Source organism: Solanum pennellii, chromosome 7 (genome assembly GCF_001406875.1).
Source record: "Solanum pennellii chromosome 7, SPENNV200".
Taxonomy (NCBI): Eukaryota; Viridiplantae; Streptophyta; class Magnoliopsida; order Solanales; family Solanaceae; genus Solanum; species Solanum pennellii.
The window spans coordinates 69,779,855-69,884,585 of record NC_028643.1 but is presented as its reverse complement, the minus strand read 5'-3'; the positions used below and the strand labels follow the sequence as shown (position 1 = coordinate 69,884,585).

The following is a 104,731-nucleotide window of genomic DNA, read 5'->3' as shown; positions in this document are numbered from 1 at the left end:
ATTGGTTTTTTCTGATTTGTCCGTGGCGGTGATGACTGCCGGCGGCGGTTCTGTGCTTCCATCGACGTATTTGAGAAGGTAATTGGCCTCAAGGGCTGTAAGAACGGTGATTTTCCATGTAGGGTAATTTATGTCTGATAATTTTTCGGGAATTAGGGCATGAAGATGCCTGAAAAGGAGTTTAACACCAGAAGGAAGTGAATCGAGAGGATCCACCTCGGTTGTCATGGCTGCCGCCGCCCAAGAGAAGAGAGGGAACGATCGGTGCCCTAAAGAGAGAAAAAAACCTAGAGAAAAGAAGATCTAGGTTTTCTGGCTCCTGATACCATGAAGGAATATTGATTGTATTGAAGTGTTAACCTAATAAGGGAATACATGAGAGATATATATAGGAGATATAGGAAGGAGTACTAATCCTAATAGGACTAGGATTAAGGAGTACTCCTAATAGGACTATGATTAGTACACAGTAAATACTAATATTATTTAATACTATTTATTTAATACTATCTGTTATTATTTGGGTTAAGATTCAAAGTGATCCTTGAGTTTTCACATGGAGCATTAATAGTCATTCATGTTTGCAATATTGGTGCACTTTTGATCCTCCTTTAAAATGTTACCTAATTTTTTGCATTGATTTATCCATAACCTATGTATAGGATGTTCAATCGTAATTTTATATATTTAGTAGAAATAACAACTTCATATCAAAGAATGTGAGAAGAAAAACTCTTTGTTTAATTTGTTTAGTAAAAATCATATTGCAGGTAAAGTCGAGAGGTCCATCACGATAATTTCACACGCAATAGTATAATTTTTCCTTTTCCTGCAAAGTCATTATGTTAAGATGTTTTTAGTTTAGCTGCAGTAATATTTCTAGTAAACAGAAAAACGTGTTTTTCTTATCACCTTCTCTCAGATAGAATTATTATTTCTATTAAATATATACAAAGACGATTGGACATTCCTTGAATAAATATTTAGACAAAATTAATATTAAAAAATAGACAAAATTTTAGGATAGGATCAAAAGTGCACCAATATTGCAAACATGAGGGACTATTAGTGCTCCATGTGAAATCTCAAAGATCACTTTGAGTCTTAACCTAAGGATGAGGGATTATTTTGAGCCTTATATGGAATTAAATACATATTTTTAATTCCTTACATATTCATTAGAGTTGAATGTTCCAATTAGCTCAACTACGTCCACTTTATGGCCATAGCCTTTTCTCACAACTCTTCATAAATTGCATATTCTGAGAAGAAAGATTTCAATGATTGACGAATAGGGAAACAGATGAAAGAAACAACATAAATTTCCAACGAAAAATATAATATAAGGTTAGAATAAAACATAATTCAAGAAATTGACATAATGCTATCAAAATAGTTTTATATATGAATAATATATTTATCACGCATTTTAATATATTTATCTGTATTGTGTCAATTTCTTATCAGACAAGCATAATACATTTTTAAAACACTTACATAATAGATTTATAATTTTATATTGCATGCATAATTCATTTTTAATGCATGGTACATTCATCATAGTACTTTATATATTGCTATAAATGATAATAAATAAAAATATCGCTAAAATAATTGATTATTTATTAAAAATACTCATCCAAATAGTATTTTCATACTCACTAACTCCATTTCAAAATTATTGAATTGTTGAGACACTTTTAATATTGCAAATTAACTTAATTGTTCAATTTTCACGACTACTTAGAATATTCTTTTATTTTTACCCCTCATTTGAACTTTTTATGTAATAAGTTCAAAAAACTTTAATTGCTTTTAAGTATTTCTATGTTATGAGTTCAAGACATTTTTTTAATTATTTAGTACTGAAATTGATTATTATGATTAATGTTTAATTATTCTAAAGATCAATTTGACAATAATTATTAAGGGTAAAAACGAAAAGTAATGTCTGATTTATTAACAAACAAAATAAACGTACTATGCTCTATAGATATAGTTTTGATAAATGTGTTTCATAACCATAGTGTGATTTTGCTATGGAGGCCCTGATTTGAATAATTCACGAATTAAGTTGTATATTTTTTTCGTATCAATTTGTATATACGAATAAAAAAGTTTATATAATTCAATTTGTTGGCAGATCGAACAATGAAAATGTATTATGTTTGTTAAATCGTTTACACGCTTAGGTGTAATGATATGAATTGATCAGTTTTGTATCGATTCATTTATTCGTATATGAAACATTTTAGTTTTTTCTAGATTTGTATACGTATACATTACATGTTCATTTGTATCTTTGAAAAATAATTTTTATATTTGCGAGAATTTGTATATGTTTCTGTTCTTTGTGTTTTACTTTTTATCATGAACAATTGGATGATTCGTAAATGGAACACTTTAGTTTTTTCTAGATTTATTATATATTCATTTATATCTCGAAAACTTACGTTTATATATTTACGATGAATTTGTACATATATATGTATATGTTCTTTGTTTTCTCCGTGGCTCCTAGATGGCAAGATCGACAAAACAATAGCTATGAAATAGAAATAATCTGAACAATAGCTATGCCATTTAATTTGATTTAAATGTTTGTTATTCCGTACAATTTTCCTTTTCGAAAAGGATATGAAACATTACAACAAAATCAATTATTTAAAAATAGAGAAAAATACACCTTTTATTAAATAAGAAACGTAACACCCAAAATATTTTGAGTACTTTACTAGCCTTATAAATCCGTTATAGGCCCCTTATTGTGGAGTGAACATAAAAACATAATTTTTTGATAAAAAGCAAACATATGCTCTGTATTTTATTCGAAATTAACAAAAGCTTTATAAAAAGAAATTATAATCCATTTGCAAAATCAACACTTCCAAAAGACTTGAGATTATCACCAGACTGAGCATGAGCTGTTAAAATGTTACCAGCAACAACAGCACCATTTTGCCAAACTTGATTAAAACTAGTTCTTCCAGCAGGAAGTTGTAAAGTCGCAAAAATAATGAACTCATTATTGGAATACTCAGCTTTAATTCTCGGAACATTGAAACTCAAAGGCCCCTCTGTTAACAGAGTTGCATAACTAGAAACAGGGGAAGTGTAAGCATGAATTTCTCCACTAGAATCTCTAAATGCAACTAAACATTGTGTACCAACCATCATTTTTCCATCGATATTTCAACCCCAAGCTACCCAATCTGAATCTGTTACACCTCCGTGTCTGTATGCAATATCAACTGTATGGTTCTTTGGGTAGTAAGTCCAGTGAAGAACAGAGTTTAGTACAGGTAGAGGCATGCAAGTTGCAAAAATCTGGTTATTTCTGAATGAAAATGATGAGCAATCGAGATTCTGAGCATAAGTAGTGTAAAACAAGATTGATGTGAATAGCAAAGTTGTTAAAAGTTTATCCATTTTTTGTGCTCTGTTTTTTTTTTTGTTCAGAAAAAAACTCAAATTCAAGAACTTGGGTATGTATCAGAATGTTGTAAGAATTGTTTTTCTTCTTTTTGAGATTTGGGTTGATTGAATCAAGAAGATTGAACTGTTTGTCGTAAATTTGGGGTGAAGTGGATTAGATTATATAGATTTTTGAAAGAGAAAGGGGGAGGGAAATTGATGGCAAAAACGATGGAGTTAATTGACCGTTTCCTTTACGTGTATCTCTTCGCATATAACGAGTGGAAATACGATGATAAAATATTATTTCATCCTTAATCAGAGAGTTTGAATTTGAGCGTTTAATTTACGAAATATTTGATTATCGAGAGTTATCGAGCCCTCCGTTCAAAGTTATTTGTCATTGTTTTTATTTTTTGAGTCAAACTATAAAAACTATGACTAACATTTTAAGATGTATTTTTTCACCATATTAATATGCAAAAAATTGTAATTTATAGTACTTTTCATGTAGTTTTAGAATATCTAATTTTTTGTTTAAAATATTGAATTAATGTGATATAATTTACCTTTAAAAATTAGTCAAATTGACTTTCGATAAGCGCAACATGACAAACAATTCCGAACAGAGGGAGTATTAACTAACAAAAGATACTTTTTTAATATCTTAAATTTTTAGACGAGATGATAACATATTTTAATTTTCTACTCGAGTGATACTCAGATCTAATCTCACCGACACTTTAAATTAAAAAAAAAGAATTTTTAGAATGATTAACTTATAAAAAAGAATCTTGAGTTTTGAGAATGACATCATAATGCTCAAGAAACATTTTTATAATTATAATCATGTGATATAAGGATACATTTTGAATTTGAGTCTTGAGGAAGAAATTGTGTTACTTAAGAAGGATTTTATCACCCATATTAAATTTTTTGACATGAATCTGTATTTAATCGGACGTAATAAAAATATAAAAATTGGATAGAAATAAAAAATTATCTTAACTATAGTAACCCAAAGAAGAGTTTTAATGGAAGTAACTAGGAAGGTGTTTGATTTTTATTTTTTAAAGATTAGTATTTGTTTTGGTTTATTTTATTAAATTTAGAGGTTGAATACTTTTCTATAAAATGACTAGATTTGGGTGTTTAAACAAACCTTTGCTTTCAAACTTTGAAAACTACTCTTGAATTTACTAATTTAAAATATCGTTATTAATGGACATTATTTGGATACTTTGGGCATGAATTAATTCTCACACATGCATCGCATGTGTATCATATGATAAATAATATAAATATTTTTAAATTTAAAAGAATTTAAATAAAATTGTTACTTCCAAAAATCTGCTTTAAATTAAAAAAATATATCAATTTTCTCATCTGATTTATTGATCAAATCAACAATTTTCTCCTGAAGTAACATTATTTTATAATAAATAAATATATGGTAAAACATGCAATTTTCACCTCATTGGAAGTGATAGTATCAAAAAACCATGTTTAAGCTAAACATTTCCCATATTAAAACATGAAAATGATTAGCTATTTGAGGAGGCCCAAAGAATAAGCATGAACTGAATTACTAACAATTGCCTTAGACCTCGAAATTTGAGGGGCCTCACTTTAAAAAAAATAATACGATATACATATTTTTTTAAAAAAAATATTGAGTATTATTTGTAGAAAATAATTTTTTTTATAAAAGAGCAAAGAAGTAATAGAAGTTTGACAAATTATAAAAACTATGTCTCAAAAAAGATTAAATAATTGACTATAATAAACTTCATAAAAAATATATATTCAAATTTTAAAGTCTCCTTTTGAATTTGACTTTAGACCACCGATTTATTAGAGCCACCCCTATTTTTTGGCTCCGTCTCTAACAAACACAGTGCTTAAGCATATATATCCAAGTGCTTGAGCTAATTTCATAAATAAACTACACCTAATTTTGACCTTATGTATCCTGAGATACATGTATCTCGACATGCACCAAAATCTAGTAAGATTCATAATATTGCAAGCTAGAGTGTATCTATGTAATTAACTCCTACACCGTAGAATTTTCGTAAGTTTCTGACGATTATCACTGCATAATTCAAAATTAAACTATGGGCCAGCATTAAGGAAAGTGATATGGACTTCTATGTGGCCCAAAGTGATATGGACTTCTTTGCGACCCATAATCATCATATGATCACTTCATGAACAAATACCCGAATTTGGGCCCATTTTAAGTTGTAGTCCGAGTTTAAATTTTGAAAAGACTATCTAATGTTAACTTATGATACTCCATAATTATATATTTATAGTTGTACTTTTAAATAATTATAAAATACAGTTATTTTTTATATTTTTTAGCAGAATACATATATCTAAAAATTGTTGACATAATTCTTGTATCATATGGTGTATATGCTATCAATTTTATACATGTATCAATGTACCAACATGTATACATTGATACTGTATGTATCGAAGGAGCGCGAATGTAATTATATGCTTCATTTTGAAACAAAAATATTGCTTCGATAGAAAAATTCAAAAAAGGAATGCACCAATTTCACTATTAATGGAAGATTTCCTTAATTTTTTGTAAGTTCACTCACTTTTGGAATAACTTATGTTTCATTTGTGAAAGCCCAACAAAAACATTTTTTCTCTTTTTAGTCTAAGAAAATAAAAATAGAATGATATCTCGAAAAGGAAAAAAGTGTGTATTTGATAAAGAAAATGTTCAAATTCATCTTTTAAAATCGTAAGTTTGTGAATTATCCATCTCTTCAAGATTATATACTTGATTTTATTTACCTCATAGCACTTAGGTAAATAGTAAAATGTGACTTTTTTGTTGTTATTTTTTTCAATTGATTTTTCGTCAAATTTTTAGTTTATATACATACATTGTGTGGTTGGTTGGTATCAAACGCACCCATTTTCTCATTGAACGAAAGGTACGAAATAAATCAGATTGATAAAAGTAGCATGTGAAATCTTCGAGCAAGAGTTTCTAGGAATATTTGGAACAGTCCGTTTCGAAGCAGCTATTGCTTTCTTGATTCAAATAAAAGACATACTATAATAAAAGTAGCTACCTTAGCATTATCATCATACATATCATAGAGTGTGTGGGTCACTTGTCCCTTCACTTTAAAGCTAAGTTATATCATAATGTGCAATTTCTCACTATTAATCTATCAAAAAAGGATTGTCAAGATGGTTATTTCAAACTTAAATTTCTTATTTTATATAGCAATAATAATGTCATCACATGTACAAAACCACATATTCTAAGGAATTACTTGTATGTATCAAAAATATTTTTTTTTATGTGACAGAGTTATCTTTGTTCAAGAAGTGTCAATTGTTCAGCAAAAATGTATGTTTAGCAAAAATGTACGTTTATATAGTATTATATATTGAATTTCCTAGCTACTTCGTGCGTTCACTATTTTATATTTTATTTTTCCTCGATAAAAATTCTGACTCTATCATTAACGGAAAATGAAAGGTTTAACTTATATATTGTACTTTCCTTAGCTATAATAATTAACTATACCTATATTCAAGTTGCATTGCTTCAAAGCTAAGCTCAAATTAGTAAAAGGTAATTCCCTCAATGATTCATTCAAGACTAGTGTACAACAAGCATGATAAACAAACTCCAATTCTATCATAATTTTTCATCAAAAAAAGACCCCTCCTTTAATTCCTTTTATCCATCATAATTTTTCATCACACACTCCCAAAATTCTTCACCATCATGTTTCTTCCTTTCTTTCTCATTTTCCTCTCTTTTTTTCACTTCACAATAGTCTTTTCCTCTCATTCATGCACAACCTCAACATCTACTAAAACATTTGAAAAATGTATGCCACTCCCTTCACAAGATGCCTCAATTGCTTGGACATTCCATCCACATAATGTCACACTTGATATAGTCTTTTTTGGTTCATTTATATCTCCTTCTGGTTGGGTTGGATTTGGTATTAACCCTAACTCCCCTGAAATGACAGGAACTCGCGCGTTAATCGCCTTTCCTGATCCAAATTCAGGCCAGCTTGTTCTTCTACCATACATAATTGATCCATCAGTCAAGCTCCAAAAAAGTCCACTTTTATCAAAACCTTTAGACATTCATTTACTAGCCTCTTCATCAACTTTATATGGTGGCAAAATGGCTACTATACATAATGGTGCTACAATTCAAATATATGCCACATTAAAACTTGTGTCTAATAAGACCAAAAATGTACATTTTGTTTGGAACCGTGGCATTTATGTACAAGGCTATTCACCAACAATTCATCCAACTAACATAAATGATCTTTCTTCAATAGCCACAATTGATGTCCTTTCAGGTTCACAATCAACATGTCACAACAATTTCTTAACACTAAAAGATGTACATGGTGTTATCAATTCAATATCATGGGGTGTTATTCTACCTCTAGGCGCGGTCACGGCTCGTTACTTGAGGCATGTTGAGTCACTAGGGGCAACATGGTTTTATGTACATGCAGGGGTACAATTATCAGGGATTTCATTAGGTACTATTGGATTTGCAATAGGGGTTCGATTAGGGCAACTTTCAGGAGGGAGAGTGTATGGATTACATCGAAATTTAGGGATCGCGACGTTTGTTTTGGGCATGTTACAAACATTGGCATTGTTTTTTAGGCCTAAGACAACAAATAAGTTTAGGAAGTATTGGAAATCATATCATCATTTTGTTGGTTATGGTTGTGTGGTATTAGGAGTTGTGAATGTTTTTCAAGGATTTGAAGTGATGGGAGAAGGAAGGTCTTATGTTAAATTGGGTTATTGTTTGTGTTTGTCTACGTTGATTGGTGTTACTGTGGCATTAGAAGTGAATTCTTGGGTTGTCTTTTGTAGAAAAGCAAAGGAAGATAAGATGAGAAGAGAGGGATTAATTGGGAGTTCTGGCAAATTTAGTGGATCAAGTCATGGTTGATTAAATTATTGTATCACATGTATCATCATGTATGTCATTATTTGTAATTTGATTGTTCAAAATATAATTTGAACTAAGATTTTGCAAGTTTATAGTGTAACTTTTTTTTTTTTTTGATTTCTTGTCCCCTAAACAAGATTTTTGTTGCATACTATAAATTCATATTGAAACTCATGTATTTATGATTTTATTTTTTTTGTGATTTAATGTTGTTGGGTTTTGAAGGTATGAATAGAAAAAGAAGGGTTAAGACTTTTTCGAAGGATTATGATCATTACGAAAGTGATTGTGACTTTTTCAAAAAAAATGTGTCTTTTTCAAAGGTTGTGACCTCTCTGATAAGACATAATTAGCACATTTTCATACTACTCTGAGTTGGCTATAAATAGAGGAATTTTCTCTTATTTTTCAAAATCAAATTTCCTCATTCTTCTGCGTACAATTCTTATTTTGTCAGGTGGGCAAGAAAGCCGTTTTATCTCTTTCATTTAGTGTTCATTATCGAATCGAAATTACATATTGGTGAGTATAAAAGTTTGAAACTTTGGTGTATATAGTGTACCAGCTCAGAGAGTGACTTTTTAGGTAGTCAATATCAGATTTTGTACTCATTTTATTTCCATGGGCCCATTGGGCTGGCCCAAAACTAAAAAGACACACTAAGAGAATGGCTAATCAAACTAATCTTTCATGGGCCCATTGGTTTGGCCCAAGCCTAAAAAAGACTCACAAAGAGGAAAAAAAGAGAATAAAAAAAAATATGTCAAGAAAAAGGAAAATAATAATAAAAAAATATGTCAAGAAAAAGGAAAATAATAAAAAAAAAATTCAACAAAAAAGGAAAAAATATATATGTCAAGAATGGGATTCGAACCCATGCCCTTTCGGACCAGTACCTGAAACTGGCGCCTTAGACCAACTCGGCCATCTTGACATTTATATTAATTTTATTGATTTTATTTTATTATATAAGAGTTAAATCACATATTGGAACTATGAGATTTTTATTTTTTTAATAGATAAATTAATATTTATTAATTTAAAGAGTAATTTTATGATTTAATAAAGATTAATTATATGAAGTCTTACAAAATTAAAATAAACCCTCTAAAACAATATTTATGAATTTGAAAAAGTCATTATTAATAATTTCGATTATCGCAATAAAATCGATATCAATTGCTTGTTAGATTACAGCGGTGAAAATGATACATGTTTACAAGAAATTTTGGATACGATCAGAGAAAATGATGGTTGCAATTTGACAATGAAGTTGAAGATGACACAATACTGTTGGAATTAATTTTACATAAGGAAACACTTGTTGCATTTAAAACTCTTCACAATTTTGGATGCATTAAGAAAGTTAGATATAAGCTATAACTAGATTTAAATTAGAAAAAAAATGAAAAACATAGAAATCATATTTCACTTAATTGTTTAGATATTTTATTATTTTAAAGGATTATTAATTTATAATATTAATAGAACCATGTATTTATACAAGAGTCTTTCTGAAAATATACTCTCTTATCAAAATCGATAATTTTTAGAAAATATTATCCTAAAGAATTTATTAATTATTGAGTATTCATTTAAATTGGTTCTACTTCACCTCCAAATATAACTTCACAGATAACCACAATAGAGAAGTCTTATAGGGTTGTTTGGCGTAAAGAATAACACCAAATAGTATTAGGATTACATTATAATCACACTTACTTGTTCATTGGTTGATAGATTCAGAATAACTTAATTCGCAATAAAAATCATTAGTATTGAGACAAGTTATTCTTCATCTTAGATGGTATAGTAATCACAATTCACAGGATACAATTATCAAATGATAAAAATATTATTTAAATTCTTTTTATACATCATTCTTCATATTTATAAAAGATATTTTTAAAAGCAAATAACTTATTTTTAAAATTTATGAAATGTATGTTATTTAGAATACAATAAATTAAGGATAACTTTCACATATAGCTAATAAAAAATTCATATTTGTATGGTATAGCAAAGTTTGCATAATTGCGCTCCATAACAAACATAGAAACTGTATAATTCGCTATACATATACAGTTTAAGCAAATTATATAAAACAAAGTGTATAAAACAAGAAAGAGAAAGACATTTGGGCAGAGAACTGTATAAAAACAAAGTGTATAAAACGAATTGTATTATCATAAGTGTATAGAATGATTATATACAATTCGAATTAGTATAAAATGAGAAAGAGAGAAAGACAAAAGAGACTTGACAAGGAATATACAATTGAATCGAATTGTATAAAACGAGAAAGAGAGAAAGGCAAAAGAAATTGGGCAGGGGAGTATTTTTATTGTATAATTATAAGTGTATAGGACGAAAATATATGTACTTGCATGTGTATATACAATTTTCTCACGCTTTATACAAACAGAAACACAATTTATACATTTCGCTTCTGTTTGTATAAGTGAAAAAGGCGAGGGTGGCGAGCGAGATTTGGGAGAGTGGCGAGCAAGATCTGGAAGAGGAGAGAGAAGAGAACAAAAATATATGTATTCATACAATTTTCTCTCCTTTATACAATTAGAAACAATTTCTATACACTTTGTTTGTATAAAAAGTGAGGAAGCGAGCGAGAGATTGGAGGATAGTGGCGTGCGAGATATTTGGGAGAGAGGCGCCTGACAATTTTTTGCAAACGTTTGCTATGGAGCACAATTAAATCAAATCCTAGCTAATCCATTTATTTTAGATTATTAGTTTACTATTTTTCCATAAATTAAACACTTAATATAAAAATATTCTTACTTTTAACATTTTTTCAGTAGCTAACCCATTATAACTCATATTGAAATCAGATGACTCAACTTTTTTTTCAAACACATTGAAAGTAGCAGTCAGATTGTCAAAAGTCAAGTCAAATTAAGGTTACAGTTCAAAGAAGATTTCAATAATTGAATGTCCTTTAATCCTTTATTATTTCCACAAAAAGAAGAGGTTCATTATTAAAATCTATATTCTAATAATCACAACATTATTGTGTATGCACTATGCAGTATAGTATTAATATGGAAAAAAGGTTTGATATATATTTACGCTTTGAATGAAAGTGCTTTTATGATATCAAACTTTGAAATGATTTTTTATTTATATGCACTATTTTAATAATGAATATATGTTTACGTGGATACATAATTAATCATAGTAATATAATATTTATGATGTTTACGTGGTCATATACATATTTTTAAAATATACTATTAAATAATACTGAAATAAAAATCATTCATATAGCTTGATATTATAACAATAATTTCGATCAAAATTAAAGTATTTTTTAAACTCTTAAAAAAAATGGTAGCTGCAGTCGGGTACGTATAATTGATGAATCCTATGATTTTCCTTTCAAGAACTGAATTCTCTACAGTTTCAGTTCAGAGTTTTAATTAGCTATTACTCCCCACCTAAATTATTAGACTCAAAATTTGACTTTTTATGCAAAAAAAAACCAAAAAGCAAGAAAAAGAAAGGATTTTTTTGGAGTATACTGACACCCCTTCTATATTTCTACTACTAGTTCTTCTTTTCTCTCTCTGTATCCTCACTTTTTCTGCAATCTTCTAGATATTTGTGTATTATTGGTCCCTTTTTCTTTTTCTTGAATTTTTGCTTTCAGTTCTTGAATATAGTGTCCATTATAAAAGGGTAATGGTTGCTTTTATTGGACTTTGGGCTGCTTGATTGGTTGTTTAGTGTATAATTTTACATTTTTGGGGTTCTTGGGTTTGCTGTCTTTAGTCTTTTATGTTGGGGGCTCTAGAGAGTTTTGAGACAGCCACCCAAATATTTAATTCTTGATTTGGTCTGCTAGTTGTGCTACAATTGTTGTTAAAAATTCAATCTTTTTTGACTTGAGCAGTGAATCTTGATGTGTTGGAAGCTGTGACAAAGTTCAGCTATGGCTCTCTAGTAGGTAAGTATTTCATTTCCCCCCAAAAAATTTAATGGTTTGTGCTATTGTTGTTTGGATTTCTTGAACTACTCTTTTTTTTGTCATTTGAGGGTTTTAGGGAATAATCAGTTTTTGTAACTTTTGAGTAGCCAACTTTGATTTTGTGAGTTTATTTAATAATGGACCGTCATCAAGTAGTCAGTATGGAAGAATCAGAATCTCTTGTTGTTGATGACAAAACAAAATCTGATTGTCAAGGGAAGGGTGGTGTGATTAGGAATGTAGAGGGGTTTATTGGGGTTCTTGATGTTCATGTGCATCAAGCAAGGGATATACATAACATATGTATATATCATAAACAAGATGTGTATGCTAAGGTTTCCTTAACTAGTAATCCTGAAGAAGCTGTTTCGACTGATACTATTAATGGTGGGGGGCAGAACCCGGTTTTCGATCAGAGTCTTCGACTTAATGTCAAGACTATTGAAACATCAGTGAGATGTGAGATATGGATGATGAGTAGGGTGAAGAATTATTTGCAGGATCAGTTGTTGGGATTAACTTTAGTACCACTTTGTGATGTTCTTGCTGAGAATGGGAAGCTTGAACAAGAATTCACCTTGTCATCGAGTGATCTTTTCCATTCTCCGTCCGGCTTTGTGCAATTGACACTAACATATACTGGTGCAACACCGGAAGTCTTGGAAATTCCCACACCAGGCCATTCTTTGGCTGCAGCAAATGGTGATGAAATAGATGAGAGTATTCCTTGTGAACTGGTTAAGATTGAATTCCCGGATCCCCAAATTGTGAACGAAAATGAACGAATGGTTACCGAGTACTATGCAATTCCCTGCACTGAATTGGATGGTCAAAGCTCTGAGCATATAGACTCCAAAGAAAATGGTGGACACATCTCTTCTGAAAACGTTCAGATTACACCAGAAAGTGTGGCTGTCGAAGGTCAAGATGCCACTGAAATCAAGAAGGTAGAGACTCTCACCCTGAGTGCTTCAGCCAAAAGTTCTCCATCAAACTCAAACCCCAAACAAACAACCGCTACGAAGGAGGAATCTGCACTGCCTTTGAATGATACTAAAGACAGTGCTAAAGAGGTTGATAGCACCTCATCTGTTAAGCCTATTAGCACGTTTACGCTGCCAGTTGTCAACGTGAGCATTGTACCAGAGAAGCAGGTTGTGCAGCAAGACATAGTTGATATATATAAGAAAAGTATGCAGCAATTCACTGAAGCTCTAGAAAAGATGAAACTTCCTCTGGACATTGAAAATGGAAATGACAAAACAGAGAACTCCAGTTCAAGTGAGAGACCACAGACGCGCCCAAATGGCCAAAGCCCAAGAGTGTTTTATGGTAGTAGTGCCTTCTACTGAAAAGGTTCACAAAAGAAATCACTTGTATGTTTTATCTACCTGAACTTGCTTGTAGTTTAGCATAGAATGGAATGTTTTCAGTTTAATTAAGCTAATCAGGAAGATGTTTTCTATGAACTTTTCCTGTTGCTGTATTAGAAATGTTATTAACTAATGCTGTTTTAACTTTTCTTGGTTCCTGTCAATTCACAATCTAGCACTGAGTTCAATAAGTTATGAAACTTTTCATTTCCTAAACACTTGAGTTCTAGACTTGGTGATAGGCAGCTTATTTCGTGATCCAACTAGAAGGACCATCCGGTTCACAAAGCATCTCCCGTTAGCAGGATCAGGGAAAGAGCCGCACCCTAAGGGGTATGATTTAGACAGTCTACTCTAATGTTGGTACCTTCCACAGCTAGAACCGCGGAAAGGCATCCTATGTAAGCTAGAAAATTTACCAAAGCAAGGGTGTTGATGATACTCTTCAGTTGAAAATTCCAATTCAATGCAATTTATGTAGATACAAATAACATGGCATATCTTTATGACAGAATATGTTAGCATGATTGTTACTGGTCTCTTAAACAATTGAATACCAAATGATTTAGTCATGGTGGAGTACTTTGGTTGACTATATTCTACTTATAAATTTGACATTTATGGCAAAAATTGTGTTCAGACCTTCTAGTGCTATTATTAGTTTGGTAGTATTGTAGCTTCTCAATGTGGGGTCTATCCACTGTCCAACTTTATATGACCTACCTTAACTTTTCACAAGAATAATGTTAGAATGAGATAATAATAGTCAGACATAAATGATAAAACTATGTTTCAAAGGTAGAAAAAGGAATGAAAATATCAAATGAAATTCAAGAACTTTTAAAGTAGTAGTACTATATTATAGACATCATTTGTTTTAGATATTTTTTTGGCTTTGGTAAAGAAATGTTGTAAGAGAGTATGTTTCAATTTACGTCACTTTCCTTTTTTCGAGATTCAAGCTATATAAACCCTATCAACATTTTAAAATGTGTTTTTTCATCATATTGATACCGAGAAATGTTGTACCTGACACTACTTTTCTTATAGAGTTTGAATGTTTAAATTTTTAAGTTTTAAAATTTAGTGTTAATCTAATGCAATTGAACTTTCATCGATTAGTCAAACTAACTCTCATAAAGCAGAAAATGTCATGGAGTAACATAACATCAAAACCTATTCCGAAAAAAACTTAGTTATCATAGTGAAATGTTGCAATAGAGAGGTTTGGGCATCAATAAGGAGAGCAGTATAAGGTTAATAACTACTGTGAAAATAGGTAACTATGACAAATCCTTTGAAAACTGAATTTGCTAAAACATCTATACTAGACATAAATACCAGCTGGAAGCATGGTTTAGTTATTGATTGATATGTAATGTAAAGTTTAGAAGTCATCCAGATAAAAAGTTACAATATCAATGACTAAGAATTTAGAACAAGTGAAGTGAATAGCATCAATATGCAGTAAATTATTCATTAGGAGACCCTAGATGGGTATCCCTAAAATGTATCACACTAAATCAACAACCTCCCTTACATCCAAATGAAAAAAAGGAAAATCCCATTTAAGGGAAACTACAGAACAAACACATTACCAGACGAGAATCTGCAACGTTACAGCAAAAAACATTTAACTCTAAAGATTTTACGCAAAACTTTCTGTCTATGTTGTTGTTGTATGTATCGTTGCCTCACCAGAGATGCACGATACATTTCTGACTATATGCCGCAATCTGATTTTACACCTCACTCAAGGAAAACAAAAAAGGGGGAACTCCTAAAGACATAAACTCAAAACAAAAAACCCTTTAGCACAAAATCTTGTAAACTTCTATCTCTAGACCTTCAAAACAAGCAACTCCAGTTAGCCCTACAAAAGGATATCCAATTCTTTAACACCTCAACTTCATATAGCTATAGAAGTATGCAAAATTCATGATTCAAATTCTACACCAAAGTTTCACCTAATGTAACACCCTTGCTTGCCAATATTCTCCTAGCCACCAATCCCTGCATCAATACAAAATCAGTAGATTAAGATGAGCCATGATTGGACATCATATGCAACAAATAGCGAAAGGAAAGAAAAGAGAGGGAGAAACAAATATGCAAACAAGCAGAATTACGAAAACCTTTTAGGTCAGAAAAACAAACAACGATAAGAAAAAAGAACTTCTATTTGCTCCAGTAGCTATCAACATAGAAAACAATATTCAAGTCAAATCTTTGAATTTATTTTGCTCCTTCTAAACTGATGTGTATTAACACTTCCCTAGATCTTTAAGGAATGGTGATGGTTAGCAAATACAGAATGTTCAATGAACTCGCAGCCATGTTGCGTGAAGCATTCTTGTTCATGGGAAGTATCCTTATTCTCTTTCTCCAGAACATGCAGTATAGTTCGAGAAAAGAAAACATGACACATGTATTAGTTTTTCTAGTCAGATGAGTGAGCAACAAATAAAGAGCAGTAGTGTAGCCACAGAAAATAGTATCTGTACCCAGCCTAGGACAACTAATCAGCCATACTCCATTCCAATTTTAAATAGCTCTGTCCCATGGCATTAGAAAAGTATACACAAACATTAATGGCCTTTTTCCAGGAACATGATGGGATAGAGTAGCCACAGGCCATGCACTCTATCGATTTTTGTTCCATTCAGCTCAAAAGGTCATATATAAGAAGAAGAGACTACCAACCAGCAGATGGCAGACATATTGGGCTTCAGCTTATAGTGTCTCCCCACTTCTTTTCCAGTAATGCCTTTGCGTGCAACGCATTAACTAACAAAGGTATAGAAAGTCATTGAGGAAGTGGAGAAAATCTTTCAAACAGGAGAAGGCAATACCTATCCTTAGGTGGCAAACACTTACTAATGGTGCTCTAGAGTCCCTGCCCACATGTATGATGTCCTAGTTTCCATCCCAGCAACAGTGGGGAAAGGGGCAAGACAGATTAAGAGAAACTTCCTTTGGAAAGGCAACAAGGAGAACAGATCTTGTTAATCAGACTGAATTATATCACACAAAGACTTGGGGTCAAAATTTTGAGGTTTCATAACAAAAACATGCAATTCAATCATTTTGGAGATACATAAGAAGAAGAGATTTGTCGGAAGTAATTCAAGCAAGCTAAGCTCCAGATTTTTGGTGCTTAATCGACAGGTAATGGCTCTAATGAGGTTGGAAAATGGAAATTTATAAGAAATCTACGAGGATGAATTCTCTGAAAAGTCTTGTTTCAAAGTAGGAAAGGAAAAAGAATATTCTTTTGGCAGGATGTCCTCTTAAAGAGCAATTCCCTGATTTATTCATGTTCAGAGCACACATAGAGATAACTATAGCTCATTGCTTAATTGCCAATGGCTTGGAATTTGTTTGAGGTTAGAATGGTAAGTAGACAGCATCGCTGTGCTGCCGAAGAAGATGGATGAAGTGTAGATTCTCCATGTGCAATCAGATTCACTGGTACGGTATGAGCAAAAGGATGGAATTCTCTTATTCAAGTGTTTTTCTTTTCTTAGATATTTTCATCTCAGGCTTTTTTTCCTCAAACCTGTTTTGTAAAACTTTTTTCTTGAGCTGAGGGTCTATGTGAAACAACCTCTCTACCCCACAAAGGTAGATATAAGTCTGCGTACATCCTACCCTTGTTGTTGTTAAAGTGTCTTCCTATAAAGAAGCCGGGGGTACGGGCTTCATCAAAGAGATTTATCGCAAGGAATGAGTTAATATATTCCATTGGGTGGGGGCTATTTAATAAGATTTCGATGTAACTCTCACCCATAGCATGTGAGAAATCCATGGTAGTGATGAAATTATCCTTCTACAGCACTTTGTTGCTAAATGCTCAATAAAATGCTGCAACCGGATTCACTGGTATGGTACTATGGTATGAGCAAAAGGATGGAATTCTCTTATTCAAGTGTTTTTCTTTTCTTAGATATTTTCATCTCAGGCTTTTTTTCCTCAAACCTGTTTCGTAAAACTTTTTTCTTGAGCTGAGGGTCTATGTGAAACAACCTCTCTACCCCACATAGGTAGGGGTCAGTCCGTACATCCTACCGTTGTTGTTGTTGTTAAAGTGTCTTCCTATAAAGACTTTTACTGCACTTTCTTGTTGCTAGATGCTCAATAAAAATGCCTTCAACAGTCATCCAAAAATGATTCTCAGTCAAGTCATGTGAGTTCCCCACTATCTCTCAAAATACGAACAGAATTGAGTGCAGAGATGATCAAGAAACTAAACCCCAACTAAGGTGGCTTTGCTTGTTATTCTTGGTGGTAGCCCATGAAGGCTGTTTGAAATGGAACTTGCTGAGAAGAGATATCAATCTGTGCAGCAAATGCTAACTACCTACCAGTGTGAAAGGAGCTCTGAAGGCATAATTCTTGAGAACGTGATTCGATCAATTGAGGATTGCTATCCAAAATCTAAAGTGAAACACCTGATCAACTATTTTTTTGTTGCCTATCATCTCACAGTTATAAAGGTAATTTACAGCAAGGTAGTATAAAGTAGGATGTGTGGTAGGCATATACCCAACAACAACAATCAGTAATCTTCTAACACAGCAAATAATTTTTTTTCAGACTAACATTTAGCAAGTACTTACACTTGAAAGAACTCAAAACCTAATATATACATTAAAAGATGCCAATATGTGCAACTTGTAGGCTCAGAAGATTATATAACAAAAACCTTATAAAATATTTATTATAGGGAAGGAAATAAAAACCATGCACACTATATTGACATCAAAAGATAATAATTAGAAAGCGAATACAGATGGAACGGATCACAAGTTAAATCAATAGTAGTGGTCTTTGACATAGAATATGTTAGGGGTGGGCACTCGTTTTCTTCGATTTTTGGTTTGCCAGTAGTGTACAGAATACTGTATCAAACTAATCCGGTTTGGTTCTTTTTCTTTAAAGTTCGATCCAGTTTAGTTTGATCTTTTTAATTAGGTTCTTCTGTATTTTTTTAATGGAACAACTAAAGTATGATAAAAAAAATTTAATAGCAATTCTTTTCAAAATTGAAAATTTCAGCAATGATTCTTTGAAGTTACAGCACAGCCACTGTCCAGTACCCACTGCCAAGAAAGCAACGAGCAGCAGGCCAGCAGCCACTGCCCAAAGACCAAAGAAAGGCTCATGCATTAATGATAATAGTAGACTTGCAATTTGCAGCAGCCAGAAACAATGAAACAATCAACACAAATGAGCAGCAATAAACAGTCTGTAGTAGCACTGGACAGTCTCAACAAGTGCTCAAGCCTCATAAAATGAACAGCACACGGCAACAACATAAAATGAGCAGTAGCATTCAGATTTGGGAATGGGTTAAGGCCTTGGGACTTGGGGTTGAAATTTACATTGTGCAAGAACGGGATTTTGGGCCAACTGGGAAGAAATTCTGAATGCACATTGGATATAGTTTTAATTGAAGTATGAAATTTGAATGAATATTATTAAACTTCGAAAAAGCCGAAGTATTGGGACTGTAATACCAAGGACCAAACTGAAATACCGAAGTCTTAATAAAATTTACCAAATCCGAACCGAACTGATTCGGTTTGGTCCAGTTTTTCGATTTTTATGCCCACCCCTAGATTAAGTACATGGGCATTTGAAATTGAGCAACAGATTTTCATTAAAGGAAAAGCAAAACAAAGTTATTATAAATAAGAACCAATTCTAAAATTCTGTGCAGGCCATAACTTGAAAAGGTGAGTGATTGATCGGTGATTGAGCTCAATCAACCAACACATAAAAGTACTACTGGCTTTGGCCCAGTGGGACTCAGAGAAGACTTTAAAAAAGCACCTCCCACAACCTTCACCCATATAAAGGTCATAACTTGCTTAAAAAGAACAATGCAGTATCTCAAAGATTTTTCCAACGGAATAAAAGGAGCAATTCAACCCAAGCTACTTAAAGACAGTAACAGCTTTGAGATAGAATCCATGGGCTTAAACTTAAATGCATAAGCACACTACTCCCTCTATATGGTAGCCATTTTCGCTTAGTGTGATATTAAGGAAGTAATCTTTGATTAATATTCTTAAAGTATTCTTTTATTATTTTGACATGGAAAATATCATAACCTATAGTACTTCCACGTACATTCAGAAAAAAAAATCACATTTCCAAAAGATAAATTAATCCATGTCCAAGAACCATAATGGCAAGAACTGCAAAGAATCTGAGGCAGCAGAACTTCAAAAAAAAACTTCAAGACAAGATCCCCAAAATTCATTCATTCCACCATGATGTATAAATGCTAAACCTTACACAAGGTAAAAGATACAGGTAGTTCTATGGCATCTGAGATATATTAGGAACTTACAGGATTGAAAAATGGGGGAATTTAAAGTCTATTGGAACTACTTTGCAAGCAGAAAGTATTGCACACTTTGGAGGTGGGGCACACGGAGAGAAGGGACGTTCTCAGATAAAGCTTATTACCAGAAACTGTTAGTGAGGGAGGAGGTGGCTTTTCTGCATTTTTCGATATGAATACCACAGGAGCCTAAAAAGTGTGTTTTCTAAGTGGTTACCAGCTAGGGAGCCATCCTGATGATAACCTGAGGAAGAGGAGGATTACACAGGTTTGATGCTGTTTTATGTGCAGACAATCAGGAGAAATTATGAACCACCTCCTCTTGCCTTGTCATGTAACAACGCATGGACGGTCTTGAATAGGTTCAGAGTACTATGGGTGATGCCAGACCCAGTAAAGAGAGCAGTGTGCAGTTAGGATTTCAGGAAAAAGAAGAGAAGACCAAGGGCAGAAGATGTAATCCCTCTAGCCCCTATGTGGGTGATTTGGAAAGTGAGGAATAGGAAAGGATTTGAAGCAGTCGAGAATGACATGCCTGAGGAATAGCCCTGTGTTTTTAGTTTCTTTTATATGCACCCGTGAGGTTCTACTTGTATGGATGATTGGATGACTTCTGTAGAGAACCATATTTTGGTATAGGCTCTTTACTTTTTGGTATACTACTTGTATGCAGGAGTTTCTATCCCGACATCAATAAAATATTTGCCTTAATAAGAAAAGGATAATTGTCCTCTACAGAAATTCAAAATTCTACCAAAGCTAAAGAGTACCCCAAAGTCGTCCAAGTCTATCAAAGGGATTGTATGAAAGAGAGACACCACATAGAAAAAGCCTATTGTATCAAATGTAAATTATTTAGAGGGATATCTATGGTGTACATTAGGGCTATTAAAGACATTCACAATGGAGCCCAACCCGGGTTAGGATAGTGGGAAAAGACTTGGACCACTTTCTAGTCATGATTGGTTGCATCAGGAATCAACCCTTAGCCGTTCCTTTTTGTATTAGCGATGGACGAATTGACACGACATTTTCAAAGGGAGGTGTCATGGTGTATGTTATTCCATATGACATAGTATTGATTGGTGAAATGCATGAAGGAGTTAAAGATAGGCAGGAAGTTCGGAAAAAGGCCTTAAAGTTTAAAGGTTTCAGGTTAAGCAGGACTACACAGAGTACCTAGAGTGCAAGGCCAGCACCGTGACACACGAGGTGGAGGTGGAAGTGGAAGTGATATCGATGCACTAGACATGCCTTAGAAAGAAAGCTTTAAGTATCTTGGGTCCATAAATGAAGGAGACATGGAATGACGATGATGTCACACACTGTATTGGTGCATGTTGGGTGAAATGGAGATACTAAAGTATTGTACAAAAAGTATGTGTCACTAAGATTTAAAGGTAACTCCTCAAAAGTGATGGTTAGACCACACTATTGTATAAGGCAGAATGAAGAGTGCTTGCTAATAAGAATGTTCATGTTTAGATTATGAGGATGCTCAAATGGATGTGTGGGTATACTAGGAGAGATATGATTAAGAACGAAGTTATACGGGACAAGGTGGGAGCAGCCGCCATAGTGGACAAGATAAGGTTGAGATGGTTCGGACATATGAAGAGAATGTGTGAGGATGCGCAAATTAGGAGGTGTGAGAGGTTGTGGTTGTTTGTAGCAGGAGTTAGGAGAGGTAGAGGTAGGCCGAAAAAAACTGGGGGGTGCGGGGGTGGGGTGTGTGTGATTAGACAGGACACCGAACAACTTCAGCTGACTTAGGACATGACCTTCCTAGGAAGTATGGAGGCCGAGGAGTAGGTAGTCGAGTGTTGTCGTACTTCTAGTAGTATGAATTTAGGCATCACGTAGTTTCCTTTTCCCCATGTGTATTAATATATATTATTGCCCTTGTTTTGTACATTATGTGTATTATTATCTATTATTGCACTTCTTTTGTACATTTGTTGTTTTGATGTCTCTTTCTCTTTCTTACTTTCATGCATCAATTACATTTATTTTGACCCAAGAATCTATCAAAAACAGTCTCCCTATCCCGCAACGCTAGAGGTAAGGTTTGCATACATCCTACCATCCCAAGACCCCACTTTTGGAATTACACTAGGTATGTTATTGTTGTTGTATCAAAAATAAATTATAAAAAGATATGACGCATGAAAAGGATATGGTATAGTAATGATCTATTCAGAAAAAGAAAGTTCTCAAATTCCATCTCTTAATTTTGTCTTGTATCATTTAAGATCGGGAAGATCATACTTTATCTTAAGTTCAAGATTTCGAAATGATATCCTATCATCTGCTTTATCCATAAAATTTTGATGATTTTTGGTCTTTGATCCTACATACAAGTATCAACCAGTTTTTTTAGGGTCATTTTGATTGGTAATGCGTCTATTTGAACACAATTCACCGGAAAAGTTACTCCACCTGAGACCATGAGCATCACTTTAGACCAATGAGTGCTTGCCAGGAACAAAACCAAGTAGTACAGCGATTACTTTTCTTTTTGTATAATCCTGGTATCTAGTTCAACTTGCGTGCACCTCAACTAGTTCCACAAGATACCTGCTACCTTCCACCAGCACAGGTACTGAGTCACTTTGTCCACTAAAGCTTGAACATATGGAAAGAAATCACCTATAGTTTTTTGCCTCCGGCGGAATTAGAACCTGAGACTTCAAGATTCTCAATCAACTTCATATGCCACTAGGCCACACCCTTGGATACAATAGTATAGCAATTACTTAGACTACACTATTCACTTGTATTTTTAGGTCAGTGTCTTTGATGCACAACGGAACATAGAAGTCTAACAATAACGACAGAGTACATCATCAGGCCTAAATTCCCGTAGAGAATGAAAAAAGTTCAATTAGGAAAAAAATATTGTTAATCATGGAAACTAATATTTATGAAGAATTAACACCTAACATTAGCAAGTCATACCAAATCTGGATGAAGCAAGATCAGAAACAGCTAGAATCAGCTGAAAGTAAGAAAGCAAAAAAAAATTAAAAAAATCAAAAAGATTTCTTGGACTTTTAACGAGAGTAAGGAATAAGAAACAACGTACATGCTTTTCAAAGAAAGGTGAATATATACAGAAAAAATATTACTCCCTCCTTTTAAATTTGTTTGTTTGGTTTCGACTTGGCACGGAGTTTAAAAAGATAAAGAAGACTTTTGAATCTTGTGGTTTTAAATTAAAGATATGTGGAATGTACCAAAATGTCTTTTAATCTTGTGGTCTTAAACATGTCATGTGGAAAGATAAAATTAAACGCATTCTTTTTGTAATAGTCTAAAACGGAAAGTAAGACAAACAAATTGCAACAAAGGGGTAACTTACATAGCAATATTATGTTTATAACATCGAATTATAATTATAATAATCATAACATCCAATATACAACATGGAACAAATGTTAATTCCAACAAGCCAACTCAAATTTACATACCAGCATGAAATTACTTCTGTCAAACAATTAAGTTCAATCTTCAATCAATGCATTAAATTTCAGTTTTCAGTCAATTAATCATAAAAGATTTACATTCACTTTCATATTGAATTGTTGTGCTGAATATTTAGCATTAGCTTTCATTGTAAGTGTCATTTTTTCTTATCCTAATAAATAATAATAAGCTTATAAATTATAAATTGGAGAATATAAAAATAAAAAGGTTTACCTTTGATTGCAAGAGTCAGTTTTTTTATATCCCACAATAAGCCTATTAATCATAAAATTGGAGGAGGAGGAGGAGGGAAGAAGAAGACAAGTGTGCCTAAACAATAGAAGAAGACAATCAAGAGAACACTAAAGTGTACATAGAGGGGGATCCTAGTACTCAGGTAGCAAGAGGCATATTTATTGTTGTACTTTTCTCTTCTTGTCAACTTTTAAAGTTGGGCTGAGAGAAACATTTGCTTCTTTTTTCTTTATCTTTTTTTTGGAAATGGTAAAAGAAACATTTGTCTCTCACATAGATTGCTTTGCACCTAAAGTTTAAAGAGTATGCTCCTTTGAAGTTGCATCACTTGCTTTATATCACTTGAAGTTGCATCACTTGCTTTATATCACTATGTCACTTTCATCGATTAAGCAAACGGCTTTAGTAATACAATCTAAAAGGTTACATTACAGAGAAATAAGCAACTGCACTAAACCTAAAATAAATCACAAATGGCCAACTTGTAGCTCCTTTCAAGCTTCCTTTTATCAATGGTTCAACTAATATCCAGAGATCCTTCTTGTTTTAATCCACCATAATTTGAAAATGACATGAGACTCTCCTTCTTTTTAAGTAAATGGAATTATGTACATTGACTCACAATGTTGTGCTTCTAATCTATGTTGCTCAGACTCTCCAACCATGTTGTTGCACCCATGTCAGATCATCCAAAAGAGCACTACCTTTGGACGTTCCGACATGCATCCGTTTTTGAAGAGTCCGAGCAACACAGCTTCTTAATCATAATGCAGTTTTAAAAGTGAGTAAACAAAAACCTGAAGCACAAGCATGCTCTAGAAAAAGAACTTGATGCCAAGTTAAAGTAGTTAGACATAATATCACACATGCAAGTATGAGAGATGCTTCTCTACAGAGTGAATCCCTATAAAGATTCTTGTACTTAATTCAAAAAGAAAAAACCTAGATGTATAAAGGTCGTAAGTCAAAAGAAGGAAGTGTGTTAATCACCTGCTTCTGATGACAAATCATGGTATCAACAACATTAATCCAAGTTCATCAGAAAATTAAAAGAAAATTTAGCGAGGTGAAGCAACCTCTGGCTTTAAAGGGATAGTGAGAAGCTTACCGCTGTTTGACTGTCTTTTACCAACACCATAACTGCCAACATAACTAGCAGAATTTTTAGGTGGCATGTCTGAGGGTGCATTGCCGAGTCCATAACCAATTGAACCAGATCCATCTCGCTCAGAATTTGCAGAGCGCCAAGTGGAATCACTATATCCCAAACCACCACTGTAAAAATCAGCTAAAGGCCCATCATAGCTACCATTAGATGCAGGATATGATGAGGTAGGAGCCCCACTTGATGTAACATTTCTTCCATAGCCTCCAGTCAACCCATATAAACTATCATCACCCCCATAACCAAGATTTCCACTTTGGTTAGAAACATTTCCTCTACCTTGAGGGGAAATTGAAGATGAACCCCAAACTCCAGTGTTGCTAAAGTTTCCAGCCCCGGTGTTCCCATTTCCAGCTACTGCAAAGGTGCTAGAGCTTGTGGAGTTCGTTCCATAACCCAAACCCCCACTTCCCCACAAATTCCGAGTTGCTGAGCTGAAGAATGAACTACTTCCTCCATTTACTCCATCAAATCCAATAGGACCACCAACTCTGCTTGAACTATTAACATAATAAGGGTTCAGTCCCCGTCCATAGCTCAAGTTGCTGTTAAAGTTTGCACTTCCCCCATATCCTGGGCTTAACCCTGGTTCAAAGTTAAGCCCCATTCCATAACCAGAACCAAATGGAGCAAAACCACTCCTACCTCCAGCAATGGGGCTAAATCTACCATCCATCCTGACTCCATATCCTGCAACTGTATTCGGAGAGTATCCTTGTGTGTATCCATTAAGGAAGTTATTGATCCTACTTAATGGATGGTTGAACCCGCCAAGTCTTGGACCTGGTGATAACTCTTTGGGGACTGCACGTTTGACCTCGACCATTTTACCATTCAGTTCATGGAAGGGCTTAAGCAATACTTTATCCACTGCATCCTCTGAATCATAAGTTATGAACCCAAAGCCTCTTGGTCTCTGAGTGTTATGGTCGTACATAACTACTACATCTGTGATTGTTCCGAATTGCTCAAAGTACTCCTTAAAGTCAGTCTCAGTTACTGTGGATGCTAAACCTCCAACAAATATTTTTCTTGTACGTCCTGGACCAGGAGAACCCTGAATGCTAGGACTGCTTCTACTTATTGTGCTCTGGTCATCCCTAGGAACAGCCTTCTTTGCTTCAACCTGAAATATAAGTAGACCATGATGAGTAAAAAGAAGAGATTTGAGAGTTAATTATAACCACTCTTCCAGATGTGATATGCCATAAGAATAGGAACAATGTGCCAGTTTAGTGCAGGGTAGAACACCATTTGTACCAAAAAAACATAGATTTATAAAGCTAACTCTCCATTACAGTGCCACATTTCCCATCGATTTTAGGTGTCATCCAAGAGTATAATCTCATCAGAAGTTCAAACGACAACCTTATATGCTCCTTGTTCAACAAATCAAAAGGAACCAATTTGCAAGCTAGAACAGCTTACCATCCTGCCATCAATGTTGTGTTTCTCCTTGATTACCCTATCAGCAACAGCAGGATCAGCAAAGACAATAAAACCAAAACCACGGGCACGTCCAGTAGTCCTATCCTTCATAATTACAGCCTCTAAAACCTCCCCATAAGTACTAAAATACTCCTTCAGACGCTCTTCATTTGTGTCCCATGAAATTCCACCAATGAATAACTTCCCAAGATCAGATTGCATTTTCCTACAAACAACAAATCAAAATCCTCAAAACCTCATCTCCAAGGTGCTCAATCATCATTCTATAATATCATATTTAAAGCTAAAAAAACTACCATTTCTCATGTGCACAGCATAAAATAACATAACTTGATGAAATCAAACATAAATCATACAACTCCACCTAACTTTCCAACAAGAACACACCCATCTAGATTCACTTTCAATTCCCACTAGATAAAATGAAATGCAGATTGAAAATAAACTAAAGAACACACCTTTACAATGAATAAAGTACCAAAACCAATCAAACATTATCAGATTCAATCAAAATGCATCGGATCCTTAAACGATCAATCAAAATTTAGAATCAAAATATAAAACCCAACAAACAAGCAAAACCAACATCGACCCAACAATCAAAATGCTTTCATCAACCCGAAACAACATCTAACAAATACAATTGATTAGAAAAAAAAAATGAATACCCAAATCAAGAATCAACCGATTGAAGAATACCCAGATGAGAAAACAGTAAGATCTAAAGAGGGGGCAATAGTAGAACGAAGGGCGTTGTTCTTCCTTCTCTATATTCTGCCCCCCAACTTTGGTGTCCCCACTCTTTTCTCTTCTCTTTCCAATCTTTCCAATCAAATATGTAACAATTTTGAATACAAAATTTGTTCAGCTAAGAAAAGATTGTTTCTAAGCCTTTAATTTTATATAAAAATTTAATCTTTTTGATTTTATATTAATTTTTTTTTATCTTTTTTTTTTTTGGTAAGAAGAGAGAATATGTGGTAGTGAAGAAGAAAGGAAAAAACAAAGAAAATTTTTGATCTGATAAATTTGGAAGGGATTGTTTGTCTTCCATTTCATTCTATATATACTTACTGGAAAAAAATCCTTAACACATTTTCATATGTTAATGTTTTGTACATGCATGTCTATACTATGGTCCTGTCTATGAGAAACATCAGCCATTGATTTTAGACAACTTGTTTGAAATTCAAAGAATCACACATGTTGTGCCATGATGAATGGTGTTGATGGACTTCATCTCATTGCACTTCATTTGTCTAATAGTTGAAATTTGAAAAGGAAAAATATAAGTTTCATGCTTGAATTTAAATTTAGTCGGGTTTTAACGTGAATATCGAGTATCGAATAAAAAAAACTGTATGATCATGTTTACTTCTTAATTATCTTTTAGTGTTGATTGACTATGAAGAGATAAATAATATAAGGTCAATAAAGTATAGAAGATATTCGGATGATTAATTAAATTAGTTCTTAGTATTTAATATTAAATTATGATAGTTAACGAGTAAAATATCATGCGTGAATAATTAAATGTTTGTTGTTTTGATGTAGTTCTCCAAGATGAAATATTGATATACTTGAAATCGTGGTTAATGTTCAATCAATGACGTTATTTTTGTATGTGTTATCTATCTGGTTAATTTATTTTTCCTGACAAGTGTTATTATCAATGTTAAGCAATAATTTATCTCGTGACGAGGAATGAGCGTCTTGACTCTCATTCTTTTCATGTGAATATTATGTCATGATAGCAAAATTACACGTAGTCACACTAAATGAACAATTTATGAGAAATTTGTGTGATAGCTCCAGATAATTACATGTTGGGATTGAGACACCAAAGTATGATTATTTGATGTTTGATTCAAATTTAAATTTTGATGTATAGTATAGTTAAGTTTAGGTTAAATAGAAATGAAATAGTAATATTATTGTATATCAGAATCATGTCTATATATGATGCCATAGAATTCAGTCGTTTATTTACATAAATATTCATCCTTTAAACAAACATATGCAAAGCAATTTTTTGTAGTCGTTAATTCTTATATGTCGATCAAAGTACATGTTAAATTGGTATTTACCAAATACTAATTGGAAATCTTATTTCTTTTTTAAGTAATATCTATTAAGCAAATCTTATAAAACCTTATACACATAATTTATTTTTTAGGAAGATCTTCTTTCTTTCTTATTTAATGTCTATTATGCAAATCTTGAGAAAATGGTCAAAATAGTCCTTAATGTATGGACTTATGTTGATTTGGTCTCTCATATATGCATCTTATGGAAAAGGTCCTTTATATATGCTAAAAACTTATTAATTTAGTCTTTCATCCTAAAGCCCTAACGACACCAAAAAAATATGTCAATTTAAAAAGAGATGTGCAACTCACATGACATTAAAAAGACGATTGAACGATCAAAGAAGAAGAATCACCAAAAACAGTCAGAAGACTCCATCACCAAAGCTTAGAAAATGAAAAACGCCAGAAAATTGATGAATCAGATCATGGAGCTCAAGTTCACATCGAAAAGCCTCCAAAGCCAAGCCTGAAAATCCGAGAAGGACAAAAAATCTGAGAAACATAAGGTGAAGAAGGCCATCGAGAAAGGTAAGACACTAGAATTTACATAATCCGCAAGCGCAATGAACAAATGAACTATCAACACAAGGAATCTACTAGGGGTGTTCAAAAACCGAATCGAAAAAATGTTACTGCATTATTGAATTTTTAACGGGTTTATAAAAAAAATTATTGGGTTATTGGTTCGATATCATTTTTTACTATTCGGTTATTGGGTAAATCGATAACCCAATAAGACGGTAATAATTTTTTATTTTATGTTTCTGAATTATTAAATATAAATAATTTAATATATAATTAGATACTATAACTATATTAAATTATTAGTATTCTACCAACTTCACACTAAGCCGCTTTACTTGTTTTTACTGTATATCAAAACCAAAAGATTAAAGTAAGGGGTTCACAATAGTAGTTGTTTGATTTTAGTTTTAGTTTTAGTCTTGTTGAACTATTTTATTTTAGTTTTGGCGAAATAGTCTGGTGGACCCCTATACTTGTATCACTTTGTATTCTGAACCCTTCTACTTAGCCCTTTGTTATCTGGACCCTTAAATTCAATTAAAATGAGATTTTTAAGCCCCTCCAACCATGTGTGTAACTCACTCTCTTTTATATAATTGACATATCATATTCACGTCAGATATATTAATGCCACGTCATAATTATTTCATACTTTTTAAAAATTATTTTAAAATGTAAAATAATAACATTTTAATTTATTATTGACATTTCTAATTCTCCCTATTTTCACATTCAAAAGAAAGCCATCACCGGCGTCGTCACCATTTTTGCCGCGTCATCACCATTTTTTTCGGCATCATCGTCATTTTTACCGACGAAATCACATATACTTTCTCCCTCACCCGTCTTCATCTTCGCTGTGCACCATCACTATTTTTCTTTCTTCATCCAACCTCCATAGTAACATCAACCTAAGCCACCTAACAACCAGATCTTGCCACCGCACAACCAGATTTGGCCAACGTTTTCATAATCCAACGCTAACTATTATTTCAACACCCCAAATTGCTTACAAATATTTCGCACCAACCTCTGACATGAAGCTCGTCAAATCGACCCAAAATTTGCCTGAAATTTTCTTGGATCATTAAAATCGGTCGAAAAAGATAACTTTAAGGGATTAGAAGGAGACGATTGTTGTGAAAGATTGAAGATGGGGATCTGCAAACTCCCCTCTCCATCCTCTCCTGCATACCTGCAAACTCCCTCGCCGGTTGCCGCCTCATCGCTCCCATTCTAGCGAAAAAGGGGCTAAAGTCGCCTCTCTCTCTCTCATACCATTGCGAATCACCGAGCACCGCAATGAAACCAACACGATTCTCTCTCTCAACTGATAATCGCTATGAAACCTGATGTCACCAAAGTGTCAATCCAAGATAGGGCTAAAGAAGATGACTATAGTGTGGAGAAAAAAAGGGTTTAGGCAGCGATAGTGGGAGAAAAAAAGGTTTGGCAGCGATGGAGGGAGAAAAAAAATATTTGGCAGCGATGATGGTGGGTTCCTGGAAAAGTGGGTGGGGAAGAAATATGTTCTTTTCTTTTTATTAGTTTTTTTATTATATTATTTTAAAAATTAAAAATTTAAAGTTTAAAGGGAAAAGGGACGGATTTACCCCCGAACTTTAATAAATGATACGTATATACCTTCGTTATACTTTGCATACACATATGTCACTGTCGTCCAATTATAGGTACAAATATACCTCTCTTACTAACGGACCCCTATTTTTTTTACGTCTGTCTTAATCCTATTAAACTATATGTTTGACTTATTTTTTTAACCCATAACCTAACAATCTGCCCCATAACCCACCCAATATACACTAAAAGGAATCCTAATTAAAACACCCAAAATAACATTCACATCTCACCCAAATTGAAGAATGCAGTAAAGAACATAGTTAGTCAAGTAGAAAAGAGAACGTTGACGATGGATGCTAATGAAGAGCTTCATCCAGCAAGATTCTGCGAAGAGGAATTGCTTCTAGTCGTTGACAGGGAATACTTATTTGCCTATGCTGATGATCCTTGCAGTTCCAACTACCCTTTGATGCAGAAGCTGAGACAAGTCCTTATTGATTATGGAATGAAGAATGGTGAAAGTGAGAAAAATGTTGGATTATTTATAAGTCATATTTACATCACAATTATGAACAAGGTTCATACAACTATACTCTAATAACATAATTTACAAACAAGGAAAACGAGACAACCTTACATTACTAGATACTTATATAATAAAAATGAAAAAGGGCCTAAAATACTCTTGAAGTAGTGAAAATAGTATAAAATTCCCTTCATCCACTCAAAAATGCCTTTTTCATTCATCCATTGACTCCAAAATGCCCTTTTCATCCACCTATTGGCTCCAAAATACCATTGTCATCCACCTTTGAGTTCAAAATTGACCACTCTTTAATTGTTTTGACATTAAGCTCTTTAAATATTTTTAAAATACTTGGCGTTCAACTATTGGTTATAATTTAATTTATTAATATAATTTATAAACCNACTGTAAAAGAAAAATAAAATGGCTGGTAGTAGAGGTAATAGCTCAGCTCATTTCAACTAAATCCATTTTAGCCCATACACATTTGGTTGATTACAGTTAAAAATAACTCATGAAAAATTTTGTCAAAATATTTCCAAAAAGCTATTTATTTCATTTGATATGTTATACATAATTATAATATAAAAAATAATTTTATTAGGTAATAATTATAAAAAAAAATAAATAATTAAAATTTGATATAAATAAAATGGTTGGATTACTATCCGTATTTTGGCCCTAAGTAATTTTTTAACCAGAAAATGGCCTAAAATATTCTTGAAGTATTGAAAATAGTACAAAATTACCCTCCATCCACCTATTGGCTCCAAATTGCCCTTCTCATCCACCTATTGGCTCCAAAATTCCCTTAAATTGTTTAAATATTTTTTAATATACTTGGCGCTCAACTATTGGTTATAATTTAATTTATTAATATATACTTATTAAACCAACCCACTACCCACTCATTACTAACTAAACCCCACCCAATTAATAAACCAATTATAANTACATCCAATTAATATTTCAATTATAATATCAAAATCGTCATAAACACTACTAAAACACGAAGAAATTATAGATTCCTGAAAATGACATCCAAAGTTATTCGAGTCCGAATCGAAGCCCCAATTAATTTTAGGTTGAGCCACTTATTTTGGAGGACACTTTCAATAGGATTCTCTTTCAAGATTGAATTAGAAATTTATGATTAAAGGTAAAGNGTTCGAATCGACGCCCCAATTAAATTTAACTTGAGCTGCTTATTTAGGAGGACACTTTCAATAGAATTCTCTTTCAACTTTGAATTCGAAATTTATGATTAAAAGTAAAGAAGTAGTACATCTCAAATTATTCATGCACTTTTTTTAGATATAATTTTATAAATATTTATGATTTGTTTTAAAACCTTTAATATATTATTTTCAAAAAAAGTTATCTATGAAGTAACATCACATAATTGAGATGAAAGAATAATTAAGATGAACATAGTCTGACTTTTAAGTTTATCGGTAATTTTTATTTAGACACTTGAATGTATGATAATTTACTTCTATAGATATTTTTGCCTCAAATTTTTAAAAACAGACATTGGCAGTAGCTTTCCTGTTGTTGCATTAGTAATGTGCCGGGTTTATTAATTTGGTGGGGTTTAATTAGTAATGAGTGGGTAGTGGATTGATTTATAAATTATNTTGCCTCAATTTTTTAATAACACTCAATTGGCAGTAGCTTTTCTGTTGTTGCATTAATGATGTGACAGGTTTATTAATTTGGAGGGGTTTAGTTAGTAATGGGTGGGTAGTGGATTGATTTATAAATTATACTAATAAGTTAAATTATAACAAATAGTTGAGTGCCACATATTTAAAATATATATATAAACAGTTTAAATTTAAAACCGTCAAATAAGTGGTATTTTGAACCCAAAGGTGGATGACAGCGGTATTTTGGAGTCAATAGGTGGGTGGGAAGGATATTTTGGAGCCAATAGGTAGATGGAGGGTAATTTTGTACCATTTCCAATACTTGAAAGATATTTTAGGCTCTTTTCCGTTTTTTAACAAATCAATAAATCTAACATTAACGTACAATTCGATCCCTGTTATTTTCTTTAAAATTATTACATCAATATTTTCCTAAATAATTTTTTTACTCTTTTCAAAGAGACGAAGAAAACTATTTTCTTTTAACAAGATCCGCATTTTGTGTAATTTGACTTGGATTACTACTAAATGTTATGCTTAAATTGCATTAATGATGCTCATATTCATANTTTTTTTAAAAATAATTTAAATATAAAACCATTAATAAGTGGTCAATTTTGAACCAAAAGGTGAATGACAAGAGTATTTGGACCTAATAGGTGGGTGGGAATGGTATTTTGAAGTCAATAGGTGGATGGAAGGTAATTTTATACCATTTCCAATACTTTGAGGGTATTTTAGGCCCTTTTTCATACTTTTTTAAAAAAATATGGATACGAAATAAATATTCTATGTATATATTTTTAAAATTTGAGATAACATTATATGGTGAAATTTATGCAATAAAAAAAAATTAAATAGTGCATTCATTAAATGTTGAGTTATTTACCTAGAAGATTAAAGATAAATTCTCACTAATATATATACAATTCTAAGTAGCTTGTACTAGTTTAAATTTTAGACAAATATTTTAAAGTTTCAAATTTGTAATAGTTTAAACTTCAGATCAATACTTTAAAATTGACTAGTAACACTATTCAAGCTTCAAACTAATGTATTGATATGAAGTTTAATTACTTGCTTTTATAGAGTAAATCCTTTAAGCCACAGTTTAGTAAATGGTTATGTTTTAAATAGAAACTTCATAAGTGGTTATTTATGCAAATAACCCGAAGAACCCTAAAAGGCGCCAAATAAAAAATGGTACTTTTCAAAAGAGGCGCGGAAATTAGAATTTTTAGGTATTCAGTGATATGAGCAATTTCGCACTCACCACAACACTGTAAGTTTCCCTTTACTGAAATTTGTGTATCTGATTCATTTGAGTTTTGTTCGATTACAAAGAAATAGTGAATCTCTTTATAAAAAATGAAAATTTGTTTGATTTATTGATAAATTTATTATTGTACTCTGTGTATTATACATATTTGCCAAGTTTAGGCAGAATTTCTTAGTATCAAAACTCAAAAACTATATATAGGTTTTGCGTTCTCTTGATATGGGTGTTCAGGGGCAGATCCAGGGGAGGGAGGGTGTTTAGCTGAATTTCTCGACGAAAAATTAAATTGTGAGTATATAAGGTTAGTTTTTTATTTTTATTTTTAGGTATATATATTTTGAATCCCTCTAATAGGTTTAGTTAGTGGTTTACGGGTTCAAAATTCACTCTGGGGTTTCCAAGTTTTAATTTTTATAACCGTGATGTAAATATTTATGTGCATACTATGCTTGATAAAATGCCAATGAGAGGATGATCAATAGGATATGAGTCTTTTCTGTGAGGTGCATAATATGAGTATATGTTTGGAGTTTAGTTTGGTGAGAATATGTTAAATGGGGATTAACTTGTAAAGTTTGTTCTATATGTCATGTAGATCTACTTTATTGAAATGTGTTCTGTGTTAAATATTTTAGTCGAAGGACTTTAAAAGTGGAGGGAACTTTGTTTTCCAGCAGAAGTTTTGTACCAAAGACAATTTCGACCTTTCCTAGAAAATTTGGAACTTGGGTAGCTTTATTTTCATTGAAGTCTAGCTTGGATTTGAAGTTACGTTTTAAGCCTTCGAGACTTATTCATATGGAGAACAAAGAGAGCAGCAGCTCCAGAGGTGCTTTAATTGTTTTAGAAGGGTTGGATCGCTGTGGGAAGACATCGCAATCTGGCAGACTGTACAAGTATTTGGATGAGCAGGGACATTCAGTTGAGTCTTGGAGATTTCCTGACAGAAATACAGGCGTTGGGCAAATGATTTCTTCTTATCTTGCTAACAAATCACAGTTGGATGACCATGCAATCCATCTTCTCTTCAGTGCAAATCGTTGGGAGAAGAGGTTTGTTCAATTCACACAGTCTTACTTGCATTGCCCATATGTAGTGTGTAATTATGATGCTCAGTGTGTCTGATTCACAGAGATTACCTGTCAGAATTCAGTACTTGGTCATGTCTCCTGTCAACAGGGGAAGACCCACAACTCTCGTAGGTCCATGTGGGTGCTTGAGCACCTACTGCTGTCGATCCTGACTATATATATACATATAGATAGCTGTTACTGAATAACAAACAAAGAGATCAGTGAGCACCCTGGAAAATAAAATCTCAGTGGATGCTTTGGTTTTATGGTGGATCAAAGAGTTGTAAAATCCTACTGGGCCCATGATCAATTCTCGTCTCAACCATATTTTTCTCATCTAGCTGATGCTTATTTTTACCTTTCTTGTTTGTGTATGTGCTTTCCTTTATTTTTTACTTTCCCCGACAAAGTGCTCTTTTTTCCTTTCTCTCTAAATTGCAACTTTCCAAAACTGAAGAACTTCATCTTCTCAATGGCAAAAAGGGGAACTCCTTTTGTCTCCTTTGTTGCAGCTCTTTCTTTCTGAAGGAGATTTAACCCTTTTGTTAGGTTCAACAGATTATGTAATTTCCCTAACTAATCCCCCCTTCTGTTTTCTTGAATGGCTTCTGGTACTAAAAGCTCAATCAAATATAGTATAAAGAATAAACTCCCCGTTGTAGAATTTTTACTCACAAATTTTGTGAATAAATTAAACTAGTCAATTTATGTTCAGTCTGGGCTAGTCTACTGCACAGAAATTTTATTTTGGAAATAAATTTAGAGTGAGCCATGCTGCTATTATTCATAGTTGGCCAAGAATGATTGAGTATATAGAATGATCTTTTTATTTTTTTTGTAATGGAGTATTAACTATAGTTTACATGGTAAATAATTTTTACCATCAAGTTTCAAATAGTTCTACACTTCAATTTGATGATTTTAATGATGCAGTTGAGCACCCATGATTTTGCCATCTACCATCGCCTGTCAAAAATCCTTAGGCATGAGATCTGTCACTATCCTTTCCATATTTTAGGTATATGTGGAGATGAAATTGGTTAGCTTATTAATCAAATCAATCAAATGGTTAGCCAGTAGTCACATATCCTCCAAATTTGATATGCTGGCTATCCATCTGAACTGATGGTTTGAATGCTGGGCCTTTTTTTTAATTAAAAATTGAACGCTGGGACTTTCTTTTTGTAACTGCGGAATCCCTGATATGTTGCTTGTGAGCCGCCAACTACCCGTCTTGTAACAGAGGGCTAGTGGCACACAGTTCAATAGTCTGTGGATAATGGCCCCATTTCTCCATCCCTTTCCATTTAATATCATGCTTTTGTCTGCTTTTTGTGTTCTAATCCATGATTTGCACTTAACCCTCATATCACGAGTTCTGCTTTACCACTAGACCAAAACCATGGGGCATGCTTGGACCTCTTTATGCTATTGGAAGTACTTTCCTCACTTAATCTGGCTGTATTTCCTTATAATTGTTTACAAGCACTAGATGGATAAATTGAAAACCAAGAGACCAGCTTTTGCTAATTATTCACATTTTCTCTCCCGCTACTTTCAAATTGATAAATAAGACTTTGCCTTTGTGGACCAGAAAATGAAAATAACCTTGTATAATGGATGTAAAAAGAATTAAGTGGTATAGACTCCCTACTTTTACCAGGTTGAAGAACTCTTGAACAGTTGTCTGCCTATGATTGTCATTTGCCTGGAATATATGAAGACCATTTAGCTCGTCAATCTGTATAGCAGAAAGCTTAAAAAATTGTGGTCTTCAATTTAGAGCAGTGTCTTATAAAAGAAGTTTAAGGAGCTTGTTAGGCTGTGACAAATGCTTTTTCTCCCCCCTCAGTTAATTCAACATTTGTCTTTCAGGTATCATGCTTGAAAGTTCTCACTAAAATGAATAGTCAAATGTTTTTATGCATGCTTTTCTAATTTTCTATTCCCTTTGAAGTTTGTTCTCAAGCATAGGCATTGATGAAAATAGAAAAGTTTTTGGCAATAGTTGAATTCCCACTTTTAATTACCATTGTTATTTAACTGAAAAGTTTTACCTACATTTTTTCATTCGAGGTCGAATAGTATATCTGAAAATATTCAGTGAGTTGACTCATGATCATTGTAGAATTTAACATATATTTAGCCTGGTGTACCTGTAAATCATTAATTTCTGTTGAAAAACTACAGATCATTAATGGAGGAGAAGCTGAAGAGTGGAACTACTCTCATCGTTGACCGCTATTCTTATTCTGGGGTGGCATTTTCCTCTGCCAAGGGACTTGATATTGAATGGTGTAAGGTAAAATCATGTCTTACTTCACTGATGTTGCAATTTCAAAATCTCCTAGCAAGTTTAACACTGATCTTTTACTGTAGGCTCCAGAAATAGGGTTGTTAGCTCCAGATCTGGTTGTATATCTCGACATATCACCAGAGGTAGTTTTCTTTCTTCTTTTTCACCTGTCTTAAGTAAAGATAGATATTTCAATGCAATTTTCTAATTTGAAGCCTGTATTTGGTATATATGTCGATTTCTTGAGCAATCTACTCTGTTATTGAGGATGAGCTGTTCCCTTTTTACCTGTCTTTCCATATTATGCAGGTTTAAAACCAGTCTTACCTTTAGAATTTATTCTCCTATTGCTTGTCTTGTTGACTAATCCTTTTCAGCTATATTTTTGAATTTGGAAGATATGTTGTTATCATGACTGTTTATTAATGATTCAATTCTATGATAACTAGAAAGCTGCTGAAAGAGGAGGTTATGGAGATGAAAGATATGAGCAGCTTGAGTTTCAGAAAAAGGTTGCTGGATCTTATTTGTCTCTTCGTGATTCCTCGTGGAAGGTAACTTGTTCTCCATTTGTCGGCGGAAATAGAAATGTCTGTTTAAGTAAATATAGCAACTAGTCTGATAACCTACTAGTTGTAGAATACTGTCATTTGGTTTTTGACTCAGCAGTACTTTCCGAGTTAGTTGGGATGTTTTTGATATTTAATTAGCATGTCTATGGTGACTAAACAGAAACATAATCTGACATTGACTAAACACTACTGATCAAATTCCGATTTGATCTTTATACACATAAATTCACTTTTTTCATGAATCAAATAACAGGCTGATCAGTTTTTCTTATCCAACGCCTTGGTGATAGCTTTGCCTTGTTGATGTTGTTTCCTTGATTTATTGCAGGTTATCGATGCAACCCTTTCGATTGAAGATGTAGAGAAGAAGCTCAGAGAAGTTGTACTTGACTGTATGATTACGTGCCACAAAGGGAAACCATTGTCTCAGTTATGGCCATGTTAGGTCTAGTGAATGTCTGCATGAATGATATGTATACCTTCTTTATTACACTGTATTATTTTGATGTATTTTGCTATATTTAATCTTCTAAACGATATCCTTGGAAGTGTGGAGTGTTTCATGTTTATAGATCCCTGTTATGTTCATGCTGCAATACCAGTGTTTTTGGTGATTATTTGAAATTCTATTTTGGCAAGTGGCGAAAGAGAAAGGATGCAAATGTTTATGTAAAAGATGATTATACTACAAACCATTATATTAACAGAATTAAGAATCTTTTCTCCTTAGTAATTAGAGGAAGGAAAACAAAAGAACTGTTTCCAAGTTTTCCTCTTTTGGGTCTGAGTAGAGTGAACAGGAAGAAATTAAGGAAAATGAAATCAATTTTCTTACTTACAGCAACATATTACATGCCAATTGTAATCCTACAGGTGGCATATGGGTAGGGCTGTGTGTACACATCCTTACTCTTTACCTTGTGAAGCTAGATAGGTTTTTTCTGATAGAGCTTGTTGAAGAAGAAACAGTCTTCTTTCTTTTTTAAATTTATATTCCACGTCCTCTGTGTAAAACTGAAATTCAAAACCTAACTCCTCCTTATGAACATAAGACGGGGAGAGTTGATTATTGGAATAACACAGACCAAATTGAGCAGAAAGGATATGGCTTATTGACTGATTCATATAGTGGCTCCAATTTGTTTAGGATTAAGTAGATTTGTTGATGCTGTAGCTGCTTTTGGTTTTTAGAGTTGTACGCTTGATCCACATTAGCATACTTTATTTAGAGCAATACTAATAATCTAGGATCTTATAAATTTGACAAAGCCAAACACAACTTACAGTATAATTTTTCATGATCTGATATATGAAGCGGATTCTTGGTCAATGTTAATTTGTATGTTAAAAGTAATCCCTCAGCTGTCTTTGGGTACCTAATTTTCTTGTCTTTTTGCACTGTGTAAGCAGAAACATGTTGATGATTAAGTCAAATGAAGATACCAGATATACTGTGATGCAGTGGTGATTTTATTAGAGGGTTGTGCTTGGATGTGAGAAAATGGATTATACTGATGAAACACTGGATCTATTTCGTGCTCTAGTATGTACATATAGGACCTCCCTTGCGCTTTTAGGACTTCTATACCTTGACTTTGCTTTGATATTTAAACCAATTATTAATCAAATAAAGAACATACTTGAGTCTTGCATTTGTTTCACTTTTCTGATTGATATATAGATTATAGAGGCTTAACTTATTATTGGACGCTTTCCTTTTCCGTGAGTTTACCTCTATATTGTCTTCTTTGAACTCCATTTATGTGATATGTGAGCCAAGAGTCTTTTGGAAACAACCTCTCTATTTCCACGAGGTAGGGGTAAGCTAAGGTACTCTCCCCAGACCTCACATGTGTGAATACACTGGGTGTGTTGTTGTTGACTTGTAGTTTTTCCTTTTCAGTGAAAGACTTATAGGCTCCTTGCAGTATCTAAATGTGTATATAAAACTGTCTTGTTATGACAAGCCCTTATTCTTAGCGTGGACTTAAGAGTATTCCTATTCCCTTGCATTCTTGATCAGTGAGGTGATTGAGTTGCTACTTCCAATTCTTATCTGAAGCGTTTCGAGGGTCAAAAACATTCTTTATCGGTGAGTTGATTATTTGCTTGAATGTAATTATGGCCATAGTCAGCCACTGCTCTCTGAGATGTGAGTCCAATGCAGAAGTGGAAAAGAGGCTCCTTTTGTGGAGCAAAATATGTCATTCTGTGGTATATCTAAGCAAATGCAGGGCATTGTAAAAACAGTTTGGCTATTGCATATGTTCAACAAAGTACAACAGCTTATGATTCATTATAATAATATCAATGTCCATTGACATGTTCTTATTGATTCCCTTGCTATTTACATGAACTTTCTTACATCAAAATTTGGTAAATAATATACTCTCATATTTTGTGGTCCTTGATCAGCAATGTTGTTGTAGTTTAAAAGTTCAATATCTTTGGCCTAAGGCCATTTCCACCTTGCTTTTTTCTTGATTTTCCTCTGCCAAACAAAGTTATCCTCCGGAAAATCTTAAGTAACCTAGTAGCATATCGTTTTTGGGAAGAAAAATTCACAGAACCAATGCAACTAGTCACTTGGCCAACACTCTTCTTGCTTGGCGTTCTTCCCTCTAGTCCATATGGTTTCAAGCTTTGAAAATTTGCAGAAACTGGTTCAACTTTCTTGGAGATGGTTTCTGTTTGCTTAGATATGTGCTGCAGTTGAAGCGTTTTCTTCAAGGACATCAATTCTTCTTCAAGGTTTTGGATTCTGAAGCTCGTGGATTCATATTCCTTCCTTGAGAATTCGGACCTTTGCATTGCTGAATCTTTTAACAAGAAGCTTAGTGTTTTGCTGCCTCCTTCACTTCCCTCCATATACGGACTCTCAACCAAATTCTGGCTTTTGGAATTTGGATATATTGTACTTGAGAGGCTTCCAGAGTACTCTCCACATTGAGCATATCGAAACGAGTCTGAACATTCTTTAAAAGCTTGCTGTGTATTTAGTTGCTGAACAAACAGCGCCTGGACAATAAGTCTCAACGGCATCAATTCATTTTGAACTGCTTCAATGCACACTTCTTGCGAAAGTTTCTGGCAATTGAGGTATTTGCACACCAGTCCTTTCTCTTCTTGTGACATATCTGGATGTGCCTGGATAAAATGGAAATTTTATCTTTATTGAGGAAAGAAATTTCAACAGTAATCGACAGCTCTATGCATTTTCACTTTAGAGGTGTGCTTTGATTGAATCATACAGAAATGTGCCTTTCAATTTCTATTATATAGAAGACTTACCATGAGAAAAGTGCTTAAAGCTCTGTAGAGATGATCGTGCGTTTGCCTGCTGGACAATGGAACAGTTTCAATGAGCTCTAAGAATCTTTTCGAACTCCATTCTGGATCAGTGGCTATCTTGGTTAGATATATATCCCAAAGTTCAGCGACAATGTAGTTTCTTGGTGAAGGTGTATGAGTTAACTCCATGAAGGATACATATTTTGAAAATATGCTCTTCATTACTGTTAACTCAATGCAGGAGGAAATGGAGTCATTGCTGCTATCCGGAAGGAGGAAATCTTCCATTCGAGCCAAGTATAGTAGGGATGCAATCTGATCTTGCAGCTTTTCCCTACTTTCACTTGTTAAACCAAGTTGAAGTGATCTTGAAAGCAAAGAGAAATAAAATCCAACGGGGATTACTTTACTCGCTTTCTCTCCCATAGGGAGCAAATCAAGAATCCCTTGAAGAATCTTGGAAACCTTTTCATTAGTATCATCATCATCATCATCCTCAACGTCATTGTCAGGTTTTCCTTCCTTCCTAGCGTCCTGCCAATACTGGTGAGTTTTTCTAGAAAGTACCCATTTGTTTGCATAGAAAAGAACTATGGGGCTGACATATTTTTCCTTCATCCCTTGTCTTCTCAGAGATGACATTATCCTCTTGAAGAACGGAAATGGCAGAGCAATGAGATCTTTAATCCACAAATCTTGGCTGAGAATAGCCTTAACTGTCTCATTGCTCCAAGGCTGACTAGCTAAGGCGTCTAATGTAACAACTGGATGGTCTCTTCTCCTTTCAGGATCAAGAATTTCCATGCAGGCCATGAAGGCAAGTGACTCGATGCAACGGCTAACAATCAGCAGCTCCTCAGCCAAAGGAAGCAACATTTGGCATTTTTGGAGTACTATCAGAGTATCATCCCAGCTTTGCAGCACAACCTGGTTCAAATATATGTCGAAACGCTCACAAAGATTGCCAGAGATGTACTCTTCTGTCATTTCAAGGTACTCTGCTGCACATCTTAGCGCTGCAACATTGAAAGGGTCAACTAACGTGGAGGATCCATAGATGAAGAGTGCCATCATTTCAAAAGTCTCTGCTCCTCCAGGGAAGTTACTTGGTAATTCAACCTCATTTGATTCATTCAGTTGTCTTCTGAAGTATCCGCTTTTCGAGAACAAGGGGTGCTGCAACATCAAAAACCAAGTAAGTGAGCTAATTGAAAATATCATAATATTGAAAAATGGTGCTCAACTGTAGAGCTCCATGCTAGTTGAGTTGGGAGATCTCACCTTATGCAAGTTAAAGGTTCTGTCAGCTATCCGAACTCGAATTGTGACAGGTAATCCAGTTTCTTGACTCCTGAAAGAACATTTCTTGATAAGTTTAAACAACATAGCTAGTTGAATCTCACACTGGGGAGGACAGAGTGTCTTACCCTTATCGTATAAGGGTAGAGATACTGTTTCTGATAAGTAAAGCATATCAAACAAGCACTACTAGGAATAAAGTTTTTTCCGACCGTGAATCAGTGGGAAATTTTTGCTATTAAAGACGATTTTCCCATACATGTTCCACCGAACCAACTCACTAGGAAATACATGGTGGAAAGAGATTGGTGGAAAGAGATTCGTACTGAAACAGTGGGAAACTTTCTAATTTTTCTTTTCTCATAAGTTCAATCAAAATATCTGTGAAAATAGTTATTGAACAGTTTTTAGTGGGAAATTAGTGAATTTTGTTTTTAGTGGGAAATTAGTGAATTTTACTTGTGAAGTAGGATTTCTTGATAAGTTAAAGTCAAAACAATACACACAAAAAAACATAACTAAAAAAGTTGAAATGTGGAATTAAACATAGTTGTTACCATGAAATGATCTTGATTTTAAGCAAAGCACCAACATTAGGAGATGAAAGTGGACTATAAAGAATTGAAGAGTCTTTTGGACTTGAAGAAGTACCCATGCAGTCAGCCAATAATAAGAGTTGTGGTTGTAAGGAAGTTTTTAATGAGAGATGGAGTTAATGTGCATGAAATTTATCTAGTCAAAGATAGAAACATTTGTTTCTGAAAGGAAGCATAAATGTTGGAAAATCCAGCTCAAACTTCAAAAATATAGTATTAGTAAAATGGTAGAGTGCTTCTAGAATCCAGAAATCCTGTGAAGTAACAAAAAAGGTCAGCACCCAAGGGTAGCTAGCCTATTTGATCAATGATGTATCTAGATAGAGTCGGTACCAGGATTTGAAGCTTATGAGTTTTGGAATCTTAAGTTATTGAATTCTAAATTAATAATTTTTGTACATATTTAATGGATTTTGAAGGACAAATACAAAGTTTGAATCTAAACCGTTAAGAGTTTTGCTGACACTCAAGCGGGTCATTGACACTTATGCCCTTATTTTGTTGTGTTGGTCGTTAACTCATGCCCTTCATAATATTTCTCAAGTTATGCTCGGCATGACTCTTTTAAAGAAGTTAGAGCCAAAAATTAAAGACTAGATCATCTTAACGGGTAAAAATTATAGATCAATTCATTTTAATAGCAATTAGTGTAATTTCAACAATTCTAGCTTTTGCCCTTAGAAGCATAATTTTTCAGGTCCAAATTTCAGCCTAGATGATTTGGTAAAGCAAGTTATTCTATTTCTCATACATATATTTTTATAAAGTGACGTTACCCAATGAAATAATTAAAATGTACGTAAACTAAGCTGTCTTGAACACCGCTATAAAAAAATACATTAAAAGGTCCATACTTGTTATGATGAATGAGTATTTGAGTATAGTAGTTTTTTGTTTTTGAGTCAAAAGTCACAAGTGGGACTCAAGAAACTCCTAATATTAAGGCTTCAAAGACGTTCGAGAAGTTGAAGTTTGAAAATTTAGCAATTTTCTTGGCTTTTGGACTGTATACACACGTGCATGAGAATTGAGAAAACTAGCTCCCTCATTGGAAAAATTGAAGGATGCTATTACATTGCATTCTCCCATAATCTCAAATAATCGAGTTTGGTGAAAATTTCAAAGGATTTATACCTACAAAAATAATGTATATATTACTTCCATCCGTCTCAATGTAACGTAGAATTTGACGATGGATTCAAGCATACGGTCTTTAAGGTTTTAGAAAAATAATTTAGCATCTAAGGGTGTGTCCTAGCCGTTATTGAAGTAGCTCAGAAACCCTGAGGTATCAGGTTCAGAACTCAGTTAAGTCAAGGTGCACGAAAATTGGTCTGGACACCATAATCATAAAAAACAAAACAAAAACTATTTTAAGTCATAAGAATTAACAATATAAAAGGCTTGAGAATAAATTACGATTAAATATTTTTTTGTTTTAAATTTGAACAGTATCATATAAAATGAAACATAGAGAGTACATGATATTCAACATTTCCAATGAACTTTAATTTCGAAATACTAATTTTAGTACGTAGCTTTTGAAACTCAATGCACGTATACATACACCTCTCATATTGGAATTTATATATTTTTTATTTTGTAGGCATATATTGACTTTTCCCCCGGAATTCACTCCTATGGTTATATATGGGGGTTATTATACATGCATTTTTTATTTATTAAATAGAGGGTAGGGAAGGGGAAATAACAGAGGGGTTATGAAAAATCGAACTCTCACGAGTAAAATGAAAATACAAATAGCCAATTAAGTGAATTACTTGACTCTCGAATATTACTCATTCTCACAAATTGAATTTTGTTCAACATTTTAGAAAATAAGTGGTCTTTTATTGCGTACTTATTTCTCATATCAACTCTTATTCTCAATCTCATGATCGAGGTTGTTATCAAATACGTCTATCTGTTTCATTTTATTTGGCTCATGTAGATTCTATACTCCTCTTAACAAATTATTTATTATTGGTGATTCATCTTACTAAATTTTTATAGGCTTTGAAAACCTAAACTTGACTATTATATTAGTACCTCATGTAGTTATTAATACTAATGAATATATTATTGGATTTTTTAGAATTAGTTTGTTAAATTAAAAAAATAGTCTATTTTTAATACAAGAATCAAGATTTAAGGAGTATGTATGCAAAACTTTTAAAGACACACGTAGTACTACTAATATTTTTAAGTGAACTCATGGGGGGAAATTCAAGTGTATTGGGAATGACAAAATGTGGAAAATTGAAGCCAAACCACATATTAAATCAGATTTTCAAAAAATTACTAGTATGAAAAACACTAACAAAAGGGTAATTAATTAATAATTAAAATAATTAATTAGGTGAAGTGTAGAATAAGTTTAGAGGGTGCTTTTTGTAACATACGATAAGGTGAGAGCCAACAATAACCAAGACGGCACGGCTTCTAAAATTGTACTAAAATATATAAGTACTTAATTTAGAATAATTAAGTAGGCTTTGCTTTTATTTCAAGTATATTTACTTTGCTTAACCAACATTTTTTAATCCCAACCACAACTTTATCCCTTTTTTCATTCTTGTGTCCCTCAAAATTATGTTGTATATACATGCATACATACACAAGTTTGTCTTTACTTAGCATGTTTTTCTTTATTATTATTTTTCGTTGATTTAATAGAGTCAGCAATATTTGAGTGACCACTGAGTAATCAATAACTTAAATAAACTTTTCTTGTAATTGAGCTTTCAAAGTTGAGCCAACTAATTCAATATAATCCTTCTCTCTTATGAGCAAAGCCATCTTAGGTGAAGGGTGTATCAGTGTACATTCTTCGCTGAGTGAATTTTTAACTTTGTACATCCTTATTATAACTGAAAAGAAAATTTGTACATTGGCTTCACCAAATTTCTGGCTCTGTCATTGGCCTGATCTCCTATACTTTAAACTAAGATTCTTCGTCAAACTTAGGTTGAACAATTCAAGCAAATTAAATCGTCATATTTTACAATAATTTCAACATATATATGAACAAAAGGAAAAATGTTATGAAGATAGCCTTGTTGTCTATACCTCCGATCGGATGAATGAAAGACCTATCGTCCCCAATTTTTACTAGCTTAGACAAGTTCTAGAATGACGTGTAGACCACTAGCACATCCCCAAGAATTTACATATGATATACATACATGTACACACCATATACATATCATATATAATCGAGTGTATATATAGTGTATACTTCGACCATTTTTGATAAACTAGATGGTTGAAAGGTACGTATTGATAAGTACTATCCCTTCACATATGATATGTATACATGTACACACATATACATATCATATACAACCTAGTATATATGTAGTGCATTCTTCGATCATTTTTGATAAACTAGATGGTCGAATGGTACAGATTGATAACTACCCCTTCACATATGATATACATACAATATACAACCGCATGTATATGTAGTGTATATTTCGACCATTTTTGATAAACTAGATGGTCGAATGGTACATATTGATAACTATCCCTTCACATATGATATACATACAATATACAACTGAGTGTATATGTAGCGACCATTTTTGATAAACTAGATGGTCGAATTGGTAACTAATCTATATGATAAACATTAATTGATAACTTAAGCTTGAACCACAAGAAATAACTTGTCCATATTTAAACAAAGTGCATCTCAACAATTATCAACATCAGATAGAAAAGGATCCATTAGCAAGTCAGCAGCAGATGGTCTTGCTCTTGGTTGTCCAATGCATTTTTCAATGAAATCTTTCAACTCTTTATCACTCACTTTGTTGAAAGCTTGAGGCTTTACTCCTGATGTAACCTTCCTGTATAATTTGGCTAGGCTTTCACATTCACTATATGGTATTTCCATAGTGGCCAGTTCTAGCAAACACATTCCAAATGAGTAAATATCTACTAACTCTGTGTAGTCCTCTTCATATAGTTCTGGTGCCATATACCCTGGTGTCCCTAGCATTGAATGTGCTGCATGACTCTTCCCTACTATTGTAGCCAACCCAAGATCACCTATTTTTACCTGTACAAACATAACAACTATGATCATTAGCTATTTTACCAGTAGAGGCGGATTCTGAATTTTAAGGTTCTTAGTAGTAAAAGCAATTGTATTGTTGGGATTTGATGAGTTGACTATTTAGTGGTTTTGAGGTCCATGTGTAAGGGTCAAAGAGAAGGACTAATGGGCATCTAGACTGACAAGCTTCTGAAGAAGGGGTGCACGTGATATCTTAAGCGAATCCAAGTGAAGAGTTAGCTTTACAAGGCTTATCACAAGTTCACAGGATATTCACGTTTTTGGGCTCAATGATGGCATAGCTCTATAGGGACAAATATGTGAGGTTTGTTGAGTCAAAGACAACGCGTGTCAAGGGCTTGGAATTTCAGAATGAAGATATTTTTGTTTTGTTCAAAACTTGTTGTAGAACGATCTAGAAAGCAATACTGATGATCCTATTTGGTCAAACGCCTAGCAATAAACTCGTATATTATCAAAACTCAGTGTGAATCATCTATGAGTATGTGGATTGGGACCTCAAATTCTCAAAACATTAAGCTAAATGCACATCATAAACTAAAGACAAATAGAATGATTGAAAATTGAATTACCTTCCCAACATTGCCATTGATAAATATGTTGCTGCAATTAAGATCTCTATGAATAACACAAGGATCATGAGTATGCAAATAATCCAACCCCTGCAATATCTGTCTAGACCAATTCTTCAACGCCTTAATAGAAACGCGACGATGCTTCTTCCTATAATCCCTCAAATTCCCAGACACACATTCCTCAGTAATGAAATTGAGTATGTTATGTTCTTTATCTCTCCAGAAATGATACAACACAATGATATTATCGTTCTTCAAGTTCTTCAACAACGTAATCTCAGAATGAATTTTATTCACAACATAAGGCATGTCAATAAATTTACTCAATTGAATTTGATTCCACGCTACATCTCTGCCTTCTTGTATATCAAATGCTCTGTATACTTTCTTCACAGCACCATGACCTAGTAACTCCGCGTATCGACCAAATCTACCTGATGGATCGACTTCAGCAAATTGTTCCTTTTCTTCCTCCATCGAATCAACACTTGCAAATGGCATTTTTACCTCTACTGAAACAATTTTTTTCAAAGAAAAAGAAAAAAACACTAAGAACTCGTCTTTTCTGTTATTCAATATTCACAATAAATATAATTTTAGGTTCACTATAAAAAAAATAAATATATTAAAACATGTATTCATATCGATGATTGTTAATAAAGCTTACTTACCTTTAGTAAGATGAAAAATCGAGAGGGAGTAAATAAATTGGAGGATAAAGTATTAAGGCAATTGATAAATTATATATGCAAAAGCCTTATATTTATATATATATTTATAGAGAAGTCTAATTTAAGTAAAATAAGGATTGGATTATACGTAGGCATGCATATATTAATTTCTACGTAGTTTCAAAAGTTATCAACTATATTGTTAGCTCATCAATGTCACGTGTGTGTTGCAATTATAATTGGTAAATAATTCATATTTATATTTATTTATTTATTTTAAAAAAAAATTAGTTAAAGAAGAAAATACTAATGTTTTCTAACAATATCATTAACAATTATGCTTCAATCTCAAACCAATATATTTTAACCTATATATTTTATATAATTTTGTTATAAAGTAAAGCATATTTAAATTATCTTAAAACTTTATAAGTTTTTAGGAGTATATTTAAATTATTATCAAATTATTTATTTATAAATACATTTCAACTATTCATTATTTTCTTTCTGGGAATGAAATTTTAATTAGAGGCCTAATAAAAATCATACATATTTATTTGAAGTTTGTTTTTCTAGTAACTTGATCTGTCTCTGTCTCAAGTACTAACTAAAAAAATTAGTTGAATATATACTTTTTTTTTAAAAAAAAGAACAAGAATCAAATTTGCATCACATTTCTTAAATTAAAACATTTCAATTTGCAAGTTGGATATTTTTTTAAATATTATAAGCAAGTTGTAAGAAAGCTAGGACAAGCATGTGAATATATTGAAAAAGTCAGAAAAGAATTAATGGCTGCTAAGTTAAAAGACTCAAATATCTTGAAGAAAAAAATATCGAGTTGTTCCAATATAAGATTACATAACATATCCGTGGCATGAATATTGCTGTCACCATACAACAAAATACACTAAAATAGTTCATGTCATGTGTCATCCGTGCCCAAAACACGCTTCATCACATTCACTGAATCTACCAGCTAGTAGCATCAGATAGTAAAACGTAATTGGTAAAGTTGTTGTCGAGTGATCAGAAGATTACGAGTTTCTGAAATTCACAAATGGAGTTCCGCTAATAGAGCTATTATCAACAATCTCCTCTTAAAGAAAAGTATCAATTCAAATGAAGAGATATATCTTCTATCTTTCCCTGTAAACAAAGCATCCTATGAACAACACATTTGCAATCTCAGGCACATGAGTTACAATCATAACAATAATGATGGCTTTCACCAGACTTCAAAATAATTTTAAAAAAATCACATGTCAACTAGCCAGCTCATTTAGTAGCAAATAACCATGACTTAACCACAGCACTGAGACAATCATAACACTTCAAGTAACAGGGCGTATACCTTTTTGGCACAGGTAAGTCTTAACCTTCTTCTTTTCGACATAGAACACACAGATTCCTCTGTTATAAGAACCCAATACAGGATAACTTAACTGAAGGCCCTCGTCCTCCACCTCCGCCATTGATTCCCAGACATGGGGGTATAGGTGGTTCTTAATTACTACATGAAAGAGAACCCTAGGTACTAAACTGAATACTTATGGGAAAACATATAAGCAACCTAACCTCAATTGACATGCAACTTGCAAGAGCAATTCAACTTCAAAAAGTGAAGTTCTTGCCACAAGAGAATCGTTCCTGAATCCTATGTATTAGACTAGTCACTAGAGTTCCTTTAATAAATATGTTGCTTCAACCATAAAACTTGTTGTCATACCTATACTCAACTTGCCCACCTTTCTTAACTCACATGCATTACCACTTCCTCTCTTCCCAAAAAGTTCAGGGGATCGAGGAACCGAGTAGCCTGGAATGGAGTTTTGACTTCTCAACTTTGTCTCCCACAAGCAGAATTAGTAACAGGTTATCAAACAGCACATTCCTACATCAGATTGTGTTTATATTACATTGTTTTCATATAGTTTTCTTCATTATTTTTAACAGCTCTTACTTTGGTTTATCATATGCTCCTTTTGAAATAACTAAATACATTAAGGAAAGTGAGCAAAATTGCTCTGATGAAGGAACGATTACCAATGTGTTAACAAGAGTTGACAATCAGTGAAATCCCAAAAACCCAACAGCAAGAAAGGCGACAGTTTCCTAATTAATTTTTTTTCATCCGAATCAAAAGAGACCATAGATCTCAGGGGAGTAAATATGTTAACCTGCAATGAAGTAAAATTTTCTTCTGGAAAAACTTGCATGATGGGGTCCTTTGTGCTCCACAAAAGGGAAAGAATAGAGCTAAAACATGGCAGAACAATGGATTTAAGTCACTGCATCTCATCAGATTGGAGATAAAAATATAAAGAAGTTCCACATCTGCCACAACACTACTCTCTGCCAATGGCACCATTTACAAACTACCAAGACATATACTGGAACTAGTGAAGGTATTGTATATTACATCTAACAATGTCATGAAATTTTAAGAAGCTAAAAACACACTAGCGCATATCTGGTTCTCTAACAGAAGACTTCAAAGAAGTCAGAACTACGTTCAACCTGACTAGCTGTCACCTTGGCCTCACCCCTATCTACATGCCACAACAAAACCTGTATTAAACACACTAATACACGACCTTGACCTCAAAGATAAATATCCTCCAAGAATCTACCAACTGATTTTCCCACACCCACTAATCTCCCCTTTATAAGTTGCAGACATTCGGTTAGACAACCGTTCAAGGTTGAAATGTGGATATCTACATGTTTTATAGCAAGTTCAAGTCGTCTGAAATTGGATCTTTAGTATTTTTTTTTTTGACTACAAGGGAAACCTGCAGCCGCTACCTTTTTGGGTGTGCACATGCAATAGCTCGCAAACCACATAAGAGAGGTAACCCGCACCAGGCAAGCCTGGTGCGACGAACTCGACCAAGAAGGCAAACCCCTTGCTTTCGCTGGCAAGAGGTTTCGAACTTGAGACCTCCAACATGGAAGTCCCAAGCTCAAACCATTGGGCCACCCCGAAGGTTGGATCTTTAGTACTTTTTCCACCCCCCAAACCCCAAAAGGTTACATAACTGGTGAGCAAATGAAATATAAATTTGTCAATTGGGTACACAGTGCTAATTGGTCTCCTTAACAACTAATAAAAACATGGAGAAACAGCAAAACTAAGTTAAGCTACAAAAGAATCAGAACAACGAAAATTTAATATTTAATAAAAGAATACTCATCAGCTCGCTACACAATCACTGCTTTCAAATGGATAAGCAGCTTTACCATAAGGGAAAAGCTCAGCTTACTTGAGAAGCTAAAGCTCTATCAGTCCGTGAAGTGATAAATAACGAGTTTAATAAGCAATACAGGGAAAAGGAATGACGCATACTCATCACTAGCAAATTCAAGATTTCCACATTTACAGACATAAACAGAAGCAAAGACAACATTTAGTAAAGCTTAGGTAAAAAAGACAAAGATTGAGAATGGTTAACATGTTATTACCAATACTTTTTTGTGATAAGGAACAGGTAGTTACCAATACATTGCTATAAGACAATTACCAAGGAGGATTAGATCCTCCTCTTATAGATGGTGACCTGGAATCTAGACTACCTTCTCTTCCTAACCTTGACAAACTCCTGCCAGTTTTAGGAGTATTCATTCCAGGACTTGAACCACGGTAACTTGCTCGTAGAGATTCGTCTAAAGAGTGAGACGACTTGGCAATTGCCTTTCGCATAAACTTCTGTGCAGCAGGTGAAAGAGTACGTGCAGCTGGACTAGCACTCCCTCCTCTAACTGGTGAAGGTAATGGTGGTTTCTGAAACATCTTTGACCTCTCCCTCAACTTACGAGCAGCTTCACGAGATAAAGAATGAGCCTTTGTATCTCTGGAGGGTGGCATTGGGATCTTATACTGAGGGCCTTCACCATTTCCACCAATATCAATGGGTGTATCCTCCTGCTCCAGCCGCAAAGGTGTTCCTTCAATTTCTCCCCACGTTATAAACGGTGATCCATCAACACCAGGCGCGGGTGAAGGAGTACTAACAAAACTATATCCATTCTCAGCCTTCTTTCCTGACTCAACAAAGAACTGATTCGGGGTCTTCCGCAGGTCATCCAAATCATACTTCTTTGTCTTATCACCTCTATCAAGAAAAGGAACCGGAGTTGCCCCAGGAACAGGTGTATAAAGCACAGCCACTGTCTCATCCTCTTTCGGCTGTGATTCCATCATCTTACCATGAAACCTTGTATTCACCTTACTAACTTCTTTCGTCAATCCCTTAAGCCTCTCAGCTCTTTCTTCTTCAGTCAAAGCTACTTCTCCATTATCCGCCGGATGATACATCAGCAAATTCTTAGCAGCATATTTCCACCCTTCCAATGTAGCCACTGGCTGATCTGATGTCCCATATCCATCAGTAACTACCTTCGCCCTCTTAGAATCCTCAATCAACTTCATCTCCTCCTCCTTTTCACCTTCCAACAAATACCCATATTTCTCCTTCCTTTTCCTGTTCACTTTCTCAATAAGCTTTGAAAAACTCTCATTATCCTCACTCGTATACCTCCTAAAAAACTCATCTAAACTCAAAGACCCATCCACCTCACCACCACCTCCTTCCGCATTATCCCCAACACTAGACCAATTATTACCATTAACTACACTAGGAGTGGGAGTTTTATAAGGATCTTCAAACGGAGTAGTCGAATTTCGAAAGAAAGTCGAACCAGGAGTTCGTAATTTACCTTCAGTATTCGATCCAACAGCTTTACCTCCCCTTCGTTCAATAATTTTCAACTGAGCATCACGAATTTGAACCGGATCGCCTGTACGAATCGCTTCAAGCCAATCAAGACGATCGCGAAGCTTGGGGATATCTGGGAAGAAATCACGCTCGATTATTTTCTCTATTGCAGCCACGTAGGTGTCCTCATCGAGTACTTTCGATCGGCGCTTATTAGTTGGTGCTATAGAAGAATTACTGTTGTGGAGGGTTGAATTAGGGTTTTGCTCGGCCAACGACGGCGAAGGAGACGGCGTTGATAGGTGGCGCGGGGAGTGTCCCGGCGATAACAACATGGTTGATGAAGATCGGAAAATTTAAAGGGTAATTTGTGTATAGAAAGAAGAATTGATAAGAAAAAACGAAGAAAGTTATATATGTAGAGCGGCGGTGACCCAATTGCGAAGGGACAAGGAAAGCCAGATTTGACCTCCAATGTGTTTGAACGCGTTCTACCTTACCATTTTTGGGAATATTTTTCCAATAAAAATAAAAATAAAATAATGCAAATTTCTAATATTTCGAAATAAGATCCGTATTAATTTTACGGGGACTTTCATATATAATTACAATTTGTAGCTAGATGTTAAAGGGAGGAGAGAGACAAGCTTGATTAGGAGAACCAAGAGAGACGAGCGAGAGAGGGCAAAGAGTGGGAGAGAGGTGAATTGTTTATGTATATCTAAATAATTGTATATTATACATATGTATTTATATAGATGGCAAGCGAGATTAAGAGAAGGAGGAGAGGGGCGAGCGATCGAGGTCAGAGAGTAGAAGAGAGGTAAATTATATATGTATATCGATTAGATAATTGTATATTATACATATGCATTTGTATATATGACAAGCGAGATCAGAGGAGGGAGGAGAGAAACGAGCGATAGTGTGCAAAGAGTGGAAGAGAGGTGAATGTATAAATATATCGGTTGGATAATTGTATATTATACATATATATTTGTATATTCTAGCGAATTATATATATATAAACATGACTTATTATACAAACTCAAAATCGACTCACGCAATTAATGTGTAAGTTAGTCGCTAGTTGTAAGTATAACAAAGCATAGTTATGATGAGTAATTAAGTAGTATAATTTTGCTTAACTACGTAATTTTCCCTTAATTTTATACATGAAGTCTAATTTGTTGCTAAATATAAATTAAAATCATGCAAGTATTAGTAATACAAAGATTAATTATGAACAAATCTATGTATTATTTTATAAAAATATAATCTATACAAGGATTAATTTTTCATGTATTAGTTATGCATGTTTCTAAATTGTGGTCATATTAATTTTGTATATGAATAAATTATATTCTATCTACCTATCAAACACCGTATAATTTATATGAAAATTAATGCATTGATAACTTGTTTCTTATCCAATTATCAAATGTCCCTTTGGTGTACCTTAGGGTCATTTGCTAGATGGTTAGAGTTGTTTTTGTGACTTATACATGTAATAATTATGCTGAATTCTAAAATGTAAAGCAAGTATTGTATTAATTTCATATATCTCCTAATCACCTACCGAACATAATACCCTCCTTAATCACTTGTTTACTTTTGAATTGAAACACATATTAAGAATATAAGATTGACATAGTGAGTTTATCATTTTACCTCTATTAATTATGAAGTGGATGAATTTAAAACTTAAGATTTTTAAGAAGTTGTATCTTTTTTTCAAAATAATTAATTGAATGTATAGTAGATAAAACTCATTTTGTCCTTTGTTTCTTGATTTGTTAAAATACAAAAGTAATTAGAAAAACTAAAAAAAGAGAAAATGGACAAATGAAAGGTATTACTTATGCAGAATTTAATACTCCCTCAATCCAATTATAATTGTTCATTATATTAAAAATAGTTATTCAATTTAAGAAATCAAAAGATAATTTATTTTTTGTGTTTATTTTGCCTTTATTACTTATTATTTAATTAATAAAATTAAAAGATAATATAACAATATTACCCCCTTTTATTTATCATTCTTTAGGGATCTGTGAAGTTATTAATGAACACTATTGTTAGATAAAGTATATGCATTAGTCATGTCAAAACCAAACACTCCTTAATTAATTTACATTAAATGACACTAACCGGTCTTGACTCGGACAACCCGATTCTACTCTATTTGACCGGTTTTCAACCTCATCGAACCGGCCCCGTTGAAGTAATATTACAGACGTACAGTACACATTCTCACCATTTGACTGAAGCAAACCAAAGCCCCCGGTGCGCATCTCGATTTCTCGATACGCTGAGATCACAGTTACCAAAGATGGCTGAATTTGCCAATTCCAAAAACTACGGAGTCCCAATTTACGGTGCCGGTTGGGTTCCACCGAGCGCTCTCAGATCTGCCGTTGAACCGTCGGCCGATGATGAAAAGGACAACGGAGACAAATCATCGTCCTCGGCACCGGGAAACTATGTTGTTCTTGCCGGAGGTGGTGGGGAAGGGAATAGCGGTATTCGTAATGCTCTCATTGTTGCTCAATTCGATTTTGATTCTAATGTGCTCTCTGATGAACCCGTAAGTCAGAAATTTTCATTCTCATGATTCGATGTACAGTGCTTTTATGCAAATTGAATTGCTCTGTAGATTTTTTTTTGTGCCTATGTTCATTATAGATTCGTGTTCTGTATGATCTTTAAGAAGTTAAGGTCTATGAAATATGTATTACCATCAATGGTTTTCTTGAACTTTTAAACATGCATCATTATGTAGCTTAATGAGCTATTCCTTTGTTTGTATTTGTCTTATGATACGATTTCTGTTTTGAAACATTTGATTATGTTCGGAACTATTCTATTTCTGTTTAGTTTCCACAAGAATCACAACTTTTAAGAATCTGAAGCAATTATTCTTTTTGAATTTTATACTTTAGTTTGATGATCTGCTGTTCGAACTAACTTTCAATCATTAACTTACTATTTTCTTCATGAGTTGAAATGAATATCTTAAACTTTGTGCCAAGTCAAGCATTGTCGTATAAATTGAGTTGGAGGGTGTACATGATAAAACTATTTTGGGCATTAAAATAATCTTTTGTCTTGGGGAAATTAATGGTGAAGTCTTAATCCTGCTTGCTGAAGGATGAGAAGGGCTCGGATTGGTTGACCACAGACATCAGATTTGCTATTTTTCAGTGCAGTACGTTATCTTTGTCAGACCTGGTTGTTGTGATGCTTATATAATAACATTTTCAGACGTTCTAGCCCTAATAAAACTATTCTTTTTACAAGAGCCATAGCTAAAACTATCAAATACATCCAAAAGCAACAAATATCAGTGAGCTTTATGATTGATCAAATAACTTTATTTCCATTGCCATGTATGCTCTTCACTTATGTTTTCCTTGAAACATTAGAAGAGCATGGGAGATTATATTTGTTGCCTCCTTGGATCAGTTTGACTAGAACTATGTGTTTTGTTGAAGGTGGCTAGGTTAGGAACTGGCGGTGATCTGCCTTATAGGATGGCAGTACATCCAGGTGGAGAAGGTCTTATATGCTCATTGCCAAAAAGCTGCAGGTAAAGTTTGTGCAATGGGATTTACTTTGAAGGCTTAGATTACTATTCATGCTGAGTATCTCTTCATTCTTTTCACCCCTCAGCCCTCACTTTGTGACTTGTGAGTGGTGGCACGGGCTGAGGGGAGCGTAGAATTACAAAAGCATACTGTTGCTGATAGAACATTTAGGGGCTTATACAGTTAAGGACTAAAGTGATATCACTTGACATCAGGTCTACGACTTTCTGAAATTGTTCATTTTTATGATTTCTCCTCTTATCTTGTTAGTTGCTTTAGCAAACTTAAAGAAAACTTAGAAAAGAAAACTTAGGCCACAGTATACCACTTGCAGTAATTTAGCTTGGAATTTTTGCCTCTCCTTTTGGCAAGTAGTGTGGGTAAGCATCTAATCAATGTGTTACCTGTGTAGATGGTTTGACTGGGATTTTCAGACAGATGAAAATCGTTCATTGGGTCTGCGATCATCTGAGAAAGTGCTTGAGCCATTGGAAGATGTTGGACAACAACTAGCACTAACTTTTAACAATGAAGGTTCTTTACTTGCTGTCGGTGGTGAGGTAGATATCTTTCCTTAAACTATTTCAGGTTGAAATGAAAGTATGGTTGTTGCTTGACATTGAAGGAAAAATGCTCAATGTGAAGGCACTACTGTTTTGTTCATTGTATATGAAATATTTACGTAGACCAGTTTTTGTAAGCTCTGGTTATTCTCATACGTTGGTAAAAGTTGGACAAAGTGTTTTTTTAAAAACATTTCCAGGAAAGTCGGTCTCTGTTTATTTTGCCCTCTAAAATATTCTTGTACCTATGGGTTAGATTGTCTTTAAAGGAAAAGGATGAGGTAGTCTGAGTACATATTATGGCACCACTAGTTTACATCACTAATTACCAAAATAAACACTGGTGGTACGCATGTTCTCCCTGCATTAAACTGTAAAGGTTGCAGAAAGTGGCTTGATGTGAAAAGGAAGCAGAAAGTGCTCTTTAAATCTGGGTTGTTTTCCTCCCTGAGACCTTGTTCTGCCCCACAAGGTATAATTTGGTGTACAGGAGAAGGGAGTAAACTCAGGATTATAGCCTGATTCTTTGGCATCACTCTGTAAGCGATAAAAGGTTTCATCAGTCTTAGTTACAAATATCTTGTGTGTTTTGACTCACGTTCTGGATCCCTCATTGTTACCTTACCTTTAGAACCCATCTGGCTTTCTCCTTTACAGATTTAGTTCTTTATTGTAAGAAAGATGTCAGAAGAACTTAAACTCTTTCAGAAATAATGAACTGCTGAAGGCAATTAGTAGCAAAGTAAAAGAAAAACTTTAAACAAGTCTTTTTTCATTTTAAGAATTTTCTTAGTATCGGTTCATAACACAGTTTAAGGAGTTTTCCTTTGATGCTAGTAATAAATAAATACCGAAGGAATAGATTTCTATCAGGAAATATTAATTTCTATGCTAGTCTTTTCCTACCATCCTCTCATTCTAAGCTTGCTGCTTCTTTTCGATTTTTTTGGAGTTAATAGAGTCTTTTGGAACTGACAGAAGTTGTTAACCATTTTGTGAGTGTGACCAAGTTTATACATTATCCTCCATGACCATCTTCTTTTTTTTTCCCCACTAATGTTTGCTAATGTGTGGATTGACATTTAAGATCAGTTTCTTCTGGCTGTAATGTGAGCCTGCAGAACAATGATGAACCTTATGCTCGGTGGTTTAGAGCAGTCTATGGCTGCCGTATATAAATGGTAAAGAGTAGGTTAACCAGGAATCAATCACTCTATCAGCTGCACTGTGAAATACCAAATAGTTTGGGAGAATAATGAGTAAATTTTTTTTGACATAGAATTTACAAAGCAAATATACTATTCTATTTGTTCTGTTGCTCTATATAGTGAAAAAAAGGAAAAATGTTGTAGTCTCTATGCTGAACTTTCGCAACTTGGCTTGTTGGTCTAATTTTAGGGAACACAATCATGCTGAACTGTCTGTCATCCCATCCCCAAAGATTCCTTATGCTTTGTCAACTTTGATTTGGAGAATAATTATTACATCTCGTTTCAGACTAAGACATGATTGATTTGTTAGATCAGCTTCTGCTGATTTCTTGCTGTCCTTGTATAAAGATTGAAATATGGAATTTCAAATAAATATCTTGATTATTTGAATTTTGGTGCAGTACAGGATGGCAAGTTGAGGGTTTTTAAGTGGCCTAGCATGGAAAATATTCTTGATCAGGCTAATGCTCATGCTTCTGTGAAGGATCTAGACTTCAGGTCCATAGCATTGCTCAATTTCAATTTAAGCACTTCAAGCAATATATTTTATGGTAGACAGATTTTGACACAAATGTTTTCGGTTGTATATGCAGCCCGGATGGAAAATTTCTTGCATCTGTTGGAAGCGGCCCTTGCCGGATTTGGGATGTCTCAAAATCAACCTCTGTAGCTTCTTTGACGAAGGAAAATGTAAGAATATCTATGAATGACTTTTAGATGCTGGAAGAGGGTCTGTGTGTTGCGTTCCACTTTTTCCCTGTGAATGAAAAGAAATGATGCCAAATTTTCGATTTAATTGACACTTGAGAGTTAAGACTACCCAAAAAGCAGTGTAGATTCATTTTTAAATGTTTTGTTTCTCCTGTCAATTAGCTTTATATAAACTGGTTCTCTCTTACACGTGGATTCTTATTTTTAATAAGATAAAGGGTAGTTACATCATACAGGTGGATTCTTATATATTCCCAATTCAAGGACGTTGTGTGGGCATATATCCCGATCTTTCTCTTTGTTGCTTTAGTTATCTGACAAGAAGCATCTCTTGTACTCAGGATGAGATTTTTGGCTATTGTAGATTCGCACCAATCAACGATGAGAATCAGGTTCTATACATCACCACAATGCGAGGTTGATATGCTACACTGAAAATTTGTCTGAATTACCTTATTTCAGATAGTGCTTCACTTGGCATGTATGAAGAATTAACCCTGTATTCTTGTATTTGCAAAGATCAAGGGGGAAGTATTTCGAAGTGGAGTACTACTACGTGGAGGAGGATAAAATCAAAGCGTGTTGTTCGTGATCCTATTTGTGCCTTCAATATTTCACCCAATGGAAAGCTTCTGGCAATGTAAGACTCTTTGTTGGTTTCTATTCCATGAATATCTATAAATATCATATCATTGCACCACTGAACTCTCCATATAGCTGAATTTTCTTAAAGTTGGAAAGATTCATATAATGTGCTAAACTTAGTGCTTCCCTTCAAAAAGTGTGAGCACTTGCCAACTAAAGCAGCTTGTTTCCTTTTTAAAAAAATAAATAAATTGATAATTTAAGAGGAGAAAAACAACTAGTTGACTTGTTCCAAAGGAGATGGTGGAGAGGTTGACACATAGGAGTAGCATACCTAGAGATTCCAGGTTCAAAGCTTAGTTATAATATAAGTGGCTGTAGGCATGTGTTAATAGTTTGTTGTAGTGTATTTTAATAAATACAGTTTAATTACGGGAATTCACAATTCGGTGAAAATGAACCGAACTGATTAAAAAATAGATAATTTTTAGTTTTAGCTTGGTTTGATTTTAAAATTTTAAAATTGATACATATTTGGTTAAAGAATCGGTCTTTCTTTTCGTTGTTTGATCTCTCTTTGATCAGTCAATGTGTGATATTCGTAATTCTCATTAGTAATTACCGCCATAATGAAATCAAATATTGGCTACTCCGTTTTTATTTCTTCAAGAAACGTAATGGTGTTAACCCTTCGGGGTGGCCCAGTGGTTTAAGCTTGGGACTTCCATGTTGGAGGTCTCAAGTTCAAAACCCCTTGCCAGAGAAGGCAAGGGGTTTGCCTTCTGGGTCGAGCTCGTCGCACCAGGCTTGCCTAGTGCGGGTTACCTCTCCTATGTGGTTTGCGAGCTATTGCATAGGAGTAGGATTTTACCCTGTGATCACCCAAAAAGGTTAGCGGCTGCGGGTTTCCCTTGTCGTAAAAAAAGAAACGTAATGGTGTTAGATGCTCTGCACTTCTTGTTGTAATGTGAAATTAATGAACTTCGTTCATAAATAAGGTTATTATTTTCATTAGGAAAAAGATTAATAGTTGATAGTGCAAGCTAAAACTACAAGAGCGAGCAACACTTTTTTGGTAAATAAAGATTTTATCATGAAATGTATTTATGTAAAGGTTGAGAAAAAGCACCTGAGAGTTGGACAAAGTACAAACAGCCCATTCACTTTTTGCTTAAAAACTTCAAGTTATCCACTTCTGCCCCAAAAAGTTAAAAATCGAAGTTTGTATATTTATCCACATTTACCTAAAACTAGTCTCATCCTTACTTGTGAGCAAATAAAAAAAGTAAGTGACTAGTCTTTCAGATTACTACATAGAATTAAAACAAACAATTGATGTTTCCTTGTTTTTGACATCAAAATCAGATTACAACATGTTAGCAAAAGAGCAAAAAAGACCTGCAGTAAGAAACCCAAGATATTACCATGTGTAAAAGGCTAAAAACTGACACTCAACTGGAAGTTGTCATAATTTTAGATTCAGACAGCATGTCCTACAAGTAATTTTTTCTGCACAAGACAAAATAGGAAAATACATGTAAAACTGTATAGAGAAGTTACAGTAACATATATCTAGCAACCAATGAGAAGAAACAGTTCATTCTACATTACACAAATATCCTTCTAAATAGGACGACCACAAGTTCCTCCCTTCCAGCTTTTATAGTAGTAGTAAGAATAATATGTGGGTCCACCTGCTAACCTCAGTGAACAGGTTTACTCGACCACCTGTGCTTGTGAGTTGTAAGGGACTGCCTGGACACCAACACGAATAAAAAATAAGTTGCTGATTGACTTCTGATGGAACGTAATACAAGATGCTTTCTCTTATATGATTAAGCCTGTATCATTGAAGACGCTCTGAGAGAAAGCAAATCTCAGAGTAAGATGTCAGATTGTTAGCTTGTTGTTCAAGAGACATGATGTATTGTTCTGAGGGACTATTGAGTCAATTTCAGTTTCTCCAGCTAATATATTTAACAACAACTTACATTTAGGTTGTAAATTTTTCAAGGAATTTCCCATAAGTTCATATCATACATTATGATCCGCATGAAACTACCATCATCCTATTGACATCTTATAATGCTGAGTAGTAGAAGCAATAATGATGTTCCGTAGAATATGTTCTTGGGAACTTAATGCTGTCTGTATTTCATTTTCCTTTGCAGAGGAACAATTGAGGGAGATGTTCTGATAGTGTCTTCCAACAATTTTCAAGTGCAAAATGTGGTAAAAAAGGCTCATCTTGGTCTTGTAACAACATTGAAGTTCTCAGAAGATTCGAGGTCCTAAAATGTTTTCATGCTCCTGTTAGTACCTGTAAAAGCCTGCAGTCAACACAACCAATTCTAATTTTTTCTTTCTTTCTTCAGGGCTTTGCTTTCTGCCTCCTTGGATTCAAGAGTGAGAGTGACAATTATAAAGGAAGAGAAGAAAAGTGGTGAGTATTTAATTAGCATATCAATATTAGGAACATGATGGTAGAGAGTAGCTAGTTTATGTGTGGTAATTGTTAGCAGGTAGCCAGCCGAGTCCCTAAAATGAGCCTAACGTTAGTAGTTTGTAAGCTTCTGCTGTTAATCCTGATTAGTGCAGTTTTAACTCAATCATCATGATATTACTGATGACATGAACTAGTAGGAAACAACTGCAAGAAGTTTGTCTTTGTTAGCATTTCAATTGATTTAAGTTTGGTAAGTCATTAGTACCTGAATTAATCTTGGATCATTTTCTCCAACTGGCTGATAATGATTGTACTGCCGACAGATCTCCTAGTCTTGCCATCAAGTGCTATTCTTTGTGCAAATGCATAATCGACTATTGTTATGGTAATTATGTCATTAAACATATCGTTTCATTGCAGGTCTGAGCTTGTGGATCGTCATACTTGTTCTTTTGATTGCAATTGCTGTATATTATGCAGCAAGCAACGGAATTTTCCATTGGAGCTAAACTCTATATTAAAATGACGAGCTTTATCCCCAAAGAATTTTTTAAGGTGAAACAGTATCTGTAACATTTTTGAAGGCCGTCTCTGGAACAGTATGCTTGGATTCGAGATTCGAGCTTAAGTTAAAAGACATCTGGTGTTTTAATGTGCTTAAACTGTTAGACACAGAGAGTTTATATACCTACTTTGTCCTCCATTATACTCTCACTGTACAAAACAAGTTGTGTAGGTTTATTTCTTTCAATTTGCAACCCTTTTTTTAAGATTTATATTACTTAAAATTCTCTTTTGCCTTCAGATCATATAAGTAGGGATGTCATATCTTTCAAATTGACAATATTTAGTTGAAATCGAAAGAGTATTTGAAGCTGAAATTAAAAAAAGAGTACTGTGTTAATTGATAAACTTTAAAATCGATCGAACTGAACCCAATCAATACACAATCTTACTTCTACTCTACAAAATAATATGCAGCTTAGAAAAAAGGGAAAAAAGATGAATTTATTCCTTAACTTTGCTGAATGGTACGTTTATGTCTTTCGTTATACTTTGGGTTCTTCAGCCCCTGTCGTCCCATTGTCGTACATACATGCCCCTCTTACTAACAGACCTCTCATTCTGTACACATATCTTAATCCTAATCAACTATTCGTTTGATCATTATTTTTAACCCATAAATTAACAATTTGTCCCATAAATTCAACCCACAATTAAAAGATTCACCCGACCCACAATCAAATAACCCTTCATCTTTTTTTTTTTTAAGGAAATATCGTTGGTTCCTCGCTTATCAAAAAAAAAAAAAGAGAAAAAAAAAAACTCCATAAACTCAATGCATCCTTCTTAAAATTTCAAACAACAACAATTAATCAACCTCTTTCAACAACACAAATAGATTGTAAGAATATTTTCAATCATGTGGAAAATTAAAATAAAGAACTTTTCATCAACCACAAAAACATGGTGTACTTGGTTCAATTCACTTGCTTGGAGATAAAGCTCGTTGTTAGTTTGTTGGTTTTTTCTCTGTCGTTGGAATATACTTGTTATTGACTGTATTGTTTACTCATTTTTATCAAACTTCAATTTTGCCGTGGAACTCAAGAAAAATGAAAATCCAATTTCAAGCTTGAAGCTATATTCGTCAATAGTGACAGTATTTCTAACCCGTTTCAACAAAAACTAATCAATTTAAGTTCAAATTTCTTATTTGATTGCAAACCCACTTTTCTTGAAGCTTTGTCTATCACTAGTGATAATATTTTCAACTCTATTCACCAACAAATTAAAATGGATCTCTTGTTTTTCAATGAAAACACATGCTACTATGTCTTTATTTTAATGAGATTTGAAAGAGCTTCAAATGAAAATGTAGTGAAGAACAAGTTTATCTTTTATTTGATTTAAAAGGTTTTCGGTTATGTTTTAATGGAAAAGGGCTCTTTTTTCTATTTTAATTTTAAATGTCACGATATTTTAATTTGGATCACGGGTGTGTAAATTATGAAAAACGGATGATTCTTTTAATTTTAAGCTAAACAAATAAATAAATTGAGATGAAACCACGTATCCATTCGTTAATTCTAAGAGTATACACAATTCAAAGAACAATATTAAGATTATATAATATAATGCAGAAAAAAAAAAGTCAAACAACAACAACAAAAAAAAAAAAACCTGAGTGCTGACAAATGCCACTGTCAATAGGCCATATGTCTATTGGTTAGCAGTAGCAAAGTCCAACATAGGAATTAGATTCCCCTTTCAATAAATCACTATCTTTTCCAAATATAATCTCTATTCATTCTCTCACTACTCCAATCCAAAACAGAAAAATAAGACCTCATCAAAATTCTTCTTATATAATTTTTTTTTGTTAATTAATCCCCAAAAAAAGGTTGAAGTAAGTAGTTGCCTTTCAAACACACAGAGTGATACAGAGCTAAGAATAGAGTAGTAGTTGGCCCAACTTAATTTTGCTGATTGGAACTTTGTGTACAACAAGGTGAGAATTCTCTTCTCAATTCATAGAGTTTTTGACCTTTTTTTGCCTTCGCTGTTTTTTGTTTATACTATTTTTCCTGCTAAGTTTATTTAATGTATTTTAGGGCTTATGCTGTTGTTAATTCATTTTTCTTTAACAACTTTTGGGGGTTTGTGAAGATTGGAGGGTCATGAGAAATTGTTGAGTTCACACAACTAATAGTTATTACCTCGAAGAAAAAAAATGTGATAATAACTATTAGTTGAGTGATCGTATGAGAAATCAATGTGGTATGTTGTTCACTTTTTATGTTTATTTTATCTTTGATTCTGAACTTTAATTAGATAGTTAACTATTCAGCATCTACTTAGGAATAGAAGAATCATTATTGGTGATATCCTCCTACTTAGGATATGTAAATATCCGATCAAAGTTAAGTTACACAGCTTATCAGGCACACCTCAATCCAAACTAGTTGGGATTGTTCTATCGCCATCAATTTGGTGATTCGTGATAATTACCAGAAAATTTCAAGTCCATGTTGGATTGTAAAGTGTTTTGGTTATTTTGGAGAATCATACATATAACTAGTTTGATGCTCCAGTCATATGTTTTGATTCACATGCTGGTAGTAATACATTGAGTACATAGTTGATCCAGCTGAAATACTTGGAATAATTCTACCACTTCTACTAGGAGTAGCCTTCTTAGTGCTAGCTGAAGCCTGAAGTAATGACTTGCGTGAAACATCGAAAGAGTTCTGATGTAGTGGGTTATTTTTACCTCTAGCAGTGGTTTGAAATTGATACTCAAAAAATTTATTTCACCAAGTACTGTCTTTGGCATCCTTGACTTCGGCATCCTTTCAGGTGCAGTTGTCGTAGAATTTAGGCAATTCAGAAGGACTAAACGTACTTATGAAAGGGAAAACTTTGGAAAGAATAGCTACGTAGAATACTTCGTTTGAGGTAATAAATGAGCAATGAGTTCTGCTGGATACAAAGAATTAGTGTATCCATAAATGTCAAATTGATAAATGACTGTTTTTTGAGGGATTTTAGCGGACTCTGTAATGACATGATAGATGAAGGTATAATACATAAATAAAACTAAAATAGGATGTTGAGGTAGAGTACCACAAGAATGCTTTACAATATGAAGATACTTAATAAAGAGAAAGAAAGTTTATGATATAGTTGTGAGACCAACAATGTTACAGGGAAAGTGAATAGAGGCCTAACATAAAAGTATGTATGCTCTCGATGGAGGCAAAGCACTATGTGAGTTATCTGCCAAGTCTTGGTGGATAAAGTTACCCGGTACCCTGTGCTGGTGAAAGTCGGGGATGATGGTCCAGCTCTCTACCCTTCCCCACTTAATAACGCAGCTTAGTTAGCATGGTGCAAGGTTCGAACCTCTGACGGTCAGAAGTTCTTCAACCTTTGCCACTTAAATTAAGTCCTTGGTACAGAATAATAAATCTGTCTTTGTATGCTATTAATATCTATATGTCATTGGTTCACCGTGCTCTAGAAAAATTGATATTTGATATGTTCCAAATAGACAGGGCCAACTCACTTGTGTGCTACATTTTTGGGATTAGCGGATCTATATGTTGTATATGCCAATATACTTGTACTTCACTCCCATCCTAAATGTCGTACTTTGTCGTTTTCACTTCAAATAGATCCTTTCAGTTTGAATGGGTATACCTAAGGATGATGTGTCACAATCCAATCAAAAAGATAGTTCCCCTTCTAATGTACCAGAGAAAGATGCAGAAAATGTGCATCAGAAAAAGGGTCTCGAGAGTGAGGGTGGTGCATCCGAATCTAGTCGAGTTTCTGTACTACCGAAGAAGGAACCATACATAATATCTTGTAAATCAGATTCTCCTGTAAAAGACGGAAACATTTCCCTAGTACCTGGAAAGGCTTCAGATTCTTCACAACAAATACAAAGTCAGAAAATGGAAGAAGTTGTATCTCAACCTCATCAAGAACAAGTAACTTCTTCACCAATGGCTGAGAATGCTTTGTGTAAGTTACAATCTAGGCGGAACCCTGATACGAGTGTCCAGGATTTGCCATCTGATCAAGGAGTCACTCCCTTCAGTGAACCTGAAAAACCATCTGAAGATGGATATAACTGGCGAAAATATGGTCAGAAACTTGTTAGAGGAAATGAGTTCACTCGGAGTTATTACAAGTGCACGCGCCTTAATTGTCTAGCAAAAAAACAAGTGGAGAGATCACAAGATGGGAATATAACCAATATTCACTATATAGCAACGCATGAGCATCCAAAACCTCTAAATAGTCCCCAAATCTCCCCAGAGCTTGTAGTGCCTTCTGAAACGAGACGACCAGACATGTCAACGGGAACACCACATGAAGGTACTCAAGATTGGCCGAGTCAATTACTTTGTTTGGTCTAGATAAGTAGGAATAATAAATTTTAATTAGTGACATAATTGGCTGAAGGTGAGAAATCTACTGCACTTGGTGAAGCATGTCAATCTATCGTACCATCGGAGAGCCTGAGTTCAGCGGCTGTTGTATCAGCTGGTGGTAGTGCACAAGATACAGTTCTGAAGCCACTTAAATCAGGAGATGAGGGTGATAATAATGGTGGTCGCAACTCAAAGAGACGGTATGTGAAAGTCAACATCTTCTTTATTTGTACTCAGTGTTCAGCTCTACATAAAGTTGATCATTGTGCAACTGTTCTGCAACAGGAAGAAAGAAGTACCTACGAGTGATGACATGACTCCACCTATGAAGTCTCCTAGTGAAACACGACACATTGTTCAGACTAGCAGTGAAGTGGATGTAGTCAATGATGGTTACCGGTGGCGTAAATACGGGCAAAAATTTGTGAAAGGAAATCCAAATCCTAGGTAAATATTTCCTTTTCTTAAAAACATGTTTGTAAACTTTTGCCCCTTGCAAAATAGATTTTCCTTATCACCTCTTAACCTTGAGTTCTTTTCTTGTAATGAGTTTACAAAGTATTTCTATTCTTCCACTGTGACCCGTGAAAGGAATGAAAGCAATCTAATTTGATGTATTAGAACAATTTGCTGTCTTCATATCATACTGACTATCCACCACTCCTTTTTAAGTTGTCCCAAAGTAGTCTGGAAAATGGAATAGTATTTGCACGAGTCCCGTTCACTCTTCTTGATACAACTTCTAAAAATACTTCCTTTTAGATAGAAGTTAAAATACTAAATCCTCCTATATGGTCTTACGATCATATCTTGCGATGTAATCTTAAATGAGACATTAGACCTTTTAATCAGATTAAAAAAGAACAATAAATAAAGAGCTTGCAGTGTAGTTTTGTATATAGAAGCTGATATGATCAGTTTCTGTTTCACTGCTCCCAGACTCTATATGTCCAATATGAATGTTTGTATGATAATGTTCAACTTTCTGTATGCTTTTGTCGTTCTCTTTCCTTCCACCCCCGTTCCCTGGTTTTGGTGCTCTCCGTCTCTCTATAAATTCAGCTTCTTTTATCCGCAGGAGTTACTACCGATGCTCGAGTGCTGGTTGCCCTGCAAAGAAGCATGTGGAGAGGTCATCCCATAATGCAAAATCAGTGATTACAGCATATGAAGGGCAGCATGACCATGACATCCCACCTTCCAGAACTGTTATCCAAAATACAGCAGAGGCTGATTCTAATACAACAAGAATAAGTGGAGAGTCCACATCTGAATCAGGTGAAAGCAAACATATTGTCCATATTGGTGCAAATTGAGAGCATAATGCCAAACAATCAAACTCAATACAGATTTAGATAATGTTACATCATCAAGTTATCTAATCTTATCTTTTTTCTTATTTGTTGTAATTGGTCAATTGTTCTCCACTGTAGGAGAAAAAAGAAAGGATAAATATATATGTATTATAGAAACAGCTGATTTAACCTCATAATTGGTGTGAATTCCTATACTTAAATGTATAAGTTGTGTTGTCAATAATAAATTTAAGAGAGTTCAGATTTGATCATGTGTATCGATCAGACTAATTTCTTGGGGTTCTATTTAAATGGGGTTTGATGAAAATAGAGTGTATATAAGAAGTTTATTTCCGATAAGACTCTCTGCTTGAGAAAACATTTTAAGAACAGGTTGAGACCACAAGATCAAGTAAAATTTTGATTTTTCTACATATCATTAGTTTGAAACCACAAAATTCAAAGAACTTTTTACTTTCTTAGACTTCCAGTTAAACAAACAAATCGAAACAAACAAATCGAAACAGAGAGAAAAGTTGTATTGGTAACCAAAAGTTGCCTGGCCTCTGCATTACATGACATTGACAACATAAAAAACCAGTAATAAGATTTTTGTCTTGTAAGATCATCAAAACCTATATCTATATCTTCCTCTGCATATCAGTTGTAATATGGCAAATGTAAAAGTGGATTCCAAGAAATAAAACTTTTACTTTGATTGATCAAGTGATACACTTGACAAGGAACCTGTTTTCTTACTATATACTAGCACTTCAGCTGTTACAAAGATAAGAGAGAAAAAAAAAGGGACCAAAGAGAAAAGTTCTATGAAAGAACCATTTGTTATTTCCAGGCACAAGAAGCAACCAAATCTCTGTTCATCCAACCAAGGTAAAGAGCACCATCTCTTTCTTCAAGCCTATACTTATCAGAGTAGCTCTCTAGCAATGTCTTGATGGTAGCATTCACCAATGAACTCAATGGGTATGGGTTAAAACCAGCCATTCTAAACCGCGACTTCCACTTACCAAGAAGTTCATGTCGTTCTACCCTTTCAATCCCTTCACATGCTATGATGTTAACAACGTCCCTCGCCAAACAATGCTGCTCAACATTGATGCGCTCCTTGTGTCCCCTTGGAAGAGTCATATCGATTGATTCAAACATGGCTGAATAATAATCCAAGGTTTCAAGAAATCGAGGAAAGAAAGCAGCAGTATTTGTATTAGATTCTTGCTCAACAAGGGTAACCACCTTGGGGTTGAGGTTTTTGACCATCCGTAATAGCCTATCCCGATGATTTTCAGTGCTCACACTTTCATCTGGCATGTGATGTAATGTGAAAGCAAAATTTACTGCTAGTGCTTCTCCAGGTTGAATTCCAAGGTTTTTTAGCTGAACATCAGAACCCGACATGGCAGCAGGATGAAACTCAAAAGGAACCTTGAAAGTCTTAGCAAGTTTGGAAAGCCTCTTCCCCACGATATCAAGGCCTCCTCCACGAGCATATGCTGAGGTGGAATCATCAATGCCTGTTATGCGGATATGTGGGGGTCCTCCAGGACGAGCAGCAAAAGCTTGGATCATAGGCACCCACTGGCTCCCTTGAGCAATTTGAAAATCAATTATATGGACTCTATTTTCGTCCTTCATTGCTTCTGCAATGGCACCATTAGCTGACATGTATCCAAATTTGAAGTAAGGGCAAATCTCGTAAAGAACGTGCATATAAGACAAAAGCTCAAAACTTGCGGGTTCTTTGCATCTCAAGGATTTGCATATGGAACTTCCTGATGCACCCAACCTTGCAACAAGCCCTTCCAAGATGTATGCTCCCAGTCTCTGAATTGGTTCCCCTGACACTGATACCATTTGACGCAACTCAGATATCAACACTTGTGCAGTTACTAATTCACCATCAGAAACTGCTTTTGCGCAAGCAACAAGCACCTGTTTCAAATCCCGTCTAGGTATGGCCAACATCATTTGCCTCCAGCTATCAATTTCTGAGGAAGCTATACTGCTTGCCAAGGAATTATCATAACTCTCCTGGAAGTCCGCATCAGGTCCCAGCATAGCTGTTTCCAATTCCTTTAGCTTGTGCATGAAATCAGTCACATCATCTGTAATACAAGATCCACTTATGGGTGAGCCATAGTTAGTTGTCTCAGGGGATTGACGAACATCTGACAGGTACAGCTGAGATTCTTGATTGCACGTCGTGCTTCCATTTGATGAGAAACTAGCAGTTGATGGTGAGTGGTAAACAGCGTTGCTTCCAGTGGCAGAAGACGCCTCCAGCATGCAATAGCGGTCACGATAAGTCTGAAAGGAGTGATTACCTCCAAGGCTGCCATTAATGTAGCTCAAATGGCTTTCTAAAGTTTGAAACTGAGGCAGATAGTAGGCCTCTGCCTTCTGCACAGGTTCACAGTAAAGCATATTAGACATGGTTGTTCTTCTGCGCCGTGATGCTTGCATTGAAAAGATTGTTCCTGCCTCGTCAATATATGACCTATGCAGTCTGGTATCTCTTTGGTCTGCACGTTTATTGGGCGTCAAGGATTATTCGCTTGACAAGGTTTCATGGGTGCCACGGTGGAGTGATTTTAATCTTCACTGTGAGACCAACATCAGTAGCTGAGCAGCATTCAATTTGTATAGGGAAGGACAATTCCTAGCAGCAAGACATGACAACCTACACAATGTATGCACAATATTTGTTAAAAGAGAGCAGAAAAAGGAACTAATCGCGCTCTTCAAGGTCTATATTACAGTTTGTTAACAGTTGGTGAGATTACTACAGCAGCTACACATTATGATCTATCTACTTTAAACCAACCTTAAATTTGGTCACTACTATCTCAGAGCAATTCTACAAAGTAATAGATCAAGCAAAGAAAACCTGAAAAAATGATGAATGCTTGCAGAATCAATCACACATCAACAAAAGAAATTGTAAATCTGCATCATCAACTCACCTATAACTTCTATAGATTTATGCTACTTCATCTAATTTATATACAAACTGCAACAGATGCTGTGAACTCTATGTACTACTGTTCGAAGTTTTTTAAAAAATACATATTTAAACTAAAGTTACATTCATTGCAAGAAAAGGACAAGTGACCAAACTTGTCTAATGGTCAAAACATGGAAAAACTTCAAGTTTGTCCAATCTGTTCACCTTAAAAGCAAATTACACCAGAAATCCTTTGCAAAGATCCACTATAATCTCAATTAGCAAAAAGGATAAGGATCTCATGATTCAAAAAAAAAAAAGGGAAGAAAGAAAGAAGCCAGTGATCTGAACCAAACAACAGTGGAAGTAAAGAGAGAACTTCTCTTATTAAACAAGATATTCTAAGAGACAATGTAAGCAATTCAGTTTTAGTTACACAAAATGCATTAATTTCTCAAGAGTAACAGTTGATTCATGAAAAAGAAACAAAAGAATGAAGCAGAACATAGTTTCTATCTCCAATTAAAACTGAAACTTTCTTGAAATTGAATGCAAGCGTTACATTCAGCTGCAATAAATTCCAAAACAACAGAATATAAACAAACTCTTTGCCATTCTTGATTGAACCCCACTACAAAATAGAGCTTCATTATCTCAAGAATCCACTATTTTTAGAAAAAAATGATTGAACCCCACTTCAAAAAAGAGCTTCATTATCTCAAGAATCCACAATATTTACAAAAAATTGATTGAACCCCACTTCAAAATATAGCTTCATTTTCTCAAGAATCCACAATATTTAGAAAAAAAATCCTAAAAGATGAAAGCTGTCCATAGAAAAGAACAAATTGCAAGTAACAAAATCCAACCTTTGGCAGATCTGACAAAGAAGGGAACTGAGCTAACATTTGACTATAAATTATTGAATCAGATTTATCTTCAAACATCTGTTTAAGCCATTAAATTTGAGCCAATTTTAAAAATCTGATCTTTAAATAATTCCAACTTCCTTACAAACCAGTTCTTGAAGATTCTGGAACTTCCACTCACAAAAACTTCAAATTACAAAATGCATGTCCAACCACAACTTCAAAAACTCAAATTTTCAAGTTTCGACTTCAACCATAGCCAAACAGAGCATAATTTTTGGATTTTCCCCCGAAAAAAATTCCTCAAACTAAAACAAGAAACTCAAAAAGATTTCAACTTTATCTCCTAATTGAAGAAAAAAACAGAAATGGGATAACATAGCAAAAGAAGCTTAGATGCAAGAAGAAAGAACTTATGAAGAGAACTAAAGATGTTTCATATTTGTGAATCATCAGTTGCCATACCAACCTTAAAACTGAAGAATCCCATATTCTTTTTGTTTGTTTTTTCCTTCACAATATCTTGTTTTTTCTTTATTACAACTCAAAGAAGAGTATATTTATTTATGCAGAAGATAGAGAAAAAGGGGAAGAGGAGCAGAGGTCCCTATGATGGTAAAATTCTCTGAATTAAAATATTATAAAAATATTAAGTTAATTATACAAGACCTCATAGTTTAGGAAAAACACAACAATGCCACTATAACTATGGTTTTTGTTATTCATTCAACTAGGGGCTTAAAATGTTTTTTTAATCAACCATCACTGGGCATCGCCCGCGGAAAGTATTCGAGTGGTAAATATTTTTTCATTTTTAATTAACGGTTTTATATTTGAGTCTCTTTAGATATGAAATTATTTTTATTAGGAAGCTTTTATATTTCAAGTTGGAATTTTTTGATGCAAATTTAAATTTAATTAGGCTTTAATGCATATTGACCATTAAGTGAATATTTTTTTTAAAAAAAGTAGAGTGACTATTTGACTAATGCTATAAGTCGTGGCAGGGTAATCGAACTATTTGACTATACTTACTTTATATTTTTGATTCAGATTTCTTGAATTACAATCTCTTGGATATGAAGTTATTTTTATTGAATTTTTTTTTTTTAATATAGTGTAAATTTTAATTTAATCGAACTTTGATATGAATACGAGACATTAGGTAGGAAAATTTTAAAAGGAAAAGTAGGGTGACTATTTGACTAATACCTATGGGTCGTGGTGGTTAAATAAGATGAAATCTTAATTTGAGTATTGTGAACGGAAAAGAATACTTCTTTTTTTTTTTGGTCTAAATGTGGTATAAAAATAAACTAAACCAATCAACAAATTTTAAATATCAAATTAAAAATTTCAATAGTTGGTAATAGTATAGTAAAAGGATTGTATAATATATTTTATTTATCCACGTGAACATTAGGTTCTAGACTTGATGAAAAGTTTGTTTTATGGTTAAATGCTTTGTGTCCATTAATTTTAAATGAGGTCTCTTTCTAACAAATAAATATTTGATAAATACTTAATAAACGGTCGATAATTTTAGCACGATTATGATGTTTAGTAAATTAATGAAATTAATAACATATTTAATAGGAAAGTAACTTTTATTTAATGATTTTCACTCCAAAGTTAAGTAATTAATCATCTATTACTAAGATTATAGTGGAATAAATAAGGCATATTTCATAATTAATCAGAAATTGATTTCAAATAGATTAAAAGAAAAGTTCTTTTAAACACTTCCCCTTTAGTGAATTTTGTATGTTACAAAATCAAATTAATCAACGTCTCAAATAATATTATTCATTTGGTGAAAAAAATATCTAATAGTAAAAAATAGTCTTCTTTGAATCCACGACATTATATTATTCATATTGTGAGATTTTGATTATAGAATTGTCTTTGTTAGTACAGTAACTGTTGACATAATTAAATTAGTACAATTCATTACTCAAGTTTAGTCGCAAATAAAGAAGTTAGAAGAAGAGAAGAAAAACATAAGTTGATTTTAAACTTTTCTTAAACGAATATTAAAATGATTGTAAAAAACCTATTTGAATTCGATTATACTAATACAATAAATACATAATATATGTCTCGTTTTTTATGTACATATTTTATCACTTAATTGTAAATCAAGTGATATATGTTATGATATTATTTTATTTTAAATTATTTAATTTAATATAAATATTCGATGCAAATAAATATTTCGTGAGATATTAATGTATATGAATTTTGAATTGACTTGATCAACTCATCCAATATCCTCAAGACCAAATTATCCTTCATTTTTTTTCTTCACAAAAAGACCATATTCTTATTCATGGTCAAGAATCAAAACAATATAACCAAATTAGATGTCCGCATTCTACACGTTATACTACTAATTAAGCTGGAAAAATATATTGCGATCGGTTTTAGTCTGATTTGATATAAAATTTATTAATAAAGTATATAATTTTTAATTTTGTGGTACTAAATTAATAATATGTTAAATGTATCAAAAATATTATTTAATTATCTAAAACATGTCATGTAGATAATTGAAATTAAAAGATTATTAAAAAATTAAAAATAATTATTTTGAACAATTAAAAAAAATAAAACAAACAAATTAAATCAAAGAAAATACCTTTTCTTTTTATCCTTTTAGCTTTTCTTTTAAATTTGAAATAATTAAAAGGAAATATTATATTGACTTGCACAGACCATGTATGTATCTGCTAACATTTATATTAGTAACATATATGCTAGAATCACCAACATGGGAAAGGGATGAAATTACGTATTCTTGATCAAAAATTTTAAATTCAAATTTTAATATATAAAAAAATTAATTAAAGTCCAAAAGAATAAGCTTGATCGATTGTAATTTATTTATCTTTAATTTTTTTTACAAATTTTATTCTTAATTTAAATAATGATTTTTCTGATAACAACAACTAATCCACGAATTCAATTGGGTGCATATCACATGTGAGTATTTTCTATCTTAGAGAATTTGATATTGATTCCAATAAAGTATTTTTTTAATGTAATTTTAAGTTTATCTTGACAGAATTATATATTTAAAAAAGTCATAAATACATTAATTTTCTAGAATACACTTTTATTAAAATGTTAATATCTTACATTATCTTATTACGACATTCATTATACAATAATTTAATTTTGAACGAAAATGGAAAAAAAATCATTATATACCACATTTTAATTAACAAATACAATACACTAACATCATAAAACGTATTTTTATACAAAACAAATATATATGCATTTATCGGAAAATAATTACGTTGACGGTAACTAAATCATTTGCATATATAGTAGGTTGCAAACGTTTACTTTAATTTTATTCTATTACTTATGTCTTAGTCATTAAGTCACATATTCTACATATATTTGCTAATTATATAATATGCAAATTGAAGCACAAAGTTTATGTCCGGAGCCTAAAGGGTATAAAATGTTAATAAAAATTCCAAAATGGTATATGAATATTTATTTTAACCAAAAGGGCAAAATCGCTGGAAGGGCAGCGACTTTGCTTGCCGGAAAAAGTAAAATCGCTGTCTTGGCAGCGATTTCTAAAATATTTTTTTTTAAATAATTTTTTAATAAATCGCTCCCTAAGGAGCGATTTTCTTAATTTTTTATTTGAAATTTAAAAAAAATAAAAAAAAATAGGAGCAAATCGCTGCAAGTGCAGCGATTTGTCTCCAATTTTCTTTTATATTTTTTTAAATCAATTTTTTAGAAAAAATTTGATTGCTACTTATTTTTAAAAATTATTAAAAAAAAAATATTTTGGAATAAGTAGTAGAAAAATTTAAAATTAAAATTTCTTTAAAAAATTTAAAATTTAATTTTAAAAATTGTAAAAAAAAATTAAAAAAATTGATTTGAAAAATAAAAAAAATAAAAAAAATGGATTGGGAAAAAAAAAATTGGAGACAAATCGCTCCAGGGCAGCGATTTGCTCTTAGTTTGTCTCCAATTTTTTTTTTAATTTTTTCCAATCAATTTTTTTAATTTTTTTTTTATTTTTCCAATCAATTTTTTTAACTTTTTTTTACAATTTTTAAAATTAAATTTTAAATTTTTTAAAGAAATTTTAATTTTAAGTTTTTCTACTACTTATTCCAAAATAATTTTTTTTATAATTTTTTAAAATAAGTATCAATCAAAATTTTTCTAAAAAATTGATTTAAAAAAATATAAAAGAAAATTGGAGACAAATCGCTGCACTTGCAGCGATTTGCTCCTATTTTTTTAATTTTTTTTTAAATTTCAAATGAAAAATTAAGAAAATCGCTCCTTAGGGAGCGACTTATTAAAAAATTATTAAAAAAAAAATATTTTAGAAATCGCTGTCAAGGCAGCGATTTTACTTTTTCCGGCAAGCAAAGTCGCTGCCCTTCCAGCGATTTTGCCCTTTTGGTTAAAATAAATATTCATATACCATTTTGGAAATTTTATTAACATTTTATACCCTTTAGACTCCGGACTCCACAAAGTTATATCCCTAATAGCTCGTATATTAGGATTTAGTAACAATTAAAACTTTAAAAGCTAATGTCATTTTAGTGTTAGGATAGTGGTAATTAAAAGATAAGATGAGATCAATTATTGTTAATTATAATTAATAATATAAGGATGAACTTAAGAAAATATTGTACAAAGCATGATAATAAGCGTCACTAGACCGAATTTCACATCTTAATGTCATTATTGATAATATTGATATCTTATAATATGATTAAGATTGAATCATACGTTGATAATTTGAGGTTATCACTAACATATATAGAAATTAGAAAGTGACAATTTTGTCATATGAAGTAAGTGATTTGGATGTTTTCCAAAGTTTAAATGATTAATGACAAGAGAGAAGAGAATTTTCTTTTTCAAAAAAAAATGTGTATTATTTAAACATATTAAACAAACTTATTAAACATCCTGAAAATGAGATTTTTGGTCGATGATTTTATTTGTCATTTTAATATCTTTTTGGAAATAATTTGGTTATTCAATAAAATCTCAAACAACTTGAATTCACTCAAGTTCGACTTGCCCGTTAATATTAAATGTAAGGGGTGAACTTACTACTTAGATGCTTTCAATAATTATTCGCTTCACACTTAGCTATTCAGTATTTATCGTGGGTACGATAACTGATACACCAGAGGTGCGTTCTTTCCGGTCCTCTTGTACTGGGAAAAGGTTCTTTAATTTCAATACTCTAACGCCCATACCGGATATGGATCGTCTCACAACATTCTGAACCCAGTTCACATACCACTTAACTAATGAGCGAACAACCCAACCCTTATAACATACTACAGCTCTAGATGGCGAAGAGCCGACATCGAGGTGCCAAACCTTCCCGTATAAACTCTTGGGGAAGATCAGCATGTTAGAGTAACTTTTATTTGTTGAGCGACTGCCTTCCTCTGGATACCGTCGGATCACTAAGGCCGACTTTTGTCCCTATATATGTCACATCCAATTGTTAATAACAAATAAAAAATTAAAAATATGAACAAATGAGATTGTTATATAAAATTTGTAGAATAATTTAAAAAATAGCACAACTAGTTAACGAGGTGATCCTCTCGTGTCATCATTGGGATAGGGAGGGATCCATAATTTGAATTTCGTGAATTTGGGTTCAAAATTGTACTACGATTTATTTAATTTATGCTGTGTTTCCAATAATTTTTGAGTAATACTTTATTTAATAAATAAAAATTAAATGTAGGAAACTAATAAATCAAGTGGCTCAGAGGTTTGATTAATCAACTATGCACTATAGCTAGCTCAAAAAGTTTTTTTGTTTTGTTTTTATGAATTCTGAAGTACTTTCTGCTGGGATTAATTGATTACTAATTCGAATTTAAGTACAATTTTATTCTATTGGGAATTAATTAGTTGGGTTGTGCTCCTATACCTTCGTAGCATTCTAGTATATAAACAAGTTGTGACAAATGTTGCAAAAAAGTATTTATAATTAATCAATGTATATGTATAGTGTGGTAGCTTTTCTTTTTCTTTTTATTTTCTTGTTTCGCGTCCGGAGCTCAAAAGTATTTATAATTAATCAATGTATAGTGTGGTAGCTTTTCTTTTTCTTTTTATTTTCTTGTTTTGCGTCCGGAGCTCGCATTAGAACCTCAATTAAATTCAGATCGGGCACTACAGGGCCCGTTTGGTAATTGTGGTCCCAACATAATTTTTTCCATCTAGGACTCGAATTTGAGACCTTTAATTAAAGATGGAACAATCTTGAAAAGTGTGTAGTTAATACTATAACACAAAGCTTTGAATATACAATGATACAATGCAAACTCCAAGTTTATGTTAGGATCAAATATTTAACATCATGTCAAAAACTATAGCCGATAGCAAAAATAACTTTCTTCTTTTTTTAGTGAACCCTTCAATTTACATGACTCTGACCTAGGTCACTCAACTTCTTCGTTCTTATAGGTCTTGCCATAGGCATAATATGGTGCTTATTCACAACTCTTACTACTAAAAGGGATTTTTTAATAAAAAGTTAATAGAAGTAGTATAGTTTGCTTAAAAGTTATTATTATTTATGATAAATAAAAGTAGCATGCAAATGAATGAATTGAGTGTGTACTTATTATGTTGAAGAACTCATCAAGCTAAGTGGGACAAATATTAGTTACTCATTTCAAAAATATAATGTAATAATCTCAATAATAAGTTGTTTGCAACACCTTTCGGTCACTTGTCTACTAATCCAATGAACACCAATTTTATTACCATTATAGTTAGTGCTTCTGTCAATTATTCATTTTTAAAAAAAATAAATGAAACTTTGATATGACAGCCATTAAATTTTATGTTGTCAGCATTACAAGTGTTTTAGTAATATTTATTATATTTTGTATTACTAATACAAGTCATTAGAAATATACTAAAGTTTTTTAAACGAGTTAAAATATTATAGGTAGCAATTTAAAAAAAATAATTCAGTGGAATGTTTAAATGGTCATTTAATTTAGGGATAATGTATATAATAGCAAACTAATAACCTAAAATAAATGGAGTAGCTACTGTTTGATTTAATTGTGCCCCATAGCAAACGTTTGCCAAAGTTTGTCAGTCGTTTCTCTCTCAAAACTCTCGCTCGCCACTCTCCCATTTTCGCTCGCCATTCTCCCTCTGCTCGCCTCTCTCGCTTTATACAACAGAACTGTATAAATTGTGTTTCTGTTTTGTATAAAGCGAGAGAAAATTGTATATACACATGCAAAAACATATATCTTCGTACTATACACTTGATTATACAGTTTACAAATATTTTACTTCGATTCAATTGTATATAAATTTTATACAAATACTGCAGCTAAAAAGGCCAGCGAATTATACAATTGCAGTGAAAAATAATTTTCTCTCGCTTTATACAACAGAGGTGTATAAATTGTGTTTTTATTTTTGTAAAAAGCGAGAGTAAAACATATATATTCTTCCTATACACTTATAATTATACAATATACAAACATTTTACTTCGATTCAATTGTATGTAAAGCAAATTTTATACCCATATTGCAGCGAAATAGGCCAACGAATTATACAATTGCGCATTATACAATTGCAGTGAAATAGGCCAGCGAATTATACAATTGCAGCGAAATAGGCCAGCGAATTATACAATTTAGGCCAGTGAATCATACAATTGTATATGTATAGCGAGGCCAGCGAATTATACAGTTGTATATGTATAGCGAATTATACAATTATATATTTGCTATGGAGCGCAATTATGCAATCTTTGTTATAGCATACAAATATAAATTTCTTATTTGTTATATATGAAAATTGCCCTTAATTTATAGTAATGGATAATCAAAGTTATTAAATTTTGTTTGTTTTTTTTATAGTCATCCAACTTTATCTAGTTAGATTTTATGGTCTTTCAACTTTATTAAGTTAGCTTCATCGTTATTTTGGCGAAAATATAATTTATAATACATACTTAATGATGTGAAAACTGTAATATTCTTTTCAAAATATATTTTTAAAATTAAAAGTAATATTTATATTTTTTTAAGTACTTTTAGAATTAACAATTAGTATTATAATAAGTTATCTCTCTTTTAGGTGGAATAATTTATTGAAAGATAAAATAGTTAAAATTAGAAAAGTACCCCCCATCAAATCCTTTTTAAGCAGGTCGGATAAAAAATCCAATCGATTTTAAGGTGAGTTGCGTCATAATAAATTAAAGTATTGGCAATAATTTGAAATTAAATTTTCTGAATTTTTATAATACAATTATCACGATATTAAATAACAAAAATTATATTTTTGGCTAAAATGATCGTGAGAGTTAACTAGTTAAAGTTTGATCACCAAGGAATACTAGATAAAATTGATTAACTTTTTGAAAACAAAATTAAATTGAGTGACTTTGAAAGTTAATTAATATTTTAAATAAAAATAATTTCAAGTGCGTATTTTTGAAAAATAACTAAGTCAAATTATATGTTATTTAGAAATTTAATATAAAATTAATTATTTTTCTCTATTTTATCTTTAGTGGCAACTTTTTATATTACTATATAATACTTTGATAGAAAAAATATTTAATGAAGAGATATTTTATGTTGGGACAAAAGAGGGTATATAATAAATAAATAAAAACCTCTAAAATAGTCTTAAGGTGTCAATAAAAGGGAAACGCAAAATAATTTGATACAAAGGAAGTAAATTGTAAATCTATTTTAAGGCATATTTTTATTTAATTATTTATTTAAAAAAAGAAGGATAAATGAATAATTTCAACTGTACAACAGTGTTAACCAGATTCTAAAAAATCTTGGGTATATATTAACTGCTACTACTCTACATTTTAAGCCATCGGATTATATATTCTTAATTAAAAGGAATCGAAAAAATTATAGAGCTCAAATACATAATTATCTAGCTAGTGAGTATGTTGACTTCGATTTAAGAATCAATCTAGAATTACTTGATATTTACCTTGGGGAAAGATGGTAAATATTCATGTGATAGTGCTTAACTAATAATTTTGTAAGGTAATATCAATTTCCAACACAAAAAAAGTGTGGTACATGGTAGTTAACGTGTTCAATTGGACACCCTTTGTCAGGATAAAACGTGGTATATACAAGTAAAATGATATAAAAAATAATTAAATAATATAGTTTGGATACCCATAACATAATAAGTTGTTGTAGCCCAGTGATTTCAGATATTCGAAATGAGAGATAGTGCTAATATGTTCGAATCTTACTAGTTCTACTTTTTGAAAAGAGATTTTTATGTGTTATTTCTGGACATTCTTTGTGAAATTTCTGGCTCTACCACTAGCGGATAATTAAGCACCTGTTACATTAGCATAGTAGCCAATACTCAACTACCTGTTACATCAATATAGGCTCATCTCAAAGTATGCACGAACTAGTCTAAACATCACCATAATTTTTTAAGGAGAACAAAATAGAAGGTTATATTGGTACATTTACATGAAAAGGATTAATTAGTCTCCTTTTTTTGTCATGAATCAAAACTAGAAAGGTAAAGTTTAAAATGATTTGCTTACTAAAAAGAAGGCTAAACTAAGCAAGTTGTGTAGATTGATAAGTACTACTACTTACTATTTAATAACTTTTGTTTTTAGCTTAGGGGAATAAAGGTGATTAGTAGAAACCTATGAAGCTATGAAGGGACAATTAATTAATTTAAAAATTAGTAGTGGCTAATTAGAGTTTATTTATAATAATAAGAATGATTATGACCCACACGGTTAAGAAGAGAGACAACTTTCATTATTAGATAGAGAGATTACGTAGGAATAAGTGACTTCCACTTCAGCTAACATGTCAATTGATCTCCACCCACTTTAACTTATCTTTCAACTTACATTTCTTTAAACATTTTATTATTAGCCAAATAATTTTTATTTATTATTTAAAATAATACATTTTCTTTTTTTTATGATGACAGTGTTCGGATGATCATTTGAGCTTTCGTGTATACTGATTAATTTTACGGGATACATGTCATTTCCCACCACTAATAAATATTAGATAACTACACTAAGGTCAGGATAGATGAAAAAAATCATTTAGTATTTTTTTATTTTCATTAAGTTTTGAACCTAAAATCTCATGTTTCTCTATCACTTCATTGCCATCAGGTCATACCTTTTGATGCTAATAATAATAATAATACCGTATATTTCTTTTGAGAATGTAATTATTTGATCTAAATCTTTTTTCAAGCCAAATTTCTATATATATCAAATAGAACGTGTCAAATATATTATAAAAAAAGGTGTAAATTATATAGGAATTTTCTAAAATAAATATATTAAAATTTATAGGAATATAAATTTTCTACAGATTTTAATACTAATCTTTAAAAATTTTTTTATGTAATTTATACTTATAAAAGTTATTCAGTCCGCAGATCAAATTATTTTAAAATTATATAAGTCTTATATTAATTTATTCTAGATGAGAGGTGGGATAAAATAATATATTCGTTAAAGTTTCATTTATTTAATGACCAAAATTAAATAGGGATATATAGCTCGGAGACGTAGAACAAAAATTCTGGATGAGATTAAATGAGATATTTAGAATTCTAGAACTTCCTTAATATTCTACCTTTATTCATTGATTGTAAATCACTTTTGTCTATTCTCACTTGTAATATAATATTGAAAATCTACTATGAATAGGTAACAGATGTGATAAGTGGCGAAGTTAAAAGTTTTAATAAAAGAGTTTAAAATTTTAAAAAAAACACATAAATTAATTAAAGGGAATTAATGTTTAATCTTTCTCTATCTATCTATTTTATTTATGTATAAATAATAATATTTTTCAAAGAAAGAGATTTAATTGAACTCATAACAGTATATTGGCTCCACCCTAAAATGTGATATGTCTCTTTAACTTTGTTCCATTAAGGATCATTAGGAGATTTGATATCACTTTCAATATCACTAATATTAATTTGTAAGATTGTTCTCTTGTGATATCAAATCCCATCTCCCATTATTTTATTTTGTCAAAATTGAAAAAGGAAAAGAAAATTCCTTTTTTAAAACTCTTATTAGTTTATTTTTCTTTTTTCATTAAGGTCTTAGTTGTTTAAAGAAAACAAAGACTAAGTAATGTTAATTAAGTAATTTCATGTTCATATTTTGTCTTTACCTACTTGGAAAATGTAATTAATCAAGTTCCAAACTTTGCTATCCAATTTGGGATTATGTATTTTATTCATTAATTAATTTGCATGCAATCACGCAGGGATTCTCCCTCTTGGAGATGTAATTACGTTAGCAAAAGATAAAAGAAATAAATTAAAAAATGAAATATTGTTTTCCCTTTGTCCCCCCTTTGTTCTTATTTACCAAAAAAATATAAAATTGGTGTTTATCTTATGGCCCACAAATTCTTATCTTCAAACATTAAACAACACCTCTTTATTCTTGTTGTCTAAGTTTTTTATGTTTGATATCAATTTTGAAATTCAAATTAATCTGAATTTATTCAATAAAGAATAGTGAAATCTATCAGAATCAGGTATTTAAATTCGTATGTAATTATTATTAGTGTGCCTATAATTTTTTTATTTAACTTTAATTTCATTAAATAATCATCAGCTTATCGAGCACTTATATGCAATTATATCACTCGATTAATCTATAAAATATACGTTATTTCATTTTTTTTGTTTTAATAACTCAGTTGTGAATTCTAATTTTAAAAATTTATATCTATCACATCATGAGTCATGCCAAATATATACAAATATATAGTTTAAATTTAATATTAATATTTTTAGTCAAGAAGATCTCAAATGCTTATCGTGATGAGATATCTTTTTTTTTTTAGATTATTATTAATAAGATCTCGTGTTTTTATATATATATATAAATAAATATTCTCCTAATTAGGTAAAGGAGAATGCAAGGTAACAATTTTACCACAAAACTTCTATACGTTATTAAAAATAGTATTAACATAGTCCAATTTAGAGTTTGAAAACATTATTACTAAGGTAAATTTTAATAAAATACATTTCAAAATTAATCTTTTCTAAAATATCAAGTCAATATGAATAAATAAAACGAAGGGACTGAGTTTTAATTAATTTATCTATTTTCAAAAATTATGACATGCATGAATGAACAATGTTTTTAGAAGTGTGTGTGTGTGTGTTTTTCTTGGTCTACTTCCTTTTTTCATTTTTGTGTGTTCCTAAATGTACTTACTTTGTTCCTTCAATATATTGGAGTGATATGCATAATTAATTTTTTTTTAAAAAAAGGTGCCAAGTCATTGATTGGCATGCGCTTAATAATATATAATAGAAGTTAGATCTTAAAAACATAATCGAATACTTTATATTATTATTGTCTGTCTGCGCACGCGTGTGCAACTAGTTTATATTATATTTATACAAAATAATAATCTTTGGTTCAAATATTACATCAAAGACTTCATATATATAACTTTTACTATTCCTTTTACTCTGTTCAGTATTAGTTTCATTTGAAAAAATAATAAAAATCTCACTTTTAAATTTTCTTAGTATCATTAATTTTTATTAGTTTTTAAAAAAAATTAAAATTTTTTATTTTTATGTATTAGATTAATATATCAGCGCATTAAATTAGTGTATCTCATGGATCAGATTAGTGTATCTCGCACGACATATTAGTGTATCATATATAATATGTAAATCAGATAATGTATCATGTATAAAATGTAATGTGTCTTACTTAACGATTAATGTATATCGCACTTCAGATTAATATATCAACACTTATATTATTGTATTAGTTTGAGGAATTCTATATTTATATATTTATAAGGAATTGTAATTTTACCTTATAAGTATGTTATTTCTGTCCTTTACCCATATTATTTTAAAAATAATAATTTTATTGTATTATCTTTAAATATGATAAAATCGATGTGATAAAAAAATAATTATAATTAGTAACAAATATTATTTAAAATAAATAGTATATTATGTTTTGATAATTTTAAATTTAAATAAGTAAAAATAAACGGAGGGAGTAATATTAGCTCCCCAACACCATGGAAAGCCATTTATAATATTGTGGGACCCTTTTTCTTATAAGTGTGAGTGTACTAGAATTGGTTCACATGAAGATGAAGACCTTATGATAAAAGTATTCCTTTTCTTTTTCTCTAATTCCTGGGAAAAAGTGTAGTCCCATTCAAATATAATGTACTTGAGAGTTCGATAAAATTTAATATTTAAATATAAAGTTGAATTAAATATAGATTTATAATTCAAAAATTATGAATTTGTCCGATAAATTTAATTTGATATACGATGAATTAAGTTCATGATCAAACACACACACACATATATATACGATGAATTAAGTTCATGATCAAACATATATATATATATATATAATATTTGTGTATTATATAAGAAAATACGTATATACAGAGCTAGAAATGCATTTCAATATTTATTCTCTTAATTTTAAACCTACGAGGTATAAATTTTGATTTTGCAATTAATAGGGAAGGTTAACTGTTTTAAAGTTATAAGTTCAACGAACTTTAGTATAGCTTTGATTAAAATTCTATATTATATTTATAATTTAAAAATTTATTGAATGTATATTAATAATATATGCTTAAGAACCCATTTAACAAAAAAATTATGATCCCATTTAATAAAAACACACATGACTAGACTTTATCAAGTGATATTTTTGCCATGTTGGGTGAAACAAAAAAATAAATTAGTAGTGGAAAAAACAATACTGGTATTTTTCCCCCCAAATTGTGACAGTTTATACTAGTCAAATTTCAAGACTTTGTCAGAATTTCAACTTACAAAAAAGTGGTATCAACTTTTTCTTTCATTATGTAAAGAAAAATGGAATTTATTGTTTGATCATCTTGCTAGGCATTTTGTTTTGTAATATTATTATAAGAATCTTATCTTAAAACTAAATTACATTATATTTGTATTCTATTTCTAAATTATAACAATTCTTTAGAGTTAGTTAAATCGAGATAAATTTTAAAAAGTCCCGAGATATCATATTCTTATTTCGGATACACCTCTTAACGTCTTGATATACCGCATTTCGATTTTAAGTACAATACAACGTCTCGATACATCGCATAAAGTGATGTATCACATCCAAAGTGACGTATATGACTGATACATTATGTACATCCCGATACATCATGTAAAGTGATGTATCACACACAGTGATGTATGTCTAATACATCACGTAGAGTAACGTTTGATACATCGCATATGCCATGATACATCGTAAAGTTATGTATCTGACTGATATATCGTGTAAAGTGATGCATCCAATTGATAAAATAGTAGGAATGTTTATAATTTTTTCAAATGATTAGAATTTTTTTATATATATAACAAGGGAAACTCGCAGCCACACCCTTTGGGTTCGTACAAGGTAAAACCGCCGCTCCTTTGCAATAGCTTGCAAATCACATAGGAGAGGTAACTCACACGAAGCAAATCCGGTGTGATGAGCTCGACCTAGAAGGCAAACCCCTTACTTTCGCTGGCAAGGAGTGTCGAACTTGAGACCTCCAACATGGAAGTCCTAAGCTCAAATCACGGGCCACACCGAAGGGTCAAATGATTAGAAATTTTAACAAATATAGTAAAATAAGTTATTTTTTTAGCTAAATTTTAGAAACTTTTAATAATATTTACGTGATATATATTTAGAATTGTCTTAGACATCTTTTTATCTTTTACAAAAATGCATATAAAGGCTTTAATATCTTTTAACATGTTTTACCTCATTAGGAAAGAATTATTCTTATTTTTTGGTGAAGTTATTTTATTAACAACTCAAAACAAATATAGTCACCCAATTAAAAATAAAAATACTATTAATGGGAGGTAGTGCAAGTATTTTATTTTAGCAGTCTAAAAGTAGTCAATTACAAGATCACTTTGAACATACAAACTAACTTTAGGTGTGCTATTAGTTCTCAAAGTGTTCACAATATTCATTTACTTTTCAATAGCCTCCTTTGCATTATCAGATATGACTTGTTTCTTGTCGAATTGATAGTACTTGTAAAAGGGGAAAAGGAAAAATATATTATGATAGTATTTGTAAAAGGAGAAAAGGAAAAATATACTATAAAATTATCGTAAATATATGAAGATATCATTTATTATATTTTTGGGACACTACTACTTATGTCATTCAAAAATTAGAGCATGTATCCTTTTCTCTAACGGAAAATCAAATAGAGCCACGTAGCACAATGTTATTCGTTGATTCGATATTTAATAAATATCGAATTTGTGGATAAGATTCTGACTCGTGTATATCCGTTAGTATGAAGGGTATATATATGCTCTAGTTATGTGACAAAATACTTATTTTCTTTGTTCCAATTAATATGACTCATTTTTTTAGTCCGTACAAAAAAAGAATAACACATTTTCATATTTAATATAGTTTAACTTTAAAATGTTTATTTTGCCCTCAATAAAATTGATTTACAGTTACTACTTATTTTAGACTAATAGATTCAAAAGACCTTGTTTCTTCTTAAACTTGTTAAATCAAATTATGTCATATAAGTTGAATCTGAGCGACTATTAGGGTCCGTTTGGATGGGCTTAATAGAAGCAGCTTTAAAAAAAGTAATTTTAAAAGTGCTGAAACTTATTTTTAAAATAAGCAGTTATGCGTTTGGATAAAAGTGCTGAAGTTGCTATGTCAAACGTGAGAAGGGAAAAATGGAAGAAAGAGATGTTAGAGTTATGTGGGTAATTTGAAGAGTGTATAAAAATATTATGGAAGATAAAAATGTGGTCAACTTAAAACAACTTATAAGCTATAAAAAAAAAGCACCCCTACCTCAGCTTTTAACTTTTGGCTTAAAATAAGTTATTTTGAGTATTGCCAAACAGCTAAATAAGTCAAAAACCAGCTTTTAAGTCAGTTTGAACAACTTTTAAGCTGAGCCAAACAGGCTCTTAGTTATGTTTCTGTATTTTTGAGAGTCAAATTTATTTAAACATTGATTGACAAATTTAAGTTCATGAAATCACATTTAATTCAATTCGATCAAAATTAACTCTCGAAAAGTGAAATTGTGAGTCCATGGAGTAAATTATTATTCTATCTGTCTCAATTTATATTACTTACTTTCCTTTTTAGTCAGACCCAAAAAGAATGACATGTTTCTATATTAAATACTCCCTCCGTCCTATTTTATGTTGCACCATTTCCTTTTTGGTCAGTTCCAAAAAAAAAGTCATATTTTCTTATATGATAAGTATTTCTCTTTTACCCTTATTGGTCCCACTTAATTTTCTAATACATTTATGAGAGAGAAAATTGAGTTATTTTTTTGAAGGGCAATTTGATAAATATTTCAAAGTCTTTATTATTTCTTAAACTCCGTGTCGGGTCAAATGTTGCCACATAAAATAGACGGAGGGAGTAACAATTTAGCTCTAAAATGCATATCTTAGCCTTAATAAAGCGATTTTCAGCCACATAATTTTCTATCACTTATTTTGAATCACAAATTTTAAACGTTTTACTTTCTTTCTTAAATTTTATGCCGACCTCACCTAGGACGGGGAGAGTATTATATAGTGTGTGGTTAATTAGTATATTAGTAGTGATAGTACTATATAGAAAGAAAGATTTTTTTTTGTGCAAATCAAAGAAAGAAATAAGAAGAGAAAAAGTCATGATGAAATGAAACATAAATTGACTTTGTGAGTCATTTTGCAATCAAAAGAAGGAGACAGACAATGTTGTCTTTTTCAGGGTTTTTGACACTTAGCATTCTTATATACGACCATTACTCTTAACTTTTGCGCACTCTGTTTTCTTTGTCTTCATCAAAAGCCTGTCCAAACACACTAAAATATGGGCCCAATTTATACTATTTTTCCTTTGTATTTTGGGTCTCACATGGACCCCTTTTAGAGTTTAGACATCCACCCTTCTTTTTACTTTTAATCTTTTGGTCCTCTATTTCCTTTTTTTAAAAAGAAAAAAACAAACAAACTTTGTTTTAGGTATTTGATATTCATAAACAAAGTTTAGATAGAATGTTTGTTGAGTTAAAATTTCTTATTTGTAATAATTTAATTATCATTTATTATGTAAATGGTTACTCGATCAATGTTATTTTGCAAAAAAATGTATTTTGATAAGGAAAAGGTACAAGTACCCCTAGACTATGATCGAAATTTTAGAGATACATTTTAATTAAATTAAGGTCATATTAATTTCCTGACCTCATTTTTTTAAATAATTTTTTCACCTTTTTGGCTTACGTGATGACATTTAAATATCTCTCACGGGTCTCAATTGCGTCGAGTCACCGACTGTGCCATGTATGACAAAAAAGTGTAAAAAATTACAAAAGAAATAAGTTCAGAGGGTAATAATACCTTAATTTAGTTATAGTGTGTCTTTGAGATTTCGCTCTTAGTTTAGTAGTTTAGGGGGTGCTTGTGTCTTATCCCTATTTTGATACCTTGTCCTCTTTCAATTATTGATGGTTATTTCCTTCTTTTCTTCTTCGCCGCTCTCCTTTTTCTTCCTCCTCCTTCTTTCATGTTTAAATAAAAATTAACGTGTCATACGTAAGAATTACTTTGAATTAATAATATATTAAAAGATTTAAAATACTAAAATGATTTGAATTTTGAGACCGTTTAGAAGAGATTTGAGTTGGTTTTAATTGGAAAAAATAAATTTGTAATGTATAAATATCGCATAAATAATGTGTATATATATCTCTAACTCTCTATACATAGTTATACACTATGTATACATGATTATATAATATCGATGCATTATACATATATATGACCATTTTGTTGAGTTCTTTTTTTTTATTGCCCGTGCATATTGATAAAAAAAAATCCCTATTTATAATATATTAGTATATACCCATTCAATCCTAGAATTTTCTATCTAAGAGATTCTTCATTCCTATAAATTATTAAGAGCGTAAAGAATACTAAAGATCTTAGCCATAACAACACATATAGATGTTTGGTTCCTTTTGTTTGCACTTTGGATGGTTGTGGCGTATATTGTTCCATGCATATATTATATTGTATTCCTGTGCATGCATTGTTTTTTGTGAATATAATTGTTTGTAACAAATTTTAAAGTGATAGAAAAATAATTATGATCATAAAAAAATATGAAGAAACATAATTTTATTCATCAAAATTGTGGGTACAATTCTGTTCCTTCCTTATTTTACTCTTCTAAGATTTGACGTATTTCTCAAATTAGGATGATTTAACTTGACCTCTATATGAATATTCCACGAATTTGCGGAATATTTGCTATCTTGATCTTTAAAAAACCCAAGAGTTTATGGGATATTCAAGATGCCTTTTAAGAAAATTTTGTATCCTTTATACAGGCATGGACTAGGACTTAGGGTTGAGTAACCTCCAAATATTCTAATTGGAGTTGAACACAATTAATAGAGTCCAATAAAATTTTAATTTCTTCAATAACATTTAAGTAAATTGTATGTTCAAACATGTGATACAAACAATTTTTTAGGACTTGGACATATTATATTTTACTCAAAAAGATTCAATTAAAAGCATTCAAGCACCATCAAAATCACTAGAGCTTTGAAAATCAAAATTTTATTGAATAGCTTGTGCAAAATTAGCCTTTGAAAACATTTATAATTTTTCTTAAAAAATTTAAATTCGAAGTTTTTGGTTGACTATTGTTAGGGGTTGAATGTTTTGTTCTCATGAGGATGAAGGATCGGTGATTTAAGAGGTGGGTTTAATATATTGGTGGATTTTATTTAATTATAAATTTAAAATGTAACAAATAATTTGTTTTAAAGAGTAAAATTTGACCCAATTCAGAATTTGTTTGAGGGGTATTCTTAAGCTAGAAAATAAAGGTTGATGGTATTTCTGAATTTAAAATTTGACGGACGTTATTTTTGAGTAATTTTTCATTTTATTAAGGATATTTTTTGCATTTTTTTCTATTGTAAAAATAATTTAAGATGTTGTATTGAATTTTATAAACTTTAAATTTTAATTCTCCTATTTACATATGATGACACTCTATTAAATTATGTAATACAATTAAGATTCAAAGAGGAGATTAACAAAGTTGTATTTTAAGCCCATTTATTTGAGGCCCTAAAAGTTTTGTAATATCGATTTATCAGATTATGTTTACTTTTTATAAATAGGGTAACTTTCACGTATAACAAACAAAAAATTCAAATTTGTATGCTATAGTAAAGTTTGCATAATTGCGCTTTATAGCAAACATATGATTGTATAATTCGCTATACATATACAACTGTATAATTCGCTGGCCTAAATTGTATAATTCGCTGACCTCGCTATACATATACAATTGCATGATTCGCTGGTCTAAATTGTATAATTTGCAGGCCTATTTCGCTGCAATTGTATAATTCGCTGGCCTATTTCACTGCAATTGTATAATGCGCGATTGTGTAATCCGCTAGCCTATTTCGCTACAATAGGTGTATAAAATTTGCTTTGCATACAATTGAATCGAATTAAAATATTTGTATATTGTATAATTATAAGTGTATATGAAGAAGATATATGTTTTTCTCGCTTTATACAAAAACAGAACACAATTTATACACTTTTGTTGTATAAAGCGAGAGAAAATTGTATTTCACTGCAATTGTATAATTCGCTGGCCTTTTTCGGTGCAATATTTGTATAAAATTTGCATTTGCATACAATTTGTTGTATAATTGCCAGTCGCCTCTCTCCCAAACTCTCGCCGCCACTCTCCCTCTGCTCGCCTCTCTCGCTTTATACAACAAAAGTGTATAGCACGAAGATATATGTTTTTGCATGTGTATATACAATTTTCTCTCGGTTTATACAAAACAGAAACACAATATATACACTTTTGTTGTATAAAGCGAGAGAGGCGAGCAGAGGGAGAGTGGCGGCGAGAGTTTGGGAGAGAGGCGACTGGCAAACGTTGGCAAACGTTTGCTATTGGACATAATTAAATCAAACAGTAGCTACTCCATTTATTTTAAGTTATTAGTTTGTTATTATATACAATTATCCCTTTCATAAATATTGTAACTTGAAGTAGGAAAAGTGCTAAATCATTACAAAGAAATTAGGAAAGAATTACTTTTTCTTAAAAAGTGAAAAAATTCTAGACCTTGAATTAAATTATTCAAAATTTCATATTATTAGATAAAAGAATTTATGCAACAAGATCTAAGGTAATGTATTACATATACATGGCTATATTATTAACTTGAAATTGCCCTAATAACATTATTACTATCATATTTTCAATATAAATTAAAAACGTTATATTTTATAAAAATATTCTACAATGCACTTTCAGTATGCTCCAAAAATTAAAATCTCTTATTAAAAGACTATCAATTTTTATTGAGATTATAACCAATTTTGGTCAAAAAAGAGTTTGTATATAATCTGAATAAACAAAACAAATAAAATTGGAACCAATGATATATATTTAAAAGGAAAGATTTAAAAGTGCAAAAGTATTTTGAATAGATAATAATGAGTTTCCAAAGTGATATAGATTAAAAAAGGAAAATTTAAGAGTTCAAAAGTATTCCAAAGTGATATAGATTAAAAAAGGAAAATTCAAGAGTTCAAAAGTATTTTAAATAAATAATAATGGTCTTCTCAACAATTGTGGGCATTGCACTTCATAATTTTACACCTACATGTATTTATTGTAAATTGTTATCTTTAGATATAGTTAAATAAAATTTTATATTATTAAACTTATTCATATTTTTTTATTTGCCAAACATAATAAGTTTTTTTTTTGTTGATATCTTGTACTAAATTGAGAAAAGTGTTCTTTAGAGCACTCACTTGGATTTCAACATTTAGACAAAATCAAGAAATAAATTAATATTTCAATTTGGACTACTTGTAAAAAAAAAAATAGACCCTTAATTAAAAATTCAATTTTATAATAATTATCAATGTATTTTAATATATGATGGGACACAATAAATTAGAAGAACATATTTTTTTTATAAAATGGATATCAAACTAAATTGAATAGAGATGCGTTTCTCTCTGACTTCTTGTCCTAAAACTTATCGAGATTGAAACTTAAAATGACTTTACATATATGAAGAAATGAATTTGAATTTTGAAATATATCTTAATTGTTAATTGAAAAAATAGATTTGTTATTGTTTATGAAGCTCAAATTATGATTTAGAGTACATATTCAATAAGATATTGGTGGAAAAATCAAATTAGAAATGCAACTCATTATTACTAAACCAGCTTAAAGAAATTATTTAAATTTCGAAGTTGATTGATATGAGAAATATAAATTGAACATTGTTTAGATTTATTGGAACTAGTTGAAAAATTAACTATAAAATTTTTAAGTCATTGGGTGGATATTTGAATTTGGTTTGAATAAGAATTATAACTACAAATCACCAAACAAGTTTGTAACGGCAGCTAATGTCGTTTATAAGTTGTAACCAACCTGCCGTTTAATATACGTGGCACTTTTCAAATTTCATAATCTAAATATGTCTATTTTTAATCATAAATTTTTATATATTTTTTTAATTATTTTTAATTATCAATTATTGTGATTTATATTACCTTTTAAATAGTTTCAAACATATAAATTTCATTTAAAAAGAAACTAATAATTTCACGTGCAAATTATTACTCAAACTGTTTGACTCTCGGAAGATGAAAAATCATTGACAAACCGGAAAAGGGTCAAAATTGCCATGGGAAATAGACCACTTATACCCTTCGTTACATTTAGGAATAAAAGATGCCCCTGCCGTTATCCTAAGAGACCACAAATACCCTCAAAAGTTAACATCCCAATATTTTAGTGACATGGCAAGCCACGTGGGACTAATCCTTCCACCTAAGCATTGCCAACTAGAATTTACTACAAAAGAACTAGACCTTTAGCAGTGACTATAGTGGTCACAAAAGCCCAAAAATTCGTCACTAAAGGTTTTATGTTAAACTTCAGGTGATTCTTGTTTTGTTTTTTTGGGAGCGGTAATGATCTTGTTGGTGTTGAGTTTTTATTCTTGGTTAGATACATTTAACTAAATCAAGAACTGGTATCTTTAAAAAAAAAACAAGAATCACCTGAAGTTTAACATTAAATCTTTAGTGACGATTTTCTGGACTTTTGTGGTGACTATAGTTGTCGTTAAAGATCTAGTTTTTTTGGTAGTGAATCTTAGTTGGTAACGCTTATGTGGAAATTAGTCTCACGTGGCTAGTGATGTCACTAAGAATTTGGGGTATTAACTTTTAAGGGTATTTGTGGTCTCTTAGGATAACGGCATAAGCATTTTTGATCCTAAAATATAATGAAGGATATAAATGATCTATTTCGCATAGTTTAGTTACAATTTTGACCTTCTTTTCGGTTGATAAACCGACATAATTCCTCTGTTTTCACTTTTTGGGGTAGTATTTGACCAAAAAGAGAACTTTAATATAGTAATAATTTGGCTTTAAGATTTTTATTTTGGTCTGAAATAATTTATATACACATAAATATGTATAAATTATATTTTAGAGCATAGTTTTTTTTAAAAAAATCTGTTTTTAATCTTCGTTCTTATTTCAATATCTTCACATAATTACCTTCACATAATTTTTGACACGAAAAAAATATATAAGAATATATAAAGGAGAAAGGGCTCTGAAAAATATTTCAACCTTTTATATATTTGTTCACGTAAATATATTATTATTTATAATGATGCAATAGTTATGATATTTACGTGGACATACATATAACTTTAAAATAAACTATTAAATAGTGTAAGGACAAAAAATCTTTTTCTAAGTTCTTACAAAAATATACTTTGGGTTGGCGATATATTTTTGAAAATTTCCCTTTTTATGACTTGCATTCTAATAAATAGTAATAGACAAAAGTTTCTATTCTCTATATTTTTAAAATCTAAAATAATATCTATGCGACTCAACACAAAAGTAGTGGTTTTAGGCTCCAAAGAATAATGCATTAAATTATTTTTATTGTCAAATTTTCATTAGTTATTGTGTATATATTTTTAAAATATTATTTTTTGTAAAAATGTGATTGATGTAATTATAGGTAAAAGTGTAGGTAATTTAACTGCTTTTACTTTCTATTTTTTAATTGGTCTATTTTACTTATATTTCAATTAATTATGTTTTAGTATTTACATTGACGAGTATTTTTAATATTTTGAGGTGTTATCTTTGACATTTCAAATCTAAAATTAGATTATCAAATAATTAATTTGTATGAGTTTTTAAAGAGTAGCAATCATTTAAATATGAGAAAAGCCTCAAATATGTCATCGAACTTCGAGAAAAGACTCATTTATATCACCTGTTAAAAGTTGGGAAAATTAGGCAAGAAAACAAACTTATACTATTTAATTACTCATCATAGCTATAGTTTGCTATAATTATCACTCGCGACTAACATTATACATTAATTACGTGGACTGACTTCGAGTTTGTATAATTAGTCACGTTTGTATATGTAAAATTCGCCTCAATATATAAATACATATGTATAATATACAATTATTTAACCTATATACATATACAATTCACCACTCTCCCACTTTCTGCCCTCTCTTGCTCGCCTCTCTCCTGCCTCTCCCAATCTCGCTTGTCCTATATACAAATGTATATATATAATATACGTATACAATTCACCTCTCTCCCAGTCTATGCCCTTTCTCCTTCCTCTCCCAATCTCGCTCGCCTCTTTCCTTCCTCTCCAATCTCGCTCGCTTCTCTCCTCCCTCTCACTCTCGCTTGCCATATATACAAATACATATGTATAATATATAATTATTTAACCGATCAATATACATATACAATTCACCTTTCTCCCACTCTTTCCCCCTCTCTCTCGCCTCTCTCCTTCCTCTCCTAGTCTCGCTCGCCTCTCTTCTCCATATAACAAGTAGCTATGAATTGTAATTATCAAACTATAGCTATGAAACGTAATTAAGTTATTTTTAAGTGGTTATATGTGAAAGTTTCCCTTAAAAGTTTGATTCATCTATGCATTTCGGTCCATCTATGTCATTGTTTGTAAAGTAACACTAGTTTTTATTTTGCAAAATAATTTTTACACATGGTCAATTATGATTCAGCCGCAATATTAATTATTTCTTTTTAAAAAGGAGAAAACGCTTAAATATGTCATTGAACTATGGGAAAAAGCTCATTTATGCAATTAATTAAAAGTTTGGCTCATCTATGCCATTTTAGTTGACATAAAATATCATCGATGAGCTTTTTCTCAAATGAAAATGACATAGATGAACAAAATTTCTAACATATATCATAGATGAGCCTTTTCTCAAAATTCGATGATATATTTGAGGCTTTTTCCTTACAATATAAATGATTTAAACCTATTTTATATTTAAAAATATTATGAAATATTATAATTATAAAAAAAGGATATTATCTGGTGTGAGGTTTTAATTCTATTTTAAAATACTTTTACATAATTTTAATAAGTTGTGTAACAATTGGCACACTTAAAAAAGTTTTCTTCAGATTTAAACATTTGTGGTATTATATGACGTACAATAATTTATATATGCATATTTTGTCATGCAAAATACTAAGAAAAATGTTGTTGTCCAGTGGAAAAAAAATTAAATATCAAATTATAATTAATTACTATGCGTTTAAAGAAGTTATGCGAGTAAAAATATATATATATAAAAAAGGGTACTAAATAAGGTAAGAACTCGTTACTAAATTTTGAATTTAGACAATCTATTCTATTGCATTCATCTATAAATATTGTTTTTGCTATTATAAATTTTCTTGAGCAAATTATTAACAAATTTGTGGAGAAATATGTTATAAATTATCAAGTGAAATTTAGTTTTATAAATTATCAAGTGAAATTTAGTTTTGAAAATATAATTTTTAAATTAATAGAATTGAGTAGAATAGAATCAAACTATGTTGTGGCCAAGAAATGAAAGAAAAATAAGTTTATGGTCATAGACATAGACATATAATATGTGTCACATAAAGAGATTGAATAAGAGTAGATATGTAGGTCCTTAAATCTATAATTAAATTCACATGAGGTCCACAAATAATAATCTAAAATCAATGTCGCACTTCACCACCACTACTTTCCTCAAAGTCAAATCACTATTAAACAAATCACAAGTCTAATCTCAAATTACAATATATTTTTTTCACTCTATAAGAATATATTAAAAATATTTTAACAAAAAAATGTTATTATTGTTAAAATACTTTTACTTATATTTTAGTGAGAAACCATAAAATATTAAGCACAAACTGGTCAAAAATTATTTTAACATCAAAAATTATTTTTTCAAATCAAACTTGATGACTTCCGCAAATCAAGGGTACAAAAATATAATTTTTTTTTTGATTGGGTGTGATGTACAATTAAAAGAACATGTGCAGCTGAGGACCACAACATATCACATATTCAACTTATTTATATTATATACTTTAAATTAGCAAATTATATACTTTTAATTAGCAAAAGAGGACGATAATGACTATTTATTATGTTTAATAGCTTCTTAAGAAGCAATACAAAAAGAGAAAACTTGTTTTATAATGCAATTTAGGGTTGGCTCCATTTCTTCCAGTTGCCAATCTATTACAACCCAAATTATAAACTTGTTTTAAATGATGTTCAAATCAAAATTCTTTCTTATCCACCAAAGACTAGCTGGTATGAAATACTGTGTGAATTAATCGAGATACATACAATTTGATTCAAACATCATCGATACAGAAAATCTAGAATACAATAAAATTATGTTAAAAAAAATATATAAAGAGAGAATGGAAATGAAAATTATATATAACTTTATTGTTAGCACTTAAAGAACATTAGCATTTCTGTTTATCCAACTTTGCTAGATCTGGACCTATCCATCAAACTTTAAAGATATCAATTTCTTATGATGTGCACCTAAGAGAAAAGAATAATAATAATACTTTCTGCAAGATCAGATGTATTTGCAGGCAGCTGAACAACTATATTAAATTACTATTGTTTTTATGGAAGAAAATATGGAGGAAGAGAAGTAGTTTGTGAGTCGAATGTCCAAATTGCTATTCCGAAAAAGTCAGTCCTTTTGAGTTTCTGAACTTACTAAGTGACCGTTCAAATGCTATTCCTTGTTGGAGATGCAAAAGGGCTTTCAGGAAGATTCAATACTTGAACCCTGCACGATTCCGAAATATTGATTGAATGCAAATTAACATATTTTTCTTACACTGGCATATTGTTATAACATGTTAAATCGTGATTATATAAAAAATGACTTACCTTTCTTGGTCATAATGATTCGTCTTAACAAGACTAGTTTTGTTGTTGCTGGTGGAACCATTGTTCCATACATTTAGCATGTAAGGAAAACCCTCAGCCGATGGGAAATCTAACTGTTCGCTATGTCCTATACAGGTAGGAAAAGATGTCAGGTGAAATGGGAAAATAGGAAAAGAAAACAACAATGTTAGATGAAATGGAGGATAAATAAGAAAAATTCTTATATGGAATAAATTTAACAACCTTCTGAAGCAAGTTTCAAATTCTCTATTGAGTAGCCAACACGCATTTGATAATGTTGAAACTCCTCAAAACGTCTTCTCTCAAACTCAATTGCCCGCCTATGTACTAAAAACAGAAACCAATATGAATATTACTTCTATGACAAAAAATTATTAAAGAAAGGTATGATGCAGGAAATAGATTTCCGCAGATTGAGGTGAAATGCATCTTACAAGATTGGTGTGCAGATACTGCATGAGCGAAAGGATTATAACAAGAAACTTGATAAGCTTTCTCCGGACATTTTCTGCAGATAGAAGATAAAATCGCATCAAATGCAAATTCCAACAGTGTTATCCCAAGTCTAAGAGATTCTGTAAGTTGCAGTTCCTCAAGTGAATCGATATTCTTCAGATGATACATACAATATTCTTGAAACATCACAATGTTAACAGTTGAGGAAAATGTGTAAATTGTAAGACTTGTATAAAAGATACTTATTGAAAAATAAAAACAAATATAATAGACTTAATTGGAACTAAAATCGAGCCATGTTCCTCAAGTATCCTGAAAACAGCCATTTAACAAACAACCACAAATCTGAAAACTTAAGTTCGAGAGTATTTAAAGTGCAACCACCACCAATTTCAATAGATTAAACTACAAAAGATAAATGACATTAGCGTCAAATTATCATTGCATCCTCATCATTCCACATCAAGCCGGTTAAGTAGGATACTTCGGAAATGAAGATTTTTTAACAATATCTAACAAATATGCAAATAAGTGATTAGAAGCCTTCACAGAATAGAAACCAGGGAATGTACCTATCTACAAGCTTGGACTTTTCCCTGTAAGGTTTCACCAAAACACGTGCATCGCAGACTAAATGAGGATTCCCCCTTGACAAGATCTGCTTAACTGTCTCTGTGTAAGCAAAAGTTACAAATCCGAACATTCTCTTCTGTTGACAAGGAATCCTAACATCTTGGACTGGTCCAAACTGACTGTATAAACATGATATAAGTTGTGAAGACGGAAAGAGATGACTAATAATGTGTCAATTCACTTGGAGTGACTTACGTGAAATAGTTGGAAACATCTTGCTCGCTGAAGGTACTCTCAGCCGGAAAAGTCAGATAAATCTGGCGAGAATCAGCTACAATTGCTCCATGTTCATTTCTTTCTCCATTGCATTCCAAGTATTTGTGAATATCCTTAGCCAAAATAACGGCATGCTGTCCATGGGGCCTGTTGTAAATACAAACATTTATATCAAATACAGTTTGTATCAAAGAACAAAATCCACAAATGAGAGAGATAGAAAAGTTGCACCTGTCGATGACACGAATGCTGTTTCTTAGTCGGGAGAGGAGTTTAGTCAGGCTATATCCAGCTTTCCCGTGTCTCTGACTTTCTGTGAGATAACCCTCGGCCTGAAGTGTTCTGCCAAACATCTCATGATACAACATAGGCAACGAAGCAATAGAAACAGGGTCACCCCCTTTGGATTTGAGAAGCTGAGCGAGCTCCATCTCTAGTTTCTTTAGAGATCCAGGAGAGATAGCATGTTCATCAGTAACTACATCATTTAAATTTCCGTTGAAAACTTGGGAGAAGCTTTCCTGCGTTGGATATGCATGAACGTATCTACAGTTATTTCCATGCTTACAATAGCCTTTGTTAAAGTAATGACAAATCTTAACAGGAATCTCAGGCAAGCTTGAAGTCCTTCGACTTGATCTTGGACCAAATGTACGTCCAACGGAATTGTGGTCTGAGTGATCATCCAAAGATAAGAAATGAAGTTGATTTTGGAGTTGATATTCATCAGTCATAGGATCGGAGCAACCTGCTGGCAAAACATCCGAGCTATGAATTGGACGATTTTCAGCCTGCCCTTGATGCTCCCAGTACAGATTTCCAACTTGATGGTTCGTAAAGGGGCGAGGTGAAGCTGATGAGAATAGACCAAATTTCAATGGGGGTGAAAGAGGACCAGAAATGGCTGGTTTGGGTGATAATCCAAGATCATTCTTAGCTTTGTTAACAATCGAACGGATCACATTTTCGGGACTAAACGCTAATCTAATCATGTCCTGCTCACCATGATGCTGATCGATGAGATAGACAATGATCTTATTCACATGATCTGGCTCTAGTTTCTGAATTCGATTATATACATCTCTAGTAGACTCGGAGAAATTCATGCTCATATTCAACCTAACAAATCAAACATGGATGTTGACTTAATCCAAAACCATTACTAATAAAACAATTCAAAAATTTTTATTTCACCATATACATCAAACAACAAAACTTATCTAATTGAAATGGCATATACATACATTTCTCATGACTAAAAATCAAATAAATTCAATTAAAATGATGAAAAATAACAAATAAACAAAGAAAAAGGAAGACAATAGTTATAAGCTTTATCTAACACTACTGCTGATAACATCACAACAAGCCATCATCAATTTTACCAAAAATAAATGTTATAAATCACCCAAAAAATTGTTTAAAGAAAGAACCGATAATTATAACATTCGACATAGAAATTAACCTAAAACTACAATTTAAGCAACAAATAGAACATTGTTATGAGATTAAACAAATTTTGAACATATAAATTGACTGAGATTTTTGACATTTCTCTGAACGCAGAAACATCTCGTCTCTTTTCGTCATTGAAACAATATGAACAGTTTAAAACTTCAAATTACTTTACAAAATTAAACAAAAAAAAAAAAACAAGCAACATAAACCAACCATTAAATTTTTTCTTACCTGATATGTGAGTACAGTTCAACACTGAAAAGCAAATGAAAAAAATAATCAAACAAACTCTCAATCCACAAAATTTCTTCTTGCCATTTTGCTTCAAATCAAAACACAATTTTAATAATTCAAACTGTCAGTAAGATTTAAGGAATTTTTAATTAGAGGTTTTGTTGATAGTGATAGAAACATTTTTGGATAATTTGAAACTTTTATAGAACAAAAAAAGGTTTGAAATGAGTCCATATACAGGCTGTATCTCTGTTGTTAGAGAAAAATGGGGGAATTTATTAGGATATGCGCCTAGATTTTCTAATTCAATTAGTAGAATGTTTATTAGACAAATTAAATTACATAAATACCCTTAGCCAGCTGTTCTTTCGGATATATCTATGTGGCCAAGTCTTACCCCATTTTTTAAAAATTAATTAATTTTTCAAATAAAAATATATATTTGTAACTGAACACAGGTTGGCTTATATGGAACCAAAAAAAAAAAAAAAAGCTTTTTTGTCTTTTGAGTAAATCTTGTGTGTAGCACCATATAACTTTATCTAATCCTATGAGCAATTCTGGTGACGCCACGTCATAATACTCGACGAGAAAATATATGAGTTCACGGAAATTTAATATTATTACCAGTGACGAAGTCAGAAATTTTAATGAGGGGGTTTAAAATTTGAGAAGTAAAACATACGAACGAAAGATTCGACATATATTATATATACCTAAAAAAGTACTATTTTTACACTGCCTCTGCCCCTGATTATTACTCATATATTATCTATATTTAAGAAATTTATTTTAAGTAAATAATTATGAATTTGATTATAAGTTTATTTGGCACATTATGAATTTTTCTTTCTGTTCTAATGTACCGTGAAATATGATGAAGTTATTGTTATGTAACAATATTAACCATTTTAGTGTAATTTTACGAGTGTAATGTGAAAGAAGTTAAAAATTATATATAGAATTATTAAATGTTATTTAACAATGTTAATTATTTCAGTGTGTATGAAAAAGTTAATAGAGTGTATGCAGAATTATTGTACCTTTCCACTAAATAAACCAATGGATTAATTTTTTTAATTTTTATTTTTTTGGTTCAAATATATGTTTGTTTTTACTTGACTTGAATGGGGCCCTTAGTTCAAAAGTGTTATGTTTGTACGTGAAACAGAATGGTTTGTTGTTTTTGTGGGAGTATGATAAATGGCATGCATGCAATATATTTATTTATTTTCTTAATTAATATAATTATTTATTTGCATGTGTGTCACTTGTCAAAAAATTGTGACAGTTTTTGGTTTGAGATACTTTAGCCAAAGTACAGATAGAAAAAAAATCCCAACAGAAAGGCTACTCCACATATTCTAACTCAAAATCTACATGGCAATTTGTGGTATATAGAACTCTAATTTTTGTATATTTTATTTTTAATAAAATATAAGAGATTATAATTTTAATGATTTTCAGAAGAAGTTATCGATCGACATTTTTATTTTTGTTTTTATTTTGTAATCGATAATAACGGCAAGAGAAGAGGCATCAATATGTAGTCAAATTTTGATGACTGATAAGTTGAGCAAAATGTGCTGTAGATTTAGGCGAGCCAAAATAGGAACGTACGAATCTAAAATGATTTCAATTTTATCCATATGTTATTTATTATCTTTTTGTTAAATTGCAGCTTATGTTAAATTTATAATTGTGTTCATAATCAGAATTTATAATTGAATATTCAAAAGAAAAATTATACTCGAATGTTAAAGCTAAATGGCAAAGTGAAAAAAATAATAATAAGAGAACTTATGCGAGATGAGTTTATATGGCGGGAGTGAGTGGGTTGAAAAGATAAAAATTAGTCTATGCATGTAGAGCAGGGTGGATTAAAGTCTCCGCAAATTTATACGGGTTTGCCCCCGCAACCGCCGCCCCGGCTCGATTGCCATACCTATTCCTATCTTTTAATTAGTTTTTATTCGATCTTTTTATATTTTTTTATCTATATTATACTAAATTGATCATGAGCACGGGCTCAAAATGCTTGTAATTAAGTAAACATATACTGGCGAATTATTTAACATTGTTATACTTTCAACTAATTATGATTTACGGTTAGCTTTTAATTTTAATAGTTACTAATTTTGCGAGACCATTTTTATCAACGCATAAAATGTCGTCTCTTGCTTTTTTCTCTTTTATATAAATTAGTTATTCACTTTTATCAAACACTAAACTGCTTTGCTTAATTCACTTAATCACAATCAAATTTGAAATTTCAAAGATATTCTTTTTCCTTTTAATCGCGCTTCTCTAATTTTAAATAATTTCTAATGATTTTTAATTTTATTTTATTTTGAAATTTTCATTTGTATATCAAGATGCAAATTTTTTTGGAGGATTTAATTTAATAAATAGGAATTAAAGAAGGAGAGGAACAAAAAAAAGAAGATGGTTCAAGCGAGTTGTTGAACAAAAGGAAGATGGTTCAAACGTAATCAAGAAAAATTAAGTAACATTAATTGTGTCATTCCTATCTTTTAGTAGTTTTTATCCAAACTTTTCATATTATTTATCTATATTATATTAGATTGGCGATGAATTACGTGTCCAAAATACTTGATTTGATAAGAAAAATTGTGTAACTAAGCAAATATTTATTAGTGAGTCACTTATCATTGTTATAGTTTCAACTAATTATGATTCGCAATCAACATTCAATCTAATTGAGTACTAATTTCGCGATACCCATAAATCTAATTTGTATCAACGCATAAAATATCCTCTCTTACCTTTTATATATATATATATATATATATATATATATATA

The 104,731-nt window shown here is 32.0% G+C and overlaps 12 protein-coding genes and 1 non-coding gene across 23 annotated transcripts; 5 read left to right on the top strand and 8 right to left on the bottom strand.

Moving 5' to 3' along the window:
* Window positions 1-2,645: 2,645 nt before the first annotated feature.
* On the bottom strand, window positions 2,646-3,576 carry LOC107025588 (cytochrome b561 and DOMON domain-containing protein At3g59070-like). The gene has a single exon (XM_015226363.2). The coding sequence runs from the start codon at window positions 3,175-3,177 to the stop codon at window positions 2,860-2,862; it is 318 nt and encodes a 105-aa protein (XP_015081849.1). The 5' UTR covers window positions 3,178-3,576; the 3' UTR covers window positions 2,646-2,859.
* Window positions 3,577-7,096: 3,520 nt separating this feature from the next.
* Window positions 7,097-8,509, top strand: LOC107024546 (cytochrome b561 and DOMON domain-containing protein At2g04850). The gene has a single exon (XM_015225536.2). It carries the CDS (start codon window positions 7,184-7,186, stop codon window positions 8,393-8,395), a length of 1,212 nt encoding a protein of 403 aa, XP_015081022.1. The 5' UTR covers window positions 7,097-7,183; the 3' UTR covers window positions 8,396-8,509.
* Window positions 8,510-9,248: 739 nt separating this feature from the next.
* On the bottom strand, window positions 9,249-9,329 carry TRNAL-CAG. The gene has a single exon. It is a non-coding gene; the product is annotated as a tRNA-Leu (tRNA).
* A 2,460-nt stretch (window positions 9,330-11,789) lies between these two features.
* Window positions 11,790-13,947, top strand: LOC107024199. The gene has a single exon (XM_015225120.2). The coding sequence runs from the start codon at window positions 12,521-12,523 to the stop codon at window positions 13,733-13,735; it is 1,215 nt and encodes a 404-aa protein (XP_015080606.1). The 5' UTR covers window positions 11,790-12,520; the 3' UTR covers window positions 13,736-13,947.
* A 1,185-nt stretch (window positions 13,948-15,132) lies between these two features.
* LOC107026044 (heterogeneous nuclear ribonucleoprotein 1) lies at window positions 15,133-27,475 on the bottom strand. Of its 5 annotated transcripts, XR_001457510.2 has the most exons (6): window positions 27,111-27,474; window positions 26,422-26,647; window positions 24,937-26,119; window positions 23,067-23,106; window positions 15,724-15,769; window positions 15,133-15,629 (listed from the first exon to the last, which is right to left on the bottom strand). XR_001457510.2 is itself a non-coding variant. In XM_015226873.2 (5 exons), the coding sequence occupies exons 2-4, from the start codon at window positions 26,641-26,643 to the stop codon at window positions 23,087-23,089; spliced, it is 1,425 nt and encodes a 474-aa protein (XP_015082359.1). In that variant the 5' UTR covers window positions 26,644-26,647; window positions 27,142-27,475; the 3' UTR covers window positions 15,133-15,769; window positions 23,067-23,086. The 5 variants fall into 5 exon arrangements, 4 of the variants coding, with proteins under 4 accessions (XP_015082359.1, XP_015082358.1, XP_015082362.1 ...); XM_015226873.2 differs by having other exon boundaries at window positions 15,133-15,769; window positions 27,142-27,475; XM_015226872.2 differs by having other exon boundaries at window positions 15,133-15,769.
* Window positions 27,476-33,981: 6,506 nt separating this feature from the next.
* On the top strand, window positions 33,982-38,650 carry LOC107024339 (thymidylate kinase). 3 transcript variants are annotated; one of them, XM_015225298.2, is made up of 6 exons: window positions 33,982-34,095; window positions 34,728-35,144; window positions 37,356-37,467; window positions 37,545-37,604; window positions 37,911-38,015; window positions 38,362-38,650. In XM_015225298.2, the coding sequence occupies exons 1-6, from the start codon at window positions 34,067-34,069 to the stop codon at window positions 38,476-38,478; spliced, it is 840 nt and encodes a 279-aa protein (XP_015080784.1). In that variant the 5' UTR covers window positions 33,982-34,066; the 3' UTR covers window positions 38,479-38,650. The 3 variants fall into 3 exon arrangements, with proteins under 3 accessions (XP_015080784.1, XP_015080786.1, XP_015080785.1); XM_015225300.2 differs by having other exon boundaries at window positions 33,988-34,095; window positions 34,770-35,144; XM_015225299.2 differs by having other exon boundaries at window positions 33,988-34,095; window positions 34,767-35,144.
* Window positions 38,651-40,300: 1,650 nt separating this feature from the next.
* Window positions 40,301-43,278, bottom strand: LOC107024647 (BTB/POZ domain-containing protein At5g48130). Its single transcript, XM_015225639.2, has 4 exons — window positions 43,181-43,278; window positions 42,606-42,675; window positions 41,325-42,500; window positions 40,301-41,180 (listed from the first exon to the last, which is right to left on the bottom strand). Exons 1-4 carry the CDS (start codon window positions 43,276-43,278, stop codon window positions 40,464-40,466), a joined length of 2,061 nt encoding a protein of 686 aa, XP_015081125.1. The 3' UTR covers window positions 40,301-40,463.
* A 3,199-nt stretch (window positions 43,279-46,477) lies between these two features.
* On the bottom strand, window positions 46,478-48,655 carry LOC107024648 (probable serine/threonine-protein kinase WNK11). Of its 2 annotated transcripts, none has more exons than XM_015225640.2 (3): window positions 48,547-48,655; window positions 47,873-48,387; window positions 46,478-47,282 (listed from the first exon to the last, which is right to left on the bottom strand). In XM_015225640.2, the coding sequence occupies exons 2-3, from the start codon at window positions 48,374-48,376 to the stop codon at window positions 46,914-46,916; spliced, it is 873 nt and encodes a 290-aa protein (XP_015081126.1). In that variant the 5' UTR covers window positions 48,377-48,387; window positions 48,547-48,655; the 3' UTR covers window positions 46,478-46,913. The 2 variants fall into 2 exon arrangements, with proteins under 2 accessions (XP_015081126.1, XP_015081127.1); XM_015225641.2 differs by having other exon boundaries at window positions 47,873-48,384.
* Window positions 48,656-51,870: 3,215 nt separating this feature from the next.
* Window positions 51,871-53,737, bottom strand: LOC107026517 (splicing factor ESS-2 homolog). Its single transcript, XM_015227511.1, has one exon. It carries the CDS (start codon window positions 53,597-53,599, stop codon window positions 52,067-52,069), a length of 1,533 nt encoding a protein of 510 aa, XP_015082997.1. The 5' UTR covers window positions 53,600-53,737; the 3' UTR covers window positions 51,871-52,066.
* A 1,637-nt stretch (window positions 53,738-55,374) lies between these two features.
* On the top strand, window positions 55,375-63,148 carry LOC107024030 (SEC12-like protein 2). Its single transcript, XM_015224908.2, has 10 exons — window positions 55,375-55,851; window positions 56,759-56,853; window positions 57,264-57,411; window positions 59,032-59,123; window positions 59,219-59,315; window positions 59,678-59,753; window positions 59,856-59,976; window positions 62,093-62,209; window positions 62,297-62,364; window positions 62,788-63,148. Exons 1-10 carry the CDS (start codon window positions 55,405-55,407, stop codon window positions 62,874-62,876), a joined length of 1,350 nt encoding a protein of 449 aa, XP_015080394.2. The 5' UTR covers window positions 55,375-55,404; the 3' UTR covers window positions 62,877-63,148.
* Window positions 63,149-64,632: 1,484 nt separating this feature from the next.
* Window positions 64,633-68,877, top strand: LOC107024349 (WRKY transcription factor 1). Of its 3 annotated transcripts, XM_015225313.2 has the most exons (6): window positions 64,633-64,879; window positions 64,983-65,148; window positions 66,546-67,254; window positions 67,342-67,510; window positions 67,596-67,757; window positions 68,389-68,877. In XM_015225313.2, exons 3-6 carry the CDS (start codon window positions 66,561-66,563, stop codon window positions 68,624-68,626), a joined length of 1,263 nt encoding a protein of 420 aa, XP_015080799.1. In that variant the 5' UTR covers window positions 64,633-64,879; window positions 64,983-65,148; window positions 66,546-66,560; the 3' UTR covers window positions 68,627-68,877. The 3 variants fall into 3 exon arrangements, with proteins under 3 accessions (XP_015080799.1, XP_027774165.1, XP_015080798.1); XM_027918364.1 differs by lacking the exon at window positions 64,983-65,148 and having other exon boundaries at window positions 64,634-64,879; window positions 66,422-67,254; XM_015225312.2 differs by lacking the exon at window positions 64,983-65,148 and having other exon boundaries at window positions 64,635-64,879.
* Window positions 68,878-69,292: 415 nt separating this feature from the next.
* LOC107026443 (scarecrow-like transcription factor PAT1) lies at window positions 69,293-73,059 on the bottom strand. 2 transcript variants are annotated; one of them, XM_015227408.2, is made up of 2 exons: window positions 72,906-73,059; window positions 69,293-71,303 (listed from the first exon to the last, which is right to left on the bottom strand). In XM_015227408.2, exon 2 carries the CDS (start codon window positions 71,084-71,086, stop codon window positions 69,449-69,451), a length of 1,638 nt encoding a protein of 545 aa, XP_015082894.1. In that variant the 5' UTR covers window positions 71,087-71,303; window positions 72,906-73,059; the 3' UTR covers window positions 69,293-69,448. The 2 variants fall into 2 exon arrangements, with proteins under 2 accessions (XP_015082894.1, XP_015082895.1); XM_015227409.2 differs by lacking the exon at window positions 72,906-73,059 and adding an exon at window positions 72,437-72,864.
* Window positions 73,060-98,389: 25,330 nt separating this feature from the next.
* LOC107023956 (zinc finger CCCH domain-containing protein 18) lies at window positions 98,390-102,194 on the bottom strand. The gene is made up of 8 exons (XM_015224806.2): window positions 101,905-102,194; window positions 100,447-101,334; window positions 100,195-100,362; window positions 99,939-100,118; window positions 99,345-99,418; window positions 99,133-99,237; window positions 98,890-99,016; window positions 98,390-98,785 (listed from the first exon to the last, which is right to left on the bottom strand). Exons 2-8 carry the CDS (start codon window positions 101,325-101,327, stop codon window positions 98,725-98,727), a joined length of 1,596 nt encoding a protein of 531 aa, XP_015080292.1. The 5' UTR covers window positions 101,328-101,334; window positions 101,905-102,194; the 3' UTR covers window positions 98,390-98,724.
* Between the last annotated feature and the right edge of the window lie 2,537 nt (window positions 102,195-104,731).

Bases quoted from the DNA above. Each gene is read 5' to 3' on its own strand.
- LOC107024647 (XM_015225639.2), bottom strand. From the start codon at position 43,278: ATGGGTACTTCTTCAAGTCCAAAAGACTCTTCAATTCTTTATAGTCCA. The intron at 42,501-42,605 runs GTGAGATCTCCC...TTGATGTTGCAG, and splicing joins GAACCTTTAACTTGCATAAG to CACCCCTTGTTCTCGAAAAG. The intron at 41,181-41,324 runs GTAAGTCTTCTA...CATTTTATCCAG, and splicing joins CTTTAAGCACTTTTCTCATG to GCACATCCAGATATGTCACA.
- LOC107025588 (XM_015226363.2), bottom strand. From the start codon at position 3,177: ATGATGGTTGGTACACAATGTTTAGTTGCATTTAGAGATTCTAGTGGA.
- LOC107026044 (XM_015226873.2), bottom strand. From the start codon at position 26,643: ATGCAATCTGATCTTGGGAAGTTATTCATTGGTGGAATTTCATGGGAC. The intron at 26,120-26,421 runs GTAAGCTGTTCT...CTTATATTTCAG, and splicing joins ACAACATTGATGGCAGGATG to GTTGAAGCAAAGAAGGCTGT. The intron at 23,107-24,936 runs GTAAGCTTCTCA...TCTTACTTTCAG, and splicing joins TAAAAGACAGTCAAACAGCG to CTGATTCTAGCTGTTTCTGA.
- LOC107024199 (XM_015225120.2), top strand. From the start codon at position 12,521: ATGGACCGTCATCAAGTAGTCAGTATGGAAGAATCAGAATCTCTTGTT.
- LOC107024546 (XM_015225536.2), top strand. From the start codon at position 7,184: ATGTTTCTTCCTTTCTTTCTCATTTTCCTCTCTTTTTTTCACTTCACA.
- LOC107024339 (XM_015225298.2), top strand. From the start codon at position 34,067: ATGAGCAATTTCGCACTCACCACAACACT. The intron at 34,096-34,727 runs GTAAGTTTCCCT...TAAATATTTTAG, and splicing joins TTCGCACTCACCACAACACT to TCGAAGGACTTTAAAAGTGG. The intron at 37,468-37,544 runs GTAAAATCATGT...CTTTTACTGTAG, and splicing joins TTGATATTGAATGGTGTAAG to GCTCCAGAAATAGGGTTGTT.
- LOC107024030 (XM_015224908.2), top strand. From the start codon at position 55,405: ATGACACTAACCGGTCTTGACTCGGACAACCCGATTCTACTCTATTTG. The intron at 55,852-56,758 runs GTAAGTCAGAAA...GTTTTGTTGAAG, and splicing joins ATGTGCTCTCTGATGAACCC to GTGGCTAGGTTAGGAACTGG. The intron at 59,316-59,677 runs GTAAGAATATCT...TCTTGTACTCAG, and splicing joins CTTCTTTGACGAAGGAAAAT to GATGAGATTTTTGGCTATTG.
- LOC107024349 (XM_015225313.2), top strand. From the start codon at position 66,561: ATGGGTATACCTAAGGATGATGTGTCACAATCCAATCAAAAAGATAGT. The intron at 67,511-67,595 runs GTATGTGAAAGT...GTTCTGCAACAG, and splicing joins GGTCGCAACTCAAAGAGACG to GAAGAAAGAAGTACCTACGA. The intron at 67,758-68,388 runs GTAAATATTTCC...TTTTATCCGCAG, and splicing joins AAAGGAAATCCAAATCCTAG to GAGTTACTACCGATGCTCGA.
- LOC107023956 (XM_015224806.2), bottom strand. From the start codon at position 101,327: ATGAGCATGAATTTCTCCGAGTCTACTAGAGATGTATATAATCGAATT. The intron at 100,363-100,446 runs GTGCAACTTTTC...TATTTACAACAG, and splicing joins AGCATTCGTGTCATCGACAG to GCCCCATGGACAGCATGCCG. The intron at 100,119-100,194 runs GTAAGTCACTCC...ATGTTTATACAG, and splicing joins GATGTTTCCAACTATTTCAC to TCAGTTTGGACCAGTCCAAG.
- LOC107026443 (XM_015227408.2), bottom strand. From the start codon at position 71,086: ATGCAAGCATCACGGCGCAGAAGAACAACCATGTCTAATATGCTTTAC.
- LOC107024648 (XM_015225640.2), bottom strand. From the start codon at position 48,376: ATGCCATTTGCAAGTGTTGATTCGATGGAGGAAGAAAAGGAACAATTT. The intron at 47,283-47,872 runs GTAATTCAATTT...ATGTTTGTACAG, and splicing joins TCAATGGCAATGTTGGGAAG to GTAAAAATAGGTGATCTTGG.
- LOC107026517 (XM_015227511.1), bottom strand. From the start codon at position 53,599: ATGTTGTTATCGCCGGGACACTCCCCGCGCCACCTATCAACGCCGTCT.